General features: G+C 39.4%; 4 protein-coding genes across 6 annotated transcripts; 1 reads left to right on the plus strand and 3 right to left on the minus strand.

Moving 5' to 3' along the window:
• Positions 1–11,053: 11,053 nt before the first annotated feature.
• On the minus strand, positions 11,054–50,536 carry LOC105923143 (myoferlin). Its single transcript, XM_036128397.1, has 53 exons — positions 50,449–50,536; positions 49,634–49,689; positions 49,453–49,544; positions 48,009–48,117; positions 47,727–47,820; positions 46,034–46,185; positions 45,605–45,733; positions 45,246–45,308; positions 43,270–43,320; positions 43,094–43,124; positions 42,892–43,007; positions 42,678–42,804; positions 42,468–42,571; positions 42,320–42,388; positions 42,183–42,226; positions 42,017–42,099; positions 41,898–41,933; positions 41,392–41,516; positions 41,165–41,278; positions 40,350–40,527; positions 40,120–40,244; positions 39,927–40,036; positions 39,636–39,828; positions 39,378–39,533; positions 36,149–36,280; positions 35,899–36,056; positions 33,534–33,648; positions 31,109–31,211; positions 30,878–31,017; positions 30,568–30,732; positions 30,257–30,344; positions 23,315–23,392; positions 23,042–23,223; positions 22,777–22,944; positions 22,595–22,696; positions 22,332–22,493; positions 21,299–21,464; positions 21,134–21,204; positions 20,587–20,769; positions 20,341–20,457; positions 19,799–19,954; positions 19,583–19,674; positions 19,321–19,491; positions 19,035–19,183; positions 17,270–17,409; positions 16,389–16,477; positions 16,201–16,296; positions 15,946–16,087; positions 15,753–15,852; positions 11,870–12,045; positions 11,666–11,775; positions 11,428–11,575; positions 11,054–11,274 (listed from the first exon to the last, which is right to left on the minus strand). The coding sequence occupies exons 1-53, from the start codon at positions 50,534–50,536 to the stop codon at positions 11,236–11,238; spliced, it is 6,183 nt and encodes a 2,060-aa protein (XP_035984290.1). The 3' UTR covers positions 11,054–11,235.
• Positions 50,537–59,710: 9,174 nt separating this feature from the next.
• LOC118557914 (putative per-hexamer repeat protein 5) lies at positions 59,711–77,588 on the minus strand. Of its 2 annotated transcripts, XM_036128394.1 has the most exons (5): positions 77,570–77,588; positions 61,330–61,420; positions 60,886–60,941; positions 60,130–60,796; positions 59,711–59,889 (listed from the first exon to the last, which is right to left on the minus strand). In XM_036128394.1, exons 4-5 carry the CDS (start codon positions 60,776–60,778, stop codon positions 59,885–59,887), a joined length of 654 nt encoding a protein of 217 aa, XP_035984287.1. In that variant the 5' UTR covers positions 60,779–60,796; positions 60,886–60,941; positions 61,330–61,420; positions 77,570–77,588; the 3' UTR covers positions 59,711–59,884. The 2 variants fall into 2 exon arrangements, with proteins under 2 accessions (XP_035984287.1, XP_035984288.1); XM_036128395.1 differs by lacking the exon at positions 77,570–77,588 and having other exon boundaries at positions 61,330–61,424.
• A 12,395-nt stretch (positions 77,589–89,983) lies between these two features.
• LOC110367629 (glial fibrillary acidic protein) lies at positions 89,984–97,105 on the plus strand. Its single transcript, XM_021313853.2, has 12 exons — positions 89,984–90,004; positions 91,864–92,243; positions 92,809–92,869; positions 93,207–93,296; positions 94,091–94,255; positions 94,560–94,685; positions 94,765–94,985; positions 95,071–95,114; positions 95,551–95,567; positions 95,664–95,707; positions 95,798–95,826; positions 96,235–97,105. Exons 2-12 carry the CDS (start codon positions 91,882–91,884, stop codon positions 96,294–96,296), a joined length of 1,221 nt encoding a protein of 406 aa, XP_021169528.2. The 5' UTR covers positions 89,984–90,004; positions 91,864–91,881; the 3' UTR covers positions 96,297–97,105.
• Positions 97,106–100,814: 3,709 nt separating this feature from the next.
• On the minus strand, positions 100,815–114,519 carry si:dkey-23a23.2. 2 transcript variants are annotated; one of them, XM_036128408.1, is made up of 14 exons: positions 114,233–114,519; positions 111,955–112,138; positions 111,225–111,386; positions 109,261–109,637; positions 109,029–109,179; positions 107,654–107,747; positions 106,681–107,025; positions 106,347–106,548; positions 106,147–106,245; positions 105,416–105,552; positions 102,120–102,185; positions 101,771–102,006; positions 101,409–101,618; positions 100,815–101,303 (listed from the first exon to the last, which is right to left on the minus strand). In XM_036128408.1, coding segments are annotated over exons 2-14 (2,466 nt in total). In that variant the 5' UTR covers positions 111,956–112,138; positions 114,233–114,519; the 3' UTR covers positions 100,815–100,917. The 2 variants fall into 2 exon arrangements, with proteins under 2 accessions (XP_035984301.1, XP_035984300.1); XM_036128407.1 differs by having other exon boundaries at positions 109,029–109,637.
• Between the last annotated feature and the right edge of the window lie 8,550 nt (positions 114,520–123,069).

The raw sequence follows: 123,069 nt of genomic DNA on the forward strand, positions 1-123,069 counted from the left end.
AAGAAGTAAAGCAGCAGGTCCTCCTCAGATCCAAAGTTTCTCCTCTTGTTCTCCTGATTTAATTCCACATTCCCAGTCACATTGATCTAGTTTCTGGTTTAAAGTTACTGGTGCCAAAGTTGAGCAGCAAGTGACGAAGCACAAGCAGTGGAGGTGTGTCAGCAATAAAAAGTCAGTTCTGCAAAGAGCATAACCTCCTTCATGAACCTCCTGAGAAGCCAGGGAGGGGACACGGCCCCCTCACCCACTCCCTACACTGAGACATACTTACCTCTCCAGGTCACAGCACAGGCCGGAGTTGAACCCAGGACCTCCAGCTCTGGTATCTTCTGGTCACAGACAGTTCCACTGCACCATCTGGTCCGCTCCCCTCTCAGCCTTCTTCTCCTACAGAACCTAAGGTTCTTCTCAACCAATCAGCAGCTAAATGCTGCCTGATACTGAGTTGAACCCAGACCTTCTGGCTCTCTGTTCTATGGTTCATCATGTTGAGCTATATTGACTCACCTATTTCCTATGTTGTTCAAATTTCTCTCATATTGTTCAGTTTTGGGTTTATTTAAAACAAGGAGCTTGTGTGTCTTGATCTCATGACCTCCATAGTGCTAATCTCTGAACAAACACCTTGAGCTATCCAAACAGACATCTTGCTGCTGTATCCTAAAGCCTCTCAGTCATAATCTCCTGATCTATTGGCTCAATATGACAGATGCTGCTGACAGCTAGACATTAGCGGCTATTAGGGATTTTCTTTAAACTTTACCAACCAAAGCCAATTTGAACTTCATTAAAGAACTAGAGAAATGGCTTAAGTTGTTAAGCTATCTCAACATAACTTATACTAAAGACTCATTATTATCAGTTCTGTGGTCAGGAATTGAACCAGGACACTATATGTTCTCAGTCCATCATACTGAGCTGTTAGGTCAACTGTCTTTTTTTCTGAACCTTTTCACACTTGGGCTCTCAATGTCTTCTCAGGCTTTGATCCCAAGCTTTATCCAGTTTTGCTCAATTAAAATGTCTTTGTCATTGTTTATCGTTTAAATCTTCTAATTCTTAATAACAAGAACAGAGACAAAAACCAGAGTGTTGTTTCTTATACCAATATGTAAAGAATAAACCAAGGTGAAGAATAGCTTTATTTTGTTGTTTTACACATTTGACAGTCTGATAAAACCAGTGAATGCAGTTATTTCCTGTTTAACATTGAAGCAGAGCTGGTGGAAGTATCAGTGCTCCCTCTAGTGGACGGTGTAGTTGTTGCAGACACTAACTGAGTTGGGACCCTGCACAGACTTTAAGCACATTCTTTATTTTCCTCCACAGGCTGCAGAGTCTGTTTAGATTACCATAATAAAAAATTCTGCAAACTGTGTTTATTCTGGAAATGTTCTCCCTTAATTCTCATAATATGATGTTTTTTATCATAACATTAACACTTTTGTGTTTGTTTATTTTTACTTTATTGACCTTGGACTTTTTTTCATTCATATTGTTAATTTTACATTTTTACCGCCTGTCCTTAAAGGTTCACATGTGACATGGTTTTACGAAATAATTAAGACAACGATGTTTAGATTTAACAAATTGATCCTTATATTCATAACACATACACACACACACACACACACACACACACACACAAAATATATATATATATATATATATATATATATATATATATATATATATATATATATATATATATATATATATATATGTGTGTGTGTGTGTGTGTGTGTGTGTGTGTGTGTGTGTGTGTGTATTTATTGCAGCACAGGAATGAGGCATCTTCTCTGATCCACGTTCACAATAACAGAACTCAACTTTTTTCTGCCACATACAATATGGCGGTGACGTTGACGTGCGAACCTGCGCCCTATGACGCGTCTACGTATATATGTCTGTGATACAGACCAACAAACAAACGTGTTCACTCTTTGTTAGGGATAGTTTTCACAAGCCTATGGCGCCCTCTTGTGGCTATAGACGGTAATGCTTCTTGGTTTCTTACTGGTCAATATGAACTGCCATTTAAATTTGAGATGTAAGTCGCACTTGAATATGAGTCGCAGGATCGGTCAGAATATAAAAAAAGTGTGACTTATTGGCCGAAAAATACAGTGATAAAAATAACTTCAAGTATACCACATTTTGCTAAGGGTAACACTAAGCAGGTAAAACTTAGTGCTAACAAGAGTTACAGCTGAACACACACAGCCACTGGTAATGTTGCCTTATTCCACCTGCAATCTCATTACTCTGTCGTAAGATGTATGCAACGAAATTCGGTTCTGTATGCAGTCTGTACATACAAAATGACAATAAAGTTGTCTAAGTCTAATAAAACCAAGACACAAAGCTGTGGTCAGAACCAGGAAGGACCAGAATCACAGCAGAATAGAGACAGAACACCTCGGCGCCCCTAGATCAGGGGTGTACAATCTTTTCGGTACATGGACTAAAATTGTCAAGTGAGAATTTGAAGCGGGGCTTTTATTAATATTTATTCTGGAAACCGGAAGCAGCAGGAAGTCAGTCCGTCGTTTTAAACGTTCCTGACTGTCGGTGGCTGTTAGAGTTCCGGTCCTGGTGGATCCGGAGCCCATTCATGTTTTGGGTGTAAATATGTTCAGCTGTAGCTCTGTTGTTAGTCCCCAGTGATTTTACAGAAACTTTCTAAACGTGATTGTTGTTCATCTTTAAGCTACAAGCTCTCTGTTCTTTTTTTTTTAACTTTATGTATAAACTGGACCTGTTGTATATTTCAATGCAGGGTTTTCCAAAGTGGGGGATGTGAGATGTTTTCCAGCTGTGCTAAAAAGATATATTTGTGAAACCGAAACCAAAGTAATACTTCACAAGCACAACCTTTAGCACAAAGGGGAAGACTGAAATTTTTAATTTTATGACTTTAAGCTCTTAATATTATAACTTGATTCTCATACTAACTATCTATCTATCTATCTATCTATCTATCTATCTATCTATCTATCTATCTATCTATCTATCTATCTATCTATCTATCTATCTATCTATCTATCTATCTATCTATCTATCTATCTATCTATCTATCTATCAGTGGGTCATCAGTCTCTGTCACTGTTATTCTGAGGGCCATGGGTTGAAAAGTTTCACAACCCTTGTTTTAGTGCTAATTCAAAGTTGACCTTTTTTTAATTGCGTAATTATTGCCAATGGATTTAATTTAATTTGACTTTTATTCCTCTTCAACACGCCTCTTTCCTTACCAGGTGAATAGCTCTTCAATATTTTGCAAATGTCCACCTATTTTATTTCCATTTCATGAAAGGCACCAGAATCAGAGCTCTGAGTGTTGGACCTTCCCAGGCTTCAAACTCAATGTACTGGATGGAAAGATTTTGTGCGTTAAATGGATTGTTTTAAAACATGGACCATTTCCAGCATGTGAGGACAGACTGGGAGAAATGAATCCTTCCCTACAGAAAAAACTCAGTTTTTCATGTTTGGAGGGGAAACCTGCTTCTGAAGTGAAGCCAGAGCAGAAACTGTGGAGCAGAACCCAGCTGCTCAGAGTTCTGGTTGGACCTGCTGGGCTGTTTTCCAGGAGGAGATGAGAGTTTGAAGAGGTGAGATAGTGAATGGTGTAGTGGTGTTGTTGGTGGTACTGCAAAGCCTGTTCAAGGTCCTGAGTTCAAATCCTGCTTATTCTTACAAAGTTTTATCATAATGATGAGGAAAAATTAAAAAATTAAAGGCATTAGGAGAACAGGTGAGACAGCGAATGGTCTCATGGTGTAGTGGTGATGTTGTTGGTGGTACTGAGAAGGGCATTTAAAGTTCTGAAGGTCCTTAGTTCAAGTCTTGCTTACTCTTGCACAGTTTTGTTATTAGAATGACAGAAAGAAATAAAAAAAATAAATGCACGAGGAAAACAGGTTAGTGAGTGAATAGTCTCGTGGTGTAGTGGTGGTGTTGTTGGTGCTACTGAGAAGGTTATGAGTTCAAATCCTGCTTATTCTTACAAAGTTTTGTTATCAGAACAATTGGGGGAAAAAAATAAATGCGCTATGAGAACAGGCTAGACAGGGAACGGTCTCATAGTACAGTGGTGTAGTTCTTTGTACTGAGAAGGCTGTTCAAGATTATGAGGTTATGAGTTCAAAACCTGCTCTAATTCTTATAAAGTTTTGTTATCAGAATGATGGGGAAAAATTATAAAAATAAAGGCGCTAGGAGAACAGGTGAGACAGCAAATGGTATTATGGTGTAGTGGTGATGTCGTTGTTGGTGATACTCGGAATGGCATTCAAGGTTCTGAGTTCAAATCCTGCTTATTCTTACAAAGTTTTGTTATCAGAATGGTGGGGAAGAAAAATAAATGCGCTATGAGAGCAGGTTGGACAGGGAACGGTCTCATAGTACAGTGGTGTAGTTGTTGGTACTGAGAAGGCTGTTCAAGGTTAAGAGGTTATGAGTTTGTGTCCCACAGGAGGTAGTCATGGTGTTGTTATCAGAAAGGTGGACAAATGTGCTATGAGAACAGGTTAGAGAGTGGGTGGTGTAATGGCATTGTTGATAGTATAGTCTGATGTTCAAGTCCTGCTAATAGTTACAAGGTGTTAACAGAATGATGATGGTGGTTAAAATAAATATGCAAGGAGAACAGGTTAGAGAAGGTGTGCAAAGAGAACAGACAAGGAAGGGTGTGGTTGGTGATAGTGAGAAGGATATTCAAAGAGTGTAGTGGGTTAGTTTGTCAGTGGTGCTGTGCCTGGTTCAGAGCCTGGATCAAACCTCTCTCTGAGGTGGGTTGGGGAGGGGGCTGTGTCTGAAATAAGTGTCCAGAGGTTGGGTGAGGGAACAGCTCCCCCAACCCACCTCAGAGAGAGGCTTGATCCAGGCTCAGAAGACAGGCCAGAGTGCTCAGGGTGGTGGTTATGGTGCAGAGTAGGATACAGTGAAGGTGGGGGTTATGGTAGGATGCAGCAGAGGTGGTGGTTATAATCAGTGCAGAGTAGGATGCAGTGAAGGTGGTTATTATAATCAGTGCAGAGTAGGATGCAGTGAAGGTGGTTATTATAATCAGTGCAGAGTAGGATGCAGTGAAGGTGGTTATTATAATCAGTGCAGAGTAGGATGCAGTGAAGGTGGTTATGGTAGGATGCATCCTACCTATAATCATTACAGAATAGGATGGATATTATTTTCTTACCACCTTAAAAATGAGTAACCCCTGCCACCTCTGTTGCACACCCTACTCTACAGTACCATAACCCCCACCACCTCTGTTGCACACCCTACTCTACAGTACCATAACCACCACCACCTCTGTTGCACACCCTACTCTGCACCATAACCACAAACCTGAGCACTCTGGCCTGTTTTCTGAGCCTGGATCAAGCCTCTCTCTGAGGTGGGTTAGGGGAGCTGTTCCCTCACCCAACCTCTGGACGTTTATTTCAGACACAGCCCTCTCCCCAACCCACCACAGAGAGAGGTTTGATCCAGGCTCCGAACCAGGTACAGCACCACTGACAAACTAACCCACTACACTCTTTGAATATCCTTCTCACTACCACCAACCACACCCTTTTTAGCCTGTTCTCTGCTCCAGCTCCACTGATGAATTAACCCACTACACTCTTTGAATATCAATCTCACTACCACCAACCAATCACACCCTCTATAACCCTCCTTGCACATTTCTTTTAACCACCATCATTATGTTAACACTCTGTAGCTATTAGCAGGACTTCAACATCAGACAGTACTATCAACAATGCCATTACACCATTCACTCTCTAACCTGTTGTCTCAGCACACTTATCTTTCCTCTCCACCTTTCTGCTAACCACACAGATGTACCACCACCATGGGAATTGAACTCAGAAACTTGGATGGCCATCCACAAACAATACCACTACACTATGAGACCATTCCCTCTCTAACCTGTTCTCATAGTGCATTTGTTTTTTAACTGATTGTTCTGATAACAAAACATTGTAAGAATAAGCAGGATTCGAACACAGGACCTTCAAAACATTGAATATCAGTGTATTTGCAATAGATAACTCCACTACACCACAAGAGCCAACATACTCCTGTCACTTCTCCTAGCACATTTATTTTTTCATTTTGTCTCCATCATTTTGATAACAAAACATTGTAAGAATAAGCAGGATTTGAACACAGCACCTTCAGAACTTTGAATATCAGTGCATTTGCAATTGACAACTCCACTACACCACAAGAGCAAACACACTCCTGCCACTTCTCCTAGCGCTTTTATTTTTTCATTTTGTTTCCATGATTTTGATAACAAAACATTGTAAGAATTAGCAGGATTCGAACACAGAACATCAAAACTTTCAATATCAGTGTATTTGCAATTGATAACTCCGCTACACCACGAGAGCCAACACGCTCCTGCCACTTCTCCTAGCGCATTTATTTTTTCATTTTGTTTGCATCATTTTGATAACAAAACATTATAAGAATTAGCAGGATTTGAACACAGGACCTTCAGAACTTCGTATATCAGTGTCAGTACAATTGATAACACCACTACACCCTACATACTCCTGGCACTTCTCATAGCGCATTTATTTTTTCATTTCGTTTCCATTATTTTGATAACAAAACTTTGTGAGAATTAGCAGGATTTGAACTCAGGACATTGTGATCTTCAAATATCAGTCTGTGTACCAGCAAGAGTACCACTACACCATGATACCATCCCCTCTCTAACCTGTTCTCATAGCGCATTTGTTTTTTCGCTTATTGTTCTGATAACAAAACATTGTAAGAACTAGCAGGATTCGAAACACAGGACCTCCAGAAGTTTGAATATCAGTGTCAGTACAATTGATAACTCCACTACACCACAAGAGCCAACACACTCCTGTCATTTCTCCTAGTGCATTTATTTTTTCGTTTTGTTTTCCTCATTTCAATAAAAAAACTTTATAAGAATCAGGATGATTTGAACTCAAGACCTTCAAAGATCAGTCTGTTTACCAGCAACAACACCACTACACCATGAGAACAACCACTCACTAGCCTGTTCTCCCAGCACATCTATTTTTTCCCCATCATTATGTTAGCAAAACATTGTATGAATAAGCAGGATTTGAACTCAGAACCTTGAACAGCTTATTCAGAACCACCAACAACACCACAACGCTATGAGAACATTTCCTCTCTAACATCTTCTCCTAGCACCTTTGTTTTCCCCCATCATTCTGATAGCAAAACTGAAAGAGCAGAATTTGACCTCAGAACAGCCTTCACAGTTCCACTACACTATGAGACCGTTACCTCTCTAACCTATTCTCATAGCGCATTTATTTTTTCCCATCATTCTGCTAGCAAAACTTTGTAAGAATAAGCAGTATTTGAGCTCAGAAACTTGAATGGCTTACTCAGTACCACCAACAATACCATTACACTATGAGATCATTCCCGTCAGAAACATAAAAACTGGCTGTACTAAATCAGAATTTAAACTCCGGATCACTGGAACTGCCAGGTACATTCTCTACCTGCTGACCTACCAAGGAAACTATTTCAACCTAATAATTTATCACTTTTACCCTGAAAGAGATTATTAAGTTTAGCTTCTGATAGTATAACACAGTTAAATTGTTTAAGGTTATTCAGTAAATAGAACTGTTATTGAAAAGCCACTAAATTGTTATCAAATTGAATTAAGACAACCATTATTTCACGTAAAATTACTTGATTGAGATTATGCTCTCAATATGTGTTTGCTAACTTTGTTAGCGCAATTAAGGCAACGTCACACCCTATTTTAGATCCTGTTACAGATTAAAAGTGCGCTACAGCAGCCAGTGTGCCAAAGCAGTCAAATTAATTGTATTTACTCCTGTACAACTGAGCTGAGACCTGTTAGCTAGCCAATTTAATTTACCTGTGGCTTGCCATAGGTTATATAAGAATTAAATCATCGGGTGGCAGTTAGTCCAAGCAAAACTGTAGAGTAGGGGCAACAAAGAGACAGATGAAGTTGGGTTCAGTCACATCACCTGGATGGATGATGCAGCTGTTCTCTAGCTATAGATAAGGGATGAGGTTGGTCAGCCTGATGGACAATGAGATGCTTTTTTTGTCTGGAATGGCTACCAGGGAAGTTGTACCAGCTGGCTGGAGCAGATTTGCAAAGTGACCAGGTTGACTGGCTGTGCGAGGACACTACTGGTGGTCCGTATACTCAGCTGTCGTGCTCTCTGTGCGTCATTTCATGCCCCCCCCCCCATTTCCGCCCCCCCCTCACTCAGCCCCTCCCCAACCCATATAAAATGATTATTATCATTATGATATTATTTAATATTATTATAATTATTAATATACTTTTAATTTTATTATGATTATTTAATTATGTCTAATTATGTAATTCATTTATTAACATTCAATTATTTAATTAATTTTATTCACATTCAATTATTGTATTCATTCTATACACAATAAATTATTTAAAACATTTATACACATCCAACTATTTAATTAATTTATTCACATTCAATTATTGTATTACTTCTATACACATTGAATTATTTAATTCATTTGTACACATTCAATTATTTAATTTATTTTATGTACACCCAATCTTGACGCTCAGCAGCATACCCGTGAGACTCTACATAAACTTTGCTGAATACGGATCCAACGGGGAAAAAAAACTCTGTCTCGCACCGTTGCCATTGCGCAGAAGGTAAAATAGGGAATCCTTAGTCCTTAATCTTTAGTCATAATATAAAGCTCAATTCAGTCCTCCCTCCAAACTAAAGGCATTTACTGATCCCTTCACTAGTACAGCCAAGAAGAAAACGCATCTTCATACTGCGGCGGTCAGTGGTTTATGGACCACAACCTCAGTTTTAGGAGATCTGTTGGGGAGGAGTTTCTCAAAAGAGCACCCGGTGGGGCTTGGATGCAGCAGGAAAGGAGAATACGAATCAGCTATCTCAATGAACAGACTTGTGCCGTGCGTTATCTTATCATTTCATACACCTAACACCAAAACCGTCCCTTTCAACAAGCACAACACCATTCCATTCTTAGGTGTTAAACAAAACAGGAAACGTGTCACTTATCTCAATAAGACACTGACCACCACAGGACAGTAAAATCCAAAATGGTCAGTGCATGACACAGCATTTCCTGGTTAGGTAGTGAACAAAACAGGAAACATATCTGTTATCTCTATAAGACACTGACCATCGCAGGGCAGTAAAATCCAAAACGGTCAGTAAAAGTCATTACGCTGGTGGAAGTCACGCCTTTTTTATCCTACAACTCTCTTGGTAAAAAAACAACTATATTTTAACTAACCCTGAAGGCAGCCATTTCTCTACAGATGGTACTAATATTTGTCCTGTCACATGTACATCTCCTAATTAAGGCTCTTATAAACTATTATTTTAATAAATGATTGTTCTAATGATTATTGAGACAATTAATCGTGTAATCGTTAAAAATGTACAAATTCTGCTGATTCTTAACATAATTAATTAAGCTTATTCTATAAGTAATAGAAATGAAAAAAAAAATGCTAAATCGGTGAATGATTCACTTTGAATAAAAAGGATAAATCTACAACTAAAAAAGTTCTAGGATCAAAATGTTAAAAGTTCAGCCCTTTCTGGTTGACTTAACAGTGCAGATGCCTCTGTAGTGAAAATAGTAAAAAAAAAGTATCAAGTTCCACCTGTACATTACATTCTGGATTTTTTCTTTTTTAGATTAGAATAGATTTTATTCTATTTATATAAAACAGATCCCTGTACTGCAGGGGCAAAGTTAAACTAGGGTTTTTTTAGTTGACAAATGATAATATAATGATAATGACACATTTATCAAATAAAGTAAACATCTACGTAGCTTAAATTAAGGCATGATAAATACTACCTTTTTCATATCATTCTGACCCAGTTTTAACAGAATAGAAATAGCTGTATCGTCCCACAGTGGGGAGATTCAGGTGACAGCTGACTTACAATCATTTATTAAAATAATAATTGAATGTGAATAAATGAATTAAATAATTGGATGTGTATAAATTATTTAAATAATTAAATGTGTATAGAATCAATTAAATAATTGAACGTGTATAAATGAATTACATAATTAGACATAATTAAATAATCACGATAATAAAATTCAAAGTATAATAATAATAATAATAATAATAATAATAATAATAATAATAATAATAATAATAATAATAATAATAATAATTAATATGATAATGATAATAATAATTTTATATGGAGGGGGGAGGGGCTGTGTGAGGGGGTGGAAATCGGGGGGGGGGCATGAAATGGGGACCGGAAATGGGGGTAATAAATCATCCATCAACTCGATTAATTTCAATTTGACAGAATGTGTCTCCTATTAGTGTGTTACATGGTTGTGTGCCACTGTGCTGCCCTGTGATTGACTGGTGACCTATGACATTATTACGTCCTTATTATTTTAACCTGAGTATTTTACTTTAATTTTATTTAAAGCTGTACAGCCAAACCAGAAACCCTGAGTTTCAGTGACACTACACAATACCCACACATGAGAATTGAACCTGCCCCCTTGTTGCTATGAGAGAGTTTGAAGCACCATTACAACATGCCAATGGTCAGAAGTGAGAAAAAAAGTTGCATCTTAAACCAGCGTCTGCCATTTGGGGCTTATTTGAAATATAGCTGAATGAGTACAATAGCTGTAATAGAACCATGTTAAAAATCTCTATCTTTTTGCTTTTTTATTAATTGATTGTTTTCCTCTGTGTATTCTGGCATGTTATGGATACATTTTATGATAAAAAAATCTATTCTATATTAGGAAAAAAACTTTTAAAACGTGACTTCAAAATGTGAAAAAAAATGCAAGCTTAGAAAGATTTTGTCACAAAAGATTAAAATGGGAGGAAGGAAGACTCAATTTATTTGATAATGTGTGAAATTTATTGAAGTTTAATGATAGAAAAATCATCCAACATTAAGAATTTAAGAATTTGCATTTTAAAATCATATAAAAATGCATATATAAAACAAACCAAAAAAGATTTCCACATTACTATAAATTCAACTTATATATAACATTTTGTGTCACTTTAACAAAGGAAATGGATACCAGTAATATGAAAATGCATTTTTATGTAAGCTACCATGAATAACTGTGAGCAGGACTGTAGGCTTTGCAGCAGAAATATATTCCTTTTCCTTATTTTTTTCAAGAAAAGGGCTTCACGATCTTCATCGAGATGTAATTCTGTCAAGAGAAGAAAATTCAGTGTTACTGAGTTAAAAGCTCTTTCCTAATAAATCAGTTTTAGCATTAAACCAAATGACCCCTGGAACATGTTTGACTAAACGTGATCATGTGTGGTTGACAACAAGTGAAAGATAACTGTAAAAGTCTTACAGGAAGGGAATAGAACAAGATCCCAAGGAACAGCAGAATCAGCAGAAGGAGAATCAATCCAAGGAAAACCCACTTGAATCTGCGCCATACAATAAACTTCATGGTCTTACAAGGATTTGTAAACCAGAAAAACGAAGTATCGGGGCGGCTGTTGAATAAACATAGTCAGGAATGTTTGCTTAAAGTAAAATCCTCAAAAACAATCCAGATCTTTGTTCTGGGAGAGGCCTGTTCTTACTTGGGTGATTCCAATTTTGGATTCATGTTTGGCTCATCTCTCCCTTTTCCAGAAGGTCTTTCCTCCATTTCTTTTTCTTCCACTATTTCCAGAGTCATCTCCACTTTACCCTACAAAAGTTAGAAACATTGTATTCAAAACTCTCTAAGTAAAAAAAAAAAATCCATCAATCTACAATCTTCCTTTGGAAATGTACAAACATACACCAAGCACATGTTTCCCATCTTTCTCAATTGTACATGGCCACCAGCCCCGCACAGACTTCTGGGAGAAAAGAGAGGATGTCACAGATCCCATCTTCCCAGACAACATCTTCAAGTTGCACTTTTCTGGCGTCTTGGTGGGGGGTATCAATTTGAGCAGGTCAAGTTCAACTGAACCTGTGGCAGAAACATGACCAGAAATTAATGTTTCATGTACATAAACCACATACTCACATACACTGTAAAAAGAAACAAATGTATTTTCCCCTCACTGTGTGGGTTTAAATATTTCCTATTCTTGGCCATTTTGGATATAAATAATTATTTAGATTTTCTAATGTTATGGAAATATAATCATATATATATATATATTAGGGCTGGGCAAGTTAACGCGTTAATTTCGCGTTAATTCATTACACTATTAACGGCGATATTTATTTTATCGCGCATTAACGCATGTTGCTCACATGCTTTCAGCACTGAGCTATATAATACACTGGAGTGCTGATTTTGCCGAAAAACTGAAGTCACTGGCCGCCATCTTGCTACTCCCTACTCTCACAGAATCCCATAGGATTTGGTTGCAACAACAAGCAGTTTTCTGGCTGTGTGAAAACGTTTCACAGGTAATTCTACAGTCAGTGGATGTACTAACACTATCAACTACTAGGAAATTAGGTGCTGAAATATTTTACATGTTATTCATATTAAATATATATATATGTATATATAAGTATGTGTATATGTATATATGTATATATATGTATACACATATGTAAATATATGTTTTTGTATATTGGCATTTATATATTTATAAATGTTAAACATATATATTTAAATGAATAAAATACAAAATATTTCAGCACATGACTTTCTCAGTACTTGATATTTTTAGAACATAACATAAAACTATATGGCATTTGACATTTTAAAAGTCTTAAGCCCCCCCTGAACATGAGAAAATCCTCGTTATTCGATGCTGTAGCGCACATATTCCCTAGTTACTGAGGGGAAATAGGGAGTACCAATATGGCGGCTGGTGGCTTCAAAGCGACTCGTTCAAACAGACGGTGATTAGCACTCCAGTGTATTATATAGCTCAGTGGCTTTCAGTCAGTGTCAGTCAGCAGGCGCGCTGACTGCAGCGCGCTGTCACAGCAGCACTCTCCCGCTTCCCCTCCCCTCTCGTACATGGCTCAGCGGCGCCAGCCAATCAGCACGCAGGCTCAGCCTGGCCCGCCCGCTCAGCTCTCACACAAACTTCAGCGCCATCTGACAAACTTAACAAAGAAACAGCTGAGAGAGACCGCAGCGAAAAAACATGAACAGAGGAAGTAGCACCGTTTGGCTTTATTTTAATACCGAAAATGAAATCAAGCTGTATGTTTTGTAAAAAGCCGGTTCATTTCAGTGGAAACACAACAAATTTATCTAAGCACGTGAAAAAACATGAAAACGTCGAGCCCCAGAAACGGAGAGAGGAGACGAAACTTCTGTCATTGCCCCCGACAGACGTCACTGACTGAGGCGTTTCAGTCCTCCAGGGAACATCCAGGTAGATCAGTGGATGGATGGATGGATGGATGGATGGATGGATGTTACTGGAGCCCACACATAACATGTAATTAAGACCTTGAAAGAACCCAGTACATTTTTTTAAAAAGTGTTATTTAAGATAAGATAACATTAGCTAATCCTTTTTTTATCCCACGACGGGGAAATTTATAGGATTAAAGCAACAGGCAGGTGCACACAACACAGACAAAATTACATAAGGATTGAAATATATAAGAGGTGGATTAGTGAAAAAACACTGAACATAACATTATTATTATTATTATTATTATTTAATTGTAATAATAAAATAAAAACCACAAAACCCAAAAGGTCAACAGTTTCATGATACATCAAGCTTAGGGACTGGCTAATATACAGCAGGTCAAAAAAGGCCATATTTTGGCTGCAGTGCTGCTGTTCTCTTATGAAGAAAAGATCAACCAGTGCACTAAATGCAATAGATGGGTTGAAAATATCCAGTATAAAATAAGTGCTACAAATGTTACAACACTTTTGTTCATATGGCAGCAGAACATTAAAATAAAAGTGCTCTTTACACTACTTTTGAATTCATTCTTGGAGTTTGTAAATACAATGCGATTAATCGCGATTAATCGCGATTAATCAGGGCGATTAATCGCGATTAAATATTTTAATCGATGCCCAGCCCTAATATATATATATATATATATATATATATATATATATATATATATATATATATATATATATATATATAATAGTGTAGTTTAAAGTAATAAAGATGTTAACTTTAACCCAGTAACCTAAATAGATGAGGATGTTCGTAAAACAAAGGGTGCATTCAAACTTCAGACCGAGGCCATATGACAGTCTTGTGAGCAGATAACGCTGTTAAAATGCTTGCATAAGGTCTTACATTGTTTTAGTCAACTCCCAGGAACCAAGCTTGGAAAATAGATTACATTTAACGGTCAAAGGTCAGGAAACAGATGTTCTCAGCAGACTTGATATCTCAAGGAAACTTAGAAAAAAAAGAAGGTTGGTCCAGCCCCCGCTTGGACTATGTAGGTTTAAAAAGGAAGGAACAACGTGTAAGTTTTGAGACATGCTTCAGACACAGGCAGAGAACTTAAGGTATCCGATGCTGTGATAAAACTTGTAAGTGTCTCCCACTTTGGAATTCCAAACTGTAATAAATATATGTTTAACTGTTATTTTGCCTCTAAATTCACTGCCTCTTCTCTTTGTGCCAAATCCTCGACCGGGTGAAACGAGACGGGCCGTTAGGTGAACGGGCCCCACATGTGTCTCGTTACTAACTATCTACGGCTTATCATTATGATTTTTAGCATCATTTTGTTTTGTTTTTTATTTTGACTCTGCCCTTGCCAGGCGGTCTGGTTGCATCAGTCTGTGTTTTATTGAGCACCAACACAGGTGTGTGCTTATGAGACTGCCTGTGGAGAGTAGAATATGGGTCAGTTTGTGAACTAAGGGTTGTGGGGGAGAGCATTGTACGCTGCAGATGGAGGGGGGAAGCAAACAAAGAACAGGGTCTGGTGGTCCTCCCTCATCCCCGTTCTTTCTTTATCCCGCTCTGGACAGATGAAGAGGTTTGCTGACCATGTCATGTTTTGGAGGTCAGGTCGAGGACCAACGGCGCAGAAGAAGCGGCGAGGAAGCATCGGTAAGCAGGGTAGAGATTTAATCCAGAAACTCAACAGTTGGTTAACAAAACAGATCACAAACTGGGGCTGAAAACCAACAAGAGAGCGCTGACAGACTTGGGTGATAACGGCTAAGGATCCAGCAAAGACTGAACAGAAACCCGGAACTTAAATACACAGGAGATAATTGAACTAAACAGGACACAGGTGTGGAGCAATCAAAGGTAACAGAACAGCTGGAAGGCGACTTAAGAAGAGACGTGAGAAACAATCAATGAATGTAAACACAACAACAGAAAAAATGCACGATCCCAAGGATTAAACTCAAACATAAATAATGCCAAATGCCTAGGGATCGTGACAGACCGCCCTGTGCATCAGCCAAGTTAAAGGACTTCCTGTACTGTGACGATTTGTCAGCCTGACACTGTGACACTGCTTGTATGAACCTTTGACTTTGTAGAAATTTATTTAAAAAATACTGTGGCTGCTTAGCAAATATAAATGATTTTTGTCAATCCTAATTGACCTGAAACAGAAATCACTTTGCTTGATTTAATGTCAGACAGTGAGGAGAAAAATGTTTGTTTCTTATACAGAGTGCATAAATGCTGGGTTTTAACTTTGAGTTGATTATTAATCCTGGCATATCTTTAGTAAATAACCAAAATATTTCACCTAAGTAGTCATCAAGTGAGAATTTGTCATTGTCCCATATCTGGAGGATTAGTTTAGGAGGGAATCTTTGCTCGGTTTTGTCCAGGTTCCAAAAATGTTCCTAAAAAAAGGTCAAATCTTTTCGTTTATAACTATGCTCAAAACACACATGAAAACATTTAGCGACCTCGTCCTGATGTGGGGATTCACTTACCTTCCTCGAGGCAACACACAGCTGCTCTGCAGGCAGATACTCAAACCCAAAGATGAACCTCCAGTTGAAATTTCCATCTCCATCCAGTGATCGGTAATGGACGTCAGTCTTCTGCTTGTCCTCTTCCATTCCAGGCATCCATCTAAAAAAAAAATAAATAAATAAATTATGCATGCGTGATTGCTTGACCAAGAATATGGCCTAGTCAAAAGTGCAGAAAATCGAATGAGGTCGGAGACAGCGAAAGTAATTCACCCCTTAACATAGATATCACTCATGTTTTCTCCAGTGATACTTGTCTCATCCAGCGTGACCTCGGTCGTATTCCAAACAATGGCTCGGAGGAAGTATCTGTGTTATATACATAATGACAGCGTTTCTCAGTATTATATGCAGTCTGTTGAAATATTAGCCTATATACAAGGTTTTGTAACTTTTCTTACTTTTTGGCTTTGCGAGGAGTAATGACACACGGGGGTCCAGGCAGGCCCTGACTCTTGGGGAAGATATCGACCCACATTTGAATCCGTCCCTGTATTTGTGAAAAAGAGGACTTCTATAACCAAAAGGAAGGATCTCACACTTTTTTCATAGTGCCTTGAGCTTTTCCACATGTTGACATGCTACAATCACAAACTTCTGTGTATTTTACAGGCAGTGGTGGCTGTTGCATGAACAGTGCCCTGGGCTTGTCCAAGCCACCCCTTCTAATGCTGCCCCCGCGCAAGTTAATCAATGTTTTCATTTTTAAGTTATGTAAAAGACCAACACGAAATAGAACATGATCGTAAAGGGGGGGGGGGGGGGGGGGGGGGGGAGTATGGGCCTATTTAGTCAACCCTCTTTATTGCAATACTCCTAAATACAATCCAGTGTAAACAATTGCCACGTTAAGCACTTTGTGTTTTTTTTTTTTTGAATACATAATTTTATTACCATACTGTAAAATTAAATAACAACCAATAACGTTCAAATAATAAAAATTTAAATAAAATAATTAGAAAAGTGGCAATTGATTGCACTAGATTTTATTTAAGGGTATCAGAATGAAATGGCTGAATGCAAATGCACGACACACACTCAGGCTTCTGTTTTTTAGAGCTGATCAGAGTATGATTTTCTTCCACTTCATAATTATGTGCTACCTTGTGCTGGTCTCACGCAAGAAGCCCCAATAAAATCCATTGAGGTTCAAGGTTGCAAATCAATATAATGTGAAAAGGTTCAAGGAGTAAGATTATTGTTTCAACTACTGCATTTTGTGAGGTCAAATCCAACACAATTCAACTCAGGTTTTGTTTATCATTTCTTTATTTTTCTTTACTTGGGGCAGATTTGGTTGGTGAGAACTGTGCAGGGTTCTGGTCTCCACATGCTCCGGTACCATTCCCTGGTTTCTGAGGACATGCAGGGCCAGTCGCTCTCTGGCTGGTCCCAAGTGTTGGTGGATCAAAGTGTTTGCCTCTAGAGAAAGAATCATACTCAGTTGTGTTCAAAATAATTAATTAATTCAACGCTTTATTTACAGACAAAACATAAAAGGGTAATATAGGTAAAATGGGGGGAAAAAAACCTAAAGATATAAAACTGCAAACAAAGCAGAACTAAAAGTAAACAATTTCTTAACAGGCACGTCAACCGGTGCTTTCTCTGGATGAGAAGCAGGAGCAACTCACAAAAGAATCTGTTAGTAGTAAAATCAGAAAATTTCCAGTACTGTCCAAATGTTCTGTGAAGTTGAACATAAACCTTCTTAAAAACTGTTTTAAATGTGGAAACGCCTGCAGTTACAAACGTCTGAAAATCATTCCCAGCTCTGGGTATTTTATGGAGGACTCTCAGTGCATTATTGTTTGCACGATGCAACTTCTGCAGATAACAGTGTTAAATAAGTTCAATTAAAAAGCTTTATTTTAACATATACATACATGAATGGGAAATACAGTGCATTCTATCTATTAATCACTCAACAGAAAAGGAGAGAAACTGTATCATTAGACAGTTAAAAAGTTGTATTTACTTTAAAAACTGAACAATGCTTCAAGGTTTAGCTGTTCTGTAAATTACCCATGTTCCCGCTGCCTTGCATGCCAACGCTGATTGGACTCCACGGTTTCTCTGCGTTTAGTAGTTTTGCCACAGAAACAGCATTTCTGGTGACACGCCACAAAATCTGTGCTGCAATAAAGTCCACTGACTGAACTGGCAGCTCCATAACAGAAATGTTGGTCTGGAACAAAGAACTGCTCGCTGGCTGAAATATCCATTTTTATGGAATTTCCTCCTTGACATGACCCCTTCGAGTATCTTAATTGGATTCACACTCCTTGACCCGTGAAGTGTAATAAATAAGCCTGACATCACATTATGCGAACCAGCCTGCTTCACAGTGTGCAGTAAATTCAGTAATTTGGATTATCTGACAAACTGTTCGCAGCCTATAGATCCAAAACCAACAATTTTTTTTTTTTTTTTTTTTTATTGGTTCATAAAATGTTGCACCGATTCACTTTAGGACAGTCAATATGTTCTTTAGTGATCAGTAACCCCTCGGCCCATGTCCTTTTTTTCAACAACGGGGCTTTGCAGGGGCTTCTTGTCAATTGCTGAACTTCAAACAGACATTTTCTAATTCTTACAGAACTCACAGGTAACCTTCCCATGTTTCCATGTCTAATCAACTTTGTAATCAACATTATTTTTAGTAAATATGTCTGAAACACACAACTATACTCAACTATACTATATAATTTTATAACACGTCTTCCTTTCTTTGTCCTTAAACTAGGAGCTGCTGTTGGACACCAGGTTTTTAGTAGAATTAACCTCGTTGATTGAACTTCATACTGTGATCATTGTGAGTTTGCTCCTTTCTGGTAACTGATCAGCCACACGTCTGTCATGACTGTCGGGTCTGTTAGTTTACTACTGCCCTACCAAAACAGTGAATGATCTGGTTACTGATGTATTGTATATCCTGCCATTTTGAACACAACTGTAAAACAGGCGCCGAACATAAGGAGTTGACAAAGCAATAAGCCCAAAAAACAAAAAAAACAGCTGCTGAGAAAATGAAACATGAACTGTACCAAAATCTTGCAGATGGTATAGTTTTCCAGCGAAGGACAGCGAGCTTCCATTTTCGTCTATGTGTGGAGGAGGAAGATCTTTCTCTTTGGCCACATTTTGGAGGATCTCGGAAGGTCTAAATTGATCTCTCCACTGATTTACCCCAGACCTACAATCAAATAAAGCCAAAATTAACTTTGCAGTTCTAAAATATTGATCAAACCACAATATCTAAGCCGGAATGGGCTCCAATCGTCAATTTAAAGATAGAAAAAAAATTACAGGTAAAAGTCTGCTTGCACTTACACACAGTATGTCTGTGGCAGCCCACAGCAGGCCCTGAAACAAGATAGGAACCTGTTCTCCAAATCAATGATCGTCTCACCAACTTTCTCATCTCTGCTCAGTAAGTCAAAGTCAAACACGGCGATTTTCAGATCCTTCTCCAGAGGCAGGAAGCAGGACAGCTCAAACATCCTATGAGGACATCAATGGAAGTGCAAAGATGATGCATTCATACAGCTTTCATTTCAAGTCCTAAAATAACATTAATAATTTGAAATCTCACCTTCCAAACTCTGGATTGAGGGTGTTTGGTCTGTAGTTATCTCTGTCATCAAGTGTTTTCCTCCCAAGTGTGATCTTAATGTACGGGTCACACTAAAACAATCGCACAGAAACACCAAATGATAAACCCAAAACAATAATGATCTTATCTTCAAAGTGAATTTGTGGAATTCAGTTTAAAAAGAAATTGCTATTTCACATTTTTTCAGAAGCTCACCAGGCCATTTGTATCCTTTGGTTGCAGGTCAATGCCGCGCACCACATATATTCTGACCAGGCACTCCTGCGGTCCGAGCTCAGGACGCTCTCTGAACTGGAGAGGCGGAGCAGGCTCCCCTGGGTCATCAGACAGAGAGTAAATCCTGAAGGAACCCTGAATGCCACCGGAGACAACAAAACAAAGGCTTAGAATTGGAGAAATACATAAAATCTCCGCACATCAGATTAAAAATATGGTATTGGCAATTTTACATAAATCCTCTTTTGAATGTAAAGTTTAACTAAAGAACTACACACGTTTGGGTAAGTACTTTATTAATTATTTCAGAATGTAACTTTTCATTTCACAATCGAGCCACGGAGTTATCAAAGACAATTCAATCATCTCAAATTAGTTGAAAACTGTTAAAACTTTCATTAAATTCACAATTTTAATGATGTAAACATCCACCAGAGAGCAAGCTAAAACTTTAAAAATGAACATTACAACCATAAAGTAATAGTTAGAATGGGCTCCTCATTACAGTCACTGTTTGCTACCTTAAACTCTCCCACCACGGAGGGATCTTCCGTCTTTCCCCGATAAAGCTTGAAAGTGCTGCAGAAATCAGTCAGCCCCTGAAACTCTTGGACCTCTTCTAATTCAGTGTTGTAAACCTGTGAGCCCCAAAACCGTAACAGAAACAGTCAGTCGCTTTGAAGCTGTATAATGTGTCAACTTACGTGAACTTTGCAAAGAGACAAAAAAGTTTTCAATATTTATTGGCAATTTGTCAAATATTTCACCTGTAGCTTGTCATATCCCAGCTTTAGATAAGGTCCGCATTTTTCATGTTCTCCAATTGAGGCATAGAACTTACTCCACCAGTCTACTGCCTCCTGTTCAGAAAAAAGGATGGACTTACAGTGTCTAGATACGCCGCATGTTTTATTTCTAAATGGACGAAAGCTCACCTTTGCTGCTTGAAGCTGCCAAGGGGAAAGCAAACAGAGAATGCTATCAGTACAAAAAGAAAATTATGCCGAATTCCTCTCAAAGTCCAGACAGTTGCACATATTATTTAACAAAACATGTGGTTAATTGGTGGAGAGGTCAAAATTATTTAGATGATAAGCAAAGTACAGAAGAGCACTTTAAATCAAACAAAAACGAGTAAAATAGTTCAGCATTTCTAGAGTTTGGGGAAACCCTTTGTAATATTAGCCATGCTTAACTATTTTACTCATTTTTGTTTGATTTTATAGCAAGCATTTGCTAGTTAGCATATTTTGCCAATACACTTGATTCAAAGCAGGTGCAGCAACTGGATGTGGCAACCTTTTTTTTTTTTACCTGCGTTTTTAAAATGAATCCCTCCTCAATGTCTATGATCGTATCTCCTTGGGCAGCAGTTATCATGGTCCCTAAAAAGTTAGTAGGAAAAAAGCACAATGAGTCTGAACCGTAAGGAGCTGAGGGTGTGTAAATCTGTAATATGTCGTAGACGTATGAGAATACCTTGGGCTGACATGCAGGCGTCACTGTTAGGGCGGTATGGATTGCAACGAAACTCCTCCAGACAGTCAATGGTGCACTGACCCACCACCGGTTTTCTGCCAAATGGTCTGTGGTCAATAACTTTCAATACAATGGGAGGGGCATACACCTCTTCTTTAGGCAGAAGCTAGAAACACAGCAAGAGATTACACATCACGTAAATAATCTCGTTACAATCTTCAACGCTTCTTCCATGTCTGGTGCATCAGCATCACAATTCATATGATCAGAGCTTGTTGGTTCTCCTCTCCAGTTTGCTCCCTCAAGTAGCTATTTTGTCCTTTCCTGCTTCAATTTGGTAACCACGTACTTTAAGTTTCATAACCATTGCATATCTGTTTCTGGCAGTTCAGTATTTCATAAAAATGCTAAAATCTTGCACACATTTCGATACAACTGTATATCATGTTCAGAGTAACTCATGGTGCACTGTTCCACTGCTGATTGTGGCGGGGGCACATATTTTTGAAATATGACCTAAAATTAAGACCCCTGATCAAAGCAAAATAAATAACTGATTTTACTCCTGTTTTTTACTCCTGTTACTTCAACATTTATCTGAAGCTAAGATTTGTGGCATGGTGCGGAAACCATCGTCCCATTTTGAATGTGAACCAAACAAGAGATGATTACAGATTTCAGGAGATACAGGAACACGTCAAACACTATTTCCGTCATGGGCGAAGCTGTGGAGTGGAGAAAAATCTTCTTGTAATCTTTAAAAGTTTAAAAAAAAGTCTAAAAAAATATTTCTTCAAGCTTCCTGAATAACTTCTTTGAACATTGTCAATTTTTCACTGATTTTCTGTGACCATTTGCAGATAGATCTGCTGTATTTTGCCTGTTATTTATTGTTTTTTAATCAAACCACTTGACTCTGGCCATGTTTCAAACTGCTCATTTAATGCTGCAGTAAATCTTCCCGTTAAAAGGGAGCTGTTCTTTTTTTCCTCACAAGCGTGCTTAGTAGATAGAGTAGATAAAGAGTTGATACCACTTTGAGCAGCAGCACAGATCCGAAAAAGTTTGGGTGCTTTTTGAAGTTTCTGATGACAGCCGTTTGAACCATCTCCCCTCCGCATTCCACTATGAGACTGGGGGAGGACACTGTGGCCAGTTGGAAGCTCTTCATGTTCCTCAAGCCCCAAGTCAGAACCTAGGATGAGTGAAAGGAAAGGAGGGTTGTTAAGGAAGAGAAACAGAAGAAAGCCTCATAAGCAAATTTACAGGCGTTGGCTGAGGAATCAAATATAATACCTCGATCGCAGTAAGCTGAACCACTGGCCTGATTCCCTGAGGAACCGTGTAGAGCGTCTCCCCCCGCCGCGGAGGCACTAGAGGCAGATCTCTATTATCGCCCTGTCAAACAGCCGCCGTGTTCAGCCATTTGTACAAAACTTTAACTCGGTGTATCAGCTACATTTTAGTGTTTCCGATACCTTCTCCTTTAGTATAAGCTCAGCAGCGGCAAGCACCTCTCCAGCACTGCAGCCTTTTTTGGTGACTGGAAACCACTGCAGTTTCAAACTGGCAGGCACACAGGGGCTTTTACTTGGGAGTTTTACCACAGGAGGGCACATGCAGTGACCCATTGGTTCATCCTTCCCCTGGTAAATAAACCACATCGGCACATAAGGCTTAGTAAATCTTAGTAAACCTACCATTCAGGGTTTATCAAATGTTCTAATTCAAACTATAAAGCACCACTTGATCCCTGTCGTACAGCTCCAAGACCACATCTGGGGGGTTGTGGGCTATTGTCTGTTGGTCTCCAAAGAGTTCAATGTCATCAAAGATAAGAGTCTGGTCCCATGTGGGGTTCAGTGTGGTTCTTATGACTTCTGTAGTCTTGCTCACATGCAGAAATGACACATGAGCGTAGGGATCTGGAGGGGAACAATGCAAGTGTCTAATTTACTCTGACTAATCACTTTCTAGAGTATGTATAGTCTGCTTACAATAATATGTTGTTTTTACCTGAGAAACTGTCCTTGTCCATTGCACAGAGATTTCTCCCTTGGTAAACGTACACCCTGAGGTGGTAATGGTAAGAACCTGGATGGAGAAGACATTGTTCAAAATGCTGAATTTCACCACTACTGAAGCAGAACAAATTGGTGGGACACCCAAAAAGCCTTTCAATCTGAAAAACTCACAGAGAAAGAAATGGCAATTAGAAGGATTTTAAGTCTTTGGCGCTCAGACCTCGGCAGGAACATTAATGCTGAATTATACTTTAATATGCATAAGTAGATGTACGAGAACAGGGATGTTCCCCCCAGGTCTGAAACTGGTGGTGGAGTGGAGATAGAAGAAGTTTGTTCAGTCCATATGGTGATCTGTTTAAGATAGATGTCCAACTTGATAAACACAGGTTTGCATGAACTGTCCATGATGAGCAAGCTTGAAGCGACTGTGGAGAGGAAAAACTCCCCTTTGGGAAGAAACCTCTGGCAGAACCGGGCCCAACATGGTGGTCTTCTGTCGGACCAATAACGATGTGATAGGGAGTGCTGAAGACTGGGAGAAAACACTCTAATTGGTTGAGGATGGAGGAACGTCTTGGAAGCTAGATGAACTCAGCTACGATGGTGGAGAAGGGGTTGGGGGTGGGTTGAATCGGACATCTGATTCAAAATCCGACATGCAATCCGTTTGCGCTTGCTGGTTAGCAGGCTGAGACGTGGATTTGAAGTTGCTTTTAAGATGAGCGCGGGATGCTGATTGGCTTCATGGAGGTGCGGTTCGTAGCTGATTGGCTCACATCAGAGTCGGATCGGACTCTGATTGAATGGAGGCAGGCGATGAGTTTCTTCAATTGAACTTGCGCTTCAGCTTCATTTTATGCATTCTAATGTTTATTGACATTGTAACACAGCACCTTTCACTCTAATTGCCAACTGTGGTAAAGATGTGCAAAAAGCTTTAAAATAAATAAACTCATAACTGCTGAGCATAAACTTGTGGCAAGCTTTAACTTTGCCATGCCCATTGGCCCATAATTTTTCTATGAAACTAAACCCATGTAAGAATTTGTGGATTACTTTTTTAGATTGTGTTTAGAGTGTTTAGGAACTTTTGATTAATATTCCACGACTTCCTAATTTCCTGAGGTAAAAATATGACATGGCACTGAGGCCTGTTTCACCTGGTGTTTGCAAAGTCAGAGGGACAGGAAAACCAGACGTTCAAAAATGGCAAATGTGTGTTGGTCTTCATAAGTCAGGAAATGTCTACAGGAAAATAGTTTCTTTCCTAAACTTGCCCATATCTACAAATCACATAAAAAATATGTAAAAGTAAAAAAACTGGAAGTGTGACAAACATGGCTGTGCAGGGACCCAGGTTTAATTGCATCCCTGTACAGTATGAATGATTGTAATGGAGGTAAAAAGTTTAATTTTACCCATGTTTGTTCTGACTAGAAGTAATGTAAATGTTTTGGAGCGACCAAGCCAGAGTCCTGACTTGAATCTAATAGAGAACTTTGATAGGAAGTTAAAGATTAGGTTGATGGCAAGAAGGCTTTCCAACCTTAAAGACTTGGAGCTCATCACCAAAGATAAATCATCCAAATATGACTGAAAACAGACTTAAAGCTGGTCTGTAGTTTAATGCTGAAACATCCACTATGTTCAGTGGGAAGGTTTTTCCACTGAACATAGAAAAGGCTATAAGTAATTTCTGAAAAGCCATTGTAAATAAAGTGTTGATAAAACAGTCAGATACATATTCTTTTCAAAATTTATGCTCTTTTCACATTGTTTTATTATCTTTTGAGTGAGACATCTGTTGTAAGCAAATGTTTAGGTAGACTGAGGATAATTTAAAATTTAAATATGGCTTAACTGTTGTCTAGAAAAAAATAAAAATTAGATCCAGTCTACGTGTGGAATGGTTGTTTGGGAAGAATGCCACAAAAAAGGATTTTGGATCGTAGCACTGGAAATGTAAAGGTGTTGCTTTTGCTAAACTCTACAGGGACTTTAACTAGAACTGTGTGCTTTCGCCAAATAAGACTGAGGTTTGACCTTTCAGCAACACAGAAGCATGAATTTGTGGAAAGTCACACAATACGCAATTTTGAGTATTGCGAAGGACCTGTGATGATCTGTTTCTTTTAAAAGTCCCTGAGAACCTTGTTAGTGTGTAAGCCATTATGCACTTATTTTAATAGATATCCAGAGCCCTTATCTAGAACCTAAGGCTAAATAGGAAAACATAAGAACCCAAGATATAAAGGGATTGAGTAACAAACTGTATTTTCCAGCCTTGTGAAATGTTATATAAAACACTAAGTACTGTCTTATTGCACAACAAATAGAACAGAGGGGTCTCGATACGAGTAGCAATGTAGTTTTTATTTTAAATAAGGCGGTAAGGCGTATTGTGTCACTTCCTGTTGTCACGGTGTGAATTGCGGTCTGTTGCAGACTCTCTCTCTTTTATCTTTGCTGTAACATCTGTTTCTAACACATAAGCACTTTTATAACATTATCTGTTGCTGCACATAGCACTTGGGAACTCCTCTTGTTTCACACGGTTTGCTTTTTTGACGTTTTAAAAGGGCGCTAGCCTAGCTTTAGCCTAGTCTAGCTTTAACGCCACAATGGCTCCTTCTCCTACTATTACTTCAGCTTCTCCGTCTCTGTCTAAGTCTCCCCTATCTCCTGCTCTCTGTGTCACATGTTTAGTTATTCATCTGCCTCCTTTAGTGATAATGGTACTTGTAATAAATGTAGTGTTTTTGTAGCTTTGGAGGCGAGGGTGTCAGAATTGGAGACCCGGCTCCGTGTTGTTGAAAAACCAGCTGATAGCCGCCCCTTTGCAAGCGCGGAGCCACATAGAGTAACTTCACGTAGCGGTCCTCCAGCAGCACCCGAGCAGCCAGGTAACCAGGTCGGCTGGGTGATGGTTCGTAGGAAGCATAGCTCTAGATTCCAGCCACCAGGTCACCACCAACCCGTCTGCGTTTCTAACAAGTTTTCCCCACTCAGCGACACACCCGCTGAGAAGCCAACCCTGATTATTGGCAGCTCTATAGTCAGAAACGTGGCAGTAGAGACACCAGGGACCATAGTCAAATGCCTGCCAAGGGCCAGAATGGGCGACATCAAATCCTATCTGAAACTGCTGGCTAAGGATAAGCGTTAATACAGTAAGATTGTTATTCACGCTGGCAGTAATGACACCCGGTTACGCTGATCGGAGGTCACTAAGGTTGGTGTTGCTTCGGTGTGTAAGTTTGCTAAAACAATGTCTAGCAGGTTCTAAAGATTCCTCCAACGCTGCCTCCCTTACTAAGGATGAGGTAATCATGTTTGGGAGGATGCCAATTATTTTATTTTTAATGGAATCAATTTTATTTATGAAGAATCCCATAAAATCATTACTGCTAAGAGCTAAGGGAATGGATGGATCAACAGAGCTATGACTCTGTGTAAGTTTGGCAACTGTACTGAAGAGAAATCTAGGATTTCTTTTGTTCTCCTCAATTAATGATGAAAAATATGCTGCTCTAACACTGCGAAGGGTCTTTGTATACAACAATAGACTGTCCCTCCAGATTAGGTAGGATTTCTCTTGGTGTGTAGAGTGCCATTTTCTCTCCAATTTCCTAACATTGTGCTTCAAGGAACGCAGCTCTGAATTAAACCAGGGAGCCAGCTTCCTGTGAATAATCACCTTCTTTTTCAAGGGAGCTACATTGTCTAATGCAGAATGCAATGACGACGTCACACCGTTAACAAAGACATCTATTTGGGAATGGGAAGAAACAACATTGCTGCTATCTGCAGGGTATTTCTGCAATGCTGACGAAATTAAAAGGGAGACAGACTCTTTAAAGTTTGATGGAGCATTGTCGATAAAGATCTACTATAATGGAACCCTCTTTTGGGGGTGGAGAACTCAGTTAGATTAAACTCATATGTTATTAAAAAATGATCAGATAGGACAGGGTTGTGAGGAAATACTGTTAATTCCGCCTGTTTGCAGTAAAGCGTATTGTGTCACTTCCTGTTTTCACAGTGTAATTTGCGGTCTGTTGCTCCAGACTCTCTCGCTTTTATCTTTAATCTCTTTGCTGTAACATCTGTTTCTAACACATAAACACTTCTCACATTCTCTGTTGCTGCACATCGTGCTTGGGAACTCCTCGTGTTTTGCACAATTTGCTTTTTTGGCGTGGTAAAAGGGTGCTAGCCTAGCTTTAGCCTAGCCTAGCTTTAGCTCCACAATGGCTTCCCCCCTTACTCTCTCCTCCGCTTCTCCGTCTTGCCAAACTTACTCAGAGTCACAGCTCCGTTGATCCATCCATTCCCTTAGCTCTTAACAGTAATGACTTTATGGGATTCTTCATAAATAAAACTGATTCCATTAAAAATAAAATAATTGGCATCCTCCCAAACATGATTACCTCGTTCTCAGTAAGTGAGGCAGTGTTGGAGGAATCTTTAGAACCTGCGCAGTGTCTGAACTGTTTAGAAGCAGTAGAGCTTTCTGAGCTATCTAAAAATTTAGCTTCATCTAAACCTTCTACCTGCATGTTAGACCCAATCCCAACCAAGTTGTTTAAAGAGATATTCTCTTTGATCAGTGGCACTATTTTAAACATGATTAATCTATCCTTAGTAAATGTATATGTACCACAGGCTTTTAAAGTAGCCGTTATTAAACCTTTACTTAAGAAACCATCTCTTGATCAAGATGAGTTAGTAAATTACAGACCTATAACTAATCTTCTTTTCTTATCTAAAATTCTTGAGATTGTAGTTGCTAATCAACATTTACAAAGTAATGACCTACTTGAGGAGTTTCAGTCAGGCTTCAGAGCTCATCATAGCACTGAAACAGCTCTGGTGAAGGTCACCAATGATATTCTCATGGCCTCCGATAATGAACTTTTGTCTGTACTTGTCCTGTTAGATCTCAGTGCTGCATTTGATACAGTTGATCACAATATTCTACTACAAAGACTTGAACATACTGTAGGGATTAAGGGAAAAGCATTAGGCTGGTTTAAATCGTATCTATCGGATAGATTCCAGTTTGTTCATGTTAATAATAAAACTTCCTCACACTCTAGGGTCACTTGTGGAGTACCACAGGGTTCAGTCCTTGGACCAATTCTCTTTACTATATATATGCTTCCGATTGGCAAAATTATCAGACAGCATGGGATTAATTTCCACTGTTATGTTGATGACACTCAGCTATATTTATCCATAAATCCTGATGAATCCAATCAATTACTTCAACTGCAGTCATGTCTTGATGACATCAATAGCTGGATGACTTTAAATTCCCTGCACTTAAATTCTGACAAGACAGAAGTTGTAATCTTTGGACCAGAGTCCTCAAAACATAAACTTCTTAATCAACCACTTAATCTGGATGGCATTAACTTGGCCTCTGGTAATAAAGTAAAAAATCTTGGTGTAATTTTTGACCAAGACATATCATTTAAATCCCATATTAAACAGGTTTCCAGAGTTTCCTTTTTTCACCTCCGGAATATTGCCAAAACTAGAAATATTCTGTCCAGGAGCGATGCTGAAAAATTAGTCCATGCATTTGTTACTTCAAGGCTGGACTATTGTAATTCTTTGCTATCAGGAAGTCCACAAAATGCAGTTCAAAGCCTTCAGCTGATCCAAAATGCTGCAGCAAGAGTTCTGATGAAAATCAACAAGCGGGATCATATTTCTCCAATTTTAGCTTCCCTTCATTGGCTTCCTGTTAAATCAAGAATAGAATTTAAAATTCTTCTTCTAACGTATAAAGCCCTTAATAATCAAGCTCCATCATATATCAGAGCTCTGATTACCCCGTATGTTCCTAATAGAGCACTTTGCTCTCAGACTGCAGGTCTGCTGGTGGTTCCTAGAGTCTGTAAAAGTAGAATGGGAGACAGATCCTTTAGCTATCAGGCTCCTCTCCTGTGGAACCAACTCCCAGTTTTGGTCCGTGAGGCAGACACCCTGTCTACTTTTAAGACTAATCTTAAAACTTTCCTTTTTGACAAAACTTATAACTAGAGTGGCTTATGTTACTCTGAGCTACCTTTATAGTTTTACTGCTCTATAGAGTTCTACTGTTCTTCAATTATGCATTATCTGTTGTCATTTCTGCTTTAACTTTTTGCTCTCTCTCTTTTTCTTCATAGTAGGTACACCTGGTCTGGCGTTCTGTTAACTGTGACATCATCCAGAGAAGACAGCTCACCCGCTATTACCATCTAATGTAGAACAGATTACTGGATCAATGTGTGCTTCTGTGCTTGTTTGTCTGTCTTGTTGTGTCTCTGCTCTGTCTTCTGTAACCCCCAGTCGGTCGAGGCAGATGACCGTTCATACTGAGCCTGGTTCTGCTGGAGGTTTTCCTTCCCGTTAATGGGGAGTTTTTCATTCCGCTGTCGCTTCATGCTTGCTCAGTATGAGGGATTGCTCCAAAGCCATGGACAATGCAGACGACTCTCCCTGTATCTCTACGCTTCTCCAGAAGTGAATGCTGCTTGTCGGGACTTTGATGCAATCAACTGGGTACCTTATATAGGAAATTTTTGACCAATCTGTATAATATTATTGAATTTGACTTTGGAAATTGCCTTGAGATGACATGTTTCATGAATTGGCGCTATATAAATAAAATTGGATTGAATTGAATTGAAATAATCTAAACATGATTGTCTTACCCCCCATTGAACAAATTTACTCAAATTAAAGTTTGAGTTTAAAGTGAATAGAGTCAAACTGTGCTTTTGCAATGAAAGGGGAATTTTTAAATGCACTCTATGCATCATTACAAGGGTGCCAGTAAGTTTTGAAATGTGTTATCTTTCATTATGATCAGCCAACAAGTGGTGTTCAAAGAACCTTTAATCAACATCAGTGAATTTCATCCAGCCCAGTTACTCACGGCTAAAGTGGCAGGAAACGGTGGGTGTGTTGGCACCAAATGGTTTGGCTGCATCCGTTTTACCGGCCTGTTCCTCAACATCAACCCCCTGTCAACACAGCACATGCCAAAGAAACTGAAAGGAGTACTCAAGAACCGTTTTTAGCGGGTTGTGACGCAGAGTCCAGTGCAACATCAGACTTCTTTCAGGGACTGGAGAATAATCAGGGGATATGACTCACACAGAATCATCATCAGACCCGTTGCCATGAAAGCCAGTTCAATTCCCACATATTTTGCCAACCCTCTTAGAACATTTCAGCAAGACTCACTAGTCCTCCCTCGAGTTCAAAGATGGCGGAGGCTCCAATGTGGTCTGAAGGAACCATCTTTTTCCTCAAGTGCCGGCGTCGAAATGTATCAGAGGAGCGCTTCTTTATATGAAACTTCCAGCCAATCAGAGAAGAGTATTCCCAGCCTTCCTCAGGCTCTCTTTTCTATAAGGAAAATCACACTTATTGATACAACACTTTAAAAACAGTACTAGAAGTTTCCACAATCAGCTGCTAAAACAATGTAAGGCTCTGAACCATTGTAGCATATTTTATGTGCACACTTTTTCTTTTCTACGCCTTTTCTCACCTCGGCTGCAGTAACTTTATCTGAGATCTTCCTTCTTTTTCGCCTCAGCCTTTTCCTGCGGTGGTTGTGGTACATCTTCTCTGCTGCAACCCAGGATTTGGGCTTGTCATCAGGGGGTATTGTCACTCCATATTCCCAACCTAGGAAACCACGATGTAGTTCAATACTGTATTTCAAGCATGGAAACATGAAGGAGAGATCGGTTTCAGGAAATTCTTACAATTACACTACCTTTCTCATCAACAGCGCGGTCGCTGTCGAAGCTCCAGTCATCCTCCCAGCTCCAACCAGGAGGACATTCAAACTCTCTGTAGCTCTGAGCCTTTTCTCCATTCTGCAAAACAAACACAAACACTATCATTTAGTGTCATACTTGTACTTTTTGGCAATGTTGTATAAAGTACTGAAATCTCAGAGTCAAGTAAAAGTATAGGTACCTCTCCAAAATATGACTTTGGTAAAAGTCCAAGTAGCTGACTGAAATGTTACTTGAGTTAAAGTCTTAAAGTTTCTGAAATGTCTTGTACTTAAGTATGAAAATTAATGTAAAAATAGATGTACTCAAGTAATGTATTGAAAAGTATAAGTAAAAAGTAAAACAAAGCAAATGCAGTTTGAATGACATTTTTTACATTTTGGTAAACTTTGAAGGTCAAATTCACTTAAAATAATATAAACAACCAAGTGCAGGAGACATTTAGACCAAGTTTAGACAGAAAATACAACCTTTTTGTAAGCTTTCAGTTTTTCTTCTTCAAGTAAGGTCAGAGCTATACAAATTCTCTCTCTCTCTCTCTTTTTTTTTTTTTTGTAGTAACGAGTAACTAAACCAAACATTGAAAATGTATTGGAGTAAAAGTATGCAATTAAGTTCGAAAATATAGTGAAGTAAAAGTGAAAGTTATAAAAAAAAATTATACTCGAGGAAAGTATAAAGTACTCCAAAATATACTTAAGTACAGTAGTGAAGTATTTATACTTTGTTACTATACAGCACTGCTTTTTGGAACTTCTGGAATCAAATTTATGGTCCTGTTAAAACAACCAAAATGTTAACGCTTTCCATCAATGCCGTGTAGTTTTAAAACAACAGAGTTTTAAATAATTTTTTATTAGCTGAAATCATATGTGCTTGTGATTCAAATTCAAATGTGTACTACTGCAGAGGCTAAATATACCTTTTACCAATTTGCAACGCTGAGTTGAGTAGTCAAAAATTGGGCTCAAGAGCAGCACTACTTCCACATTTTTTTGTCAGTGAAAAGTAAAAAGAAGCCAATCAAGAAATTACTCAACTAAGAGTAAAACAGTATTTGGTAAGAAGGCTATTTGAGTACTGAGTAACTAGTAATGCCGTCGGACGTACAAACATAAAGTTATATGCAAATGCTAGTATTTTAAAGACAAATAGAAAATATACAACGACAACAAACAAAACGTAAGCACAAAACTCAAGCATAAAATAGAACTTTTCTAAATCATTATTTTTTTCAACATACAACTAATGAAACTAATACAGTTGATGCATATATTGTAAGTTAGAACAGTGCAAAGTACTTCCAATCTACTGTTTACTATATGTTCACTTGACCTCCAAATGGCTCAGTGAGCTCAGCAGAAAGAAAATAACACTAAAATAGCAAAGCTTGTGGACAAATAGGAAGTGTCACTTCAACAAGAATTGTAGGTCTGTCTGGTGTATTTCTGGTTAAAATTAATTTGCTCTGTGTAAATCACCCTCTTAAAGAAGTCCTTTTTATTGTTTCAACAGAGGGCCCTGTTATCAGTTGGCTGAAACAGAACATCAAAAACTGAAAGCATTTAATTTTAACTGCAGACTGATTTGCATTATTAGACTTGTTCATGTATAGTTAAGTCCAAAATAATTTCTATTACTGGCAGATTTTGATCTTAAATTATTTTCATCCTACCAGCAAGTTTGTTTCCAATAGGAAGTGAGACTGACATCTCTTCAAAAGTATTACAGTGATGCAAACTGAGAAACAGTTTTGTAATAAAAAAAATCAGTTTTGTTTTTTGTTTTTTTAGTTTTTTTTTAACTTTTTTTTTGACGGCGTGTCAAATTTTTTTACACCCTTCTCAGTAATAGATGGGTAACTCATTATTGACATTGCAGTAATCAAAACCTTATTTAATTGCTAAGCAGCATTCTGCATGTTATCACTGTTATTTTGATAATTTATCTTTTGTGATGAATTTAGAATGAATTTGAAGGCCTCTTTGCCATTAGCCTTATCTTTAGCTCTCTCAATACTTCCTCCATTAGATTCAAGTCAGGACTCTGGCTGGTCCACATTTCAAAACCATAGCATCACTTCCAGTCGGAAGAAACATGTTGGTGAAATAAAAAGATTACTTTTTCAATTTGTTTTAGAAATGCAAATTAAAAAGCAGATGAAAAAAATTCTTCATGAAATATTGAGGGGTTTGATTTATTTCTACTACTAAAAGAAAAGGGTAATATTGTAATTTTGTGTCTTTTTGAGGCCTATTTTGGAGGAAAAAAAAGTTTATTTGCCTTTTAAATAAAACACAACAAAACGACAGAATAAGCATCACTGTATACTGGGTGCCAGGGTTTGCAGCGCTCTATGGTAAAATTGACATGCATCTGAGAGAAAACCATGAACCGTACCACGTCTGTGTAAGGCTCCGCAGCATGTTTCCACTCTCCTCCTGGAAACCGTGTTTCATTGAGGAAAACTTCATCTGTGAACTCTGTGTGCCCGGCGTCGGCTTCTGTCAGCAGGCTGCAGAAAACACAGACACACCACACCACACACAGGTCAATGAGAGGCGTAGACGCAGAATGTGCAGAACAATAACAAAGTGGTGTGAGCAGCTCAGGAAGTCATGCGTCAAAGAGCGAAGCTTTGTGAGAGGATGTGAGCACTTTCACAGGACTAAAGTCTGGGAATCTGCACACCTTCCGCCATAACACTGACTGGTGCTTGAAATTCTATTAGTGTCCTGTGATTGTCGTCATGGTGTGCTTTTGCGCTCTGGCTAGCACAAGTAACCATTTATTATTTATTAAAGATGGATTCTTAAGAAGCTTCAACCCCAACTATAGCAAAAACTAATGATTGAACAAATTTAAATAAAAATAAAAACTAAAACAGCAAGCATCCATGAAAGGGTTCCAACCCAAACCCAGCAAGCCTGCCCTTGGCGTCGCCCCCTCCCTACGCAGTTTCCTCCCCAACCTGAAGCCATTGGGAAATTTGCAGGACAGTGCTTACTCCTTAAAATTAGACCATTACAATACATTATTCCCATGACTGGTATTGAAACAAATTATTACCAAACTATTGTCACATAAACATGTCTATACGTGGAACAATACAAAACCATTCCAATGGATTCAATGCATAGTCAGACAAAAAGTTTTAAAGGTTATTTCTACAATACAGGTTATCATTGACCCAGATTCCCAATTAACCAGCTCCTCAACAACACCAAAACGAAGAAGCTCATCGTGGACTTCAGAAAAGATTCAAAAGGCACGCACGACACCATCCACATCAATGGAATGGCTGTTGAGTGTCTCCAGTTTCAAGTTTCTGGGGACCCACATCTCAGCAGACATGTCCTGGTCAACCAACACATCCTGCCTGGTCAAGAAGGCTCCTCTTCTTCCTGAGGACACTGAGGAAAAATCAGCTCTCCTCGACTATCCTGGTGAACTTCTATCGCTGTGCAATAGAAAGCATTCTGACCAACTGTGCAACAGTGTGGTATGGGAGCTGTTCTGTTGCAGAGCACAAGGCACTGCAGCAGGTGGTGAAAGCAGCCCAGGACATCACTAGGACTCTACTACCCACCATTGAGCACATCCAGGAGAATCGCTGCCTACATCGAGCTCGCAGCATCCTTAAGGACTCATCTCACCCAGCCCACAGACTGTTTTCTCTCCTGCCCTCCGGCAGGCGTTTCAGGTGCCTCCGGACCAGAACCAGCAGACTAAAGAACAGCTTTTTCCCCAGAGCTGTCTCTTTATTGAACCCTAACTCTCACTGATAGACTCTCCTCTCCCTCCTCATACCTACCTCCATTTTTGTTATTCTTTTTATTTACTAGACTGTAATGTTCACCTGCGCTCCTGAGTGTTACTATTGTAACAACTGTTTACATGCATCTTGCACTACTCACCTTGACTGAATATTGATTTGCACTGCTGACTGTTTATTCACAGTTGTTTACATATACATTTGTATACTATATTCGGTACATATCCAGCTGTAAATCTAGTTCACAATACTAGTTATCTATATATTATACTCATAGGACAAATCGATCAGTAAAATTCTGTCTATAATAGTATACATCTCTATATTTATTCAGTAAAAACCCATGTCCTGTACATATGGAACCACTGTTTATCCTGTCTAGGGGGCGCTCGGGCGCTGCCCTCCCAAGACGTTAAGGGATAAAGTCAAAATATATATAGATTCCAATTTTGGACTCTTCTGCATTTGCATTACTCTAAAACTCTGGGTTAATAGTAGGACAAACGAGGACAGGGATTAGGAGAAGCTGCAAAAAAAAGGGGGGAGGTCTGTGAAAGTGAAAGGCTCCTGCAGGTATGCAAGCTTGGCTCGACAAGACTGAAAGTTTAAACCTCTGGAGTAGAACACCTTTTATGTTGAGACTGTGAGCACTCAGTGATGTTTTACCTGAATTTAAAACTTTTAGTAAAAAAAACACATAAAAAACCTAATCCAAATTTGTATGTTATAATTTTAGTTAAAATAGTTGCATTTTGCAGAAGCAATCGGGTTTCATTCTGCACATTTCATACCAAAACACCCCCCCCCCCTCCCCCGCATGCTCCATAACCCACTGCATTTCTGCTGCGGACGAAGTATAAACTGAATTCTTGAAAGTACCAAAGTGCAATAACGATAACGGGATGTTTGCACACTGATCGTGCAAAGAATTTCCGAGGACTGGATGGGAGTGTGTGGGTTAACGTGACAAAGTCGGCTTCTTAAACTTACCATGGGTGAACAAACCAGCCCCCCTCCCATTCCCATCCTTGTGGAGGCAGGAAGCGCTCTTGCTCAAGTTTTACTTTTCCAGTCACGTCTGAGAACTTGTGGCGACCCACCAGGACGGTGGTTCCCCACTTCCCTAACACCTGAGCCTGGTTCTCATACTGCGGAGAGTTGACAGGTGCGTTAGGCAGAGTTGTGAGTAAAAGGAGAAATATGATTGAAAGTTAGAGGTCATAAAGTGTCACAGCTTTACCATTTCAGCGTACACACTGAAGTTTCCCTCTGAGAAACTGTTGAATTCCTTCTCATGAGCAGAGAGGCCCAGCCACATGTTGATGCGCAGCTGAACGGGGATCTTCACCCCTTTGTTTTTGTCCATGGGATACTGAAAAAGAAAGCAATGTGCAGCGTGGGATGAAATACGCCGCGAGAATGGATTCAAATCTTGTTAAAAATCTTTCACATGATAACCAATAATTTCAGTGAATTTTGTGAGGATTTTATGTCATAGTGCAACACCAACTACTAAATAACCGTGAAAGAAGGAAGGGAAATTATGTTGTTTTTTAAAAAAAAAAACAATTCACAAATAAAAATCTGAAAAGTGTGGTGTGCATTTGTATTTATCCCCCCCCCTGCATTAGACTTAGACAACTTTATTTGTAATTTTGTATGCACTTTGTGCATACAGAACAAAATTTCGTTTGCATACAGCTTAATATGCTGTATGCAGTAAATTCCACTAAATTTCAGGATAAAGATGCAGCAGCGATTTATGTAAACAATTGAAATGTAAACAATGTAAAACAATGTAAACAATGCAGGGGAAATAGACAGTGTGCGATTCACGGTATCCAGGAGAGTATTATTAAAACCGTGCAATGTACGAATGTGGTACAGAGTCCATTTTGTCGCTTCGGCAGTTCAACAGTCTGATGGCATATGTGCAAATGTGTAAATGTGCAGATATGTGAATATGGTACATGGTCCATTTTGGGCTTCAGCAGATCACAATCCATTTAGTGGCTTCAGCAGTCCAGCATTCTGAAGCATATGTGCAGATGTGCAGTGTGCAAATGTGGTACAGAGTCCATTTTGCGACCTCAGCAGTTCAGAGTCCCTAGCAGTTCAACAGTCTGATGGCAACAGGGAAAAAGCTTTTCCAGAACCTGGAGGACCTGCAGCGACTGCTACGGAACCTCTTCCCAGAAGGCAGCAGGGAGAATAGTCCATGGTGGGGGTGTGAGGGGTCCCTGATGATGTTTCGGGCTCGAGACACACAGCGCTGTGATGAAATGTCTTTTATGGAGGGAAGAGGAGCCCCGATGATCCCTTCTGCTGTCCTCACCACTCTCCTCGCGTTCTTCCAGTCGGAGGCGCTGCAGCCTCCACACCACACACAGCTGGTCAGAATGCTCTCTATGGTGCTTCTGTAGAAAGTCCTGAGGATGGGCGGGGGCAGGTGGGCTCTCCTTATCCTCCGCAGGAAGTACAGTCGCTTCTGTGCCCTCTTCACCAGTGACGTGGTGTTCACAGTCCAGGTGAGGTTGTCCGTGATGTGCACCCCCAGGAATTTGGTGCTGCTGACCACCTCCACATCTGAGCTGTTGATGAGCAGTGGAGCGTGGTGAGGCCGGTTCTTCCTGAAGTCGACGACGATCTCCTTCGTCTTCTCCACGTTCAGGATCAGGCTGTTGTTTCTGCACCAGCCCACCAGTTGCTCCACCTCCTCTCTGTAGTCCTGGTCGTTGTCGTCTCTGATCAGGCCCACCACCGTTGTGTCGTCTGCAAACTTCACGATGCGATTGGTGGTGAACCTGGGGACGCAGTCGTGTGTCATCAGGGTGAACAGCAGGGGGCTCAGGACGCAGCCCTGAGGGGAGCCCGTGCTGAGGGTGATGACATCAGAGGTGTTCTGTCCGACCCGGACTGACTGAGGTCTGTTGGTGAGGAGGTGTAGCAGCCAGTTGCGAAGGGGTGTGCTGAAGCCCAGATGTTCCAGTTTTCCCACCAGGTGCTGTGGAATGATGGTGTTAAACGTTGAACTGAAGTCCAGGAACAGCATCCGCACGTGTGTGTTCTTCTCCTCCAGGTGTACCAGGCTCAGGTGGAGAGCAGAGGAGATGGCGTCCTCAGTGGAGCGGTTCCTCCGGTAGGCAAACTGGAACGGGTCGAGTGTTGATGGGAGACTGGAGATGATGTGTTGTTTCACCAGCCTTTCAAAGCACTTCATGATGGGAGTCAGTGCAACAGGCCAGTAGTGGTTGAAGCAGGTGACTTGAGGTTTCTTCGGCACCGGAATGATGGAGGTAGACTTAAAGCATGCTGGCACTGTGGCTTGGTCAAGCGAGGTGTTAAAAATGTCTGTGAGGACACCAGCCAGCTGGCCTGCACACTCCTTGAGCACCCGCCCAGGTATATTGTCAGGGCCTGGGGCCTTCCGAGGGTTGACTCTCCTCAAAGTCTTCCACACGTCGGCCGTGTCAAGGCGGAGGACCTCCTCTTCCTGATGGGGAACAGCTTTCACTGCTGGAGTGCTGTTTAGTGCCTCAAACCTCCCAAAGAAGTTATTCAGTCCATTGAGGTAGTCAGCATCAACTTCACCCTCCGGGGGGGGGGGGGGGGGGGGGGGGGGGGCGTGTTGTATTCAGTGATCGCCCGTATGCCTTTCCACATGCTCCTGGTGTTGCTGGTGTCATGGAAAAGCTCCTGGATTTTCTGACTGTGGTACACTAGTACATTTGGGGACCATTTTTGCATATGTATGTGTCTATTGTAAAATACTTCCATGACGCAAAGTTTTTTGCATGCAATCCAATCAGTTCAGTGCTGTTCTCATCCGACCAGAGCACCTTCTATCAGATTATGCTCCAACGTAACTTACGGCAAATTGTAAATGGGACTTCTTAGGGCTTTCTTTCAAAAATTGCTTTCGCTTTTATGCTCCACAAAAGTCAGGTATGTGGAGCAATTGTTTTGTTGACAGATATTTATTTCCTGACCACTGCTGGAGTTGTCACTTGCCTCTTCGCTGCTTCTGTGATTAATGCCTTCCTTTCTTGGCCTCTCACTTTAAGATGGATGGCAGGGATTAGATAGGCTTGCAGTCGTGTCATGCTCCTTTGCTATACTCATGTTTAAAGCTTGGGGTAATTGTTTAAATTTTACTTTAAACCTTATCGCTGACTTGTCTGCTGTGTTTCTTGGTCCTCGTGACACTTTATAGTAACTAATGTCACCTTATTAGGGGATTTCTGAAGGCAGTTGCACTAGATTTTATTTAGAAGTACCAAAGCACATGGTGATTAGATTTCATTTGGAAAAAAAAGACACAAACTGCTTTGTGGCGTAAGAAATTAATAAATTACATTCATTTTCATGTTTGTAACTTGGCAAAAAAAATTGACAAAGTTAGAAGGGTACACACACTTTTGCAAGGCAGTTTGCAAGGCTGCAAAGAGGCTCTTAGGTTCTTCTTGTACCTGCATAAAGACGGTCTGAGTCTTTCCACAGTGTTTGCCACAAGCCTGCTCACTGTAGTTAGAGTACAGGATCTGGTGGACTGGGACTCGGGCATATGCCACTCGCTTCTCTCCCCTCAGCATCCATATGATCACATCGGGCATGCTGTTCTGAGCCTGGTGTATACACAAATAATGTTTTTCATTTCAAGTTTGATTCATAACCTTTTAGGGTACTTATTACAATATTATTCAAAGGGATATAGAGGAAGTCAGGACCTCATCTGCAAACAGCTTGATTCTGTCCAACCACTCTTCAATGTCTCCAACAGCCGACTTGACATCCAGGGCCTCTTCTCTCATCTGACAGGCCGCCTCTCTGACGCCGGCTACAGCAGCCTCACGTAGACTTTTTATTCGGAGGTCCAGGGCTGTGATGTTGGGCTGACCTTCCAGTGTTGGAAGCTGGAAGCTTTTAGGAGTAAAAACAACAGAGTTTATTCAAAATTATCCTTATCTTTGGTTATATAATACACCCCGTCCCCTGAGAAATAATGGGTCATATTTTACTTGTTCACGTCCTCAATTAAATGGTTGATGAGTCTGAGCAGAGCCTCGGTCAGGTGTGCCTCAGACACTTTGGCCTGGATTTCTTTCTTCAGAGAAGTAAGATGGGACTCCTGAATTGAACAACAATAAACAGACAAACAGTGATTAAAGAGGAACAAAAAAGTGTTGACTTTAGATGTAGACCACATCTCACCAGTCGGTCAGCAATAAAGAGGAGAACATTGACAGAGTCCAGGCGGTGGCTGATGTCCTCCCAATACGACGTGAGAATAACGACTGGCTTTGTGTCCGCCCAGGGCAGGTAATAGTAGTGATTACCTGTAGAGATCCCGGTAAGTGTATCCAGTCATTTTAAACACATGTTTAAAATGACTAAGGTACGTCTAGTTAGCAGTTTTCTTTTTTGGTTTGTTTGCTCCGTACCATCAAACACAGCAGAACTGTACTGGGTGGTGGACGCCAGGGGCTTGCAGGTGGAATCCAGCTTGTTGCCATAGTTTCCCATGCTGACCTCAAACTGGATGGGCTCACCCGGCTCTTGGAGCATGCACGCACTGTGGAAGACAGCACAGAGGGAGTACTTCCTCCTGCACTGGTATTTCTGTAATTAAGAAGGAATGAGGGAGTGTTAGAGGATAAAAGTAAGATCAAAGTTATATGTCTTCTTTCACTAAGGCAAGGCAAGGCAATTTTATCTGTATAGCACATTTCAGTACAAAGACAATGCAAAGTGCTTAACACGAGTAAAATATAGAAAAATAAAACAGAATAAAAGCAAGTTGGAATAAAATGTAGAAACAAATTAACACATGGGAAAATAGAAACTAAAAGCAAATATTAAAAACAGTTGGACTACAAAGTTGAACTAATAATGTTTCAGTAAATAATTTAACTAGAACAGTCAAAGGCAATCCTAAACAAATGTGTTTTTATTCTTGATTTAAAGGAACTCAGGCTTTCCACACTTTTACAGTTTTCTGGAAGTTTGTTCCAGATAAGTGGAGCATAGGAACTAAATGCTGCTTCTCCATGTTTGGTTCTGGTTCTGGTTCTGCAGAGCAGGCTGGAGCCAGAAGACCTGAGTGGTCTGGAGGGTTGATACACTGATAACAAGTCTGTAATGTATTTAGGTGCTAAGCCATTCAGGGATTTATAGACTAACACACACATTGATAAAAAAAAACACAGACTTAAAAAGTGACCAGTCACATGAAAATGTTTACATTTTTAATGTTTACCTGTGCCACCAGGATGTCATCACTGCAGATGTCATCCACATTCTTATCAGCTTTTCCATCCAACTGAGTGGAGAGTTCAATAAGGACCCTCCCCCTATAGGCAGCTCCTTCGCCCTGGGACACATCAGAAACCAAAAACCTTATTCATGCACGGTCACAATTTAAAACACCATGAGTTTGTGCCCTTGCATTGCTAAATTAGATTCAAAGTAAAAAAGACTTCTTACATTCCCAAAGTTGAGCTCTTCATAAGGATCAGGCAGGCCAGTGAACTCTCTTGGGCTTCCGTACAGATTTACATAGCAGGGTCCAAAAGCTGGGAGAAATCCCCCCTCTGATGCCGAGGAGCTCACTGTAAAGTACTGCATGTTTAAAACCACCTCAAAAATGTTTAGGCTTCAGAAAGGTTAAGGTGCTCCCTCGTGATTACATGTTTTAACAGATTTTGTGTAATTTCCAGCGGTTCATTTGTTAGACTAAGATTTTTTTGTACGTTTTTTTCCTGTTTACATGCAAGTTCAAACCTTACAAAGATTGAATTGAACAAATAAAATTCTTAATATTTCCAGAATAAATGGTCTTATTTTAATCTAAGAGCATACTGTCTACACAATGTATCTTTTGTGTTAAATGTGTAGCTATGGTCCTTTATACCCATTGAGCCAAGTCTTTTTTTAAACACAAAGTTGTGTTGTTTAATATGAAATAAGCAGAGAATGAATTTCATACATACATTCAGAGACTGTGTTGGAAGTTTCAGTCCTTGCATCTGTTTAAAATTTAAAATAAATATCAAAAGTTGCTTTATACATTAAAACTTAAAACCAAGTGAAAAGAAAACGACATAATCACCTTCAATCTCCCCACCAGAGTAAGAAATTTTGCTCAAATTCAAAAATGTTGTTCCTATAGCATCATCCTTGCTTAGACGATCCCTTGTGAATGCAGACAGCAATATCAGATCCTGATCCTGACATTTAGCCCAGGGACTTGTCTGTAAATTATTGTTAACCCTTACCAGTCATACATGGTCAGTTTGATGCGTTCACACATGGATGGAAACTGCAAAAGCAGAGATTAATTGTGCTGAAAGGTGTTGGTTTTTTACATTATGGAGTTCAGATGATGACAAGCTGCACCATGCATCATACTTACTTTGACTTGCAGACTGATGACTTGGTTCCACTCTGGATTGGCGTTTTTCTCGATTATTTTGGTGCAAAGCTAAAACAACATTGTGATGAGTAAGACTGCAAATTAACAATGTTCATATTTGTATTTTTCAAAATCAAAGATTAAACACCTTCTTTCCAGCAAAGCGGACTTCTAAATATGGATCAACCAAGTTCTTCTTATCCCCATCCCCTCCGAATATTTGCTTCACCGTCTGAACAAAGGCATCGTCCACTGCAATGCAAAGGCTTTTGTAAACTGAGGTTTCTTGAACGGAGGGTTTCTCCGTTGAACAAACCTACCAACGGAGGAAGGGTTTATGCATAAATGTGTCCCTTACTCTGTGGCATATCCTCTGCACGATACACTTTGAGGCTCAGAGTGGCCCATCGCATCGTGACACCAGCTGGCACCAAAAGGTTACTCTCTATGTCATCCTGTTCCTCGTTTGACTCTCTCTTTTCACTCTACAACCAAAAGGAAAGGAGGGAGGAGTTTTTCATGCTATAAAACCACAACAGGTGCTTTAAGATGTATGAAAATGTTTCCTGTACCGGTGGCTCATCTCCAGTGCCCACAATAATAATGCTGACTTTCAGGTACCCTCTGGCCTCTGTGCCGGATTCATCCGGATCACTCAGGAGGAGCCATTTTCTCATTATGGAATGACCTGGAAACAGGTGGAGAATTTGATCACATTGGTGGCTGTAAAAAAAATAAATAAATAAAAATAAAAAATTCTTTGGAAAAACAGACCAGGTTCATTGTAGATGTAGCCAACATCCAACTGAGTAGAAGAAAAACGATGAAAAATGTCAAAGTACGAACCAGTAAAAGTAAAATTACCACTATAAAAATACTTGCATACTTAAAATATTTGCTCTTATATGCCTCACTGTATCTTATATTAGTATATACAGTAATTGCTATACCTTGAACTCTCCCATTAGACTGTCTGCTCTGAGGGAGAAGGAGTCATAAACCTTTGAAGAGAAACAAAGCAATGAGCCATTTACAATATCCTACATAGTGCTGGGCCAATAAGTCTAAAAAAAGTCAAATTTTTCCTCAGTAAACTGTTATTTCTAGTGTGCTTACTGAAATTAATTTCACACTATGTATTGAAACTGGAACAAGAGGAAGCCAGATAGATTAAGTATAAAACCAATGCGCAAAAAGGGACATTGTGTTAAGAAATCAGATAAAAATGAGTATTGATAATACAATTCAGTTTCCTAGTAGCACAATCAATAAGAGTAAGTTTATTCAGAGGTGATGGTGTATTTAAAAGGTTTCTAAATACCAACATATTGCCAAAGAGTCATCTGATGGGTAAAAGCAATGATCTCTTTCAAAACCTTCTCAAATTAATTGTCGCAACAACGACAACAACAAAAAAAAAAAAACGTTACTGATTACAGATGGTTGTCTAAACTTTCGAATCTCCTCATAAAAGCTGTTCAGGAGTTAATGCTGATATGAAAACAACATTATTTCACCCTAAACGCAAAGACCCTCCGACTACGAGTCTCTTTACCTCCATAGAGGAAAACATTAAGCTGATGAAATAAATTACTTTTACTCTATGACTGCAAGGGGAATTAGGAAAGAGGTGTTGGACGAAATGGCTGGACTTTATCAACAGTGACAGGGAACATTAACCCTCACAGAATGGGAGTAAAGCCTGTAACATTGTCAAATGTATGTGAGTATTCGCATTTGGTTAACTTTAGCTTCCCTTGACATCACTATGTTTTCATTTGTTCAAAATGTTTAGAAATAAAAAAAAAAAAAAGAGAGTTGGCCAAGAGCCAAGAACCACTGGCAGAGGTCTTCAGAGAGTCCTGGAAGTAGCAGGGTCTTTCTCCGTGAAAGTTGACAGCACAAGACTCCACTGCTGAAGGAGAAGCATCTTGAAGCCCAGAGTAAAGTTTGCTGTAGAACATTTGGACAAGCAAATGTAATCCTGTGAGATTATAGTGGTCAGGTGAGTCCAAAATGTAATTATTATATGTCGTGTTTGGAAGAAGAATGGTTCTGCACGTCACCCCAAAAATGTAGTATCAACAGAAAGTCTGACGGTGTGGGTTTGTCATGCTGTGGGCCCGTTTTTCAGAACATGGTAATGGAAGATGTCATACAACAGAAGGAAGAATAAGGAAATGCACCACGACATTCTTGATAAGAATCTGGAGAAGACCCCAAATAGACTTAGACTTAGACAAAATTTATTGTATGTACAGAGTACATACAAAACGAAATTTCATTGCATACAGCTACGAAATAAGATAACATTACAATATAAAGTGCAGCAGTGATAAGAATGTCACAATGCAGAAGAAAGTTCAACAATGTTTGTAGTGCAAGAAAATAATGGTGCAAAAAAGGCATTAAAAGTTCAATGTTGGCGGCGCAAAATACACCGCCAAGGAAACCTTCTGTTGCATTTCAAAACGGGAACTAAAAGTAAGTAAAATTCTCTGGAAATTAGTGTATTTTTCCTTGATTTGAGCCGCTAAAATAGAATAATTGCCAATGGAATAAGATTTTTGCACTTAAAATAAGAACATTTCATCACCATTATCTTATTTCAAGTGCAGGATATCTAATTATCTTATTTTAGGGGTAAACATTCTCATTCCACTGGCAAATACTATTATTTAGCTGCTCAAATCAAGGGAAAATATACAAATTTTAAGAATATTTTACCTACTTTTAGTTCCCTTTTTGCAGTGTGGTTTAGGAGACAGAAAATCTATAAACCTTCTACAATTGCCGTAGGTGTGTCTTACATAGTGCGAGTTTCATGTTTATAGACCCATTAGAATTACATTTAATAAAAAAATAACGACATGTTCAATGCTTACTTTTCCCCCTGCTTTTTGACACACAGAAACTAAATACTCACCCTAAGACTGATGCTCTCATCAAAAAGCTCTGAAGGCAGCATGTTAACGTTGTAGAAAAACATCTGAAACGAAGACAAGAAAAACTAAAGATTTTATCTTGGATGGATATGAGGACAACATTTCAGGATTTCAGACGCAAACCAAGATTTTTTACAGTTGAGAAAAAGCAAAATTCATGCAGGATAAGTTAAACAAATGGGAAGTTCAAGAACAGCAGGGCTATCCTTTAAAAAAGGCCGTCTTATGTTTTCAGCCGATAAAGAAAGAAAGGCCAAGTATTTTGCAGGAGCTTGAGGATATTTGATAAGCAAAGAAAGAATTAGACACAACAGAGCAGCGAAGATTATCAGTAAAGTACCTCATCGAAGAACGGGTTGTTTCCTCTCCTGATTCTGGTCCTGTGGGTCTGTCCACAAACATTCACTTTCACCACTGACTTTATGTTGTTCCCCGGCAGCTGACGACCCTCGACAACACGGATACGAATCTGGATTTTGAAAATAAAACAGAAGACAGCGAAGAAAGAGTCAGGCAATGCAATCATACATTTTTTGGTACTGATTCCATGAAGCTGACAATCACTACAACTCCCAAATCAAAGGGGCCAAATTTGTGAAAGTACGTAAGACACAAAAATGGGAGTTTCCGTTCTACAGAATTAAATAAATATGTGTAATTTAATCTCTAATGTGAGGTTGAGTGCACATTTAATCTGGTTGAGTGAACAATATATCCCAATTCCAGTTGGTGTCTGTGGTAAGAAAGTGTAATCAAAGTCAGACAAAACCTGGAAGTCTTGAGGTTTGTTGGCCCGAATTTTGTGTCTCTTTCTGCTGAAACGGTGCAATTTATGGCTCAGCTTTCCAGGTATTCCTGATCTTCCAACCTGACGGGCTATCTCCGTGACCTCTTCGTCTTCATCCTCATCCTCATTATTTCCTGAAAAAAAGAAAAAACACAGATATTGCAACTATGCTTTGTCTTGTTCTTGGATATGAAATTATCAGTTTGAAAGGAAAAAGCTTGTAACGCTATAAACATTTAATCAAAACGGAAATAGAAAACTGCGGCACTGTCAGTTGCAGACGATGGGTATGTAACACACAGAACTGCCAAAGCTGATAACTGGGCATCACAATAACAGTAAAATAATTTTAAAATAACTGCCACTGAGCTATAACCAAGTGTTTTATAGGTTTTCCAAATAAAGTTTGGACATTTTTTTACATTTACGGTGAACATTTTATTTTATTTTACTGTCTATTCCTATCTATAAGAATTATGGAATATAAGAAATAAGAAATATGGAATTTGTGTCAGTCTTTCTTTCTTTTAAAACGCTTGCGGTATTTAGCCAATTTTAATGAATGAATAAAAAGCAGATTTTGTTGCAACCCAAGCCTGAATCTAACTAAAAGCCAGTGGCTAGATGTGTTCCTAATTGCTATGAAATTAAAGAGAATGTAAAATGTGTGGTGATTAAAAGACAAATACTTTTTTTGTACCCAACATTTTTATTAGATCATAACGAGTCAGGGTTAAACCAGATATTTATCATTAAGTTACAAGCATTAATCTATTGCAGAGTTATCTTGCAAATATGTAGGCCTACTGCTGCTTCGCTAGATAAAGAATATCTGACCCTCTCAGCTGTGTGGATGCGGTTAAACTGGAAACCGCAATGGTGTGTAACCCTGTTCCCCTCCTTGTGAGGTGTAATAAAAGGATGAAAGAGGGAAAGTACCAGCGGAGACAAGCACCTGACACTCACAGAGTTTAATTCACTCCGTATGGGTCTCTCCCCTTTTTTGCAAAAAGGACTAATTGGTCTCTGTGTTGGTTCTTTTGGGTGATTAAGAGTGCTTAAGGGCGACTGTGGCTTGATGGGTTGAGTAGTTGTGTGGCAATCAGAAGGTTGTGGGTTCAATTCTAGCTTCCCCTTGCCACATGTCAATGTGCCCCTGGGCAAGGCACTTAACCCCAAGTTATCTACTGAGCTCCGTCTTGGTGTATGAATGCGTGTGCGTTAGTGAGAGCGACTGGGTGAATGTGGCTATAGTGTACAGTACTTTGGGTGGTCAGCATGACTGGGGGGTTGTAATAATAATTAATAATAATAACAATAATTGAACTTTATTGATCTCACAATGGAGAAATTCACTTCTGCATCTTAACCCATCCCCTTGGGGAGCAGTGGGCTGCCACTGTGTGGCGCAATTGGAGGTTAAGGGTCTTGCTCAGGGACCCATAATGGCAGCTTGTGGGAGTTGAACTCAGAGCCTCTGGGACCGAAGCTCTGTGCTCTAACCACTAGTCCACCACTCCCCCCTTTGTAGCAGGTCATTTTGATTTATAGTACTTAATGATAAATATATATTATAACTTTAGAGGCTGACCAGAAATGTAGACAAGTACATGACTATTTAATGTTAAAATGAAATTCGGGCCATTTTGATATAAATGAATAGTTGTCGTCTTACCAGCTTCCATGTTTGATGAGTTGTCTACATTAGTTTGATCACTTAGGTTGGCATTAGCTGGTGACTCATACCCAATTACCAAATTAATGGTTGCCTGCGGGATAAGAAATAATACTATTATATATACTTTATATATCAACTAGTAAGATCCGGTTAATTAATTATAGTATGAATATAATACAAAAGAATAAATTAGTACAGGGAAAACTGAGGCTATCGTAAATGTCTAGCATGTTAGTGTACATGGAAACATTTACGATGGTAGCAAGTAAATGTATTTACCCCGACATTTTGCTGCTTCTCAGTGACCAAAGGCACATTTTTAGATGGCAGGGACCTCACTTGACCAATGGCCAACTCCCTCAGTGAAATTTTTGCAGCGCCAATAAACCTGAAAAGCAATCACATTAATTTCTGTTCAGCAAAAATCACAAATCATGAAATTACTGAGTCTTCGCTTCTGAAAGGAACAACACTCCAAGTTTGCATCACACAGAGAACTTCAAGACTGCTTCAACAGACAGTTACCAACACACAGCCTAAACTGTAACCAGATTAAATGTTTATGGGTGTATTAGCTCGTTACCGTTAATGACTGATACGCCTCACTTCACAGTTTGTCCATTTGTGTAGAAAACAGAAGCTCTACAGCTATGATTAATGATCACAACATATTGCAACACAGCGTAAATTCTCTCAAATTATACCAACAAAATTTGAACCAAGTAACTGGCGTTGACAAAGGATGGCATTACAATATAAGAAAGCCTTCACCCTGACTGCCCAATAATGGCAAATGCAGAAGCGTTTCAAAGTTTTAATCTTTTTTCAAGGATGTACTTTGGGGAAGTGCAAGTAAGCATAGAAATATTCAAATACCACAGACATCTGCGTCATACTTTGTGGCCACTTTAGTGACAGATAACGGCACAAAAAAGATTAAATTACGACAAACAACATAAGGCACATGGGATTCCTTATTTATTGCAAACTGTCATTTTTAACAGAAGTTTGAACATAGTTGTTTCCTTTTGTCAGTAAAACAGTCTTACTTTGCACGCTTTTCTTTTGTCAATATTCTCATTTTAGCAATACAGTTTTCAAAGCATTTGCAAAGCTATTCCACAAGTTATGCTCTTTACACTACTTTTGAATTCATTCTTGGAGTTTATAAATACAATGCGATTAATCGCGATTAATCAGGGCGATTAATCGCGATTAAATATTTTAATCGTTATATACATATGTAATTATATATATATATATATATATATATATATATATATATATATATATATATATATATATATATATATATATATATATGCATGTATGTATGTATGTATGTATGTGTATATATATGTATATATATATATATATATGCACATATACATATGCCTACATACACATGTATGTGTATGTGTATGTAGGCACATCTAGCGAAAAGTCACTGTAATCAGGCATCTTAAATCTGAAAAGATAAACATTTCAAGCTGGATGGGTGGGGGGTGTTTCCCCATTTGCCTGGAAAGAAAGAGTTCTCTTTCGTTTTCCCCCTTTCTTTCTTTTTTTCTAACCTCACACAGATGTTCTCATGGGAATGCCTTGATCCCCAGAGCCATTCTCCTCACCGTGCATAAATGACCAGCTTGAACCGAAACACATTGCACTCTAAAGTATATCAATCCAGAGCATACAAAAGTGACAGTGTTTCATACACACTTACTTATGTTTCCCAAGTGTTTCATAGTCCTTCACAATCACATCGATGTATGAAGACGCATCCAGGGGAGAGCCTTTCAGGTCAAACTGAAGTACCTGTAATTTCACATAAAGAGCAGTTTAAACAGTCAATGACTTATTTAACGTGTAAAGTAAATAATTATTTTAAAATGAAGTCAACTTACTTCATTCCAAACTGGATTCAACTCATTGTTAATTGCTTTGGTTTTCTTCTTTTCACCTGAAAGCATAATAAGGGAAATCTTGTTTTTATCATTATCATTATCATTATTATTATGGCTTCTTGGCTCCTGTTGTGGCGTTTTTCCAGGTCATTTTCTTCTGTTTTAGCATTCCTAATAATAACAAATAAGTAACGATAATAATAGATATGTTAAAGAACAGGTACATCACCCCAAACAGAGAGGCTATACAGTGTTATGACCTTATAAGGATGTGCCTTCACCATTTGTGAATCACTGCCAAAATATTCAACTTTAGCCCTGTGGGGAAAAATGCCTCAACTTCCAGCTTTATTTTTATTTTATTCTATTTATTTTTTTATTTAATCAGGACAGTGCACATTAATGAACGATCCTATACTCCTGTAGATCTCTAGGTCTCCTCTGGAAGAGGCTCTGGTGCAAATACGTCTGCCAGGTCTAATATAGGTAGAAAGTGGAGGTGGGGCTAATCCATGCAGAACTTTGTAAATTAAACAACTATTTTTAGAATGAACAAAATTTTCAAATTTGAGCATATTATAGTTTTCCAAAATGTTACACTGATGAAATGACAGGGGCTTTTGATCAAAGATTTTTAAGGATTTTTTTTGAATAATATTTCTATTGTTTTAAAAATTGTGTCCTCAGTGAGTGAGTAGGTTGAGAAGACTGCAACCAAAACAATTTATTTAGAGAATGGGATTGATCAAAACTGCGTTAAGACTGTTTGCATCTCATTCGCGTGACAAAGGTCAAATTAACAGGAGATTTCTCACCTCTGAAGAGAACAGTAGTAATTGGATCTGGGTTTCCAATTTTCTTTTTAGGAATCCCACTCGCAAACTGGACAATGACCTGCAACATGGTGACACAAATGAAGATAGAGGAGAGAAAGAAAAAAGTTTGCTGTCACATGTCCCGTCAGGAGAGCTGAAGTCCTCAGAAAGAACTGAGATGCAGGGAGGTGAGGACTGAACTATAAGAGGAAACCCTCATTCATGAGTCATATAGCGACCAAAACGCAATTTACCTATATGTGGCTTCAAATGAGGAACAGAGATGGACCTGCACACAAGAGCCAGTCTATAGATATACGAGATGGATGTTGTTCACCTCCAATGGCTGAGATTAGGTTTGATCAACATGTAATGCGCTATGTTGAAAAATAAGAGCAAAAGTCAGGATGTAAAAATGAGATGCACAACATTATATCAGCATGTGATAAAATCTTGATTAAACAGTAAATATGCTTAATCACATGCAATTATGAGTCAACAAATGAGGAAATGAAATCATTTGAATGCTGCTGGTGTGGCGTGGTACAGAGTCAAGATGTCCTCCACTACACATTTCATTTGAAAGTCAGCTTTATTTTATTTTGCAAAGAGCCAAAAATGTTTATTTATAACTACCCAGTTCGCCACACACACATCAGCTTCACATTCATCTGTTCATCTGTATTCTCTGAATAACTGAGCACTAACTGAGTGTAGCGAAGGCGCCCCCTGCTGGCCGGGTTAACCAGTGCATACTGCTCAACAACTCATTTTCAAATAACAAAAACTTTTCTTATTACAAAACACAATTTTAACACACTCTGAACATAAACTGTATTAAATGTAAATTATATTAAACATGTACCTAATTATGGGGTAGGTGTTTCAACCCACTGGTGGCTCTATGTGCTCTCTATTTACACAGGTTGTTTCTTTCTGAAAATTAAACATTAGGTTTTAAATACTTAAAAGAGAAGACTTTTTGCAACATTACAAAAATGTTCCTTGCTTCCTTTGTTGCTTAATTCCTTTCCTCCCTCTTCCTCTTGAAAACATCTATACATGGAGTAAAAGTAAAGTGATTTTACTTTACAAACAAGCACCTGAGAGCTCTATGTTGACATGAAAATATAAATAAACTGCAAGTATATTGCTGTCTTCTAGTCGTATCCATCACTCAGTGCTTTTATACAAAAGCCACATTTACCCAGCAACAGTCGGACAAATAGTGCTTTGAAGTACTTTTGTCAGAGAGATTTCTCCTGTTTTTGCTTTGCAAAAAGCAGTTTTCCAGTTGTGATTTCATTTTTAAAAAAAGGTAAAAACCGATTTAAACCAATCTGGACCTATATGAGAAAAAGTAATTTGCAGTTGTGCCAACTTTAGCAGCAAAAACTGACATCAAGATCATGTGATAAAAATTGACAATTGGTTGTAAACATCACCACCAATTTTGACCCACTATGCTTTCCCTCTACGTCAGAGTTTTTTTTTTTTTTTACTATGACTATAAATTAAAGGGATGCTACAGTGTCTGAATGTCCATAATAGCCATACCAAAATGTCATTTACACATCCACTCTGGAGAGAAGCCTCACATCTGTAGCTACTGCAGCAAGGGTTTTAGATCCATATACTGTCTGAAATGTCACCAGAGGACCCACACTGGGGAGAAGCCTTTCCTCTGTGAGCAGTGTGGGAAGAGTTTAATCAGTCAGGCCATTTGAAGGAACATCTACGCATCCACTCTGGAGAAAAGCCTCACATCTGTAGCTACTGCAGCAAGGGCTTCAGATCCATACTCCATGTGAAATCTCAGAGAATCCACACTGGGGAGAAGCCCTACAGCTGTGACAAATGTGGACAAAGCTTCCCTTGGCTGGAAACATTGAAGAAGCATCTGAGAATCCACGATGGAGAGATCCATCATCCATCTCCTGATGCCACCACCTGCCATCAGCGTTGTCTTGCTGTTTCACCGACAGCAACGGTGGAAACTTCTTTCAATTACATTTATTTGCATGCAACTGGTGGTTTGAAATTTTCTTTCAGATTTCCAGACTAAACTACAATCATCTGTATTTATTGCATTTTATAATCTGATTGTTATAGTTAAAAGGGTCAGCACAGAGTTCTTGGATGTTCTTTGAAAGTTTAGCACAATTTCAGCATTTCCAATCATTTAATCCTCCAATCTTTGGTTCACCCTGATGTCCCTCTATTCAGCCTCCCAAACTGGTCTATTCCTAGGCAAAATGTACAATCCTTCCAGATATTGAACCCAGGATCCCAATTCACAACATTTTAAAGTCACAGACTTGTCCACGTTTCACCTTTTCAGGCTGGTTCACGCGGCAAGATTTTTTTTAAAAAGTCGGCCAGTTTTCAAAGCTTGAGAGACACCAGACGTAATGTTTAAAAAATTGTAGCTGGAACAGGTTTACTCGCACACTGTGTGTTGTCCGGTTATTCAGATGTCAGGTGGGAAACCCTGCGAATCCTCTCAAGATCAAAGGTGAGTTCAGAGTAAACAAACGTGGATTATGCAGAAGGACAATGGCAACAGTTTTTGGACTAATTTGAACAAAGAAAAAAAACCTTACAAACATTAAAGGCGCTGGTTAAAAGAAGTGAAGATAACACGAACGGGGGCTCTACGTTTGTCCGGAGAGGAGCTGTGTAGTTCCTTTTCTGATTGGTTACACGTCAATTTAAACAGGCTGCCTGCTTGTTTGACCTCGGAGAATCCCACACACAACCGATGCAGACAATCCAACATCTTGAATATCGCCGATTTGAGGTCAGCGTGGTCCCAACGTTCTACCAAATCACTCTTCACACAAGGCAGGAATATCGCTTAAGATTATCTTAAGAGCCTCACCGAGATTGCGGCCCTTTAAAAATGGGACGATCTTTGTAAAAATCATGTTAAAAATCCTCCCCTGTGAACCTGCCTTCAGTGGACGAGTGGAATTATGAGGTGGTTATTAAGAACTTGAATGCTGAAACAATCTTTGGAATATTTTATTCATTTATTTCCCAAAGAGAACTTTTTTTAACAGCAACTAAATTGTAACTAATGAAGACCACCATTATCTTGCCTAAAGTTACTTAATTCAGATTATGTTTTCAATATGGGCTCGTTAGCTTTGTTAGCTCAATTAAGGTAACGTCAAATCCTATTTGAGCTCCTGTTACAGATTAAAAGTCAGATTGATATATCTAATTCAAGTGAAAGAACTGGCAAACACAAAGTAAGTACATTTTATTTATATAGCAACTTTCAAAGATAAAAGTCAGACAGTACATTTATTACACAGTGTAAAAACACCAAACAGAAACGTCACAAGAAAAGCTTACAGGGATAACATCAAAAATACATACATATAAGTAAACGCTTGTCTAAATAAAAGTGTCTTGAGCTGCTTTTTAAAGGATTCAATAAACAAACACTCTCTGGCCACATGGAGAATAGGGGCAGTCTGGGGGAAGCAAGTACATCCCTTAAAAAGTGTAAGCTTCAAGTATAATTACAGGAGCATTTAAAACAACTTAAATTGTAGCATTGCAAGTTGAAACAGGAGAAATGCCATTAGAACTCAGGAGAACACAATTGTTATTAAATTACTGTTAGTTTGAATGGTCACTGTAACTATAACTTAGACTTAGACTTAGACAAACTTTATTGTCATTTTGTATGCAAAGAGTGCGTACAGAACGAAATTTTGTTTGCATACAGCTTGAAAATTTCAATGAATTTCAGTGGATTTCAGAATAAAGTAACTTTGCAGGATGATAAAGTAACTTTGCAGGAAAATAAAGTAACTTTGGAGGATAATAAAGTAACTTTGCAGGATATAAAGTAACTTTGCAGGATAGTAAAGTAACTTTGCAGGATAAAAAAGTAATTTTGCAGGACAGTTCCAGGATAAAGTGCACAGTGATTTCACAGTACAGCAATTGAGATGTAAACAATGCAGGACACATGTGGTACAGAGTCCAGTTTATAGCTTCAGCAGTTCAACAGTCTGATGGCAGCAGGGAAAAAGCTTTTACAGAGCCTGGAGGACCTGCAGTGAATGTTGCGGAACCTCTTCCCAGAAGGCAGCAGGGAGAACAGTCCATGGTGGGTGTGTGTGGGGTCGCTGATGATGTTACGGGCTCGGGACACACAGCGCTGTGATGAAAGGTCCTTAATGGAGGGAAGAGGAGCCCCGATGATCCCTTCTGCTGTCCTCACCACTCTTCTCACGTTCTTCCTGCCAGTGGCACTGCAGCCTCCACACCACACAGAGAGACAGCTGGTCAGAATGCTCTCTATGGTGCTTCTGTAGAAGGTCTTGAGGATGGGCGGGGGCAGGCGGGCTCTCCTCATCCTCCGCATGAAGTACAGTCTTTTCTGTGCCTTTTTCACCAGTGATGTTGTGTTTACAGACCAGGTGAGGTTGTCCGTGATGTGCACCCCCAGGAACTTGGTGCTGCTGACCACCTCCACCGCTGAGTTGTTGATGAGCAGTGGAGCGTGGTGCGGCTGGTTCTTCCTGAAGTCGACGATGAGCTCTTTCGTCTTCTCTACGTTCAGGATCAGGCTGTTGTCTCTGCACCAGCTCACCAGCTGCTCCACCTCCTCTCTGTAGTCTTGTACTATAACTGTAATAACTATTGTGCAATAACTACTGTGCAATTCTATTTAATACACTGTGCAATACACTGTGCAATGATACTGTTAAATAATCCTGTTTAATAAGCGACTTCAGCTATATAGTTATCTCACTACCTCACTGTTGTTCTTCACCTTGTACCACCTAATGTACGACTCACTCCATTTGTATATACTGTAAGTCACCTGAGCGTACATAAGCCATCCTAAATATCTGCTTGTACTTTTATTTAATTTTTAATTTTTCTATACACTGTACATATGCGGACACACTGTATATACCTCATATCTTATGAACCTTTTCCCCCTTTTGCCACCTTTCTTTTGTTTATTAAGCCGATGTGTGACAAGTAAATTTCTCCACTGTGAGATCAATAAAGCCCTATCATCTCATCTTGTCTTATCTTAAGTTATGCTGGAAAAGGGAGAGGAGACAAACAGGAAGTTTTGGAAGGATAGTGCAACGAAAGAATAATAAAATAAAACAAATTTGATCAAATTAACTGTAGTCCAACTGTACCATTACCAGTAATCCCTCACTGGATTCATGTTCAGATTCAAATTCATCACTAATCAGTATACACAATAATTCTTCCGAAAGTAGATTAGCCATTTTGCTTGAAATACAGCACGTATTGTATCAAACTCAAATAATGGGTATTATTGTTACCTTTTTTCTGGATACCAGCACATATTGGAATTAAAGGAAATGAAATTACAGATAAGACTGCTAAGTAGGCATCAAAAATAGAAGCAATGATATATTTGGGAACTTTATGCTGTCTTTATTACACATTTAATACACATTTCACTTTATGAACGTTATGAGTGAATTGTGTTGATGAGCGCTGAATGAGAGGATTGAAAAAAAAGGATACAGCAGCCAGTGTGCCAAAGCAGCCAAATGAATTGTATTTAGTTTATTGCACAACTGAACTGAGACCTGTCCAGACTTTGGCTAGGCCATATCAAAATTTCATTTAGCTTATTTTCAGTTTTGAGGTTGTCTTGTTCCTGTGTTTTTCCTCACTGACCATAAATTCCTTCATGGTGGCCCCCACTGCCCTCTAGCTCTGAACCCTGCCGCTCCACTCAGTCAACCAGATGTCACATAAAATGCCAATACACCAAAACAGGACATCATTGCAAAGTTTTTTGTTGTTGTTGTGAACGTTTAACAATTTTTCTACCAAGCAAAGATGATGTAAAACTATTTACCAGAGACCGTTAAAATATGTCTTTCAAGAAAACCTGCATCACGTCTTATTTTTACGTTTTTATTAGATTTAGTTATCCAAACTCATAATCTGTGATTTTTGTCCATTCAAATGTCAGTATTTAATGTTTCTAATGCACAGTTTTAGCATGAAAATAAGAATATTTTACTCAATTATAAGTAGTATAAATATATTTAATTTAATCATACTTTACACCAACTCTACTTTTTATTGAGAAGAATTGGAAATAATTAAAATTAATTACCACCATCCAGAGAAATATTTCTTCAAATTTTTTTTGTGAAGCCTTAAGATCCCTGAACATCTTTCCTCCTGTTTTTAGTTCATATCTCAGGAATTCAAAGTGAAAGAAAGCTCATTCTGGAAAGCAGCTGGTGTCACTGGAAGCAGAGTTTCTCCTTTAAATAACCATGGGCCTTCCATTCGGATTAGACTAAAACTGACAGAGTACAGAAACTTGATAGGTTTTTATTTATTTCCAAAGCTGCGTCAGGTTTGTGTTTAGTACCAATTTTGGTCCATATCTCAGGGATTAAATGTGATATAAAGCTTGGTCTGGTGTCTGTCATAATTTGTTGTGCTTGTTGTTCAACCCCAATGCAGGGAGGTAGAGAAAGCGAGAAGTTATTGGTGGATTAAAGGAAAATCATAACTCACAAAAATACTGGAAGATGTAGCAGCCAGAGCAGAAAAAATCAAAACGTAGATCCGGGAAGTGAACGAGGAAGAGATCGGACAAAGTGACAAGAAGCAAATAGTAGAAACAAGTGGCGAGTGGGACAATGAGAGGAGCTTAAATACTTGGGTTGATTGACTAATTGATAGCAGGTGTGGAGACGGAGCTGGAAGAAAAACTGAGGAGAGAGAGCGAGTGGCATCAGGGGTTAGAGAGAGAAACTAGGAAACAAGAAAGACAACCTAAATGGAACTGAGGATAACTAGACACAGGGAATAAACTAAATACATTACAGAAGGGACCTGAAACAAGTCTGATCTAACAGATATAAGAAACACAAGACGACCGGATGGAAAACCTTGTTGTAAAAACAACTAGGATAACTAAGAATAGACTGAGATATCAAACAAGGAAAAGATACTGTAGGAGCACAAATGAATTAGTTGTCTGTGAATGGGGTGATCAGCGGTCATGACTATTTGAGGTAGGAACTTTTCTCTGTTAGTTAGGTGCTCCACCAGGGAGGGGAAAACAGATTATCACTGCTGAATAGTCTTCTATGTTGGAGATATGTTCATATTATGATGGACGTTTGACAAGATGCAAAGAAAGTAAACGGAAGAAGTGTTCAATAAGGCTTAAAGTATTTGCTTGGCAGCTAAAACACAAGTCAAAAACTGTTTGTGCATCTTCACGAACTGTGCATAAGACAAGTTTGGATACGGGTTGCTGCACGTTCGATGGTTGTTACCGCACAAGACAAGACTTGTCTGCAGGTTGTGTGTTTGGTGGGGAGCATCAGCTTGTTCAACTCAGCTTACCTGCAGGCAAGGGTGACGTTGGACAGGATCGACATCGCTGAGGGCGCCGTGGATCTTCTCTTTGCTGGATTTGAACAAGTATTAATCTGAGCTAGGTATGTGTAGCGCTACCGCCGATATGATGGCCATCTAAATCTAGTTGTGTGCACAAATAGGGGCATAATCCCAATGCATTGGTTGCTGAAGTGGATGAACAATAACAAAAAACGTTGTATAACCTAATGGATGCGATCTATGGACTGTCGGATTTGAACTATGGAGGACTGCGCGGCTAAAGTGGATAAACCATCGGCTGTCAGTGCATGAGCTGTTGATGTCAGCCAGAACGTTGTAACCAGCTGTAGTGACACACAAACGAGCAAACGGGCGGTTAAACTTTCTGCTAAGGCACTTGCTGATAAATTAGACAGATTGCAAATTTGTAGAAAGGCTAAGCTAATGAAGCTAGCAGTTTAAGGAAAACAATACAAGGTTTAATACAAAGAGGCAAACTTTTTGAGGTGCAAAAATCTTTTGATGTATTCATTGAATTGTGTGATGAAGTAAGGTGTATGCATGATTCACTAATGATTTTATAGCCACCTGACGATAAAGAAAAACACAAAACATGGTTTAAAAGGCAAAAATTATGTTCAATCATGAATTTATTGAAAATATAACGAGGTCGGTCAAATCCAAAGAAAATTTTATGTCAGGAAATGAAGGTGCTGGTCATTTGAATATTCATGATGGTGTTGATAATGACGATATTGATCTTAATTGCAACAAAAGCATTACCAGCAGTATTATTATTATTATTATTATTATTATTTTGAAAAGGAAAACTGGCATCAATCAATATTCTTAACCCCATGGCTAGTGAATATGAGCCTGCAACATGTAAAAAAAAAACATGGGAGAAAAATGTGTCCGTTGCAGAAGATAAAAGGAAAATCATGGATGTGCGACCAAAACAGTCGGAGAAGAAGATTTCAGCAGCAAAGCAGCGTTTGGATACATCACATGTTTTCTCAGCATGGCACAACAACCGCTTGGAGAAACGAAAGTAGTAGACAGACAAGTCATCAACGATCAGATGAAATTCTATCTGGAGATGTTGTCACTATTATGCATAAGCAAAATGAAATGACAGCTGCCCTAGTGCACCAACAGCGCTGCCGGCACGCCACATTCCTGTGTTTGAAGTAGATCCATTTATTATTATTAAAGCATTTGAGCAAGGAGTGACTGCTAAAGCTGGTAAAGCTGACTGCTTGTCTTATTTGGATCCGGAACGTGGCTACATTGTAGCAAACGGTCTTCTGCAAGAACGTCTTGGAAATCAGTACAAGATAGCAACAGCATATATAGACAAAGCACTAGCTTGGCCATTAATAAAGTCTGAGGACGTTAAAGCTTTACAAGCTTATGCTTTGTTTTTACGAGGATGATAGGTTTTAATTTAAACTATTTCCAAAGCTTCATCAGCTTTGTGTTTAGTCTGAACTCTGGTTAATATCTCAGTTGTTAAAAGCCAAATACAGCCGAGTCTGGTTTCATAGGAAAGCAGAGGTTCTCCATTATACCCACACCTGTCACCTGAACCGAAACGTCTCCACCCAGGGGTGCGGCTTTATCTGCAGGGCGAAGGGATTTTAATGTTGAGCCGTTTACCTCACAGGTCTCAACCTGACAGACAACACCCAGGGCCAAGAGACCCAAACTATTAAGAGGCTAATTAGGATTTATTTTAAAAGTAAAACTTACCTTATATTTTGCATGTAAAATCATGCAGTGTTCAATTAACACCAGTTTAGAAATCAAATCTACTTAAATGACAAAAGGCATTATGTCAGCAATAATTTAAAAACATAAAACACAACTGGAATTCTGAGAAAAAAAACATATTTTGAGTTTATTTAGTAAAACCAGAACTGCTTCATGCATTTTCTTTACAGACATTGATCTCACAAAAGCTGCTGAAATACAAAGCCGCAATTTGCTTAATGATAAAAATACAGAAAGATTTCCAAGGTTCTCTTCTTTTCTGGTTAAAGCATGATCAGCCTGGAAGACAAGTAAAAAGAAAAGTTTAGTTTTTCCTTACTGCTGACATTTGTCGTTTCCATCATGGGTTAATCAGAGCTAGTTTTTTTATTCAGCTGTTCCCAATTATATGATTTGTCCCGATCTCTGAATGTCATGTGTTGATTGGTTAGTAAAACTGTGACATCATCAACCTTTGAAACACACTTTACAGTTCAGGGAGAAGAGCTTGGAGTACACCAAAGAAACCTTAAATCTCACCTGCTGTTACTCCATTACCAGCGTCCGCCACGTCCACGTCCGTGACCATGGCCATGACCATGACCCCGCCCATGACCGTGTCCATGCCCATGCTTGCGTTCGCGGCTGCCGCTGCGGTGTCCGCTTCCGCTGCGGTGTCCACTACCGCTGCGGTGTCCGCTGCCACTGCGTCTCCGCCTTTCCCTACGACGTCGTCGCTCAGGGCTTTCACCCCCACTGTCACCGTCGTCAGAGCTGTGTCTATCCCTATCGTGGTCGCTGTCACGTTTCTGGTCATGGTCCCGGTCCTTGTCATGGTCCCGGTCACTGGTATGGCTCCGGTTCCTGTCCTTGTCATGGTCGCGTTTCTGGTCATGGTCCCGGTCCTTGTCATGGTCCCGGTCACTGGTATGGCTCCGGTTCCTGTCCTTGTCATGGTCACGTTCCTGGTCATGGTCCCGGTCCCTGTCGTGGTCACGGTCATGTTTACGGTCATGGTCCTGGTTATGGTCTCGGTCAGAGACTCGCCCCTGGCTGTCCTTGCCGTCTCTGTGGTCTCCCCCTTGACCTTGATGCTCATGGTGCTTGTCTCCTCCATGGTCTGAACCAGGCCCGTGGCCCCCATCACCTCCATGAGAGCGCTGGTCTCCTGGTTGGGGGCCCAGGTCATAGCCTGAGGGGTGCTGGTCTGTACACGTAACAATCACAGAATAGTCAAATTATGTAATTTTTTGTAACTTTCCTAACAAGTGAAAGATATGGGACTGTATTACTTACTGGAGCCGGAGCTGAACATTTCGGTCTCTGTTACAGATGATCCGTTGATGACAAACCTGTGAATAAAATAAAACAAGGCGTTGGCCTCTGGTATTGCAGTGGAACCGGTTCAGCAATACCCAGGGATAATTATAGGCTTTAGGGTTTACTATGAAGCAGTAACATGATATTTCAGACAGTGAAGCATAATTCAGCCATGAAATGTTTCAGCTTAACACAAAGCAAGTATATTTTTTTTCTGCATGTATCCGGGATCAAATGAAAACATTTGCTTCAATGTTGTACTAAAGTTTTTCATTTCTCAATCTGGGAAAAGACAAAGCACCCCTGCCTCCAAGTAGAATATGCTGATGCAGAACGAGCTCCTTTCAGTTAATTCGACAGGTTTATCTAAAAATCGTGATGAGAACCTGTTCTCTAAATTAAAAATAAGGGAGTACTTACGCGATGTGAACAGCAGGCAATGGTTGTGCCTTCTGTCGGTGCCGAGGCGATGCACCAAAGCTAATAGGCACTTTCTGGTTTGACTGGATTTCTGCCTCCGTGCGTCATCACAGACATGCAAAGAGAAAGGCGTGTCCTTTTGAAACACTTCTCTCACAAAGCAGCAACAGATCAGCTTTTATTTGACTGTAGCACAAACAATAAAACATGGAACAGACATGTTTCACATGCAATCTGACTAAAGCTGCTATGCTTCAGTACTTGATCCTTTAGAAGAGGAATGAAAAGAAAGGTGTATAAGACCTTGGTGAGACTAGTGATGTTGTCTGGTTTAGGGACGGTGGCACTGATGAAGAGACAGGAGGCAGAGGTGGGGGTTGCAGAGATAAAAATGTTGAGGTTCTCTTTGGGAGTGACGAGGATGGATAGGATCAAGAAGGAGTTCAAGGGTACAGCTCATTTTAGATGCTTTGGAGATGAATCCAGAGACGCCAAACTGAGATGCTGTGAACATGTACAGAGAAGGGATTATGAGGACATCTGTAGAAGGATATTGAGGCTGGAACTGTGAGACATGAGGCTTAGAGGAAGACCAAAGAGGAGATTTTCTGCGGCCTCTAAGTAGGAGACTGCAGAGACCAGTTGTATGTGAGAAGTGAGACAGACTGAGGCGGCCAAACGTAAACCAGCCACACCAGAAACTGTCAAAACAAACCTGTTTCTCCTGAAATAGATAAACCAATCAGCACATCAGCATAGCATCACCTTCCATCAAAAGTTTTACTGTAACAGAGGATTCGCTCTGCCTTTAGCAGTTGACAATCAGACCAATTTCACATTTCTAATGAACTTCACAGAGCTGAATGTGTCTGAAACTTCATCTCTCCCCAAAGACTCCCAGGTTGAGTTCATCTATGGCAAGACAGACAAATGGTTATTTCCTCTAACTAGACACTGAATAATGTCTGTTGCTCTTAATCAATCAAGAACCCAAGTCTTCTGAGATCTAACCTCCTCATTTGTGTAGGGACCCGAGCTTTCTCTTAGATAATGCGACAGACACACTCCACTGCCCATTCCTTGACCATTTTCTTCCTATCGCAAGACCAAACTAAAGTTTACCAGAAACTTCTTTCTTAGCTTCTAGTTCGCCGCAAGTGCTACTGATACTACTAGTAAGAACCCAAACACTTAATAATTATGTACTTAACTAGTAACGTCAATTTCTTTTTACCCAATCTATACCCATGAATGTCATGGACACTACCACTTAACCATTTTAGCTCACAAATTAACTAAAGTTGATATTAGCTCTGCCTATTTTGTCTTATTATAATGCCTAATGGCTGCCTGGATAATGGCAGCATTATGGGTCAAAACTACTTTGATCTTGCAAAATATTGTAACCTAATTAAGAATCAAGAAGCTTTAGAGTTACCATGATGAGTTTTTTTGATTTATTTATTTAAAAAGGGACAATACATATCAATGAACATGCATATCATATGTAAACATGCAAGATTGTAGCCATTGGTCTATTTCGGTCTGTAGTCCCTGGACAAGTTGATGTTAACATTTAATTTTAAAATAAAAGAAACATACGATATAACAGTGATCAGTAGATCACTCCATGGAGCACCTGTTGCTGCAGTCACTCCGTTCGTTGGTCATTCTTGAAATTTTTCTTTCCACATATCCAGTGGAGGCTGGGAAGCTGAGGATGTGGCCGACGATAGTCAGCATGTTAGGCAACTAAACTTCTTGAAAGGGAGCCACTCACCTGGAAGGCACACCTTTGGACTTCCATTCATGTTGAACATCTTCTTTAAGCCTCTTCCGAATGGGTTTTGCTGTGGAGCATTCCTCATAAAGTTCATCCATGCTGACTTTATGGATGAGGTTTAGCTTCGTGGTCACACACTCAATGTCACTAAAGGTCCAGGTGCCATGGTATAGAGAGAGAAGCTGCTGTGAGAACAGCCAGCTCTTCTGAAAAGTCAAACTATTTCTCAACATATGAGCTGTGTTGAGAAATGCAGTGAAATCTGCTATTTTTGCATCACGTGGAAGGAGACGATGCAGCTTGACCCTAGCTAAGTAGCAATAAAACTGATCATCTTGTCTCTCTCTGAGTTATCCAGGATAGAGTATAACTCCACACAACTTATTTGATCACTCTCCAGCTTTTTCACAACATCCAAAAGAGAGAGGATATTATTGTAAAAAAGAAGGTAAACCTCCACAATGTCTCCATCTTCCTCAGTTGAGTCCACACTGAGCTTTAACAGAGCTCAAAGATGTTTAGGGCGCTCCTCCCCCTCTCTAATAAAGTAAGATTTCACGGCAGTCCAGGTTTGCATTAGCCGGGTGATAGCTGGATTAAGAGAAAGAAACCTGGTTGTGAAATGTGGAATTTCCTGGAACTCAACTTTCCACAACAAAACCTGCAAAACTAAACGCTAAAACATAAAAATGCAAATAAATCAATCATAACAATGTTCCATACCATGCAGGCTGGCCGCGCAGCTCAGACAGAGAGGGGAGTCCTGCGTAGATTCCACCACAAGGTTGTTGTTTTTTGAGGTTTTTACAGCACTAGTGGCTCGTTTTTATCCAATAGCTTTTGTGAACTAGTTAAAGAAGATGTTGAACTAGTATCTGCAAATCTATAACTAGTTCTGAGTAGATGTGCGCTAGCTTGCAGACATACTAGCGTAATAATTCAAATCCGGGCAGGGCAAATGACCGGACCCTTTAATAAAGCGGTTGGTGATGATGAGTTTTACCCTGAATGCACTTGGAAAAAATATCGGCAATACACTTGAAATTATGCATCATAAAGTTAAATATGAGAGTGAAAATAAAGCCAACAATGCAGAAAAACATTTTATTAAATACTTTACTCCCATTATTATTAAACTATTCTGCAGCCTGAACTAAAAAGATAAGACACAGCTGAGGAGGAGACTTGATAAAATAGATTTAATGTACAGTTTACACAAAAAGTCAGACGCACAAGTGGAGCCAATGACGTAAATTGTAAATATAATTTACTTTGTTCTTTTTTGGTCCCTCTCCCAGATCAGATAATCACTGATTTCATTTTTTTCTTTTTAGAAAAAAACCCCGATTTTTTAAGACAATTCGCAAAGGTGAATTACTTTGTTTATTGTTAAGAAGTAAAACTATATATTTGTATCATATTTATTTATGTTTAGTGTTCTAATTCAATTTACAGCTGGACTTTATAAATGTGCTCTACGGCCGTAAAACTGCAGGCAGCTAACCTGACAGCAGTGCTCCTCTCAAACACTACTCCTAGGTAAATACACAGCATGAAAGGTAGAAAACAAACACATTTATGAATTTTGTGTGTGGTGAAGCTTGTAGAAACCAGATCTAATCCCAGAGTTACATCTAGTTGCTGTCCCTAACTGACCTCATCCCCTCGTGTGTCCTTCAGTATTGATAGATTAGCTTTTGTAGCCCTTGTGTTTTCACTGAGGGGAAGATGGAGGTAAAGTTACAAGGCTTGGCTCATGGGACAAAGAGCTGACTATCTCAGCGCGGTCAGGGATTTGAAATATAGCTCGGATCTGGCCTCGGGTGCCTCGAGTTTGTCCCACATTCAGGTTCAGCAACATTTCTGACAAACACATGGCAAAGTGCCAAAACGTTAGTATGAAGATTTCCTGTTAAAGAAAACCTGCTTTGTTTTAGTCACTATGCAATAGTAATGCAGCTTTAAATAACTGTCTCAGACTGCCAAGACTTTTAAACAGCAGCACATCCCGTTTGATCGTTGGGTGTAAGTCGAGGCATTGTACAGAAGGAAATGACTAATAACTAAATTTACCCACAAGGCTGCTGATAAATTATTAGCAATTATTGGATATCTACTCATAGACATCATAAACGTAGACGCCTCGTTGGGCGCGGGTTCATATGTGTGTGTGTGTGTGTGTGTGTGTGTGTGTGTGTGTGTGTAATGAATATAAAAGTAAATTGGTTAAATCTAAACTTTGTGGTCTTCATTATTTCATAAAACCGTGTCACATGTGAATCTTAAGTTCTGGTATAGTCACAGATTAGGAACAGACGTTTTGGGGGAGTATAAAAGAGAAATTTACTAATATGAGAAAAAAGTCCTAGCACAATAAAGTAAAAAAAAAAGGCAAAAGTGGTAATATTATGAGAAAAACGTCATATTGTGAGAATTAAGGGGGAACATTTCCACAGTAGTTACAGTTTGCAGAACTATTCCAGTCCTGGCGTAGTAGGGCCAGGTTAGATTCTTTTAACTATTTTTATTCTTTACGAGTATAAAGTCAGGAGAATGAAGCCGAAGGGATACAAAAATAAACTCGTAATATTACAAAAAATAAAAATATTATGAATGTAAAGTATGTTCTGAGATTAAACTCCCTCCAATACTGTTTAAGTGACTCAGATTTGCCACATTCAACATGGCGGACGCTCTGACGCATCCGCAGCATAGGCAGAACCCGTCCAACGAGGCGTCTACGTATATGATGTCTATGTATCTACTGGTGTTTTGCGGAGTAGGATGTCTGCTACTATTTAAACTATGCTGCCCCTGGTGGTTATAGGAGTCATTGCATCTAACTGTTGTTCCTTCATTACAAAATAAGAGGCTTAAATGTATTAGTTGTTCAAGGGGAAAGCTTTATGCTGTAAAGAATCACCGAATAAACCAGAATAACGAGATCCCGGATACAAGCGGACAAAATGAGTTTTCTCCGTAGTGTGTCTGGGCTCTCCCTTAGAGATAGGGTGAGGAGCTCAGTCATCCGGGGAGGACTCAGAGTAGAGCCGCTGCTCCTACACATCGAGAGGAGCCAGTTGAGGTGGCTCGGGCATCTGGTCAGGATGCCTCCTGGACGCCTCCCTGGTGAGGTGTTCTGGGCACGTCCCACCGGGAGGAGGCCCAGGGGAAGACCCAGGACACGCTGGAGGGACTATGTCTCCCGGCTGGCCTGGGAACGCCTTGGGATTCCTCCTGAGGAGCTGGCCCAAGTGGCCAACTGGGAGATGGACGTCTGGGCCTCCCTACTGAAGCTGTTACCCCCGCCACCCGACCCCGGATAAGCGGAAGACGATGGATGGATGGATGGAGGGATGGATGGTAGCAGGTGTTGTTCACGCATTCAACCTCAACTATGTGAGGAAAATGGGTCATTACAGACCTAGTTCTCTAGGACAGGGAAGGACAAAAGCAGGGAAATCACTGAAGCAGTTCAGAAAATGAGGCTGCTCAGCTAAAATGATCTCAGACGCTTTAAAACGGAAACCAAAACCAAAGGAGCACGAAAGCTACCCTCCTAGAGGATCCAAGAGCAGCTATAATGACAGTCAGCCAATAACCAGCTCCTAAAAGTGACCAAAGAAGATCTACAGCTAATTCTGCGTACCGTAACAATAAGACAATGTCTACTTTATGTGAAAGAAAGTTGGCTGAAGACCACAGAGAAACCACAGAACAAGCTGACCGGCCCAAAGAGAAAGGGTGAACAGGATTAATTATTCGTTTGTGTCTAGGAGGTCTCTAACCTTCAAACACCAACTTCAAGCCACAGTGCACTGTGAAGCGTGGTGGCTCATGCATCATGGTATGGGAAGGTTTCTCATGTTATGACATCACTCCTGTTTTTCCACATACAAAGGATCACAGAGGAATTTAAACAAACCAGAAGTCTCAAAGAGCTCAAGGTGCCTTAAGCTGTAGATGAGATGTTGTCTAGGGGTGTTTCAACAGAGCAGTGAGGAGCAGCGTCTTAGTTCCAGGCCAATAAGGTTGATGTTGTGGAGAAGCAGGACCGATCCCTGGACCCTAATCCTGTAGAAAACCTGTGGGGTGACATCATACATGCTGTTCTTGGGAGGAAACGGTGAGATGAAGAGAAACCGTAGAACTGAATCCAATCGCAGAACCCCTGCACGCTGGTGCCAGAAGCTGGACCACGTCCTGCAACACAGCTGATAAAGCATATCATCAGAATTTTGACCACTGCTGTATTTCTGCAGCGTCCCCAATTTTCCACTTGATGGCATTGTTGCTCATGCTTTACAACCCTGTGACTACTTATTTAGTGTAACTTAATTGCACATATGGTGCAAAACATTGCATTGGGCTAAATAGTGGAATTAAAGGGTTTAAAGTGATAACTTAAGAGGGAAAACTCTTTAGTGGAGGAATCTGAATGAGAAAGGTGAATATAGATATTTTTCTTTGAGGATGATGTATGAAGTTTAAAAAATAAAGAGAGCCCATAAACTGAAGAAATGCTGCCAACATAAAAATAAATAAAATAGATTAAAAAAAATATTACAAATTATTTAATAGGTTTTAATCAAGTAGACCCTGATTTATATATGTGACTGATCTCCTACCCAGATGCACCACAGAGCGCCACAGGAAATCATTCCTGCCTGTGGTCTTCAATCTCTACAATGCCTCCCTCAGAGAGTCAGACACCCCCCCACCCCCGAGTAATTCTGACTCAGAATTATTGACATTAATTCATTCTTTTGCACACTTCTGCACATTGTCATTATCACTATATATATATATATATATATATATATATATATATATATATATATATATATATATATATATATATATATATATATAATTACATATGTATATATTTATATTTTTTGTGTGGAATGTATATACATATATGTTGCTGGTATATCTGGAGTGTGTAATGAAAATAATTTCCCTCTGGGATTATTAACGTATTTCTTATTCTGATTCTGAAGCGAAGAGAAAAGAATAAATCTATTTCCTCATTTAGTAAATTTTTTTTTAAAGCTGTTGGTGGACTTCTTTAATTGTCACCATTTGTTTGTCTTTTTAAATTTACTAAAATAATTGTGGTCGAGACTTATATTGATTATTCTTATCATTAATTACACCATTATGAAATTTATTCATTCATTTATTATTATAAAACCACGATGGACGGAGGTATCCATTTAGAACAGGCATGTGAATAAACATTCTGGGTGTTATTTTGGAACAAAAAACAAACAAAAACTATGAATCAGGATAGATTATATAGTGTTCCAACGTTTTAGCATTCAAATGACTGTGTGGCGATTTAGCACATTGCACATCACAGAAAAACAGGGATAGTTGATATAGAGTGGTGTTTTAAAGTAGAGGTTCCCAAAGTGGGAGCCGGGACCCAGCAGGGGGTCAAGAGGTGATTTAATGCCGATCTGCTAACATGATTATTTGCTAATCTGATACCAAAATCTAACTTTATAAGATGCTCAGTATTCCTCAATTTAACTCAGGGGAAGGCTGCACTGTTCTGTAAAAGTTCTTATAGAAATACTGCTTAATTCTCGTAAATGCACAACTTTATTCCTGCAACCCCCAGGCTGAACAGTGTGGGAACCCCCGGTCGGTCTAGACTCTAGAGCACACAAATTTCTTACACTCAAACATGATGAAATGATAGAAGTTTGTCAGATTCAGAATTGGTCAAATAATGTGCAGAGCAAGAAATAACCAGAAAAAAATACGAGGAAAAAAACACAATCTCTGAAAGAAAAAGGGGATTATGGGAAAAGATGAGAGCTAAACTTTAGTAAACATAAAGCAAGTGCAACAGTGAGCAGGATATAGCTGTCTGTGGAGTATGTCTATGGTACAGTTAGTATGGATGAGAACCTGAACAGTATGAATACCAATTAACTAAAAAAATATAAAAGATATTCAAAAGAATCAATAGGTAGATGTAGCAGAGCTTTAAGTGGGGATTTAGGTAGCATACTGTTGGGTGATCCAGGTCACAGTGCTTGGTTGTCCAAACCCCCCACTTTGAGACCCCCTGTTCTACATTATAAGCCTTATTTTATTTTTTCAAACAATGTCGGAGGCTTTTAGACCAGTAGACTGATGCCTCCTTTTAGGTTTGCTCAAAGGTTGTTTCAAGGAGTTCAACCAACTCCTACAGCAGCCTTTAGTTATACAGTATTTATAATAACTGAGATAAAACTCAACACATGAATGGTACAAACTAGGAATCCAACTTTCTGCTATGAATGAGACGTTCGTCTGGCCTGAGGCTTTTCACCTTTAGCCCTTACTCATTAACAACAATGTCATTGTTGTTCCACTATTACTCTACAAATAAAAATAAGAACTATTTAAATTAAAGGAAGGCGATACCAAGTCCAAACCGATGTCTGATCATTCTCAAGACTATTTTTGTCTCCTTAATAATGTAGCTGTTGCTGCAAACGTTTGAAGAAAAATTAAACTGACGTTCACCTGACTGATTGGCACAAAGCATGTTGAGCACAGTCTTTAAATGGGAGAAATGCAATAAATTATGCTCTGATAAATCTAGCCTGAACGCTTAAGTGTCCAAGCGTCCTCCAGAGCTGTGCTCAGACGCAGCAGTTATGAGATGAGACCCTGAAATGCATCTCTCACCTTTAAAAACAAACATGTAAACAGGTGCAAAACCAGACCACTAGAGGTCAGCAAAGACAGGATAAGAAGATTGTGTTGAGGCACCTGTCCAGACCTTCGTATTCTCACCACGCTCAATTGTTTCTGAAAGAGGTTTCAGGATCCAAACCAATCAGATCTAGGCCAGTTATTCAAAATCCTCAATTAAACAATCAGCAAGCATTTGGTGGGGGGACATGAGTCCTTTTCACAGGAATATCTCTCCTCCAGCAGCGGTTCGGGATGAATGGACGTTGTGAGAACAGGAAGGTAGCAGAGGGAATGATTTACGCTTAGACGTAATGTTAGACAGGGCGTCTTCCTCCTGGACCAGCGCTGGGAGCTGGTTCACCAGGAGAGGAGCCTGATAACTAAAAGACCTGCCTCCTTTTCTACTTTCAGGAACTAAAGGAGGATCCAGTTTACCTGCACTTCAGGGTTGACTGAAACTCTTTCGACAGGTAACTGCAGAGTTCCCTTCCAGTCTCTGCCAAGCTGGTTCATCACTTACAGAAGAGTCCAGCCAGGTGGACTCAGCATAGTTTACATCCAAAGAGCCTTTTAATAGATTAAGGACTACTAGACCTTACATAGACACTAACAGCGTCCAAGCCCTGCTAACTATGGATGTGTTTCAGCGTAGCCACGGATTGCAAGTGTTCGCAGCGGGAGTGGTATGCTCTGCTTCCGTCTCTGGGCGGGGTGTTGGACGAGGTGGACGGAGTCTCTGCTCCTTTCTCCTGGGGCCTGGCCACATCCTCAGCTCTAATCTCCGAGGGTCCATCTGACGGTGCCACTTTCACCATCCCACTCTTCTCAGATGGACATTAAGGTTGCCACCGTCTCTACTTCTCCAGCACGCCTTCCAGCGGTCGCCAGGAGAGCCCCGGAGTCCACCCATTGATGCCTCTGAGTATCAGAGCCCGGGTCATACCTGCACCACTCAGTCCAACGTCTTCGTCCTCCCCAGCAGGCGCAGCGACTGCAGCTCCCTTGTCTGCAGCCTCACAGATTTCTTCCTGTGCAGTCGTCGGTCTCATGGTCATAGTCTCTGCACCTCTGTCACCATTGCTGTCTGGTTTCCTGGCTTCATCATCATCGTCACCATGCGTCTTTTGTTCAGCCTTCCTCCAGTCCAGTTGAACTTTAGGTTCCTGTTCTTGAGTTCTTCCAGGGTGTCCGGGTGGACCCGCCTCGTGTTCTCCAATGATGGGGTCTAGGTGGGCTCCCCTTCATCGACGTCGCTAGAGCTCTGTCAAGAGACCTGGCTTCCACTCTGCCGAGGAATCCAGCGGCCCCATTGCCGGAACTGATTATGCATAATTAGTTAAGCTCAGAAGTTTACATACTGGCTGGCAGAATTGAACATTTTACCATGAATGACAAACCAAAATCTTTCCCATCAAGCATAGTTAGTTCTTGGGTGAGTCTATTTCTTATAAGACAAGTGCTTCCTCCCTTTAAACTTTAAGGACAACATACATTTAAAAAAATTTGCCTGATCAAACAATTACATAAACTAATCCGTAGTATCATGTATTTCCTCATCACCATTAATGACCAAGGCTTTTGTGGTAGCTGAGGAAGGACTGCATTTCTATTCTTGTTGAAAAGCCTCCAGTTCCTCTAAAGTCCTGGACTGTTTTGCCTGAAGGTTGGCCTGGCCTTGTGCTTTGGATCATTTTCATTAGGGAGGTCATGACATGACTAATGATTATAGATCCATCAGTCTTGGCACCTTTGTAGCTTACACATCCCCAAACGATCTGTGTTTAAATTAGAACTGAGGCACTTTTCATCACAGAACGTGTTCAGATGTAACACTAACAGTGCTTTCATCTCTCCAGATACCCTCTCTTCACATGTTTTGAGGCTTTTGAAATTAATATATTTGACCATGGCCTGATTTCATCAGAATCTGTAGTTTTTTTATGTGTGTGCATTATCAGACCGAAACATCAGTTCAGGGTCATTTCGGTCGTTATTGTTCTTGATTAAAAAATATCAAACACTGCTCCTGCCACCATGGGGACCCACAGCAACCACCGCCTCACAAGTTCCCCTCAGGGGAAAATCCTTGAAGATGATGAATCCTTTACTACAGATATGTATTCAGAACAGCAACATACGTCTACTGTGTGGACTATGATATTTGTTCTTTCCTGCTATTTTATCCAACAGAGCGCATTAAAAAGGCAGGGAAATACAAAAACTGCCCAGGTGGCAAAATAAAGAGAACAGGTGTAAGAAACCCACAACAGCTTCACACCCTGCAACAGCCCCACCAATAATAATAATAATAATAATAATAATAAATTGATATCCATTTATTTCTAATCATTATAATACATAGTATTGAAGGTTTATAGGGTTAAAGGTTAGGTAACGTTAAAAGGATTCAATATTTCGTATTACTGTGAAATGAACAAATACGATTCAGTGAGCTTTAAACATTCAACTGAAAAAAATTATTTAAAAATTATATTTTGTATTACTGTGAAATTAATGAATACGATTCAGTGAGCTTTAAATTTTGTTATTGAAAAAAATATTTAAAACTGATAATATTTTGTATTATTGTGAAATGAATGAATACTATGGGGTAAGAGAGCTTTCTAAATAGATTTGTACATAAAAGGATAGTTGTGTCCATATCAGTCAGAAGTTGTGCATAACAAACATTTGTAAACTCATAATAATTTAAATCACATTCAAAAGATACAACATACAGTTTAAATAGTTACAACTTCAATAACTAATAAATACAAATTTCAAGTTTAAATTTGTGCTTTACTCTTTATGAACACAAACAGCAGCGGCTGCTTGAGAATACGGATTTTTTCTTTGAGAATACGAATTCACAACAGTGGTCTGACGTCACGGTTTCCAAGGCTGGTTAATGGAGCACAGAGTGCGAAGATAGGAGCCGCGCATGCGTTCTTCAGACTGACCGTCTCTGAATGCACCGCGGCTGCAGCTTCATTCCAGACAGCGCAGAGCTCACAGTGGTAAGTTAAACACTCCCTTTTCTGCTGCTGTTGTTCTTCAAAAGTACGTTTTCAAATCGTTTGAGGCGAGAACATTATACTTTTAAGCTTCCCTATGTGGCCTGTTTACAGAGTTAGTGCGTAATTTTAATAAAAAGTCAGACGTTGAGCGTCTGTGCCAACTGGTAGGTTTTTTAAGATTGACAGCCTATTTCCTACTTTTATCTTTAAAAAAACAACATTGAGGATGGTATTAAACATGTGATCACGTTGAAATTGTGACTATTTATCTGTAAATAATTAAAATGAAAACAATTTTTATATATTAGTAACAGTAAAGGGAGTAGAGTTAAGCTACTTTGTCTAACCTTCACAGCATTGTTCATTAAGGAAAAGTTATTTCTGTCTGTCCACCTTTACAGCGATTAATCTATAAATTATGTGCAGTTAGTTCAGTTCATTCTTTCAGTGAAATGGTAGAAATACCAGAGAAGGGAAGCCATTATTTACATTTACTACTATACATTTGACCCTTTCTTTCTTGAGAACTATAATTTCTGCATGTTAACCACATATAGTTTTATGGTGTGAAAAGGTGAGAATTGAAAAAACAATGATGGTAACATTTGGCATTTTTTTTATTTACAGTAAGAAACAGAAACAAAAAATGTGAGGATAAACACTTCTGTGCCAATCCTCCAAATATTTTTTAATGAAGGGGACCTGAAACCAGCCTTCAGGCTAAGAAGGGCCACCATCGTCCTCCTCCTTCAGCTGCTGCCCATCCAGAAGGTCCATGGATGGCCACAGGAGATAGAGGTGACCCTCTGCTGGCTGGCCTGCGGTGCATCCTATAGGGAAACAGCTTGCCAGTAAGATCTCTTACCTTCATGTCCTTAAATAGAGCCAACAATGACACACAATTGATACATAGATTATATTAATTGGATAGAAGATTAAGACAGATCAGCATATTACCTAAATTACAAGTTAATTTTTTATTTGGTACAGGTCTAGTGGAGGCACGCTACAACAGACACCACGCCAAGGCTGATTAACATCATTGAGCGTGTCTTTGGTGGTCTGAAGACACGGTGGCGTTTCATCTTCTTAAGGGCGTTGGAGGTCCGCCCGACGTTTGCCCCAAAAGTAATCGCTGCCTGCTGCATCCTCCACAGTATTAGTATAGAGGCAGGTGACCAGCTGGACGTGGAGGATGAGGAGGTCGACCCAGAGGAGGATGAGGAGGTTGACCCAGAGGAGGATGACCATCCAGCAGCTGAAGATAGGGAGCTGCTCCAGCTGGCTGCATGTTTAAGTGAACATGACTACACCTGACCTAATGTAGATCAGTTCTAGTCATGTAGACGTGCTGCTTCATTTCATTTTTTTCACTACCTGTAAAAATACATAAAATAATCAGTAAATTAATTTCCATTCCAACTATTTTTAATTGTATGTTTGTAGGTGTTGTCTATTTGTATAAGATGTTAATAGAAGTTATTTATTTGTTTTAAACCACGTTAGTAACTGTTAATTTGTTGAATATGTTACACCTTCATTCTGTTCCAAAGTTAAAACATTTGTCTAAAATAAATATCTGTATTTTTTTAATATATTGTTACTATTGTTTTCTTTCCCTCTTTCTTCTCTCGATTCTTCGTGTCCTCACTCAGAGGAAACTCACTTAGATAGGAAAAACATTTATAGAATTTATTTATAGATTTATTTATAGATTTTATATTAGGGCTGGACGATATAGAAAAAAGCATATTGATTAAAAAAATGCATATTGATCAATAGATAATTATCAAAAAGATTTAAAACCTGGCTCTTATAATATTGCTAAATGACTTACTTTTAATATATCACACACAAACACTCAATCCCAATTTAATTCTTATTTAACCAACATTTTTAATTATAACTTTATGAAAAATGACTTAACTTAAGAGACCTGGGTGATGTTATTAAATACTGACAAAGAATAAACTAAAGTGACCGGCGCTGTTAGAGAAAAACTTGCAGCCCGGAACTTTTTTATCGCGGATCATGAGTGGCGAGTAATTGTTTGAAGCCAGGTTTTTCAGCTGCAGAAAACAGCAGCATGTCCATCACTATCAAGCACGTTACTGCATGCGTGATGTCCTTATGCCGCCAGGACGCTTTGTCATTTTATCACAAAGAAGGAAGCCCAGTTTAGTTGCTATACCTGCTTTGTTTTGGAAGAACTTCCAGAAGATTCCTAAGAAGATGACGCGGGGCTAAAACGGCTCGCGCTGCTGCGGTAGTGAGCGGCTTACGTGATGAAACAAGTTGGTTGCGTTACCAGACTTTGTTTTTACCGGTTCCTTGCAAATGTTACAGTTCACTGTGGTTTATTTCAGTCAGGCTGGCGAACAAGTAAAACCCCGTTTTGGGACAATTTCCTCCGCCGCTCCTTGCTGCGACATATTCACGTGCTCTATGTTGTGGTTTGACAGGGCGGGGCTTTGTGACGGCGTGCCTGGGTCCGCGATTACGATTGGTCGAGAGGAAGCAGTGACTGCAGCATCAACTAATATAGGCTAAGAGGAAGGAAGGAAAACTGTCTCTATAACCAACTTTTATCGACCCTTTTTTCCCCTTATTGTGCCACAAGTCTTTCGACTGATATATATTGTTATTAAATTATGGTCCAGCTCCATTTTATATGCTGCTGTCATTCTTTGGAGACATTTACAATTTATTCCAGCAATTATTGAGTTAATAAAGCAACACGCGTCAGCCTGATAAACACAAAACAAATAAATCACTCTTTTTTTTTAAATTACGCACTAACTCTGTAAACAGGCCACGTAGGGAAGCTTAAAAGTATAATGTTCTCGCCTCAAACGATCTGAAAATGTACTTTTGAACAGCAGCAGCAGAAAAGGGAGTGTTTAACTTACCACTGTGAGCTCTGCGCTGTCTGGAATGAAGCTGCAGCCGCGGTGCATTCAGAGACGGTCAGTCTGAAGAACGCATGCGCGGCTCCTATCTTCGCACTCTGTGCTCCATTAACCAGCCTTGGAAACCGTGACGTCAGACCACTGTTGTGAATTCGTATTCTCAAAGAAAAAATCCGTATTCTCAAGCAGCCGCTGCTGTTTGTGTTCATAAAGAGTAAAGCACAAATTTAAACTTGAAATTTGTATTTATTAGTTATTGAAGTTGTAACTATTTAAACTGTATGTTGTATCTTTTGAATGTGATTTAAATTATTATGAGTTTACAAATGTTTTTTATGCACAACTTCTGACTAATATGGACACAACTATCCTTTTATGTACAAGTTTATTATGGAACCGCTTTTACCCCATAGAATACGACTCAGTGAGCTTTAAACATTCTATTGAAAAAGAATATTTAAAAATTATATTTTGTATTACTGTGAAATGAATGAATAAGATTCAGTGAGCTCTAAAAATGTTATTGAAAAAATTATTTAAACATTATATTTTGTATTACTGTGAAATGCATGAATAACACTCAGTGAGCTTTAAACACGTTATTGAAAAAAATATTTAAAAATGATAACCATCATCATCCCTGTCTTTACTGTCATTGACTTGAAGGAAAAGAAAGAAAATAAAATTGCTTTTTTAAAATAAAAATCTATCTGTCCATTGTCTAACACACTTCTTGCAGGATCACCTTGACGGTGTCTGGGAACCAAAAAGGTTTGGGCTGGATTTAATGCCACATGGTTCTGGGCTCCTTGCAGGCAAGGAGTGGACCACCACCTCCTCTCTTTGTACCAAAGTACTCCAGAGTCAAATGTAAGGACATGTCGGACAGCCCAAAGTTATCTCCAGCTAGATCATTTAACTTAAGCCGTGTGACTGGGTAAATATCCTGATGAACAATTTGAGAGAACAAGGTTTAGCAGGAAATGAGCCGGTGTTTCTGAGAATTTCTGAGATCAACAGCTTGTCATAAAATGTTATCTTCATGCAAGCATGGCTGGCATAGGGCGTGTCCAGGTGTGGGTCTGACAACAGAAAGTTTCAGACCCACACACTTTCACAAATTTGTCTGGCACGGAGCAGATGCAGGTGTGGCTTCATTTTTAGCATTCCTAGGAAACATATTTACCTCCGACTTCCTTCAGTCTTCAAATATTTGACAAGGTGTACACGGTAGATTTAGAAATTAAAATTACACCGAAGCGGGATGCTTTTGTTCAGCAGGGACAGGGAAGGAGAAGATGATGGAGGGAGCAATATTACTGTGTTTTCCCCCTTTACTGATATATTCTGTTTCAGCTTTTTTCCCCCTTCACACTTTAATGTTTCATTGGAGCATTTTTCTTATGTAATTCCCTCCTAAACCTAATTCTGCGTCCTTTAATCACATGACTGTGGAGGAATTTTGACCCACTCTGCTTAGCGTAATTTTTTTAAATTCATTCATATTGGAGGATTTTTCTGAATAAACAGCCTGTTTGAGGTCAGTCAGATTTGAGTCAGGGTTGTGACTAGGCCACTGAAAGTTTTTACTTGCATCATACCCGCTTTGCAGAAATGGACTTTTGAACATGTTTCTTCCACTTGATTATTCTGTAATACTTTTGCTCTAAATCAAAATCTATTTTATTTATAAAGCACATTTAAAAAACAAATTGTTTAACCAAAAATTGTCATGATTTCAGGAGCAGGTGCAGGACCAAAATACAGACAGCAGTTTGGGTGCAACATGATAACATGAACTTAGATTTAATAAATGAAATAGGTGAACTCACAAAGGTAGACAGGGCCCTATACAGACAGGGCACAGGGAGCCAACAGGAACAAAGGGAAGTGAAACCGAAACAATGATCAGCTGGAGCTTAAATAATGGGGAAACCGGTTAATTGTATTGGGTTAAATGAGAAGACACAGGTGAACCAGATCTGGTAAACTACAAAAGCAGACAGGGAGGAAACACAGGAGAAAAATAAAACAATATAAGAGCAAAGGAACAAATTGACGAGGCCTGAAATGAAACTCAAAAACAAAAACCCACAGGTCATGACAAAATGCTTTACAGCACTAAAACGGGTAAAATAATTAAAATAAGGATAATAAAATAAAACCATGAAACACAGAAAAAACAATAAAAGAATAGTAGTAAAATAAAAGAGAAACAAAAATAAAGCCACTGTGTCAAACACAGTTGAAAATAGGTATGTTTTTCAGACCTGAAACAGCAAAAAAAGTTGTTCCGTAATTTTGAAGCATCAGTTTAGGATATTAAGCCAGGCAGCCAGTGGAGAAAAGACAGAACAGGTGAGTTTTGTTTTTGTTTGTGTGTACTGATTAAAAGAGTGTTAGCAGTTTCAACGAGCTGAAAGCAAGTTACGGTAATCTAGAGCTGTGATAAAACCATGGATTATTATCTCAAGATCAGGTTTAGACAATACTGGTTTCAGTTTAGCAACGTGACGTAGCTACAACTTTTCTGCAAAACACGGCTGACGTGTTTGTTGAACCTGTCGCTTAACATATGTATCTAGATCACCAGGATTTGAAAGAGGCGTGTGTGAATTACTTTTGGGACTAAATAAAAGAAAACCCTCTATTTTTTGTCATTAAAGCTCAGATAATTCACAGCTGTCCATGCTTCAAGCCACTTTAAGAGAGGTTGGATGGAGCATGGAAGGTTTGGCTTTATGGCAAATAAATCTGACAGTCATCTGCTTAACAGGAGGGAGGTGCATCATTTCTCAAAATTTACCTAAGGGAGAAGGTACAATGAAAAGAGAAGGGGGCTGAGAATTGAACCTTTAGGAATTCCACATAAAAGAGGTTCAGAAATGGACTTAAAATTATGAACACACATACATCTGCCCTGCAGGTATGAACAAAACTAGTCTGATGCTGCACCTTTAATCCCCACCAATTGTTTGAATTGGGATAATAAAATCTCATTAAGTCTTGAATGACCTATATCACAAAACTTGAGAACAAGTTGCTAAAACAATGTTGTTAAAAAAATGTAGACATCTAAAACCAGACTGCAAACTCTCCAAAGTCCTACTTCTGCTTGAACAGTCATTCAGTTGAATAAAAAAAAAAAATCTCCAATATATTTGAAATAAAATTTTATTTTTTAGATTAGTCCAAACCAGGATCGGTCCCAAACTCCTTACTAGACCACACTGGTATTCATGACGGTAAGAACTGATGGTACAATTGAAGGGAACACCTGTTTAAAAAGACATTCGGGGATGTTATCAGAGGTAGCAACTGAAGGTTTCATTTGAGCAACTGCACTGTTTAAAAATGAAAACACAACAGGCTCAAACTGACTGACTGAAGACAGCTGAACAAAGATCGATGGATCGTGTTCAGAAGATGGAATCAATGACTTTCAGGGTAAAACGGTAATGAGTAAAACATTGTACATCAAAAACTTCAGACTTTTGCTCACATGGTATTACCACCATAACTCAAACAACAAGATTTCACTTATTTTGTGCGAGGAACCTGAAAAACAAAGTTACAGAACTTCTTTAAATTCTTGGAGAATGTTCTTGCTACAGATCAGTAAACGCTGCAGGAGTTTCTCACTCAGAAAACAACTTCTCAGAATATTTAGAAACTGGTTCATTTTTTGGGTTAAGCTGTGTTCTAACATAACATCTAGGTGGAAAGATAACAGCAATGACCTTAGAAAAGCAACTCTAGCTGCTGATCACTCTGGGAAGAAACCACTTCCAAGCAGTTTGAAGTCCATCTTTCTTTTGAGAGTCAGATTTTTCACAAGTGTGCAACATTTCAGTGGCCATTTCGTGATCAGACATTGTCTTTGTGAATGCATGAGTGACACATATCATAGGTACAGGTGGGGCCTGATGACAGGAAGTTATCTTCAGTAATCTTTGTTTGAAGCATAGCGTGCACATCGAGTGCAGCTAGCATTTTTCTGAAGAATTGGTTTGTTACTCAGAGACGAAGAAACGACTGGAAATATTTTGACCTCCAAGACACAATGTGTACGCTGTCTCATAAAAACAAATTAACAATCAAAATTGAAAATGTTCTTCTTTTCTTGCACTATTTCATGATAAAAATCTGCTGCATAAAACAGAAAAAAACTGAAAACACAGAGAAAAGATGTGAAAACAACTTGTTAAAGAAAATCCACTTTGTTTTATTGTTTGCATTTGTTAATAAAATAAGTTTTTGCCATTTATAACTACAAAACTCGGTACATGAACTTCTTCACTAAACAATTACTTTTGTCTAACTCCATCCCATGCGGAATATACTATAACATCCATCATAATTTGCCCATTAATCAGCAAAATAAAGAGGTGTATAAAAATGCTCTTACCATATTTTGGTGACACTATTTGGCTGCATTAAAATAGGTAGATCTACAGATTTATCAATATTTGGAAAAATAAATAAACATCACACTAATTTCAGGTTATTTTTTTCAGGTTATTTTATTTTTTAGAATTGTCTGGTAGAATGGATGACAAAGCATACAAGGCTGTGGGAAACAGCGGAGGAACAGCTGGAACCATTAACTGTCACGGTTTGGTTCTGGTATATGTTATTATTTTAGTTAAAGTTAGCTTTCCTGTCTTGGATTAGTTTGTATTGTTACTTTAGTTCAGTATTTTGTCTAGTTCAGTTCTGTCCTGTTTCCTGCCACTTGTTCTGTCAGTCTTTCAACCACTTCTCCTTCTGATAACTTCCACCTGTTCTGTTTAATTAGCTCTCCCTCTCTCCTTTGTTCTCCTGCCTTTTTAAGTCTGTCTCTTTTGCTACTTCCCTGCCGGAACGTCATTTCTCATTTCACCAATCCACTGGTAAGAGCCCTCCAGCATTTTTGTGTCTGCCTGTGCATCTGATTACCTGATCTGACCTGTTCCTCTGTTTTTGAGTCTACCCTAGTTTTTTGGTTTCATGCTTGGATGTCTGCTCTGTACCCCGCCTGGATTGTTTTCGTTCTGCCCGCCTTATCCACCCTCGTCATCATCTCTTCAATAAATCCTGTTGAGCTTACCTAAAGTGTCTGGCTGAATACCGGGTTCAATATGCTCCTGAAATCATTACATTAACAGAGGTCTGGAGAGTATTGCGATATCAATCTCATCACTATTTGTTGAAATTATTCTTTTTTTTTTTTTCCTTTTACAACTTCCAAATGGATTGAATTATGGTTTTCCAGTCCACAGTTCCTACCTGACATGTTTGACACAGTTTTTGTGATAAGGTCTTTGTAGGTGGACCCAAATGAAGGTTAAGTTGAAGGCAGACGGGCAAAGTGAAATTATATTAAATAAATAACACAACAGGAATACAGAGCACAAATGGGTTAGGACCATGAGGCAGAGAAACAGAGTAATGGCATGGAGCAGTTGCAGGAAGCAGCAAGGAAGAAAACCGGTGAGTATTCATATACTGAGGCAGGGGATGAGAAATGACAGGCAAACCAGAAGAGCTAATCAGGGAGAAACAATGAAGGCAAGGTGGAGATGTGGGGCAGCGGAGGCAGAATTTAAAGCTCGCTTCACACTGACTGCATGCCTTGTACGCTCTGTCATCCATTCCAAAACGTGCCATGTAGCAATCCAAACTTAAGCAATTGTAGGCTCCATTAATGCTTCCTGACAGCACGCTCCCTCCTCACTTTAGTTAGAAATGTACTGAATCAGCTTTACACTTGATGTGTCCTGATTGGCTCTTCTGGTTCTGAGAAATTGCTGCATTCGCTCTTTGATCTGTCGAAAATAGACTTGATCCATATTACTGAACGACAACAGAAGCGGTTTTTCTGTCATGCCGTAGTGCCACCGATTGACAAGAATGGATTTTATTTGTGACGGAATGGCATACGCACGGATGATGAAGTCTGTGTGAATGGGGGGTAAGAAGATCGGAACCAGAAACTAAAGGATGTATCTGACAGAAATATTCTAAAAGTACAACAAACACAAGAATAAACTAAAAAGAAGGAACAATCACAGGGAAATGAGCTTATAAAGGCAACACAATTCGAACAAAAGTGAATACAGCAGTGAACTAAATAAGCCAAAGCCTTAGAAGTAGTGAAAATGAAACCAAACTAGAGGATCACGGAAATTATCTTCATAACTGCTTCATAATTGAAATATGTACGGGTGTGGCACCATGAAAGGTGGATAGAAATTTAACTTGATGAATTTGAGGTGTAGCATTGGAGGTGGAGCTTCGTTTTTATCATTCCTGAAGCTTCGTGCATCAACATGGGAAACTAACTCAACATATTTTTGCATTATATCTGACATACAGTATACTCAACCATTAGAATGAGTTGCCATTTAAGATGAGTCACCTACTGACTAATGAATCTGCTGGGAACCTGATAAATCTAGCCAGAAACAGAGGTTATGTTTAAAATGTTTATTATAAAAGCAAGAAGGTGACAGAGGAGACAGACGGGCAGGAATAGCTGACCAGGCCAGGAACTGACAGATGCAAGAGGACCAGGTGATGCAGGCAGAACCAGACTTGACCAGAAGGTGCAGGCAGCTGCTGACTTGACTAGAAGCCGTCGACGTGTTCCCAGCAGGACACAGAAATCCCAGGAGAAATCTCTACCAGGCAGAGCACACAAGCACTACTTAACAAACTAGCGAGGGCAAGTCCAGGGCAGTGGGACAAGAAGGCAGAGAGTGACTAGATGAAGTGGATATAGGCAGAGTGACAGGTGAGCTGAGTTGAGACTAATTAGCTGCAGCAGCAGGTGGAGCTGATTATGGTGCTGAGTGGTGGCTTTAAAGTAGACTCGTTTCATGAATAAAATATGAACTGGAGTTTGTACGACCTTTGGATTATGTGTTAGGATGAAAATGTACGTGAGTGTGTGTGCTCATTTGCCTTCTGGAATCGTAAAGAACCCGATCAACCCAGCAGCCAGGCACCCGTACATGCCCCTAACAATGTTGTTAAGCATCAGAACTCTTGAAACAATTTCATATCCACAATTAATGGGCACATGAGGGCCGCTGAGAAACACCTTAACATTAAGGCCATCAACTAAATTTAGCAGACGAATGTAATCCTCTTTCAATACTTCTGATTTTCTTATCCAGATAGTGTTGCCCATGTCTTCAGCTTGTACTATGAGTTTTTCCAGGTTTGGGCATTCTTTCATGATCCTTGGATCTCTGTAACATTAGACACCAGATCACAGTTTAAAGAGTTATAAATCAACACCTTTGTGCTGTTCTTGTTACAGAAGTGTTTAATCCCTCTCACAGATACATTGCATAATATCAGGGTTCTTGGCCCTGTGGATGGTTTTTTTCTCTGGTAGCTTAGAGCGAAGATTGTTGACATACCTATGATTGTTGTCGTGATCCTCCCGGGTGTCATGTTGAATCAGAGCGAATCTGTTTTGTAACGGAATTCCAACATTTGCAGCAGGTTTACTCCTATCATTTTTTGTGAGAACAGCCTGTTGTTGTTTCACTTTTCTTGGGACACTTCTGTAGTATCGACCAGTTTTCTTTGACTAGGTGTGGGGTTCGTTGATCTTTTGGCCTTGCACCCAGAGTGGTCCAGGGATTCTTATTTTCCTCAGGGAACTGTTTGTTTGCTGAGTTGCTGAGCTGGTGGTCACAGTTCGGAATCACAGGCAGGGTTGTTTAATTTCCATCATAATTCACTTCGATTTTCAGCTCCCCTAACAGCTGATTTCTGTAGAAGCGTGTCAAAGTCCTCTGTGGTGAAGGCAGGCATCTTTTGCTGATTAGCTGGAATCGGGTGGTTCTTCTCCATATCCACTTCATGTTGAATTCTTTCTATAACAGTGTTTCTCTAACTCCTCTGGGGTTTAAAGAGGCATCTTGTGTGGATTAACTGAAAACTAAAAATACAGCCCTGACAGTCATAGAACGCAATTCAGAAACCATGAATGCTGTGAAATAGCTCAAGGCATGATCCACGATGTGTTTCTTTCTGAAATCCTTGGCCTACATCATGTCAGAAAGGTTCAACTTAAATGATTTTGTGATTCTACAGATGTGGCAGTAATCAGACCTGTGCGTGGCTAATATATTTGAACTAAGCTTTATAGAAAAGGTGATTAACCAGATTGGTTTGGAATAGCTTTTTCACTCAATAAATATAATTGTTTAAGAACTGCATTATGTATTTATTTGTTTTTTTATTGTGTAATATTCAAATGTGTTTGATGATGTAAATGGCATGATTTGTAGTGATAATGGAGTTAAACACAGATGACGGTGCATCAAGACAACTAGTATCAAAGGTGAATGAACTTAAAGAACAGGACAGACCGGTGACAACAACAGATGCCTGTCGTTTTTCCATGAAACCACTGATGGTCGGAGCTGTGGCTTGAAGACCCACCTCCAGCCGTCAGTGTTGTGCACTCTGCTGTAAAGAAATGTGTGAAATGGTAAAACAAAAAAAAAACAAAAACAAATATATCATTACAAATAAAACCAATACAAATAATGTTTTATCATTATGTAAGAATGTCTTGAATATGTAGTGTAAAATGATTAACTGGGATAATTATCTGGATCACAGACCGGCCTGAACTGTGAGTGGAGTTCAGCAAAACAAACAGGACAGACACCGCTGCGACTAGGTTTGCCTGAGGAAGTTAAGACAGTGTGCTTCATCAGGAAGTTTTTGCCTCAGCCATTTGCAGCTTGCCGGCAGGTTGTAACTATCCACCCACTACTATCCACCCACTAACACTGGCATATAAGCGACTTTATTAAATACATCTCCCAACCCAACACTCCAAGTTGTCCCAAAGCTTTGATCATTTTCGTATAAACTCCTGACGATTATTCACACTGATCTTTGGTACTATTTGAAAGTCTCTTTCTGGTTCCTCAAGCTGAAATTGAGTTAAAGCTTTAATTATTTGCTAGTCTATTAATACTAGAATGAAACTTTATTGATACCCCAAAGGGGAAATTAATTTTGTCACAGCAGCAGCAGGTACAACCAACCAATCAATCAATCAATCAATTGTATTTGTCAACTGAAATTTGCATTGCAATCGAAAATTCAGTTCCCGTACAACCGTCCATCACATACACTTAAACATTTTGGGGGAACGATTGACTGAGGCCTTACGTTGCCAAGGAACGCAGCCAGTCGGCCGCTGTGCAGCCGTTCCAGCGCATTCCTCCAAACTGCCTCAGACCCCGCTTTACGGAGTCCACAGGTGCTGCCCTTGAAGATCTGTTGAAGAAAGATTAACACTGGGGGAGTCGAGGGAGATAAAAAATACATCACAAATACATTGTTTTTTCCCCTCAGATGAAATGGAAGAAACATTTCAGCTCATCTGTTTTATGACTTCCACCCACAATCATGAGAGAAAGAATGTACACCACACCCTGTATTTAACAAGGATATTCTTTAACATGTAAACTACTACCTGAAACCACTGATTGAGAAAGTACACCTGATGACATAAAGTTGCCTCAGTGTTACCGGGAAAAGGCATACTCTTCTCTCATTCAAACAGTCTAACAAGTTTTTACAGGTGGTACCTCATTTTTATCAACCCTGTTTAACTGGAACTGTCTCAGTACGCAACAAACTAACTCATATTCTTTAAAAGGGTTTGTCCTCAGGCCTTTTGAAAACAGACACTCACAAACAAATGTCTATCGTTGTTTCACGTTAACCTGATGAGTTCTTTACAGTTGAAACTCTCCTTCAATTTATCTACAACTGTCATGGAAAATCTGCTGTACAGAGGCTGAAGTGGGCGCATCAAGAGCCTCTTGCTGCCTGCAGTTTCACCAGCTAAACTTAATTGTATCAATTATCTGAAAACAGGGCTTGAATAGAAAAAACACAAGACTTATAAAACAGGCTGACAGAAAGATCTGACGTGACAGAAAAAACCAGAGTATGTTGAAACCACATATTGACAAACTCCGAAAAGATACTCCCTGACACTAAATCAGACTAAACTTTTCCCTCTTTAAGTCAGTTAGGGTTGAATCTCATTTGATTATATTTTTTAAAGAAGGCTAAAATGTCACTTTTATTATCTAAAGTCAAACTTGCCTAGATTTCAGCTCCTAAACACTTCGCCTGATGGTAATTTTGAGATCAAGGAAGGGTGCAATGGCTGAGTTGGAAACTAAAATGGACACTGTGCTATCAAGGCTGACTAGCGTAGCCAAGGCAAGCCTAAACAATGTTATTTATAGGCACTTTAAAAACATTCCAAAAAAAGTAAAAAAAAACAAGTATTGCCAAAAAAGGGCCTAGATAACATGCAAATTAAACAAAACCCTTTGCAATGGGGAGTCATTAGGGTCACCGTTGGCCTGCAAATTAAACCGAAACGTTCCACTCCTCTGCAATGGGGAGTCAACGATGACCAACGGTGACCCTAACGACTCCCCATTGCAAAGGGTTTTGTTTAATTTCCACTATATTCTCCCTCACAGATTTATTCTGTTTAACTTTTTTCCCCTTCACACGGATCTTTCAGATTAGTTAATCTCCAATGTAACTGCCCCCTTAATCTAACATTGTATTTTTAAATAGATTATTAATCAGATTATTTTTTAAATTCAGTCACATTGGAGGATTTTTCTGAATAAACAGTCCTTTTAAGGTCAGTTGGATTTGAGTCAGGGTTTTGACTAGGCCACTGGAAAGTCTTAATTGAATCATACTAACAAAACACCCCACCTTACAGAAAAACATTTTTGAACATGTTCCTTCTACTTAATTAGTCAAATCAAAGTCTATTTCATTCATGAAGCACATTTAAAAGAACAGATGTTTAGATGTTTAAGCAAAAATGGACATTGTGTCAGAAGCAGTTGCTGGACCAAAATGTAGCCAGGAGCATGGGAGCAACATGAAAGGATGAACTTAGATTTAATAAATGAAATAAATGAACTCACAGAGGTAGACAGGGCACAATACAGACATAATTCCATAATTTTGGAGTGACAACTGAGGAAAACCGATCCTTGTTTTAAATGCAACCAACAGAAGCTGCCCAGATGACCTAAACTGAAGCACAAGACTGAAAGCTGGTCAGAGCGGTAACGACCATTAAGAAATTTAAAATCCACATCCTGTGACTTACAGGCAGCCAGTGTAGAGCAGACAGAACAGATGAGATATGTTTGTGTTTGCGTGTACCTGTTAAAAGAGCAGCAGCACTTTGAATGAGCTGAAAGTGAGTTGCAGTAATCTAAAGTTGTGGAGAATGTTCTTGCTAAAGATCAGTAAATGCTGCAGGAGTTTCTCACTCAGGAAACAAGTTCTCAGAATATTTAGAAACTGGTTCATTTTCTGGGTTAATTTTATCACTTAGAGAAGCGCTGTAGTAGCAGAAGTTTCAGAGGTGTGTAGCTCCGGAGCAAACAGCTGTAGGATAGGGACAGGTGGGGCCTGATGACAGGAAGTTATCTTCAGGAATCTTTGTTTGAAGCATAGCGTGCACATCGAGTACAGCTAGCACATCTGAAGAATTGTTTTGTCACTCAGAGACGAGGAAACGACTGAAAATATTTTGACCTCCAAGACACAGACACATGTGTACGCTCTCATAAAAACAAATTAACAATCAAAATTGAAAATGTTCTTCTTTTCTTGCACTATTTCCTGATAAAAATCTGCTGCATAAGACAGAAAAAAAATGAAAACACAGAGAAAAGATGTGAAAACAACTCGTTAAAGGAAACCCACTTTGTTTTATTGGTTGTATTTACTAATACAACAAAATCTTCTCTCTTCTCCAATAGAGGAAAGCTGTTGCCATTTATAACTACAAAACTTGCTACATGAACTTCTTTACTAAACAATTAGGTTTCTCTAACTCTATCCCATGCTGAATATACTATAACATCTATCATAATTTGCCCATTAATCAGCAAAATACAAAGGTGTATAAAAAGGCTCAACCATATTTTGATGACACTATTTGACTGAATTAAAACAGAGAGAGCTACCACTGTTGCCAATGTTCAAAAAATAATTTTTATTTCCAACATCGTCTGTCACTGTAACGAATCCCCACAACAGCTAAAACTAAAATGTTTAGATCAAAGCAGAATCACCTATTCAGAACGGCCTAGTTAAAGTCCAAACATAAATCTGAGAATCCGTGGAAAGCCCTGAAATTTCCCATTCAAAGATGCCCTCTACCCACTCTGCATAAGCTTGAGCGTCAAAAAAGGAAGGGCAAATACATGCTTTTATATGGATACCATTGAATTGACAATGGCACGGAAACCTAACTGGAAGACGGCAAAGTGGCTGGTCATTGTTAAGAAATTATTTAATTGTTGAAACACAGCTTTACGTCGACATATGACTAAAACAGGAGAATTTATCTTAGTGAATGCATGGGTGGAAAAGGGCGTGTACAGGAGGGGCATGATGACAGGAAGTTATCTTTATGTATCTCTGCATGCAGATAACGTCATATTTTTAGCATTTCTAAAGAAGCGACACAAGAAAACAACTCAATATACTTTGACCATGAAAACCTTTTTGCATCTGTGTGTTCAATTACATGTAGTTAACCGTTAGTTATCAATGTTGTTCCCACTTTCTAAAATACATTTATAGCAAAACTCCTGAATTACTTTCTTTACTTTTCCAACATAAAATATAGAATTACTTAAACACTGGTCTCCCTTGTGACTTAAAAATCTATAACCATGAGCACTGACCTTTTATTGGCTGAGACTTTATATAACTGTGACATGTTATGGTCTAATTACTGTTTGAGATTAGATGTAGGAAAAAGAGAGCATATTTCCAAATGTTGGCATCAAAGTTTCTCCCAGCAAAAAGCTGTGAAAGTTGTTGTGTTAGTAATTTAGATCGGACTAACAAAAGAATTAGGACATCGTCTGAACAAAAACCAGACAGAAGTGACAAAAACAATCAGTAACGTCTAAAGCACCAATGTCCAATGAAAATATGAAACAAACACAAAGACACACAAAACCAAGGTGAAAAAAGAAAGTCCTTTGTGATATGCAAGGGTTAAAAGGCCATTTCCTCTTGATTCTCATGTGAAGAACATCCCAGTCAACCACTGATCCTCCTAGGAGTGGACGTCCTGGCACATTTACCCCGAAATCAGAGCGTAAAGCTCAGAGAAATGATCAAAATATACACGAGACACATCTCAGAGTCTAAAATGTTAAAATTTCTGACAAGACAATTAAGGTAACGTTGATTATTTTTGTTTAGAAGGGTTGAAGGAGAGGAAATCCTCTTCTCTCCAAAGAAACAAAAAGCCCACAGGACAAAGTTGCATCTGAATGAACCTGGAACAACGTCCGTCACACAGTTCGGACCATAGTAGAGATGTTTGGCCAAACATTTGGAAAACTAAACATTAGCGCAAACACCTCATACCAGCTGTGTGGTGGATAGCCATGGATCTGGGCTTGGTTTGAGCGGTCGTTTAGTGGACCGTGAACTTCTTTGTATACCTAAGATACCTCAAGTCAAACGCAACGCCTTCTTTTCCGACAGCTGGAGCTTTTGTCATGCAAAGTTCAATCACTACTGACACCGTGGAGAACCTGTTGCCTGAAAGAACCAGAACAGGTAGAGATGAATTTTTTCTTGGAGTGAGGCACGAGAGGGCGGGGCCAAGTTTGATCATTCCTGAACCTGTTTTCTGTCATGTGCGCACTGTCTAATTAGTTTTAGACTTTCAAAAAAATTCCTCGGATACTTCCAATTGTCTCAACAAAGGTGAACAACTCTCATCTGATACATTTTTTTTCACAAGAATTTCAAAAAAAGACGAGACAAGTTTTAATCATTTAATCTTTCCGTCCGAGATACGTCAGGGTGTGTCGAGACCTAAACATCTCAATCAGACTAATAAGCTGAACTTTACAGAGTGTTACTTTACACTTGCTCACACAAATACATTTAAACCCAAACAGGATTTCAAAGTTTAAAAAAATAAATAAAAGCACAATAGGAATGTACAAAACATTAAAGAAAACGTCACGAAAAACGTCACGATATTGATAGACAATAACCGCAAGATGTTATCAGGAATCATTTCCGGTGTTAATGCCATCGTCCAATCGTATACAAGAAATCTGGAGTAGGGGTGTGAACTAGATTTGCAATAAAAGGACAGAGCCTCCGCTGGAAAGCTAGAACCTCGTTCTGCAGAGTTTCTCCTCTAACGAAAGGTAAGATGGGATGTTTCTTTGCAGCTGTCCCCTTTCTGGGGATTTATTTAGGCTTGAACCTCACCAATCGCTATTTTACTCTACTGAAGCTGTGGTGTACAGTTCAAATATGCATCTTGATAAATGTCAGCGAATTCAGAGCTACTCCACCTGAGGTGTTTCATGCTAAATTGAAGAATGCTGCAGAAATAAGGCTACGTTCACATTCTGATTTTCTGAATTAAATGCTTCTGACTTATCTTGTATATAAGTTATAATTTCTGTTAAATTAGAAGTAGTTACATTATATCATAAGACTCTGATCTAATTTAAATCAATATAAGTCGCCCAAACCAACAATGCTTAATAATATGTTCTTAGTTTTATATAGCACACCTGTACTAGCGGACCTTCTGACCACTACCATTTATTTATGAGTAATTTGATAGATACCGTAATGTTCCTACATACCCTTATTTTCTCTACCTGTGGTGTCTTTTGATTGGATTTTATATTGAGTTACATTATCTAAGGTCTCTGGTATTTGATTTATATTTTTTGTCCTGTCCGATGTACTAATATAAGTATGAAAAACTGTGAATAATAATAAGAAGAAACAACTTATCTGAATGGTTTGTGACCCGAGAGTGACCAGCAACAGATGGATGGATGGGGACATGACATGACCGTTCAGACTGCTGTTGTGGATCAATTTGAAACCAAAGATAGTTTCGTAAAATATTTATATACATTGTCTTTCCCACAAAATCAGCAACAATTGATTGCAATTCAAGCTGCAGTGTTGAAAACTATCCGATATATATCAAATTTAGTACCACATATGGAAGCGACACAAATCAGATTTTGTTTTTGGGCGAAAAGATCGGAATGGGGGTGTTCACGCTGCCATGAAAAAGTCAGCTCTAGGTGACGTGGGCAAAAAGATCGGATTTGGGTTTGGATTAATGTGAATACTGTGTTAAAACATAAGTAAACCACATAAAAACGATTGTTTTATTGGAATGTTGTCATAACAGCCTCATTCCTTTGTGATATACAGCTTACGTCTGTCCTTCTACAACCATTACAATGTAAATAGCAACTTCCCCGTTCAGTCCTACTAAATAGGTTTAGGTTTCAAAATAAAGAAAAACATTAAACATTTGGCAAAGGATCATAGCAATTGAAATATATGCTCCATTAAAATAAATATATCTTAAAAACCATAACATACAAATTTTACAACCTTTATGGTTATTGTTTACTTTTAAAATCAGAAAAACGATTGAGGTTGTTATAACTCAGCATTTTTTTCCAGGAGAGGGCAAAGAGTTTGACATTGAGGAAAACAGTTTAATTAATTATAAATATTTTTGGAATAATGGTACTTTCGTTACATCCTTCTGTCTTATCAAAAACTTAAATCACATAACATTCAAACAAAGGACCACCAACATTGGAAATTAGACAGCATTGTTCCATCAGCCTGGCCTACTTTTACAGTAATTGAGAAGAATAAGCAGATTTTACCGCTTTTTTCCCTTGAACTCATCACCGCAATCGACAGAAGACATGTTGTTACACAACTATCTCTTCTGTCCGTTTTGAAGCATGTTTCGCCACGGTTAAAAGCCTTAAAAAACGAGGTGCATCATAAATTAACACAATCTGCCTCAATCTTTCAAATTTGAGTCTGACTGATGGATCCCCTCAGTCACTGGACAAAGTCAGAGCAACCAAACGAGCAAATGTAGGTCATCACTGGAGGCTATCCTGTTTGCATATTGGGGTGGTCACTGGGAGAAGTGGGAAAAATTTGAAAGACTGACCGCAAATACCCAAAGCATAATTTATTTCTGCTGCTGTTGCTACCCTTTCAGGTCTATAGATCCTTCATCATGGCCTTGGAAGCTTGCACCACTCAGATTACATGTCAAAATGTCTTTGATGAGCAAAGGGTCTTCACCGGCTTCTCCGACATCCTGGAAGAAACCCTGAAGATACTGCTGAGCCTGTGCAACGATGAGCCAACCAGGCTAAGGGAGCTGAACGACCGCTTTGCCAGCAACATCGACAGGCTCACTTTCCTGAAGGAGGAGAACCACAACCTGCAGGTGCAGGTGGAGCACCTGCGAGTCCATGAGACGAAGCGGATCTCTTCCTTGTATGAGGAGCAGATGAGCAAGATGAGAGAGGAGATGGAGAATCTCACTCGTCAAAAAGCAGAAACGGATCTGAAGTTAAAGGAACTGACTATCAGGTAGGAAGGCGTGTTCACACGCCTTGAATTTTGCACACTTTGTCACGTTACAGCTATGTTTATCGTGTTTTGTGGAGACTTCATGTGGAAGACCAGAACTAAGTGGGCGCGAAGCTGCAAAGTGAAAGAAAATCAAGGGTTTTACAAACGTCCTAGAAACAAAGCAATCTGAGAAGTACGGAGTGCATTATGCAATGCGTTGGAAAACTGCTACTACATTTCCCTGAAAGGACAGCGGTAAGTTATGTATCTGCTGACTCTGCACTTCACGGAGACTTTTGCACGTTGGTCTGTGTAGAAAAGCTCAGGCAGACCGGATGGAAGTCAGAGTTTGCTGCGCCATAGACTCTTGGTTTCATTTAGGTCGTCCACCCATGGGGGACGCTGGTGTTACAAGATGTGTCCTTTGTCCACCTGCGTCCTCAGTGCTGTCATGTCATTGCCCTTCTGCAACCGAGAAAACACCATGGTTACCTTTCCACTCCAAAAACACGTTGAAATTTGGACAATGAACATCACCCCAAAATGAAAACAAACGTATCTCCTTCATTTCTCTGTGATCCAGACTGGAGACCGAGACTAAACTGAGAAGAGAAGCCGAGGAAAGGATTGCCGTTTTGTTAAAGGTAAGACCTTTATTAAATGTTTATTATTCAAACGTGTAATTTTTGTATTATTTCAGCAGTCACTTATAAAGGAATCAGTTGCTGGATTAAAACAGTTGAAATTTGTCTATCTATCTATCTATCTATCTATCTATCTATCTATCTATCTATCTATCTATCTATCTCTACATATATATAGATATAGATATATAAAGAAAAATGCTGATAAAAGACAACATGCTCAGAAATATTGGCGTTATTGTATCTATTGATCTTCAGAATGCTTATTGATGAGTCCAGCAGTGCATTCATTTAAGTTATTTCTGCTATTTAACTTGAAGTGTCTTCACTGTTACAGGAATGCAACACTCCTGCTCTGGAAACCCATCTCTTCAAAATTAGGTCACTGGAGGAGAAGATTGCCTTAATGAACAAAATCTATGAAGAGGTCCTTTCTTCTATTTTTATTTTATCTCAACTTTCTGCTTTTCCTTTTATCAGACTAATGCGCTTTATGCCTGTTGGTTATGTCGCACATCAGTAGGGGATTCAGATGTTAAATTAGACAATCAATGTGAACTGACGGTCTCTCAATCCAGTCTAATCCGGGCCTGTTAAATCCAACCTAAACTGAAGTTTTCAAAACAGAACTAGGTCAGAAAGTTGGTTTTCGAATGACTAACAGTGCTGGGGAAAAGTATTAAAGCAAGATTAAATGCTAGAAACTCGAAAACAAGTACTGTCTGACTCATATTGTCTTGGGTACCTGAACTAATACAAGTTGTTCTATTGTTGGTCCTCTACTGTGGAATAACAGCCCCTGCACATAAGAGCGGCTCCTTCACCGGTCACTTTTAACACTCGCCTTAAAACCCACTATTATTCTTTGGTTTTTACCACTAGCGAGACTTAGTTTTCATTTCAAATTGGTTTTATTGCTTCTTTCAAGCCTTTTCATGCATGTATCTTTTTATAGAATTTTTTTAATGTATGTATTTATAGCGATGTACAGCCCTTTGTTTTAGCTCTTGACTGTTTTAAGCTTTTTTATAAATAAAGATGGTATGGTGATTAACAATAACTGATCAGGCTGTAGACCTTACATGTTGACACTTAGATTCAACAGGTTGACACTGAGACTGACCTTTCTGCCATCTGCTTAACACACAATGTCCTCTTTAATTGACATATGAATCTTTTATTTTATATATATAATTAATCTACATCATTGTTCTTCTGCAGAGGAACGATACAGAATACTGGAGAAAGATAATAACTGATGTGAAACGTGACAATGGAGGCCCCAACACTGACTGGACGGTGATTCTTACCAAAATACGGCAGGAGATGGTGAAGCTGATCGGCAACAGTGATATTAATGAGTCTGAGGTGTTGTACAAGTCAAAGGTAAGACATGTTTGGTTTATCTCACGCGTTTTTACGTAGAGTAGGGTCTTCAGCCTTGGTCCCCAGGACCCACAGGCCTTTTTAGATATGTCCCCGCCCCCACACAGCTGGCATAAATAAATGGGTGACTAACAGGCCTATGCAGCCCTTCATGGCTGCTGAAGTGGTCATGCAATCGGTGTTATGGAGTAGAGACATCTAAAACAGTGGGTTCCTGAGGACCAGGATTGAAGATCATTGCTCTCCGAGATAGAACAAGAGAAAGCGTCACACAGACACTTTTCTAAAACCTTTGTGCCTGTAGATCACAGAATGGAAGAAGAGGCTGCGTGTGAGAGAGGAAGAACTCAACGAGGCCCACCAGAAGATCTCTGAGTTTGCACTCCAGATCCAGAACAACAACTGTGAGATCAGCTCACTCCGAGCAACCGTACGTATAAGACACACGTGTAGTCCGCTCCCTCCTTTCCGAACTTGTAACGATCTCGCTTCTTCATCGAACAACTCAGATCGAGGGCCTGAAGGGCCAGATACTGAGAACGGTGGAATACCACAAGATCGAGACCGACGGCTTGCAAAAGACAATTTCAAGCCTCAAAGAAGAGATCAGCAGTAAGGAGAGTGAGATGGCGTTTTATGTCCGCAAGTACCAGGGTCTGCATAATGCCAAGGCAGTGATGAACTTGGAGATCACTGCCTACAAACACCTGCTGGAAGCTCAGGAGGGCAGGTAATGTTTAGAAACTGTCAAAGGTCGGACATTTTAGTTTTCCAACAACAAGTCTCACTATTCTACGCGGTGTGGTACTTTTCAGGATGAAAGCATCTAAGTCGAGCAACCCCAGCCAGATGATCAAAGGTAACTAAAAAACAGAAATCCTTTGGGTTTGATTGTAGGAAATAAGAGTGCACCCTCTTTTATGAACCTCCACGAAGAGAACAGACTAAAATACAAACCAGCCGCTTTTCCTTCTAGCTTCCACACTTAGCCACATCTAACCTCTAGTGAACATAAACGAACACAAGATTGTTAAACTCATATTAGTCCTTAAATTAGGCCAAAACCATAATCAAAAAAAACAAACTGTGTGTGGAAAAACTAAGCAGATCCTTAGTATCAGGAGATATTAGTGACAGCACCTCTGTCTGAGCCTGGCTTTTTACAGTTTAGCCGTCCTCTTTCGTCAGTGACACATGCATGTATAAACATTTGTCTGAAACGTATCTGGATGATTTGAAGACATTTTATTAATGCATGATGGTGATTCTGATGTTTTCTGGTTTTGCGGGAACAGGGGAATACTACCTTGAGGTATGCTGAATTATTGCACATTTTATTCTTTACTCTCAACATGGTAAGAGAGCTCCATCTTGTGACAACTTTTTCTTTCTCACCGCCCTTTAAAAGGCTTTCAGACGGGAGCATGGTGGAACGATCATAAAAGAAACCAGGTAATGTTGGCACAATAAATTGAATAAGAATGAGTCTTTTTCTTTAACAAGTTTTTTTTTTTTTTTTTTTGCATTGATAATTCTCTGCAGGATTTCCCAGCACGAGGAACCTGGCCAAGGTAAGAACTGTCCTACTGTCACATGAACGCATCATCACTCTGACACTGTTAAAATAATCAGATAAAAAAGAATGTTATCTGAAAAAAGTATTTTCATCCTTTCAAATCTCATTCTGTTTTTTCTATTTTTTTTACATTTTTGTTACACTCACAATAAATCAGATCAAACACATTTTAATAGCAGACAACGATGACAGATGGTCTTTTTTTAATTTTTTGTTAATGAAGGGAAAAAAGTTGTTAAAAAGTAATTGATTGTTTGTCCCTTTGGCAGTGATTAGTAGATCAAGCCTTTTATTGGCATCAAAGACCCGATCTAAGACCCCGGTTAAGGAGCGCTCAATTTCTCGTGAAAAGAAAACATAATTTAACGTGGGAGATTCCAAACTTTTCTTTGTTTTCCTTCAGAGTCAGCAGTGAGCATGACCGTCACGATGGGACAAGAAGATACAGGAACCAACAGAAACTAGAATATGAGAAGAATAAGACAAATATGATAAAAGTGGATAATCGATTCTTGTGATTATGCTTATTTTTCTTTTGTTTGATGTTGTCTTTCTTTGCCTGCTGGTGTTTCCAGTTGAACGTGTCCCACATGCATGAACATTCAACAAGCCTTTTAGATGACCTGCTTTGTGATTTATACTGCGACAATATAGTATTATATCAGCTCCATGTTATATGACACTACCATATAATTAATGACAATCTCTTGTATTTAACCATCACTAAAACAATCTAATCTCATTATTTTCCATTAAATGGCCCATCATTACTGACTGAGCTGCTTGTCTAAACTTCTCATATTCATATATATGTGTATGATTTAAGTAATGTAATTATATTATGTATCTTGCTCTCATATCCTTCAAACATGTATTTCTTATATTTGAATCCTGCATTATTTTTACTGTTTATTTCTTTTTAGGGTATTTCATGTCTGTTTCAGTGCTATGATTTAAATATCGAAGTAAAAAGTGAGCAACACAGAAAACACATTGTTTTACTGTTCAGGATGTGACTTGTTTTCTCTTAAATTCTTGTGGCTTTTGCCATCATATCACATAAAGTTTGTTATGAGATTTCCAACAGAGCCTTTGGGCCAGAATCCTCTTTTTAAACACCTTTTTCATTAACTTCTAAATTTCCAGTTAAGGATTTGTATACATTTCTTGATTTCCTTACAACCTAAGTTTGGATTTGGATAGTCTTATTAATATATTTTCATACAAATTATGTACCAGTTACATTACACTTCCAGAGATCTGCTTTGAATGTTCCCCAGTACAAATAAATAAAAAAATAAATAAAATGGTGGGTTCATTAATAAAAAAGCAGACAAAAACAAACCAAACCTCAGAATATTTGTCACTCTACGGATGTCCATTATCTACATAACAGAGAGTGTGGGACCCAATAGGCAGAAAAAATATTCATGCATGCAAATTGTCTTAATTTATAAAAGTGCTATTAATTAAAATCAGTCATTTTCTACCCATCTGACATTATATATTTCTGATTTAAGCAATATTTTATCAGCAATTCTATAATAAGCCATTTTTTATTTCAACATGTCGCCACTGCATAGGTTTTATTGTCTTTATATTTTCCACAAACTGACATGGTGAGATTAAAGAGATATCTACTGAACATTAAATAATTTAAAATGTGCCAAACTGCACAGCAATGACAAAAAGCAAGGCATTTTTTCCAAAAGTAGTAAACAGTCCTGTAGATCACATATTTTCTCATTCCTGCACCTGTCCGGTTCTATGTAGACAGAAAAATATGTTGCTCAATAAATCAAGACTAAAAAATGTAAGCATCCCTCTTCTACGCCAAGTATTATGTTCTGATTCAAAACACTAAGCTCTGGGTTGTTTATTATATACAATATTATTTAAACGAAACTAATTAGGGTCTAATTGGTATGATTTTACTCAAATAAAAAAAAATGCAGCATTTTATGAATACAGTTTTTACCAACTGAAATATTAATACTGATAACCTGAAAAAGTCAAAGACCAGGAAAGCTTCAAGAAAGAAAGCGTTAACAAGAAAGAGGCGATGAGTGTTCTGTACCGAACTATCTCCGAGCTCCAATCTACACATACAGAGGGCTTTTTTTTTTTTTAAATCATTGCTGGGGATTTTAAGCAGGCAAATCTGAAATCTGTTCTCCCTCATTTCTACCAACATGTGGATTTTGCAACTCGGGGTAAAAACACTCTAGACGCAGTCTATACAAACATTAAAGGCGCTTTCAAGGAAGCCCCCCGCCCCCACCTGGGCCCCTCAGATCATCTCTCCGTGATGCTAATTCCAGCATACAGGCCCCTGCTGATCAGAGCCAAACCTACAGTGAAGCAGGTGAGAGTGTGGACTGAAGGAGCAATGGAGGTGCTCCAGGACTGTTTTGAGTGCTCTGACTGGGACATGTTCAGAGCTGCAGCAACTTATGAGGGCAAGATTGACATTGATGAGTATGCCATGATTGTGTCAGCCTACATCAACAAATGCATTGAGGACGTCAGCACCACAAAGACCATCATCATCCGAGCAAACCAACGACCCTGGATCACTGATCAGGTTCTTTGAGCGCTCAAAGCACGTAACTCAGCCTTCAAGTCTGGTGACAAGGAGGCACTGAGAGCATCAAGAGCCAACTTGAACCATGCCATCAGGTTAGCAAAGCGAAACCACAGTCAGAAAACCCAGGAGCTTTTCCATGATGTCAGCAACACCAGGAGCATGTGGAAAGGCATACGCCCTCCCCCCAGTGGGGGAAGTTGATGCTGACCTTCTTAACGGACTAAATAACTTCGTTGGAAGGTTTGAGGCACTAAACAGCACTCCAGCAATGAAAGCTGTTCCCCATCAGGAAGAGGAGGTCCTCCGCCTTGACACTGCCGACGTGTGGAAGACTCTGAGGAGAGTCAACCCGCGGAAGGCCCCAGGTCCCGACAACATACCTGGGCGGGTGCTCAAGGAGTGTGCAGGTCAGCTGGCTGGTGTCCTCACAGACATTTTTAACACCTCGCTTGACCAAGCCACAGTGCCAGCATGCTTCAAGTCTGCCTCCATCATTCCGGTGCCAAAGAAACCTCTCAAGTCACCTGCTTAAACAACTACTGGCCTGTTGCACTGACTCCTGTCATGATGAAGTGCATTGAAAAGCTGGTGAAAGAACACATCATCTCCAGTCTTCCCCCAACACTCGACCCGTTCCAGTTTGCCTACCGGAGGAACCGCTCCACTGAGGACTCCATCTCCTCCGCTCTTCACCTGAGCCTAGCACACCTGGAGGAGAAGAACACGCACGTGCGGATGCTGTACCTGGACTTCAGTTCAGCGTTTAACACCATCATCCCACAGCACCTGGTGGGAAAACTGGAACATCTGGGCTTCAGCACACCCCTTCGCAACTGGCTGCTAGACTTCCTCACCAACAGACCTCAGTCGGTCCGGGTCGGACAGAACACCTCTGATGTCATCACCCTCAGCACGGGCTCCCCTCAGGGCTGCGTCCTGAGCCCCCTGCTGTTCACCCTGATGACACACGACTGTGTCCCCAGGTTCACCACCAATCACATCGTGAAGTTTGCGGACAACACAACGGTGGTGGGCCTGATCAGAGACGACAACGACCAGGACTACAGAGAGGAGGTGGAGCAGCTGGTGGGCTGGTGCAGAGACAACAGCCTGATCCTGAACGTGGAGAAGATGAAGGAGATCATCGTCGACTTCAGGAAGAACCGGCCCGGCTGTGGAGGTGGTCAGCAGCACCAAGTTCCTGGGGGTGCACATCACAACCTCACCTGGTCTGTGAACACCACGTCACTGGTGAAGAGGGCACAGAAACGACTTTACTTCCTATATAGGATGAGGAGAGCCCACCTGCCTCCGCCCATCCTCAAGACCTTCTACAGAAGCACCATAGAGAGCATTCTGACCATTCTCACTGTGTGGGGGGGAGGCTTCAGTGCCACTGACTGGAAGAACGTGAGGAGAGTGGTGAGGACAGCAGAAGGGATCATCGGGGCTTCTTTCCCCTCCATTAAAGACATTTCATCGCAGCGCTGCGTGTCCCGAGCCCGTAACATTATCAGGGACCCCTCACACCCCCACAATGGACTGTTCTCCCTGCTACTTTCTGGGAAGAGGTTCCACAGCAGTTGCTGCAAGTCCAACAGGTTCTGTAAAAGCTTTTTCCCTGCGGCCATCAGACTGTTGAACTGCTGAAGCTATAACTTGACTTTGTACTACATGAGTCCTGCGTTGTTTACATTTCAATTACTGTACTGTGAAATCACTGCTGCACTTTATCCTGCAGTTACTTTATTCTGAAATCCACTGAAATTCTCAAGCTGTATGAAAACGAAATTTCGTTCTGTACGCACTCTGTGCACACAAAATTACAATAAAGTTTGTCCAAGTCTAAGGATGAGACTCTGATTTAAGGGATGTGAACTTTTGGGATTTAAAATTTAACAAACTGTCTCTCTTCATCCTTCATTTCAACTAGTAATAAAAACATTAAACCAAGTGAATTTATTGCAAACCTTTTTGTTTTGTTTTTTTTACATTATATTGTAATGTATAATATTTTGGGCCTGGGTCTAATCCCCCAATGTAAAGGTTCAACAGTGAAAGTTTAGCTGGAATGTGATTTTTTTTTTTTTAATTAAACTTTCTTCAGAAATAACTTGTTTGCAGCTAACTGCATTCTGCTGACAGTGGGGCAAATAGTTTTAAGCTCATAGTTTGTAATGTGGCTCCATTACACTCTGATCAATGGTCTCAGAAAAAAGCAGGAGTGATTTGGATAATTCTTCAGTATGGCACATGCCTCGGTTTTAAATCCTAATGATTAAATGTAAGGAATTTCAGAAATAATCAACAGGTTAGTGTCTACTTGGCTCTTTGGTGTTGGCAGCTTTGAAAATAGTCTCAGAGCAAGAAATGATCCACTGTTTTAGTGCATAGAATAAAGTCTTTATTGTACATTTAAGTCCATTAGAACATTTAGAAAACGTTGCAATGTGCAAAAGAACATGCAGTGTGTATATAGATAGAGTGGCGAATGAACACTCATCCAGGCACTCGAGAAGACGTGCACTTGAGGCCGTAATTTAAGAGCAGCTCTTCACAGACCTCAATGTCTCTTGTGGCTCGCAAAATGATGACATCCCTCAGTCCTCCAGGGAAGTTTAACCTGTAGTGGACCGGCCTCAGGTTCGCCCCGTCGGAGGAATGACTGATCCTCCGGCCCATGGGGTCTCCTGTTGGGTGACACTCGCACGGGAAGGTCCGAGCGTCAGCGCACAGGTCCCGACCACCACCATGAAAAAATAAAAGCTTGCACGTATCATCCTGGGTCGACTCCATAATTTTCCGACCCTCTGCTGCTGTGATCACCTTGCCATGGTAATCGCAGACAATGGATCCCATGGCGAAGTGTTTGATGGCAACAACTCCTGTGGTAAAAAAAAGGAGCACCCATTGTTTACTATAGGAGTGCAACAGCTCAGTGTTTTAGTGCTAGATTAATGCTCGCCTGCCCACAAGACATGTTTACATACCTTGTCCATTTGTGCAACCAAAGTGCTTGAGGGCCATGCCAGTCCACTTTTGGCTATCGATCATAGCGAGGATCCATGGATCCGTCTCCGACAGCACCGGTTTCCACTTCGCCACGACGTCCTTGGGGCGAGGACAGTTGGAAGTCCAACCCTCTTTTTTGATGAGCAGTGACACCCGGCTGACAGTCGGGGGCCGTTTTGCAAACTGGGCTGTCAAAGACAAATGTTAAATGAATTTCTTGTCCAGATTTTCAACCGTGTTACTTTGATTTTAGAAATATTGTTAGCATAATCTCCTAGCATAATTTCCAGAACACCAATACGTGTATTCAGTTTTTTCATAATAAAGCGCATCAGCTTACACAAGAGATGCTTCTCCCGCTGGGCCAACTGCATAGACCTCCAGCGGTCATAGAAGGCTCTGTCAGGTGGAAACCCCGCAGCGATCAGTTTCTTTTTCGTGGGCGGGCTGCTACTCGCCGTCGCTGGGAAGCGTTGGTAAAACGCTCCGAAGTCCTTGTCGTGTTGGTCAGCTGGGCCTCTGCCTCTTTTCCGTTTCTGACCTCTCTTATTATTGGCCGGCTCATCAGAAGGAGAACTGAACATTTGAAAAGATTTCATAGTCAAACTTTGACAAGAAGCTCGACAGACGTTGGAAGCAGCTGGCCAACAGAAAATATATGAATGTTATGCGTTTTGGATGACACATACCATGTCGAGGTACTGGATCTTTGGGCTTCACAGACTTCTCTGCTTAAAAAGCTTGGTAATTCATACCTGCAACGAAGAACAAATCTCAGATTAATCCTCAATTCTTTCAGTTTGTTTTTCTTACAAAAACTAATATTATTTTAAATTTGTGTAGTACATAAGCCAGACTATCAAATTAATCCTTGAATTAATTTAAAAAAAGTCTCAACCTTTTTTTTGTTTCATCAATCCATGATTGATGAAACAAACAAGCCAATTCTAGAATGGGAATTTTTAATCTGCTGAGACAAGACAGTGCAAATATAAAATAAGGATTTATAGTTCACTGGGTGATATACGTTAACATAAACATAACATAACACAGATACTGAATTTGGAAAAACTGCAGGAAAAGCAACGATAATAATAATGGATAACTGAAAATGTAAGAAAATCACTTGGAGTAATGTCTGCTTAAAATTTTTCAAGGGTAAACTAAACACACGAGAACAAGAAGAAGATACTTGTTAAAGGGTTAATTTAGTTGGGGTTAAAATTATGCTTGGGTGTATTATCAATTAAACTAATGTTAGATGACTGAAACGGGTTTAAAAAAATCTATCTAGAGCAGTATGGAGCAGTTAAATGATCAGGGGGAGATGTTTTTAAAGAGAAACAAGGAGTTACTGCTCAAAGCATACTAAAGTTTAAAGGTTTGTTTCAAACAAGATTCAAACAGGAGACATAAAATACAACCAGGGTTGCTTACAAAAGCTGTCTGTTAAAACAAGCAGAAATTATTAAAAAATAAGAAAATAATGGGGTTAGAATTGCTCTTTGCTTTAGGTGAAAGGCGTATTCAAATAGAAGTCCTTTGGTTTGATGCACGTCAAGCTGAAACTGATTCACAGAACTACTTGCTGTCTCCGCCCTGGGCTACACCCACTTCCTGAATAGCAACCAATTATGACATTATGTGCGCTAGGGACATGCACAACACTTCGTTTTTCCTAGCTGAGTTTTTCAAAATAAGACAAAAGATACATGGGGCTGCTTCTGATTCATATCACAACATTATTCTGCAAATATACATAGTGAAGCTTTCTTTTACAAACTTAAGGATTTTTTCTGTTGGGCTTTTTAGAAAAATGTGAGGTGTTTTTAAAGCTGGTTCAGCAAGAAGTTTCTGAATGGTTTTAATACAATTCCTTGTTGAGACTTAAGTGTGCTAAATAAGGTGAGATGAACCTTGACACAGTAGCCATGAAATATATGATGATAAATGTCTGTTGCAGAGATTTTTCAACTGTTGGACACTGTAAGGTGAGACACACATGGAAAAATTTTGGTTAAGAATTATAGAGAAATGCTGCTGCAAATAAAGATGAACATTGAAGATTTTTCCATTAATATAAGAGTAATGCAAGATCTAATGATTACAGTAAAGGAGGTTAAGCTAAGAGCACGATAATTGTGAACGGAAATATCTGGATGTGAAAGTGTTTGAAGAAGGTAAATGACACAAGATTGGGAGTCTTGATAAGAACACAACTTACACCTTGTTTCTGTTCTTCAACAGTAAACAAGGCCTGGTGTCTGCCAACCATCTTCACAGAGCATTTTACTGGGGATAAAATGCTTATTGCCCGAGCCAGGACTGAACACTCATTAACATCCAACTAAATCGTTTTGTCTGCGCAGAGGAGCAAGAAAAGGACTTAAGAAGTTTGGGAGTAACATGCCAGAGAACTATGATTTTTTTTTTTTCTTTTTGCAACAAAGGACCAGTTGCCTGAGAACCCTGAGCGGATCACTTATGCGCGAATAGATTCATGTCTTCATGTGCTCAGACTGGCCTGACGGTTTTTTACTGCCGCTATTGACGTCACAAATGTTTCTATTTTTCTCTTTTCCACTGACTTCCATCACCATGTTTGATTTTATGTGTCATGATGTTTATACTGTGATGTTGCATTAAGTTGATCGCTATGGTTTTATGATTAAGAATGGAAACTGTCTATTACAGACACAGACACCAAGACCTACAGTTCTTGCAGTCCTTTTGCTTTGTTATATAGAGAGCCAGGATCTGATGGGTACCACAGATCCATAAATTACTCGGTAAGGCTACTTTTTAGATTCAATACAGGGTGTCTTCTCGCTCAGATTGGCCCAGAGTGGGATTCCCCTAGACTGGGCTGCATCAGTTTTTTACCATTTCTTAGACGAGATGGGGTTTTTCTGGTGAAGACTCAGCCCGCCCTGTGATTCCCCCTACTGGTACTCTTGGATTTGTGAGGTTTGAAAGTGATGGATGTTTGTCCATGGGAATGGGGGGTGGAGGACCAAGTAGGAGGTTTCTTGGGGTGGAGGTAGAGTAGACGAATTTGGCCTTGATTACTGAACAGTCTTAGCTTACCTAGTTTAAAGTAAAATAATGTGCACACAGGAACCTAAAACAGGCCTAGCTCAAATAGTTGAACCCTAAATTGTAGATAAAATGCTTGGACTGTGGTCTTGAGTAAAAAATGCTGAATTATGAAGTATTCAAGCTGATTGATGCTACGATGTTTCCATTAAGGATCGTCCGCCCCATTTCTGGAAACTGGCTAACGGACAACTGGGCTGTTTTTTTTATGATGTGCCATTCGGGCATACCAAAAGAGATTGTGTGACCCCAGAGAGTGGGGTACACAATCGGTTGCCATGGAGATCACAGATAGACGGACTCTGGAAGGCGGAAGCTGATGTGCTTGGAGTGGACAGAATCACCAGCTGTTCTTGGAGAGGGACAGACTGAGAGCTGTCGTTCCACTGGTTGATAATCTTTGGTGATGTGCCATTAAAGACACATCATCAGGGGGTCTGTTAGTATATTAACGAGGTCAAGTGGAACAAATTGTTTATCACATAACTGCCTGCCACACTTGGATAACACCGGACAACAAGGAACTGACTCATCTGTCTGATAGCGTCCCGGAGTTGACAAAGTTTATCTACTGATGACGCAGTTTGGATATGTACGGCCTTTTAATGGGTGTTAACCTAAACTCCTTTATAATGTTTGAATGAGAGCAATCGGGGCTTCTTGCCGATCAAGACCCAACAGCAATGATGTGAATGTAACTCTTTCTCTGTCTTAAGTAGATAAAATATAACTAAAAGCATACTTGTCTGTTTTATGCGTCCTACATTCAAGGTAATATTTAAGTGGGGGTCGCCTGACTGGGTAAAAAGAGCTGGGTCCACTCAGGGTGTTTCACCGCCAGAAGGGTCAGATAGACATTAACAGAATATATGATTCAGCTAAAACTTACTGTTCATGCAGACGCTTAAGGTCAGTTGAAACGCAGCCCACCGGTTTTCCTTGTTTGGACAGGAAAAATCTGGCCTGGTCATCCACACGGCCCTGCAGACATCCTGAACGAACCTTATGGAAGTATGTGTCCAGCATCTGTGGAGATCAGATAGGTGGTCAATGCTGGATTCTGATGCTACAGTAATTCATAAAAAGTCTTATTAGGCTGCTGGAGAATTTATTATGACCCCCCCCCCCTTTCATGGTTATAATTAAACTAAATCATCATCAGTCATTCATTGTCAAAACCTTAAACTCAGTCATAAAAAGAAACTAAATCATCAGTCATTCATTGTCAAAAAAAATCCGTCATAAAAATAAACTAAATCATCAGTGAATGTCAGAATTTATAAAAAAAAAACATCATTCATAAAAATAAACAAAATCATCATTCAATGTCAAAATTATTTGAAAAAAAAAAAAACATAATTCATAAAAATAACCTAAATCATCAGCTGTTCACTGTCCAAATTATATAAAAAAACATAATTCATAAAAATAAACAAAATCTTCATTCAATGTCAAAATTTATTAAAAAAACATAATTCATAAAAATAAACTAAATCAGTCGTTCATTGTCAAAATAAAAAAAGTCATAAAAATAAACTAAATCATCATCAGTCATTCATTCATTGTCAAAATAAATAAATAAAAAAGAATCAATCCCATTCAGCCTGTCAGAGAACTTACAGCAGAGTCCTCCTCTGTGAGTGAAATTGTCTCACTGTTCTTTGAGATCCCCATGTGGATTCGTCCCTCAACATGTTTTTTGTTGAGCCAATCTGAAGCCTGGAAACCAAATAAAGAACACAATGGGGATTAATGACATGACTCCAGGGGTGACTGACGTTCTACACACTGAGGAAACACTGTAGAGCAAAAGTACTTACTGTGAGTGCCATCACTGCATCTGGTCGCTGGAAGTATCTTAGGACCAGGATGGCTTCGCAGAAGTAACGGAACAGAGTGTTCTCGTCGTCTTCCACATGCTGCTGATCCAGGAGCCTCCTCTGTATGTCCAATATGTCATCATGTGACACTCTGAGGACTCTCTGGCAGTCTTGGAGAGTCGGCAGAGCAGGCCTACAACGACTAGATGTCACAAAACAAAAACATAAGGAGGCCAGTTTGAGATGTTTCTGTATCGGTGCCTGGCAGCATTCCTAGATTTACATTTAATGACATGCATTAACTGGAACATAACACGAGTGAATAACAACTCACTTTTTGTTGTGTGTTTTAACTGCAGCGCCTGGTGGGCTGTCACTGGATTCAGCAGGTACGTCCATGGGGTCATTAAAAATTAAAAAATTCCTTTCACGGAGGTCTTCCAGAAGAGCCTGTCTGGTAGCCTCATCAGGGTACCTCTTGACCATGACGTTGTAGTCCCAGGTTCTGCCTCGGAGGGTCCAGGCCTTCATGGACTTTTTGGCTCGGTCCAACTCTGCCTTCCTCTCCTCATTGGTTTTGTTCTTCATGCAGATCCTCAGGTGGAAAGACAACCGGTTCTGTGGTCTGAAGCACTTCAGGCAGGTAATGATGCGGCGATCCGCACCATTACCTCTCTCACTGTGAGAGGGAAGGTTGACACTTTAGTTTGATTCAAATCCTTCCATAAAAGACAATAATCCAGTAAAACTAGGGAGCTGATTGGGAGGGGGGGGATTAGAATGACAAAAAAAAAAAAAAAAAATCAGCACTCACATTGCCCCACCACATTTACCTATGTCATATAAAGAAAAACTCTGAAGGTGAAACAGATTCAAAAGGGTCCAGACTGCAGTCTCTGTAAAACTTTGTTTTTGGATTTTAGGCCATGATAAAATACATGTTCTTGTCAAATTAAGGAGTTTCATAACCCATTCCTAAATTAGAAACAAAATACATGTAGCTTGAAGTTAAGAAAAGATTAAAAATAATTTAGTTATTAGAGAGTTTTAGCAGATTTTTGGTCATAGTAGTGTCAGCCAAGAGGGCACACTGGGTACAGCAGTGAGGCTGTAAAATAACAGAAACAACAGATTATTTTTTACAGATATTAGTACGAGTTTCTACAGTTGCACACATGAAGATGATCTGAACTTCCCACTTAGGAGCCACTCTTCCCAAATGAAAAAGCAGGTTTACAAACAGGGGAAAAAAATACAGGAGGAATCTTCTGTGTTGAGGAAAGCCTTTTTCTTAAAGAAATTAATACCTGGTGCCACTGCGGCGTCGCCTTGTACGTCCACTCGGTGGTCCCTCCCCATTCTGCAGCCGCTGAGAGGGGCGCTGGCCTGATGACTGATTTTCTTTAAAATAAAGAAAGTCAAATGTGAGAAAGGACAAAAGATGAGTTACACAATACATTTTATGACATGATCAGTGTGTAACAACGTACAGCATTATGCTGATCATTACATACATGGTTGGCCTGAAATATTGAGCCTCCCATTTTGTTTTTAGAATTGAGGGACTGGGCTTGCGGTACAGAGGAAGATGTAAGCTTTACATTTCTGCATCATTAACCTTATAAAAAAGTGTTAAAAAGCAGTGCAGGAATACTAATTTTACCATGATCTCCTAGAACGGCACTCATGACTTAGATTGCAAAAATCGAGCTCTCAAAAACAAGGGGGGAAAAAAAAAAAAACATTAAGATGGGGGAAATGTTACTTAAAAAACGCAAAAGTATCTGCCAACAGAACAAGAGTATTTCAGGCCAAAAAAATAGAAACAAGTGAAATTCTCTGACATAAAAGCCGCCTGGTAAGAAGAAATATCTTCTCCGACTAAAGAAAAAAAGTATATGTTCCCTTTAATTAATCTAAATAATTTTAGTAAGATTTTTGTTTTTGCAGGGTAAATGAAAGCTGGCTGAATTAAAGATTTTCAGATGGGGGACTGTCTGCAGGGCTAGTCCTGTTATAATGTATTTTGTGGTAAAGCTTGTTATTGGACCCGATTTGTGTAAATAAAGTGCCAGTGAAAGGTCTTAGGCTATATATTACCACATTATCAGTGAGCAGGGCCTATGAGTCAGTGGCAAATCTGCCTGTTTGGTGAAAATGTATCACCTGGGGAGATTTTACCCCGGTCTCAACCAAAATGGTTGGAGTCAGCTGTGTGATGTGTGCGTCTGCTTTTAAGATGCCAGGTGTTCTTAGAACTGTGTTTGCAGCACAGAGGAAGTTTTAAATGTGTGCATCGTTAAATCATATGTGAAAATGCTGGGCACAAATACACACCAAAAACTTCTGACCCCAGGAGGACAGGCGTGCCAAACTGAATACACTGTAATGCTGCTCAGGGTGGCCTGATTTATCTGAGCCTGGACTAGTGGCAGAGGAAGTTCTAATCTGTCATTTAGCTTTTTAACGACAGCAACTTTAGGATAATTTCACCTCTAGCGGCACAATACGAACGCCTCCGACTATACCCAGTTCAGAGAGAAAACCAACAAAATACAGTCCTATTCCATTATTCCTAGCTGCAGTATTTATTTATATTTATTTAGATGAGACTTGATGATGATGATCAAAATGACAATTTAGCTGCAACACAGGACACAAATAAACTAAACAAATCCTTACTGTTGATAGGAGCAGCAATTGATGGAGACTTGGTATCAGTCTTCTCCTTCACAAGGAGCTGCTCTCCTTCCTGATGGACCCCGGGTTCCTCCCTTATTTGAAGGAGCTGTGATTCCTGCTGCTCCTGCTCATGACTCGGTTCTTCAGGAGCCTCCCCGGGACTCAGTTCTCCGGGAGCCTCCCCGGGACTCGGTTCTCCGGGAGCCTCTCCGGGACTCGGTTCTTCGGGAGCCTCCCCGGGACACGGTTCTTCGGGAGCCTCCCCGGGACACGGTTCTTCGGGAGCCTCCCCGGGACTCGGTTCTTCGGGAGCCTCCCCGGGACTCGGTTCTTCGGGAGCCTCCCCGGGACTCGGTTCTTCAGGAGCCTCTCCGGGACACGGTTCTTCGAGAGCCTTCCCGGGACACGGTTCTTCCGGAGCCTCCCCGGGACACGGTTCTTCGGGAGCCTCCCCGGGACTCAGTTCTTCGGGAGCCTCCCTGGGACTCGGTTCTTCGGGAGCCTCCCCGGGACACGGTTCTTCGAGAGCCTTCCCGGGACACGGTTCTTCGGGAGCCTCCCCGGGACACGGTTCTTCAGGAGCCTCCTCTCTAACATCTGCAGCCAACACTGAAACACATTACATGCATTATGAACAACTAGATCTTCACAGTGTTACAACAATCGTAAAGATGCAATATGGAGAGAAGGATTTGATCAGCAGAGTAGAGAAAACTGAACCTCAGGAACTGACAGTTTAAGAGACGTGAAAACAGCTCATGGGTGAAACATATGGGAAGGATTAAACCCACCTCCGGAGGCATGCTCCCCCAGAAGCAAATGTTGTACTTAATAATTTAAAAGCACTAATCTAGAGCACCTTGATAGAATAATAAAGCAAAGTTACAGGAAGTAGGGATGGGTACCTTTCACATTAAAACCTATACAGTACCGATACCTGGGAATCGATACCGGTACGCAACGGTGCCAATTGTTGGTACTTTTATATGTTTGAGTTGTTACTGTTAAGTTCAGGGAATTGTTTTAGTGTTTCAGAGAACAAGAGAAATATGTTAAAATATTATATTCAGCTTTGTAAATCAGGGTGGGATACATATGCAATGAGGGAATGGAGAGGCTCTCCTCTTTGCTCTGACTACAGGTGAGTTTCAGGCAAAGGTCCACTGCTCATTAGCAAAGTGCTTTCATTTGTTTGGGACAGTTTGGTTTACTCTGATTGCTCTTTTCAACCAGAATAAAAAAAGCAATGTCTTGTTTTATGACATTTTAATTTAGATATGTTTTCTTCTATTATGATTATTACTATAACAAGTTTTTCAGTTTTCAGTCATTTGAGTGAATGGAATAGGGCTGGATGATACAGAAAAAAAGCACATCGATAAAAAAAAAAAAAATCATATTGATTGATATCAATAATTATCAAAAAGATTTAAAACCATATTTTATGTGCAGCTTAAAAAATAAATCATTAGTGTTCATTTGTTGACTTGGCTCTAATAATAAAGCTAGCTAGTGTAGTCACTAAAAGCTAATGTTAGTTTGCATCAGCCAACGCTGTAGCTCTAGAGGGTAAATGTCTAAATAAAATCAAGGTTCCCTTCATTTGTGCACGTGTTCTCAGCTCACCATCAGTCACACATCCTGTCTCTCTTGGGATTACCCCCCCACACACATACACACACACTTTTTTCTCATCAGATCTACACGATTCACGTAGGTGACCAATTTCGAATTCAAAATGGCGAATTTCGTCAAAAGGTGAGTGATTTTCATGTCTGGTTTCCACCTAAAAATGATCACTGGTCTCTTTAGTGTCATTCTGTTGTGGAAATTCAATGCAATTATTCTGTTAAAAGCATTTAACTGTTCATATTACATAACATACATATTAGGCAATTCTACAGCTCTGTCAGGCTATAACGCCAACAGAATAAATCAAAATAAGGTGGTGAACAAACATTTGGAATGACATCTCACCAGGGATAATCTTATCTTCCTGCATCTGTTATTTATATTTTAAAACGTTAGTAGGGTCTGTGTCATTTTAGCCAGTTATTAGACATGTTTTGAAGAAATCGGATCAGAGCACGCACAAAGCAGACGGAACAGATATTTTGCCTGATTGGAAGCTCATGAATCTAGTTAGTTTTGACTTTTAGCTGCAACACGGGACACACAAACTAAATAAATCCTTACTGTTGATAGGAGCATCAGTTAATGGAAACCTGGTATCAGTCTCCTCCTTCACAAGGAGCTGCTCTCCATCCTGATGGACCCCGGGTTCCTCCTGTTCCTCTTTAATTTGGAGCGGCTTTGGCTCCTGCTGCTCCACCTTAGGACTCTTTTCTGCAGCCAACACTGAACACATCAATGCATTAAGAACAACTGGACCTTGACAACAATCCTAAAGATTCAATTTAGAGAAAAAGATTTGATCAGCAGTGTAGAGAAAACTGAACCTAAGGAATTTACAGTTTCTAACAGATGTGAAAACAGGTCATGGGTGAAAAATATGAGAAGGATTAAACCCATAGGGAAATCCAGGGCGTTCTCCCCCAGAAGAAAATGTTGTACTATTTAATTTAAGATCACCAATCTAGAGCACTTTGATAGAATAATAAAGCAAAGTTACAGAACTGTAGTGATGGGTACCTTTTTAGATTTAAACCAATACAGTACTGATACCTGGGATTCTACCTGGATACCTGGGATTGAAGCTATGTGTGAGTTTTAGTGTAGAAAAAAAACTATAATAAAAATCTATTATATTCAGCTTTTTAAATCAGGGTGGGATGCATTCACATTTGTTGATTTAGTTCTAATAACGAAGCTAGGAAGTGTAGTCACTAAAAGCTAATGTTAGCTTGCGTCCACCAACGGTTTGGCTTTTAGCTGCAACACACAAATAAACCTCACAAATCCTTACTGTTGATAGGAGCAGCAGTTAATTGGAAACTTGGTATCCGTCTCTCCCTTCACAAGGAGCTGCTCTCCTTGATGGACCCCGGGTTCCTCCTGTTCCTCCTTTATTTGGAGGAGCTCTGACTCCTGCTGCTCCTCCTCCGGACTCTGTTCTTTAAAAGTTTCTACTCTATAGACTGCAGCCAACACTGAAACATATTACATGTATTATGAACAACTGGATAATGACAATGTTACAACAATTGTAAAGATTCAATTTAGAGAAAATTATTTGATCAGCAGTGTAGCGAAAACTGAACCTCAGGAACTTACAGTCACAGCCTAAAAATTATCACTGGCATCTATAGTGTCATTCCATTGTGGAAATGCAATGCAATGACTCTGTTAAAAACACTTAATAACTAAAAATGTTGCATCTGTTTTTATATCCATTTTAAAAACGTTAGCAGGTTATTTATCTTTTATAGCCAGTTAAGTTATTTGAGCCACTGTGGAAGGTCCAAAGAGCCACTTGTGGCTCCAAAGCCACAGTTTGCAGACCCCTGTCAGAATGGGTAGGAAGAGCTTTAATAGACCAGTTCATTGTTATTGTTTTGATGCGGGTTTTTCGCGCATGCGCGCCAGACTGGTAGGCAATAGGCGGACACAGTGGCGGATGCAAACAAGGGAAACGACGAGTTCTTGACATATTTTTCTTCTTTAGATAACGTATCACAAGATCGTTTTGAGAGTAAGTTGATGGTTGATGGTATCAGGTTGCCAGATCCACACAGCAAAAGCCTAAAAGGGATGGAGCGAGTCTGTGAAATGCTTGCCAAGTGTTCCGTACGGTGACATACACAGCTGCCTTATAAACACGCAGGCCAGTACAGACGAGAGAGCACGAAAGGCATGAAACCACTGGATGGCTACAATTATTTCATATCGGGACATGTTCAGACATGTTTGTGTAACATACGAAAGCAGAGTCGAACACAGACAGCACCTCAGCAAAGAGGAAGACCTGCCACTGATAGGTTAAAAAAACAACATTGTTCACAAATGATTATTTTGGTGTTTTTGTCTTATTATTTCTTTTCACGGACTCATGCCAGAGGGTTTGCATACATTGTATATGTACGTATATTATTACGAAACGAACGTTTACGTCTTGACTTAAGTATATATCCTTATTTTTTATTTATATCAGTAGAACAATGACCAGTGCAAAATAAAATTGTATTTACCGGAGATGAAGTGTAGAATGCAAATTCTGTCACGGTATGATGGCTCCCACAGTCGACTGGGATTGTCTGCCTGCGCCCTTTTTATTGAAATTATCCATTTCTTTCTTCGTCCGTCGGTAAACGTACATCCGACGATTTGGAATGCCTCTGTGTGCAACCGGCAGCACAACAAGTCGTAGGCATTGTTTAGATTCCAAAAATAAACTAACTAAAAGTACACTCTAATTCACCCGTTTTGTCATGGCAGTAGACGAGAACAGTACTGTTTTTGCCTACCCGCGGGACCCGGATGTAGCGCGGACATAGCTTGTGACGTCACGCGTGAACTGGTCTATAAGAGGAGCAGTCTTGGTAACAATGGCAATTCTGGAGGAGATGCAGAGATCAGCGGCTCAGGTGGAACAATTTGACCACAGAACAAGTCTTCTGGTCAGTCTCCAAAACTGGGAATTGTATGGGCGAGTGATGAATGGAAAAAAAAAGTCCTGTTGGAGTTTGTTACAAGCCATGTAGGAGATACCTCAAAAATGTCAACAGATGAGACTAAATCAGATCAAACTAACAAAAGCTTCATGTTTGGCTCAACAACCAACACTGTTCATCACCCTGACAACTGCACCCCACATTATTGTAGCCATTTTATTGACTTATTTATTTGTGTATGTGTTCTGAATTATGGCAGGATTGGTCCTCCATACTAAGAAAGATCTCATATAAAGGTAAATTGTAACTCCGTGACTGAGAGCAGCTAGACAAAGGAACGGTCTTGGACCGTGGGAAAACTTATTGTCACCACGTGTTACCACGTTGAAAGACACAACAGACTTAGTATTTAAAGACGGCTTTTACATGATTAACATATTGTCAAGTATGAAGCCACATATCAATTTAGTCTTTTTTATATACTAGTTTTTAGATACTAGTTATTCTTTGGACCGAGAATATCTAGATTTATTTTTCCATGTCCTCCATGTATAAGCTACTGCTATTAGCTACTAGCTAGCGTCATCTTGTTAAATGGTTTCTGTCTCTGTTGCAGTGTAGTTGAATACAAACCTAATCTGTGCAGCAGAACTTTAGGGTTGAAATCAGCCTCCATGATGTCGAGACGCAGTTCTTCTTCTTTTTTAGAAGTTTTTGAAGTCTCTCCTTCTTTTCCTCCCAGCCGCTGCTGTCTCCACATCTCTGTTGTTCTCTTCTCTTGAAATGTTGCTTTAACAGCTACTGAGCAGCTAGAGCGCAGCTTTCACCAAGACTCAACCAGACTAGAAGAGATGTAAAAGCTTCCCTCCACAGGTGAGCTAATGAAGCGCATGCTTCTTCTTCTGCTTCTTCTTCTGTTTAGTGGCGGTTGGCAAACAACTATATGGTGCATTACCGCCACCAACCAGTCAGGACAAACGCTGAAGCGCATGCTTCTTCTTCTATTGTGTTTTCTGGCAGTTTACATACTATTCGCATTACCGCCATCAACTGGACGGAGATGTAATTTAGAAATATATTTTCCTATATATCTTTATATCTTAATGAAACTAAATTATATCCATACTTACACACTCACACATACATACACACTAAATCCTCCCAGCTAATTCTGTATCTTTTAAATATTTAATAAGTGCTTTAATTATTTTATCTGATTGATGCTTCCCGAACAAATCAGCCATCTTTACTGAACTCCCTATTACCCTTTCCAGTTCTTTCCTCTCTTTTATATATTTTCTACAACAAATCAAAACATGTTCTACTCCTTCGATTTCTCCACAATAAGAACAATTACCTGTTGAATGTTTCCCCATTTTTTAAACCACTATTTAAACTAGTATGTCCAATCCGCAACCTGTTTATCAATATTTCCTCTCTTCTATTTATTATACTATTATATCTTATGATAATATCTTTCTGTATTTTATATAAATGTCTTCCTTTTGCTTCTAAATTCCATCTCTCCTGCCATATATTATTTATTTTATCTTTAATAATTACTTTTATTTCTGTTCTACTTAGCGGGACATCATATTCAATTTATCTTGCCTTAACTGCTTCTTTAGCTAATTTATCTACTTTTTCATTACCTAAAATTCCTTTATGTGCTGGAACCCATGTGAATTGAATACGTATTTTTTGTTGCTTTATACCATACATTAAATAACTGACTTAATCTAAAAGATCTTGACGGCTTTCATATTTTCCACTTTTAAAACTAGTCAGGCAAGACATTGAATCTGAAAAGATAACTACATTTCTAGGCTTCACCTCCAGCACCCATTGCAATGCCAAAATAATTGCCAACATCTCTTATGAAAAAATGGATAAATTATCTGTTCTTCTTTTTATAGAAATATTTTCTTTCTGAATATATACTGCTACTCTTGTTTTACCATATATATATTTGTGTCATATTTTTATACCTTATAACTAAATACTGCTGAATAATTTGATACAAACCTCCACAAGACTGTTCTATTTTTTTATTATTTTTTTGTTGTTTCTAAATTTACTGTTGGCATTTCAAATAATCATGGAGCAATTTTAGATGTAATTACAGTTTTACAGTATGCTATATTACTTATCCCAAAATACTCTGCATAAATATGTCCTTCCCATCCAAAACTCCTTATGTGATGGCCATATTCCCAACATTCTCTGAATATCTGTTTAGTAGGGTGATTTTCCTCATATCCTTGTAAATTTATTGACAGTTTCATCCTCCTTAAGTCCAGCGGCATTTCTCCGGTAATCACCTGAAGAGCAGGAATTGGAGATGTTCTAAAAGCATCACAACATATTCTAAGTGCTTTAGCTTGGATTCTATCTAAATAGACTTAGACTTAGACAACTTTATTTGTCATTCGGTATGCACAGAGTGCGTACAGAACGAAATTTCGTTTCATACAGCTTTTGTAAATTGCAGTAGAAGTTAAATTACAGTTTTAGGTATGGCAGAGATGTAGAAGTAATTAGTAGACAATCTAATAACAATGAATTTGCATCTGACTTGTAAATGATACATCCATAGTCCAACACAGATTGAATTAAACATCATATATTATTTTCAAAGATGTGCTAGTTGCCCCCCAGTCATTCCCTGACAAACGTTTCAAAATATTAATACCTTTTTTACATATATCAATAATCCTCTATATATGTATCTTAAATTAAAGTTTTTCATCAAACCATACACCATGAAGTGCATCGTCACCGCTGCATTGTATGGGGCAGAAAGTAGTGAATGTCTATGTTCCCTGTGTATGTTTTAAGTATTCAGATAGAAAGATATGGAGTTTACATATACTTGTAAACAAAATTATAGAGATTAATTGATAGAGATTGGCAGCCAATCTGCCAATTGGCTGCCAATCTGATCGATTATTTATATATATATATATATATATATATATATATATATATATATATATATATATATATACATACATATTTATCTATCTATCTATCTATCTATCTATCTATCTATCTATCTATCTATCTATCTATCTATCTATCTATCTATCTATCTATCTATCGATCTATCTATCGATCGATCGATGTTGATTGTGACCCAGGGCCAACAAAAACAACTCTTTTAAGCTCAGTGGCACAGCAGAAAACATTTCAAAAGCAAAAATAAAAAAAAGTATTATAATAATGATTTAAGCCAAGTCCTGCCCACCTGTACATCCATAAGCTTGAGACTTGATCTTTTGCTCTTTGGCATATTTCAAAATGGTCGTATTCCCATAGTTTTAGAAAACTATATATGAACCAGAATTTGAACTATGAACTAAATCTAATGGTACAGTCTGCCTATAAGTTGGATGTAAAAAGATTAAAGAGATTCTATTTTTTGAATCAATGAAAGTTATGTTGCATTGAAGTGTTGCAACTGTTCAGAAGTGATAAAAGCTCACGTAAACACGCATGCCCTATGCCACAAATAAAGCAAACCTTCTTTGAAGCTCTCCTGTACGTCCCACACATGCATTCCTGAACACAATGTTCTAGTATGCCTTGGGCTCTCCTTAACTTGTTTTCAACCAGTTCTTACAGTTTGCCTGCAAAAGATTTCCATAGAATCTTTCACCTGTCTCTCACATGACTGTGTAAAAAATGTTGCCTGCACTTTCTTGCATTGTTTCATTATTGCTTGCATTCCCCAGTTGGGTGTAGTGTTAGCTGTCAGACAGAGGGCCTAAAATTTGACTCTAGAAGACAGTTTGCTATATAGAGAAGTTTCTGTCGACACAGAGTTTTATTAGAATAAAACAAGGTCCAAGGCTCCATCTATCACCACCATACTTGAATGTTTATTTGAAGTTGTTTTGAATATATTCTTTTGGTTTTCTTCAAAGATGGTGCATTTTTTTCTTAAGGCCAAGCCTTTCTACTCTGATCTCATTCAATTCAATTCAATTTTATTTATATAGTGCCAATTCATGATGCATGTCATCTCAAGGCACTTTCCAAAGTCAAATTCAATCAGATTATACAGGTTGGGTCAGATTATACAGATTGTTCAGAAAGTAAAATTTTTTTTAAACTATTCTCACAAAAGATTTAATAACAATTTTGTTATTAAATAGTATAGTTAGTACACTTTCAGTAACTTTGAATAGTCGTATGACTCAAATGCAGAGAAGGGGGATCAATAAAGGTTAAAAAAGACCAAAAGACCAGAATTATTAATAAGATATCAAAAGGTATTTTGTTTTTCTTGTTTGATAATTGAGGTCATTCAATTTTTTAACATGGTAGGGCTTAGCAAAAATGTGTTGAAATACACAATCATGTGCATTATAAATATACATATATATATATATATATATATATATATATATATATATATATATATATATATATATATATATATATATATATATATATATATGTGTGTGTGTATATATATATATATATATATATATATATATATATATATGTGTGTGTGTATATATATATATATATATATATATATATATATATATATATATATATATATATATATATATATATATATATATAAAGTGAGTGAGTGACTGGCGGCTACATACACAAGCAGAACAGATACACATTCCAGGTTCAAATAAGGAGTTAACATTTAATTCATTGACCAGGTGTTTCTAGGACCCTACCAAGATAAACATTGAAGAACAATAAAAAAGCTTTTACCATAAACCTTATTGATGGGTACCCATTATAAAAACTCCCACTTGTCTAGGGTCACTCTCGTGGAGTGACCCTGCAGACCCCATACTACTTGGACTCCAGGCCACACAATTTAACTATATTTTTTAAAACTTGGGTAACTCTTACTGCTTCAATAAAAATACATGATTAATTTAAAAACTGATTATATATTTCCATAACAGTGGCTTTAGCAGCAAATTATTGGAAATGCACATAAAAGACAAATTATCAGCAAATGTTATGAGGAAGTCATCTGCAAGCTACAGTTTATTACTAAAAATCAAAAAGTGTATCATCTGTAAATTGGTTATCATTAAAAGAACCTGTAAAATAAAGCTTTGAAATAAAAAAGGTTGCTTTACAACATTATCGTAGTTGTTTTGGTTTCTGTCTGAACTTCATTCCGGAGAACAGGATTGGTACAAGAACTTATTTCCTTGGACTTAAATATGAACTAAGTCTACTGATACAGTGTAATTATGTAAATTTAATGGTACATTCTACCTATGAGTAAGATGTAAGAAGGTTAGAGAAAGATTCTGAGTTTCTGAACTAATAACTAATATTAAGTTTCTTTTCTCTTAAATGTTCAGGAATGCCAACAATCAGGGCCCACCTTTCTTTGACGCTCACCTGTACGGCCCACACGTGCTTTTCTGAAGATAATTGTTCTACTATGCCTCAGACTCTCTAGCTATAGGAGTTAACCTGTGTGAGTTTCGCCGTCAAAGACTTCATTAGTGAAGTTTAAATACCTACCATGACTCACAAGCTTTAAAACGTCCCGCAGCCGTTTACTGTAAAAATAAAAAATGTCTCTAACACCATTGTGTAACAGTTCTAACTGGCTCTGTTATTTTGTTTCTTCATTGCAGTCTGGGCGTAGTCTTAGCTGTCAAACAGGGGGCCTAACATGTTTCTCTAGAATATTGTCTGATATGCAGATAAATGTTGTTGACTTATGGGTGTAAAACAAGGTCTAAAGCACAACTTGTCAAGGTCCTCAAGGTCCAAACCTAAGACTAACAAAAGTGACAGAAAAATCAAAACCAAATACATAAAAAGAATTAAGAAAAGTTTGGAAAGCAAAGTTTTAAGAAGGTGAGAACAGATCCACAGGATCAGCAGGCTGAGCGACTCAAACAATGGCCAGCGAGAAGAGACGTTCTGGCAGGGAGTAGTGAGTGAGGCAGTTATAAGTAAGCCAGGTGGAAGGACTTGTTGATAATTAGTGGCAGCAGGTGACGCCAAATATGAAGAGTGGGTGGTAGCTGAGATGAACATGGAACTGTAAAGGATCAATTAGACCAAAAGCTGAGAGTTTTCTTTATTCCCAACCAAACCACATCATATCTAGACCTAGAGGAATTTCGGTGTGTCATAAAATACAGTCTTCAGACTAACGGGGAACAGAAAAGGTTCAGAGTAAATCAAGAAAATAGCACAGCTAGGTAAATCACAATGAATGCATTGCAGTGTATTTCTAATACAAGAATGCAAATGCATCATTTGTTTTACCTTTTTTCTGTCTCTTCTTGTCTTTTTTCATGTTGTCTAGCTTTTTACTCCTTGTTGTTCCCTCCCTTTTTTCTCTCGATTTATTGTCTTCCTGTCTTTTTCTTAGCGTTTGAATTTCTCTCTCTTTTGTCCTGTTTTTTTTCTTATTCTTCTGTCCCTTTTTCCCCTTTTGCTCTTCATGTCCCTTTTTCGTATGGTTTTCCTCTCAATGTTTTCGTTTTGTCCCTTTTTCTAGTAATTGTAATTTCTTTCTTTTTTCCCTAAAATGTTATTTTGTGAACCTTGGCCTCAGCAAATCTTGCAGTAAGGTGATCCATATCTGCTGACTTCAGTGAGGAAGGAGTCTTCCTTCATTAATCCAATTCTCATTCAGCTGATTGTTCTTTCCTGTGTTTCCAAAAAGGCAGCAGCAAAAACAAATAAAACAGTCCTTCTTTTCACTGTAGACAAGCAATGTTCTGCTTATCTGTTCTCCATTTTTCATTTACATGAAGTAATAGCTGCTAGTAAATCTGCACCAGTCTTCATTTCTTGGCAAGATCCTGTCCTTCACCTTTTCTACTCTACTACTATACATATTTACATTGATGGTTACAAATTTGCAAAACCTTCATGCTCAGTGGAAATCTTGTACCCCCAAATGAAGATTTAATGTTAACATTTGTGATAAACTGAACAAGTCTTCCTTTGAGGACTGACTTCTTAAGCCAGAGCTCTTTTTAAAAAAACTTGTCTTGGGCTGGAAAATGAATTATGACACAGCTGAAAATCGGCTGCATGTCACAGGAAAAACTATTAACGCTACAAGTGTGACAACTGCTTAAACTTCCCATAAGTAAATCAATTCATTTAGAATTAGCTTGACTCTAAAGATCTCCAGTTGTACACAATAACAGCAATTACAAGCAATGTTAATACAAAGCAATGTTAATACGAAGCAGAGTAAAAAGTTGATAATAACTTCCTTAAGATATAGAGTTCCTGTTTTATGAATGCATAACTTAACTTATTAAGGACTAAAACACCTGCTTGACTACCTGTAAAACCTAAGGGTGATTTTAGAAAGACCCCCAAAAGCCTGAAGTTTTCCTTAAATTCAACATGAAAAACAAACACCTAAATAACTGATTTCTTGTCCTTTGTAGCAAAAAAAAAGAAAAATAAAGGAAATTCCTTACTTTAAAATGACCCATAAGCTTTCCCATCTTTAATAGGATAAAGAAATACTTATCTATATAGGGGGGACGTCCCCTTCAACGGTTTAATACTCACTAGTTGTTGATCTGGCGGATGCTGTTCCTGGACTTCAGTTCAGCGTTTAACACCATCATCCCACAACACCTGGTGGGAAAACTGGAACATCTGGGCTTCAGCACACCCCTTCGCAACTGGCTGCTAGACTTCCTCACCAACAGACCTCAGTCGGTCCGGGTCGGACAGAACACCTCTGATGTCATCACCCTCAGCACGGGCTCCCCTCAGGGCTGCGTCCTGAGCCCCCTACTGTTCACTCTGATGACACACGACTGCGTTCCCAGGTTCACCACCAATCACATCGTGAAGTTTGGTAACGACACAACAGTGGTGGGCCTGATCAGGGACGACAACGACCAGGACTACAGAGAGGAGGTGGAGCAGCTGGTGGGCTGGTGCAGAGACAACAGCCTGATCCTGAATGTGGAGAAGATGAAGGAGATCATCGTCGACTTCAGGAAGAACCGGCCTCACCACGCTCCACTGCTCATCATCATCAGCTGTGGAGGTAGACAGCAGCACCAAGTTCCTGGGGGTGCACATCACGGACAACCTCACCAAATAACATATTTGGATTCCCTCCCTATCTCTACTCCTGGATTGTTATGGTGGAGAGTGCTCAGAAAAGCCCCCGGCTACCCCCCTGCTCCGCTGACACCTGAGGATGCTTCTCTGAACTGTGGGCCGGCTGATAACATCAAGGACAATGGCCTCTGGAGAGTGTTCACGGAGATAAAACACTTTCGCCCATACACACACGCATAACTGATACTCATAAAACTGATGAATTACGCACACGCGACAGGTCTCAAATGTTTACCCTCTGCATATATGTTGTATTGTGTTATTTGTGCTTTTCGTGCTATGAGGTTTTTTTTGTGTCGGTTGTTTGTCTCTTTATTGGTGAGAGCATAAATAGGCAAACATCTGTCTCTTTTTTTCTCCCCCCTCTTTCCCCCATGTTGTTGCTCTTTCTTCGACAGTTCAAGGGCAGCGCCTCGTGAATTCCGTGTAGGCGGGGTTCGGGGCTGTTTGGAGGAATGTGGCCTTGACGGCTGCGCTATTTAGCAGCGGCTGACTGGCTGCGTTCCTTGGCAATGCAAGGCCTCAATCAATCGTTCCCCCCAAAATGTTTGTTGTTTAAGTGTATGTGATGGACGGTTGTACTGGAACTGACTTTTTGATTGCAATGCAAATTGTAATTGACAATAAAATTTGATTGATTGATTGATGGGTCTGTGAACACCGCGTCACTGGTGAAGAGGGCACAGAAGCGACTGTAATTCCTACGGAGGATGAGGAGAGCCCGCCTGCCCCCGCCCATCCTCAAGACCTTCTACAGAAGCACCATAGAGAGCATTCTGACCAGCTGTCTGTCTGTTTGGTGTCGAGGCTGCAGTGCTGCCGACTGGAAAAAGGTGAGGAGAGTGGTGAGGAAAGCAGAAGGGATCATCGGGGCTTCTCTTCCCTCCATTAAAGACATCTCATCACAGCGCTGTGTGTCCCGAGCTCGTAACATCATCAGGGACCCCTCACACCCCCACCATGGACTGTTCTCCCTGCTGCCTTCTAGGAAGAGGTTCCGCAGCATCCGCTGTAGGTCCTCCAGGTTCTGCAAAAGCTTTTTCCCTGTTGCCATTAGACTGTTGAACTGCTAGTGACTCTGGGCTGTCGAGGCCGAAAAACGGACTCTGTACCACATTCACATAACTGCACATTCACACATCTGCACATATGCTTCAGAATGCTGGACTGCAAAATGCTGGACTGCTGAAGCCACTAAATGGACTGTGAACAGCTGAAACCCAAAATGGACACTGCACCACACTCGCATAACTGCACATTTACACATTTGCACATATGCTTCATGCTGCTGAACTGATGAAGCCACAAAATGGACTCTGAAATGCTGAAGCCACAAATAGACTATTGTTTACATT

Source organism: Fundulus heteroclitus, chromosome 24 (genome assembly GCF_011125445.2).
Source record: "Fundulus heteroclitus isolate FHET01 chromosome 24, MU-UCD_Fhet_4.1, whole genome shotgun sequence".
In the NCBI taxonomy this organism is placed as follows: domain Eukaryota; kingdom Metazoa; phylum Chordata; class Actinopteri; order Cyprinodontiformes; family Fundulidae; genus Fundulus; species Fundulus heteroclitus.

Excerpts from the sequence above, each read along its gene's own strand:
- LOC118557914 (XM_036128394.1), bottom strand. The coding sequence starts at position 60,778 with ATGACCTGGGCCCCCAACCAGGAGACCAGCGCTCTCATGGAGGTGATG.
- LOC110367629 (XM_021313853.2), top strand. The coding sequence starts at position 91,882 with ATGGCCTTGGAAGCTTGCACCACTCAGATTACATGTCAAAATGTCTTT. Across the intron at positions 94,986-95,070 it reads CTGGAAGCTCAGGAGGGCAG|GATGAAAGCATCTAAGTCGA; the intron begins GTAATGTTTAGA and ends GGTACTTTTCAG. Across the intron at positions 95,708-95,797 it reads ACGATCATAAAAGAAACCAG|GATTTCCCAGCACGAGGAAC; the intron begins GTAATGTTGGCA and ends AATTCTCTGCAG.
- si:dkey-23a23.2 (XM_036128407.1), bottom strand. Across the intron at positions 107,748-109,028 it reads AATTGCTGCTCCTATCAACA|AAAATCAGTCATCAGGCCAG; the intron begins GTAAGGATTTGT and ends TTTATTTTAAAG. Across the intron at positions 106,549-106,680 it reads GTTAAAACACACAACAAAAA|TCGTTGTAGGCCTGCTCTGC; the intron begins GTGAGTTGTTAT and ends TGTGACATCTAG.
- LOC105923143 (XM_036128397.1), bottom strand. The coding sequence starts at position 50,536 with ATGTTGCAGGTCATTGTCCAGTTTGCGAGTGGGATTCCTAAAAAGAAA. Across the intron at positions 42,227-42,319 it reads TCATCAGTCTGCAAGTCAAA|TTTCCATCCATGTGTGAACG; the intron begins GTAAGTATGATG and ends CTGCTTTTGCAG. Across the intron at positions 11,275-11,427 it reads TCTTGTTCTATTCCCTTCCT|AATTACATCTCGATGAAGAT; the intron begins GTAAGACTTTTA and ends TTCTCTTGACAG.